Source organism: Leucopleurus acutus (assembly GCF_964270905.1).
Source record: "Leucopleurus acutus genome assembly, chromosome: 10".
Lineage (NCBI taxonomy): Eukaryota > Metazoa > Chordata > Mammalia > Artiodactyla > Delphinidae > Leucopleurus > Leucopleurus acutus.
The window spans coordinates 83,712,774-83,855,443 of record NC_139153.1 but is presented as its reverse complement, the minus strand read 5'-3'; the positions used below and the strand labels follow the sequence as shown (position 1 = coordinate 83,855,443).

Here is a 142,670-nt window from a genome sequence, read left to right as displayed (position 1 = left end):
TATTATAGCATATATTGGATAATATCTACTAAATAATTGACGTATTTTTTTCTCTTTTTCTTCCAAAGTGACACTTATTGATAGTAGAAACCAAGCCTTGTTTAGAGCTGTATCACCACAGCAAGTTGGCATTCAAATATGTGTGAATACATTTTTTAAAAATGAATGAGTGAATGCCACATTTCCAAACCTGCATGCACTCTGTAGACAGATGACATTATCAGGAAATTATTTAGCCTGGTGTTAAAAGGAAACAATACGGAAAATTAAAACCATCTTTGTAATAACTTTACAGTGTTAATGTCTATAATATTTGCAGTTTATCCACTGAACTTCAGGGACCTTGATTTTGGCACACACTGGTAAAAAGCTCTTAATTATGTGGCACCGTATTCAGTAATTTTAAAAACGCAACACATGGTTTCCAGTTCCTCAGGTAAACAGCTTGGAAGTCTCTGCACTGTCCTAGCAACAATTAAAAAGCTGAACAGACTAAAAACCAACAACTCTTCTTGAATCCTTAAGAGAGAGGAGAATACAGGGCAAACCCCTACTGGCAAGATTGGAGAGACAAACTGGTGAATACGAGTCACAAACCTACCAAGCAGAGACCCATGGCCAGAAACTGCTGGGGAACGAGCACTGGGAAGAAAACCTGAACTGTAATTTATGAATTTCTGGAGGCTCAATGTGGACAACTCTGAGAGTTAAAAACTCCAGGGGAACTCAGTCACAGGGGGCCCTAACAATATTGTGAGATTTACCGCCAGGAGTTCAACCAAGTTCTCACAGTAAATATTGGAGAAAAATTTTTTCATAATACTGGCAGAGGAAAAAAAAAAGAAGAACTATTTTGAAATACACCAGAAGACTCTGTCCATCTATAAAAGGCCTGCTCTCGGGAGAAACTAGTTAACCAGAGCCTAACCTGATGGGGTATTAGCAGAGCCATGTTGACTTAGGAGAGGGGAAATACTCTATTTCAGTCAGTTCTAGCCTTCTATATGGGAGAAGGAAAATGCCCAACGCCAGCCCAATCTAATCATCCTATCCCATCTAAGGGCCAGGGTTGGGGGTGGGGGGAGAAAAAAACAGAAGTTTTGTGAAGTTCACAGTCCAGATGCATAGACTCATTAAAAGGTCACTGACCTAATCATATGACTATAGAACACTTCCCTGCCCCCCACACCTCGCCACCACATTGCTAAAGGTCTATTTAAAGCAGTCCCTTTTACTCAGCACATTATGTCTGGCTATCAAGAAAAAATTACAAGGCATACCTGAAGGCAAAAGCCAAAAAGCAAAAAAAGACACTTGAAAAGACAGGGCAAGCACCATAGCGGGAATGTTGGAATGATCAGACCAGGAATGCAAAACAACTATGATTAATATTCTAAGGGGGCCAATGCGTAAAGTAAACAGCATGCAAGAACAGAAGGACAATGTAAGCAAAGAGATGGAAATTGAAAGAAAGAAAGAGAAAGAGAGAGAGAAAGGGAGGGAGGGAGGGAGGAAGGAAGAAGAGAAATGCTAGAGACCAAAAAACACTATAATGGAAATATAGAATGCCTTCAATGGCTTTTAAGTAGACTGCACACAGCTGAGGATATATCAATAGAAACCTCAAAAACTGAAAGAGCAAAGAGAATAAAGGCTGAATAAAACAGAACAGAGTATTCAAGGACTGTAGGACAACTACAAAAGGTGTAACATATAAGTAATGGCAATACCGGAAAGAGAAGAGAAAAAGAAACAGAAGAAATGTTTGAAACAATAATGACTGAGGCTTTCCCTAAAATTAATGTCAGACACCAAACCACAGGTTGAGGAAGCTCAGAGAACACCAAGAATACATAACAAGGAGACTACAAGTAGGTATATCATTTTTAAACTACAGAAAATCAAAGATAAAGAAGAAGTCCTGAAAGAAGCCAGAGGATAAAACACCCTACCCATAGAGGAACAGAGATAAGAATTACATCCAACTTCTCCTCAGAAACCGTGCAAGCAAGAAGAGAATGAAGTGAAATATATAAAGTGTTGAGAGAAAAAAACCCACCAACCCAGAATTCTGTACCCTGCAAAATTATCCTTCAGAAGCAAGCAAGAAAGAAAGACTTCTGGGTTTTGCTGATGGCGCAGGGGTTAAGAATCCACTTGCCCATGCAGGTGACACAGGTTTGAGCCCTGGTCCGGGAAGATCCCACATGGCACAGAGCAACTAAGCCCGTGAGCTGCAACTACTGAGCCTGTGCTCTAGAGCCCGCAAGCCACAACTACTGAGCCCACGTGCCACAACTACTGAAACCCGCGTGACTAGAGCCCGTGCTCCACAAGAGAAGCCATCACAATGAGAAGTCCGTGCACCACAGCGAAGAGTAGCCCACGCTCGCCACAACTAGAGAAAGCTCGCGTGCAGCAACGAAGACACAATATAGCCAATAAATTAAAAAAAGACCAACAAAAATTTAGGGGATTTGTTGCTAGTAGACTTGCCTTGCAAAAAAATGCTAAAAGAACTTCTTAAGAGAGAAGGAAAAAATATAGGTCAGAAACTCAGGTCTACATAGACAAAGAAAGAGTACTGAAGAAGGAATACATGAAGGTAAAATAAAACCCTGTATTTTTCTTATTCTTAATTGATCTGCCATATAACAGTTTGTTCAAAATAATAGTGTAAACAAAGTATTTGCTCATGTATGCTTATTTGTGTATCATATGTATATGTATTTGCTTATGTATGTTTACATATATGTGACATGAATGACAGCAATGATACAAGGTACAGGAGAGACGAATTGGGATTATTTTGTTATTATAAGGTACTCACACTATTCATGATGTGGTATAGTGTTATTTGAAAGTAAACTTGGATTAGCTGCAAATGTATATTGCAAACTCTAGGGCAACCACTAAAAAAAAGTAAAAGAAGTATAACTGATATGCTGACAGGAGAGAAAATAGAATCATATAAATGCTCAATTAAAACCTCAAAAGTCAGAAAAAGTGTAAGATGACAAACGTAGGAAAAAAGAACAAGGGCAACAAATAGAAAGCAATAATGAATTCGTAAATATTAATCTAACTATATCAATAATCACTCTGAATATTAATGGTCTAAATACCCCAATTAAAAGATGGAGCTATTATCAAAAAGACAAGAAATTACAAATGTTGGTGAAGATGTGAAAAAAAGGGAACCCTTCTGCACTCTTGGTGGAAATGTAAATTGGTGTAGTCACTATGGAAAACAGCATGGAGGCTTCTTAAAAAATTAAAAATAGAACTACCATATGATCCAGCAATTTCACTTCTGGTGTTTATCTGGAGCTTGAAGGAAATGTCCACTTTGATGAACGAAGTTGACCCAGAGAAAGGGATCCAGAGAAATAAATACTCCAACCTCTCTGTCTTCTCTCATTCTGGTTTCCTGCTAAGTGCTCCCACAAATGAAACTCAAAGCTGAAGTCACAGGGCAGGGGAACCCATGCTGTGGTCCATACAGGCTGGCCTTCCATGGAAGAGTAGTCAGAGATCAGAATGTGTGTGTGTGTGTGTGTGTGTGTGTGTTAATATTAACAATTAAAAGCATTTAGCTTTCTATCAACATTTTTCTCCATTATAATGCCTATTTTGTGTTAATGAAAGTCAGTTTAATATCCAGTGATATACTGTGAGTCTTGTAAGTTTTCATCTCTTAAGAACAGTAATTCCCTAGATACTGGTTCTTCTTACCTAGATCCAGACTTGGAACACAGCACCGTGAGGGGTCTTATGAGGTTTATATAAATCACTCAGAACAGTGTCTGGCCCATGATAAGCTCGATCCAACTAGTGGCTGCTATTGTTATTTAGATGGAATGACCTCTAGAGGTTCAGGCAGATCTCGGTCTCTCTCTAGGACTGTATGGTGGGAATGTAGGAGGAGATCGTGTGGTGAGATGGTCATTACTAAAGAGTCTATATCGCTTCTCACTGCTCCTCACTTTAAGGTGTATGTAAAGATACCAATTCAGTAATGCAATAGACACCGAGATGTGGAAACACTTCTGCCCTCACATCCCTTCATGCGTCAGTATGGAGAAATTTGCTCACTGGTCTATTACTCTGTCCTGTTTGTTAAGTACTCGGTGGTCAGGAATAAACTATTCCCTTCTTTACACAATTCTCCTTTTCTCTGACAGGAATTATTCCATAAAAGCCAAAAGGCTTCACATCTCGTGTGTATGTGACAGCTGCGATTTCCCCACGCCAAAACCAAGCAAGCAAACACACAAATAAACAAAACTAGCCTTTATAATTAGATGCCCCAGGCAGGAAACGAGGATACTGGGTGGGCATTAGATCGCAGAGGCAAACTATCTGCAATGAACCTCTAAAGAAGGTCAAAACAGGTGGAGGAGCAGGGTGGGATTAGGGGTGGTGGACACCGCCTTGATTTCTGTAACACGCGCCACAAAAGAGCGGTTACCACTCTGGCTTTTCCCGCAAGAGATGCCGGACCAGCTGGCTGTATGACTTCGAATGCGGTTTTCAGGCAGGCTCGGGGAGGATTTGGGGGAACCGGGAGGCGCAGCCTGGAGGTGCTGGACAGCGAGGCGGGTAGTCCCTCCAGGAGCGCGGCGGGTGCTGGGAGACTCGCGGAGCGAGGGCTGGGCTGTCTCGGCTTCTCGGCGTCCTCCATCTGGTAGGAAGCATCACGGACCAGCCAGGCGGTGCGCGGTGATGCTCTGCCTCAGCCAAATAGCCCTTGTCTTCCATGGATATCGTTCCCTTATTGGGGTCAAGGCGAGGAAGAGCTAGAGTCCGCTCGCTCTTTCTCCTCAGTCTTCTCTCGGGGCTTCTAAAAGGAGCACCCCCGGATCCCGGGGAAATGCTGATTTCCGCTGGCGTAGAGGAAGGATCACATACACGCTTCCGCGAAAGATGAAAGCGTCTCGAACAAAGCGTGTTTTATTCGCCAGGGTAGCCGCGGTGGAGGAGGGTAGGGGTGAAGAGGGTCCCTAGCAGTGTCGCGCGCTCCAGCTCCAGCTTGTCTCGGGGACCGAGCGCTCCCGTAGCTCATGACTCTGTAGAGCGCGCACCGAGAACGCAAAGAAAGCATGCTCCAGTGGCGCAATCGGTTAGCGCGCGGTACTTATACAGCAGTATATGTGCGGGTGATGCCGAGGTTGTGAGTTCGAGCCTCACCTGGAGCATGTTTTCTGCCCTTTACGATTTCAGTCTCTTTTCATTCTACTGCTTTCTGTCCCTCTTCTTTAAAGAAAAAGCTAAAAAGAGGTTATTACATTTTCCATGGTGAGAATGCAGATATTCCATGATTAAGGAGGATATTTGGTCATTTTTCAAACATAGGAAGAAATCACAAGCCAAAAGGAGGTAAATTGAACATATTCAAGCAAATTCGATTCTCCTCAATCAGGAGAATTTAAAGTCAGGTTGTACAGCCTCAGATGAGTCTCCCTCACCCTTTCCTCGCTCCTTTTAAAAAATCATTTCTCAGATCCTTGGGAACTGAGCAAGGAGGAGGAAAACCTGGGTCTTGTGCTCTGCAATTTCGTGCAGCTGTCACCGGGGCTCACGAATTTGCGGAAGCTGCTGTCAGGCATCCTAGCTTTGAGTTCCACAAGATTTGCAGTGAGGTTGCTGAACTCCATCTTTGAAATATACATGTGCTTTGAGTCAGGCTCCACCACCTACTTTACATAAACCAGACTGGGGAACAGAAAATAATTTCCCCCAGCAATGAAACATAGGTGGCTATGTATGTATCTCTTCCTAATTTCATCAGAAAATAAACGGCCTTGTTTGGGAAAATGACATTCATCCTGACGCTGTGTCTGAAATAAATGATTGAATGTTGCTCTGCTTTTAACCAGTTTCTCCTGGATTTCAGTGTCTCACAGGGCCCTCCTTTTCTGTCTCTTACATATGGATATATCCCACAGTTCCATCTCAGCTTTTTTCTCATCTAATGATATACACATTCTTTGTATTATATTTATTCCCTTGATTACAACATCTCTCTAAATACTGATGATTGTAATATTTCTTTCCCATCCAGTCCTCGCATTTGAATCCAGACCTATGCATCCTACTGCCTGCAGGACGTTTTTGTCCAGAAATTTACACAGATCTGCAACATCAACACATGGGATAATCATCAACTTCAAATCCACTCCCTCTCCTGTGCACTGTATTTCAAAGGCAGTCATTCAACAAATACCTGATGCCTGCTTTTTGCCAGATCCACTCTAGGTACTGAGATTACTGCAGTAAAATTTAAAAAATCAGCCTCTGCTTTCTGGAATCTAAGTTCTAATAGGGAGAAGTAAACAATGAACAAGTAAATATAAATACACAGTTAGGCAAAGTGATGATACATTTTATAGAGAAAAACCAAAATAGTATAAGAGGGATCAGGGATAACAGGGATTATGCTGGGAGTGCTATATGAGGTAAGGTTGTTAGAGAAGGCCTCTCTAAGCAAGTGACATTTGAGCAGAAACCTGAAGGAAATATGGGAGAAAGTCTTGGATATATATGTTGAAAGAGGTGGAGGCAGAGGTAAGAACAAATGCAAAAGCCTAGACATGGGAATGGCCCCATGAACATGGTTAGAGGAGAACAAGGAACAGAGGTCACTCCAGTAAGTCCCCTACATATGAACCTTCAAGAGGCGAGCTTCCAAAGATGCGAATGTGTGTTTGCACATCCAACCACATAAGTTAGTTCACGTGTCTGGCATACCTTTTCATGTGCGTGCATCCGCTACAAGTAGGTGTGTTTTTGTGTGCTTTACTGTACAGTACTGTATAGAGTACGGCAGTACAGTCTCTTTATTTCAAGCCCCGGATGTCTGGAGGCAAGCATAAAAGCAGTGGTGATGTAGATGGTACTGCTAAGAAGCACCAGGAATTGGAGGCTTAGAGAAAGGACGAAGAGAGACAAGAGGAAGAAGTAACTGAAGAACCAAAGAGATTCAGGATGCAAGCAATGGCAAGGGGATTTTCTTTCTTTGAGGAGGCACTGTTAGTTTTGAGGCACGGGACCTGAAGGTAGAACGGTGCACGAAGGTTGCAGCAGCCGTTCAGAATGCGATCCAGTGCTACTGTGTCATCTACGAAGAGAAAAAAAGAGCTACTACCCAGATATCACTGGATCGTTTTTTTCAAGAGGGTAGATAGAATTGAATCCAGCTAGGAACCAGAACCTGAGCCATCAACGTCAGGCATTAGTGAAATTGCAGCTTGCCCTCTGTCTCCTATTGCTGACGATCCTTCAGCTCTACCATCTCCCACCTCCTCTCCCTCCTCCATTCATAACTCTTCTTGCCTGTGTACTCAATGCCAGCCCCTGTGTGCCAGCTGTTGGACTGTACTACTGTACTTTTCAAGGTACTGTACTGTAAGATTAAATTTTGTGTGTGTGTGTTTGTTTTTTATGTATTATTTGTGTGAAAAGTATTATAAACCTATTACAGTACAGTACCATGTAGCCGATTGTGTTAGTTGGGTACCTAGGCTAACTTTGTTGGACTTCGGAACAAATTGGACTTACAGATGCACTCTTCCAAGGGAACTCGTTTGTATGTAAGGGACTTACTGAATATTTAAACAGAAAAGCCTCATCAATGATTCTTAAAAGCTAATGCGTGACATGATATTTTATAATACTAGTTAAGACAGTGACCAAACGACGGTTGAGGAAACAGTGTGAAAGTAAAGTTGCCAGAGGCACAAAGATGTCTCCAGGGGCTATTCATGTTTCCTGTAGGAATCTCAGACCAGTCAAGGGCTGGGGTTGTCCCTGGTTTTCATGGCTTGATTTTAGAACTCTGAAATGACTCTGATCACACCAGCTTCTGCGGAGCTGTTCAAAACAGAAAACAGAGATACAGTTCTCTAACATTTCCTTTTTAGTAAGACATGTATGTACAATAAGATTCACCCATTTTAAGTGTACAGTTTGATTAATTTTGATAATTGTATTAATTTCCTATTGCTGCTGTAACAAATTAGCGCAAACTTAGTGGCTTAGCACAAAATTATTGTCTTGCAGTTCTGTAGGTCAGAAGTCCAAAATGGCTCTCACTCGACTAAAATCAAGCTGTTGGCAGGTCTGTGTTCCTCCTGAAAATTCTCACAGAGAATTCTTTTCTTGCTTTTTCTAGCTTCTAGAGGCTGCCCACATTCCTTGGCCATTGGCCCCATTCATCTTCAAAGCCAGCAACTGCATCACTCTGATCTCTGCTTCTGCTGTCACATCTTCTCTGACTCTCATCTTCTTATGCTTCTCTCTCCTATCTTTAAGGACCCTATGATTATATCAAGCCCACTTGGATAATCCGGGGTAACCTCCTTGTTTTAAGATCCTTACCTTAATCACATCTGCAAAGACCCTTTTGCCATGTAAGGAAGCACATTCACAGGTTCTGGGGACTATGGTATGGACCTCTTTTGGAGAGCTCTCATTTGCCTACCACAATAGTTATATACCATTGTACACATAGCACTGCATTTAACATGGAGAACAGCACCTTTCCCCTAAAAAGTTTCCTCCTGCTCTTTGGTAGTCCATCATCTCCCTACACTCCTGCCTCTGGCCACCAGTGATCTGCTTTCTATCACTATAATATGTCCTTTTCTAGAATCTCATGTAAATAAAATGATACCATTTGTAGCCATTTGTGTTAGATTTCTTTTACTTAGCTTAACACTGTGCTGATCTCCGTAGCAGAGAATCATTTTTGATTCCCGGCTTCTCCACACTCCCCATATTTATCTGTTCCTGAGTCTTCTCAGTTCTATCTTACCTCCTTAATATCTCTCAATATTACTGTGCTCACAGTCAGTGTTCCCGAAGGCCTCCTCCTATGGCAAATACTCCTCTTCTGCCCTGAAACTTCTTTGCTCCTCCTCTTCATTTGCTTCTACTTCTTCCATCGGAGATCACTTGTCTGTCCTCAGGACGTGATGAGAGCTCCACCTCCACAGTGTGGATCTCATGCTCTCATGCTGTGCCAGGCACTTGATGTATTAGTTCAGTCTTATCTTAATTCACTCTCATTTATTGGGTCATAAGCTCCTTGGGGGAGACAGGGACTGCATCTTCATTGCTTGTTTATTTAGCACCCAGCTCAGCTGCTGACTGAAGAGATTGTAACTCTCACATAATTTTTCCGCCTGTGGTTTCGTGGAGGTCTCTGCTTCCTTTCCAGCACTCTTTTGTCTTACCCCATTCTCGCTGCTTAGGGTGAAAGTTTATTGTATTGATTTAATTTATTCATTTTGGCAAAATAAAGGTTAAATTTCAGCTCTGGGAAATGAGCAACATTAGCAAGAGAGTTTTGTTTTGTCTTGCAGTTCCTTTCACTAAAGGAATGTAAAGATCTGAGGTCAGAAAAGAGATTTGCCAGTGCAAATAAAAAAGACCTCTTAAGCTCTTTTCTCCACAAATAATGCTCATCTTCCTCTTGTCCATGTGACAGACGCCTACTCATACTTCATGGCCCAGAAAAGAAATCTGATAATTTATTTCTTCTTACTAATAGATAATTCGTAATATTAAATTCACATTTATCTCATTGTAAAAATGATGTATTTACACATACAACTGTCTTCCTACTAGTTTGCTTATCAAGGACAATTGCCATGACTTTATTTAAAAAAATTTTTTTTCAATTAAGTAGTCCAGTATGTGACACTTAGTAAAGCCTCAAAAATATCAATAGAGTCTCAAAACTGTACAGTGGAATAAAGTCAGAACTTTGGATTGAAGAGGAGGATAGGAAAAGAAGAAGGAAAAGATAAGGTGGTTTGGATGGGAATGATGAGAAGGAAAAACAACGTGTTTCTTTTTGGTTGTTCCAGATGAAAATATTGGACATTTTGAACACTGTTACTCAAGGTTTTTCTAGAGTTGATATATGCTTCTGCCAAATAAAGGACTAAAATATATGTTTGGCTAATAATTAGAATTCGAAATGAGTTTGCTTTAGCCCCATCGTGGGGTAAATAACTACTGTAGATCTCATACTATTATGAAAAAGAGTTAAATATTCTGCTTAAAATTTTTTCCTCTTCATATAAGAATACTCCAATAATTTTTTAGACTATTTATAGAATTATAGTGTCTTATATAATAGTGGAACAAGAAACTTTTCTTACCATTTTGACCTTTTGGGTTTCTTTACTATTTATTTCTCCCCAGTTTCCATTTCTGTTGCTGATGCAGGCAGAAAAGATTTGTATCCTTAAAGGGTCTCCAAGTGATTTTATCTATAACATAAATATGGCCTACTTTTGTGTCTTTGGCATGTCCAAATTATATTTCATATAACTACTTTGTTAATTTTCAAATTTTTTGTATACATAATATATTCATATGGTTCAAAATATTTTATGTATAAAGGCCCTCCCTATTCCTATACCCAGCCAACCAGTTCCCCTCAGTACAGGCTACTCATTTATGTTATTAGTTTCTTGGAAAAATAGAATTATTCGCATTCTCTTTGCCAGATACCATTCTAGGTGAGGGTCTGGGGAGGAGCCCATCCCTTCCCATGTAGAGAAAAATTTGGCCACGCCCAAAGAGAGGTCTGGCCTTTGCCCTCAGCTTTTGGGAGGTAATCTATATCACATCTAATAGTAGTGTATTTGGAGGGTGGGGGCTGGTGGGGTTGGCCATTCTCTGTAGCCATGTCAGAAAAACCAACCATGTGATTTACAGGGAGGGCTTCGGTTCACTCAGTATCAGTCAGCCTAGCGAGTGAGTTCAAGCATGTGGGTGGTCAATCACTCATGCCTATGTAATGAAGCGCCAATAAAAATTCTGGACAAGGAAGGTTGGGTGATATTCCTGAGCTAGCAATAGTCTGTGTGTATTGTCACACATCGACATCAGGAGGGTAACTCATCCTGAGAACAAGGAAAGTCTTATATTTAGAACCCTGCCAGAATCTACACTATATGCCTCTCCTTTTGGCTGATTTTAATTTGTATCCTTTTTCTGTAATAAGTCATAGCCAGTGAGCATAATAGCTTTTGGTGAGTTCTGTGAACAGAATAGAGAGTCCAGATATAGATCTAAACCAATATAGTCAACTGATCTTTGACAAAGGAGCAAAGACAACTTAATAGAGAAAAGACAGTGTTTTCAACAGATGATTCAGGAACAGCTAGACATCCACATGCCAAAACAAAACAAAACAAAAAACAGTCTAGGCACAGATCCTATGTCACAAAAATTAGTTCAAGTAGATGATAGACCAGACCTAAATGTAAAATATAAAACTTCTCTAGATAACATAGGAGAAAATCTAGCAGACCTAGGGTTTGGTGATGACTTTTTGCCACGCTGCATGGCTTACGGGATCTCAGTTCCCTAACCAGGGATTGAACCTGGGCCAGAGCAGTGAAAATGCTGAATCTTAACCACTAGACAACCAGGGAACTCCCATGACAATGACTTTTTTAGATGTTACACCAAGAGTATGATCGGTGAAAGGAAAAAAGTGATAAATTGGACTCCATTAAAATTAAAATCTGCTCTGTGAAAGCCCATGCAAAGAGAATGAAAAGATAAACCACAGACTGGAGAAGATATTTGCAAAACACATGTCTGATAAAGGACCAATATCCACAATATGCAAAGAACTCTTAAAACTTAGCAATAGGTAAACAACCCAATTTTTAAATGGACAAAAGATCTGAATAGACATTTCATCAAAGAAGAACTACAGGTGGCAAGTAAACGTATGAAAAGATGTTGAACATATATATTTAAGGATTTGTAGATTAATACAACGAGATATCACTACATATCTTTTAGTAGGCTAAAACCCAGATGACTGACAACATCAAATGCTCTTGAGGCTGTGGAGACAGAGACTCACTCATTGTTAGTGGGAATGCAAAATGGCACAACCACTTTGGAAGACGTTTGACAGTTTCTTACAAAACTAAACATCGTCTTTCCAGATGATCCAACAATTGCACACCTTTGTATTTACCCAAATGCATGGAAAACCTATGTCCACACAAATATCTGCACACAGACGTTTATAGCAGCTTTATTCATAATTGTCAAAATGTGGAAGCAACCGAGATGTCCTTTGTTAAGTGAATGAATAAACGGTGGTACACCCATACAATGAAATATTATTCAGCACGATAAAGAAATGAGCTATCAAACCATGCAAAAGACATGGAGGAACATTACATGTGTATAGCTAAGTGAAAGAAGTCAGTCTGAAAAAGCTACATACTGTATGATTCCAACTATTGAACATTCTGGAAAAGGCTATAGAGACAGTGAAAAAGGTTGATGGTTGCCAGGGGTTGGTGGTTTGTGTGAGGGATGAATAAATGGAGCACAGGAGATTTTTAGGGCAGTGAAACTATTCTGCATGACATTATAATGATGGATACGTGACATTATGCATTAGTCAAAATCCATAGAACTGTACAACACAAAGAGCAAACCCTACTGTAAACTATAGACTTTAGCTAGTAATAATGTACCAGTATTGGTTCATCCATTGTAACAAATGTATCACACTAATGCAAGATGTTAATAATCGGGGAAACTCCGAAGTGGGGAAAAGATGGTATATAGGAAGTCTCTGTATTTTCTGCTCAGTTTTTATGTAATCCTAAAAATTCTCTAAAGAATAGAGTCTAGTTAAAAAAGTAAACATAGGAGGTAATGTAATTATAAATAACCTTAACTGTTTTGAAAGTGGAAAGACTTTGTTATCTTAAATAATCAAGACATAATAAAAAGAGTGTCCTAGTAGTTAAATTCTGCCATTTTAGGAGGTAATGAACTGAATTGTTATCATAATGCAAAAGCATGTAATGGTGAGGGTTGAGGGGTGGATTTTATATTTTAACCCCAAATGCCAAAGGTAAAGAAAAACTGGCAACAAAACTAAACCAAAATAGTGCTCAAACAAGGAACCAAAATCAAATCCTTACCATGCTACAACTGACACATGTCTGGAGCACAGGGTCCAGGAGCTGGACTCACTGAGGGATCTCCAAATTGCCAGTCAGGAAAGGGCCACAGCAGGCGTGCAAGGACCCGGTTCCTGGATGGAAAAGATGGGTGTCTGAGGTGGGCTATGACTCATGGCAACAAACTGTTAAAGACAAAACCCAGATAAATGAGATTTATTTTATTCGGGCTATTGCATTCAGGAGAGAACTCCAGATTCAAAGATCAGTGTCTCTGCAAAGTGGTTTGCTTTAGATTTTTATAGGGAATAGTAGACGAGTTACAGGTGAAGTTATTTACATTGGGAATTGCTCGGAAATCTCAATCAGATGAATAGAAAATATTTATCTCTGGGTCTAGTTACTTTTAAGGGGATTGTACAGAAAAGGGTTAACATAGAAGCCTGAGATTGCTATTCTTAGAAAGATCAGCTTGCAAGATGGGCCCTTAGCTGGCATCTGGAAACTAAGATTTTGAAATAGTTCCCACCATTTCTTAAATGACACAAGTGGCTTACTCTGCCTAAACTGTGCAAACAATATGGTTTATCCTGAACACTTTCTTTCTGGGAGTTCTGGTACATGCTAGGCAGCTACCAATAAATATCTGCACACTGAGTCTCTAATGAATGAATTTCACTTGTGGGCATTTCCCATGTGTTGTCTTTGCACTTATATACTATATATATATAATATATATATATATATATATATATTATATATATATATAATATATATATATAAAACGACTCCTATTTATAGATTAGAATGTTATTGTTGTTAATGGTGCAGTAGGTACTGACTTTGGGATTTCTCATTATTCATGGTGCTCAGTTAATTAGGCTTTAATTACAACAACTAAACATTTCTAAATATTGTATTTCCATTTTCAAATAGTTATGATAGCACTTTTCTATGTAAAATGGTGTAAGAAATAATTTTATTAGGATCAGTGCGTTCTAATAATGTCCACATCAAGTATCCGAGCTCTTTCTTCTTGATAAAGACAAAGACTGTGTCTTTGCTGTGGCTAACGTGGGTAGTATGCTGGGTAATGCTTTAGTTCTTTTAAGATGAGGTCCTAAATTCAAGCCCCTTAATATGAAATTTGAGCTTAACTTCTGCCTCTGAGAAAAGTTATGTAGGACACGAAATCCTAAAACTCCCACTACAACAAGAAAGAAGGTGAGATGAATCACAATTACAAACATCATATTTGTAAAACATGGGAGTGTTATGGAAGCAATGAAGACTGTATGAATTGGAGTTTCAGAGAATGGTAAACCCTTCTGTGGTGAGCTTATATTAACTGGATTTTTTTCTTTTGTTTTGTAACATACTGAGATTAGCTTGTAAAAGGACTGTTCTGGAGGAAAGAGAAGCCCAAAAGGATTTCGTTGGTTAAGGGAGCTGACATGATAATTTAGAAACTACAGGAGCCCCAAATATGATTAGTTTCCCTAATGAGACACTTGATAGATTGGGGGACTATACAAGCATACTTGGGGAGTTTGGCCAAAGGCTTCTAAGGACAGAGTAAAATCTTCCATAATCACACTGTTTAAAACAGAAAGTCCAGCTAGAGACAGGCCTCTATCTTGTACACGCAGCTGCTCTCCCTTTCAAGATGTTTGCTAGATTTGAAGCTGTAGGAGATAGGAGACTAAAAACTCAAAATATCTGAGGGCCAGCATGTCATCTCCTACAGTCTTCCACAGCTAAAGAGACAAACATCTGTCAGGGCAAAACAATCAAACAAACAAACAAAAAATGCTCAGGAAATTCAAGGAACAACAACAAACTAGACATAGTAAAGATGTGAAAATTTAAACTGCATGATTAGCCAACCTCACCAAATTGACATGTCTAAAACAATATATAGAACAGTGTTAGAATGCATATTACTTTCAAATGTACATGGAACATATATCAAAATAGACCATATAATGAGCCATGAACAAAACTCCAAAGACTTAAGTTATGTAGTTTATACTCTCACATCACAGTGGAATTAAATTATAAATCAATGAATGTATCTAGAAAATCTCCCACTGTTTGGAAATTAAGCAAAGAACACATTTCTAAATAACACCGGGGCCAAATAAGAAATCAAATGGAAAATATAAAATAGGTAGAATTGAATGATAATGAAAATATGACATATTAAAAGTACTGAGGTGTAATTAGAGCAGTGTTGAGAGGCAAATTCATGTCTTTAAATGTATATGTTAAAAAGAAAAGGTTGAAAATCAAATATTTAAGCTTTCATCAAAAGAAGCTAGAAAAACAAGAGCAAATTAATTCTAAGAAAGTAAAATGAAGAAGATGCTAAAAATAAGAGGAGATATCCATTGAAATGAAAGCTAACACACAATAGAAAAAAATCAACAAAGCAAAAATATTAACATCTTTTTGCCAATGAAGTTAACGATTTAGATGAAACGATTTGTCACAGAGTGAAAAATGCAATTTGCCATAGCTGACACAAGAAGAAATAGAAAATCTGATCTGTCCTATATCAATCAGAGAAATAGAATCTCTAATATGAAATTTTCCTACAAATTAAACTTTAGGTCAATATAGCTCACTGGTGAATTCTTCCAAATATTTAAGAAAGAAATAATACAAATTGTACACAAATTCTTCCAGATAATATAAAAGGGAAGCTTCCCAGCTTACTTGATGAAGTTAGCATGATCCTGATATCAAAACTTGACTAGGACATTATAAAACTAGAAAATTTCAGGTCAATATATCTCAGGGAAATAGATGAAAAGTTCTAAATATTGGTAAATTGAATCCAGCAACATATTAAAAGAATAATCTATTATGACCACATGGAACTCATTCTGTAAATTTAAGAATATTTGGTTTAGCCTGTAAAAAACAATATACATTACCACACTGAATTTTAAAGGAAAAAAATTATATGTATATCTCAACAGATGCAGAAAAATTATTTAATAAGGTTCAATCACCATTCATAATTACAATTTATACAAACTAGAAATAAAGGTATCTTCTTTAATCTAAAAGAGTATTCTGGAAAAAAAAACCCTACAACTAACCTTATGCAATGGTGGAATATTGAAAGCTTTCTTTGAGACTAGGAATAAGACAGGAGTGTCCACCATAGTAACCTCTATTCAGTATTGTACTGGATGTTCTAAACAACAGGTAAGGGGAAAAAAAAGTATAAAGACTAGAAAGAAGTAAAATCAGCATTGATCACACTGACATGACAGCATACATACAACCATGATCTACTAACAATTACCATTAATAAGTAAATCTAGCAAATTTACTGTATATAAGGTGGATATACAAAAATAAATGGCATGTCTCTATACTAACAATAAGCAATTAGAAAATGAAATCTAAGAAGAAATGCCATGTAAAATAGCATTGGTAAACATCAAATGCAGAGCAGTTAATCTCTTAAAACAACACTTCAACACTGAAAACTTCCAAACATTGTTGAGAGAAATTAAAGACTTGAATGGAGGAATCTACCATGGTCCTGACCAGAAAAATCCAATCTTGCTAAAATATTAATTCTCCCCAAACTTACTTATAGATTTTATGCATCACCAAAAAACCAGAAAACAAACAAAAAACTGCTAGCAGGATTTTGGGGGAGAGTGGGAGGTGGAAATTGACAGTTGATTCTAACATTTATATTGAAATAATAATTTTTTAAAAATCCAGAATAGCTATGGCAATCCAAAGTGAAAAAAACAAAACTGAGCCCCTATATTATCAGATATTATTACTTATTTTTAAGTTAAAAAAATTAAGACAGTGTAATATTGGTGTAAAGACAGACATATACCAATGGGACAGAATAGAGAGCCTAGGGGAAAAAAACCCCACACATATGCAGTTCCCTGTTTGATGACAAGGAGACATTGCAATTCAGTGGGGAAAAGATTGACTTTTCAATCAATAATGCTGGGTCAATTGAAATCATATAGTAAAGAAAATGATTTCAATCCTTATCTCACACCATATATAAATTGAAAATGGAATATAAACTTAAATGTTAAAAGTAAAATACTTAAACTTCTAGAAGAAAACATAGAATAGCTTCATGACTTTAGTGTAGGCAAATATTTCTGAACTAGGATGCAAAAAAGCACTACCTGTAAAGATTGGACTTCATTAAAAGTCCAATTGGACTTCGTTAAAACTGAAAAGTTCAAAATACAAAATTAGGAGAACTAAAGGTGTGCCACAAATTAGAAGATATTTGCAACACGTATACCTGACAAAGGACTTGCATTCACAATACGTAATGAACTACAAATCAATTGTGTAAAAACTGGCAATCAACCCAATTTTTTAAATGGGGAAAAGCATATGGGAAGATGCAAAATATCATAGTCATCAAAAATGCAAGTCAAGATCACAAAGACCTATCACTACATCCTGGCCTGAGTAGCTAAAATTAAAATAACAATACCCAGTAGTGGCTAGGCTGTGAAGTAACCAGAAGCCTCATACATTGTTTTCAGTAGTGAGAACTGGTACGTGCATTTTGGAAAACAGTTTAGCAGCACCTAATAAAGTTAAACATACATATATCCTATAGACCAGCAATTCCACCTATGTATCTATCTAATGAATCAGTGATTATGTTCACCTAAAACCATGCACAAGAAGGTTCAGTGCTTTTTATAATAACCCTAAATTGAAAACCAAATGTCCATCGACTTCAGAATGGGTAAGTAAATTGTAGTATATCCATAAAATGGAAGTCGATACATAGGAACAAACTGCTTTTAACTACTTTAGAAAACATAGGTGAATCTCAAAGACAATATTGAGCGAAAGAAGCCAGACATAAGAATGCGGAGTCTACCTGATTCATTGTAGAAGTTTAAAAACAAATGACAGTAGATATAGTGAAAGAGTTCAGAACAGTGGCTTACTTTGCGGGGGTATCAAATCAGAGGGAGCAGGAGGGAGCATGCATGGTGACAAAGGGGTGTAAACTTGTAAAAATCAACACGCTGTACACTTAAGATTTGGGTACTTTACTGTATATAACTTATACCTTAATAGAATAGAAAGGAATAAAAAACGACTGAAAGAGTAAAAGATATTTAAGCGTCAAGCTAGAAATGATCCCAAATGATGTTGTCTTATGTATCTAGGAGGCTTACCATTCCAACAGGAAGCTCTGAATCACCACACCCCTATAGCTATCCAATTCGTATCCTTAAGAACAATACATAAATTTTCTTTTATCACTGTTTTTTTGTTCTTCCTATCATACTCAGGAAACTTTGAGTATGTTTCCCCATTGTCTGAGTTTTTGTTGGTACAATTATTTTTGAAATGGGAAATACGTTACATTTTCAGAAAACAAGGCAAAAATTTTTCTCTTTTCTTTCTGAAATGGAAGCGGTTGTTAAGAAAAAACTATTTAAAGGGAGTAACTGAGAAAAAGTTAGCCAAGGGGTAGCCGAAATAGCTCAGTTGGGAGAGCGTTAGACTGAAGATCTAAAGGTCCCTGGTTCAATCCCGGGTTTCGGCACTTATTGGACACCCTTTTGTAATTGTGAACTAGGAGATACTGACCCAATACCAAGTGTCCGTCACCTTCAAATATATTGTCCCTAGTGCCATTTATACAGTGAGGAGTTACATACATTTACCCTTAATTTCCATGGCAAAAAGCAATTCTATGCCCATATGCATAAATTCTTCCACAGCTTCAAGTAATTCCTTGCGGTAAAGAAAAAAAAAAAACCCAAAAATACCCCGCAAAACTTAGTGCTTTATTTAGTTTGCACCTAGATGTTATTAAAGGCATCTGTAAGAAGCAGGGCATAAGCACTTTCAATTCTCCACTTATTTACAGTAATTCTTTCGGTGTTCAAATTACTAAAACAAGCTCATTCCTTCGCGAAGGCTTTCTATGTGAACATCAGGGATCTATACACAAACTGTGGGATGTACAAGGATCTTCAAAAGCCAGAATGTGGTTGATTTTGACAAGTACAGAGGACGTGTGACTGCAGAAAAGGTGTCAGATAGATGTCTTTTCTGTGATTTTTGAGCACCTTGAAGTCTTAGCTCTTGCAACCCAAGACAAGAGCTCTTGAAGACTAGAGGAATAAAACTTAGAAGACTCTGGCGGAACTTGAGCCAGTAACGGTTGAATATTTACCACTAGAAACCCACACTTCTCTCTTGCGCCAGCGTCGGCCTAAAAATCAACAAAATCATCACTTGCTGATTCATTTAGCTTTAAATTAATATATTCGTTGAAAATTTAACTAGGGGTCAGTCAGCATGAAAGTTCGAAAAGTAGAAAAGAAATGATACAACCTCATGAAATGTAAAGGGACATTTCCCGAGGCTGCAGGAGATTCCTTCAACTTCACATGTTAAAAACTATAGCCTCACCAAGGACCAAAGAGCACATCTCACTTGTTCTATCCTCTCCGACCTAGTGCTTGGATCCTCTGCTTCTCAAAATGGAAGTTGAGTGATACAAAGAATGAACAGTTGGGTGAAAATTTTAATACCGACTTAAAAAAATTAGGTCACTGAGTTGAAAGTCATTAAAGAGACGTTTGCTATTAGTGATCCAGTAGGGACATGCTTCTAAAAACCGGAGGCTCCCTTCATTCACGATTGAAAATCTCATAACAGTGCTTTCTCCACAAATAAACTAGACAGCCTCTGCATGAAAATTTCTCTGTGGATTTCTAGTCCGAATAAGAAGAATTGAAATCGTGTAGTTTCCTCATGAAAGTCTATGAATGTGGTTTGAGGGAGCGGGGGAAAAGAAGTTCCTTTTATTTTTCAAACACAAAAAATGTAAACGAATTTACTTTCTTAAAAGAGAGTAACTTTCAGAGTAGCAGGTCAGTTCAGTTGGTTAGACCGTGGTGCTAATAACACCAAGAGCGCGGGTTTGATTCCCGTAGCGGCCAGTCGAGGTGTGGTTTTGACCTTCTGGTGCCTGCCGAGTAGGCACTTAGAATCCAAAGTACGTATTAACTCCGAAACGCTGCTGCTTAGAACAGGAAGTTCATATATTGCCTTCTTTGTGAAACAAGAAAGCTATGTATTTTCGTTTCGCCTTGGTTGTTGTAGTTTTTCAAAGCAAAAGTAACTTTAAAAGTTCAAGTTTATTGAAGAAAATTGAAGGAGTAGTGTGGGAACGAGACGGTTGTGTTTTAGGGAAGGATTAAGGTTAAAAAGAGTTACGAAATGTGCCTGCTTAGTTTTTGTGAACCTTCAGGAGACAGTATTATTTTGCCGCTTTAAACGAGTTTCAATCGAGAAAAGAAAGCAAGCTCAGGGTGGCCAGCGACTGAGTTGTTTAGAGCGTGGTCCTAGTAGCAGCAAGACACGGGGTGTGTTCCCATAACGTCTGTGCTTCGTTCTCTTTCCTTATCCCAGGCAGTTTCCAAGGTAAATGCCCGCTCCACGTGAGGTTGCACTTGGCTTTCATGGAAGATCTTCTCTCCCTTTAGCAGTAAAGAGCTGGGAACGGGATAAGAAGCTGTAAGACGCCAGTTCTCCTTTCAATCCGTTCACAGCCCAACAGACTTGGGCCCCGGAGCCAGCGCGCTTGGTGGTTCCTTTCGTTTCAGCCTCAGGGGCTCCTCATAGCGCACGTCGGCAACTTCGATAAATTTACCTGCGGTGCAGAGCGAGGATACAAGCTACACCTTCGGAAATCGAGCCACATATTAAGATGCTCTTTTGGTTTAGTTTGAGAAATGTTTCCCACCCCCCACCCACCGTCCCGCCTTGGCAGTGATTTCCCCCCAGCCTCTCTATTCTGTCTCCACACAGAGAAAAGAGGCAGGTCTGTTCTTTGGAGGGGCCGCTCCAAAGCTGCCTTCCCACGTCTTCCTTACATGCTCATCCTCTCCTGGGGCGTTTACTTTAAAAAAATAATGGGGAGGGCACTCCTCTTGGTTCTTCTGTCCACTGAGGTCCGGTTTCCCAGCTCCTGCCTACTTCCAGAAGATGGTCAGTTACGGCTGGTGAGGGAGGGGGAAGAGGGGCATCCGCCGGGCTTCAGAACTGAACCCTAATGGGCCCAACTGAGTGAGGCAAGGAGCCTCTCGCATCCCGCGTCCACAACAGCCGAACCTTTCTTGACTCAACCTTTCCCCAGGAGATGTCCCTTTTCTTTTTGCTAGTAGCCATGCGAGGAAAGAGCTGTGCAGGGTAGTCCTCTGTGAGTGAGGACTCTTCCCAATGGGAAAAAATATTGATGGAGAAGATACTGCCAGGAAATTTTTTTTCGTTTATTTTTCTTTAAAGTTTCTTTGATTTAAAACCCTCCCTTCCAGTGGTCTTTTTCAGCCAATATCTTTTCTCAAGTTCAAGAAGTGATGAAAGGAAGAAAATTTTCAGGATGGTCCTCTGATGCTTCTGAAGTCTCTTTCAGACTCAACTGACAGAAGGTGAAGGATCACTTCCACGAAAATACTTTCGAAAGACTTTAAAAATTGTTTCAGTATCCTTTTGAAAAAAGTACCTAGGAAGATGAAGGAAAAACTGAGCTTATCGAGCCAACAAGGAGTCGAACCTAGAACCTTCTGATCTGTAGTCAGACGTGTTAACCATTGCGCCATTGGCCCCTGCTGAATGAGTGTTCTCATGTTCATATTTTCATTACCATCCACAGTTTATGCTAGCTAAAAGAATGATTGCTTTTTTTTTTTTTAATTGAGTAAGAGGTTAAAACCAGAGACTGTATGGACTTTGGGAAAGCATGATTTCTTTTGTGCTTTGGTTGCATAACATAGATTTACATAAAATGTTTTCTTCACTTATTCTCTGACTACGCGTTGAAAACTTGTTTGGTGCTTAGTATGCAGCAGCTCTCGTTGCTTGAACAAATCTCTATGAACTCAGTTATCTATTCACTTTTCCTCACTCTATTTCACATCCTTTCTTACCCAGCTTATATTACTGCCTGGTTTTGAGCTCTTCATTCCTTTTTTTTTTCTCTCAGAATATTCATCTGCCCTCAAAATGCAATAAGGAGACAAGAATTCAACAGACATATACATTTTAAGAATCTCATTTGAAAAATAAACTTAGAAAACAGAATAGAATTGGCTTAAAATGTACTTAGCTGTTCAAAGTAGGCAAAATAGCTGAAAATGCAAAAGTGCTTTAAGAGTGGTTTAGTACGTTAAGAAGGAGACCAAGTTTTTGAAATTCAAGGCAAAGTCAGAAGTTAAAATGTAATATATCCTCTCTGTGCCTCAATTTCCTCGTTTGTATAAAACGCTTGTCTTAAAGAGCGTGTAGCAAATATGATGGAATATTATCTTAAATTTTTATGGCTCTCACCAGCAGCCGCTGATATCAGGACGGACACTGAAGATTGCTGCCTGGGAATGCTTTAAAGAAGCATTTTTTATAATCGGCTCTCTACCATCACAAAGAGAAACGACTTTCCCAAATTCCAACGTCTCCTCCGTACAGCTTGCTGCTGTAATCTCTCTTAACAGATTTAATAACTTCATTTCATCGCAGCCAGTATTTTTGAGCGCGCTCTAAACCCGGTGAGGACAGTGGGGAGGCTGGGCTCAGGAGGCTCACAGAGCAATGAAAGGGATTGAAATCTGGCTGCCGCCCACGCTCTTTGAAAATTTGGGTTGTAGTTCGGAACTGCAGCCTCAGGGATTTCTGTGAGGCGAGTTGGCACAGCAGTAAATTTTGCGGAAGCCACATCGAAAACGCTGTGAGCAGGATTTGAACCTGCGCGGGGAATCCCCATTGGATTTCGAGTCCAACGCCTTAACCACTCGGCCATCACAGCTCGTCAACAGCACCTCTCTTCATCAGACTAAAGACAAGTATGTATTGTTTCCATGCAAAGTGGAAGAAGAGATAAGATCAGGGATTTCTAAGTGTCCCCAAGAAAAACTTCTCCAACTCCAGGCTTGCTTATTTCACTCAGTGGCGATTTTGACTTTTCAGATATTTAGGCAAAAAAAAAATGTTGGCAACAGTTTTTAATACTTCAATTTTTCTTTCATTCCATGGATGTGGGGGAATTGTCTTGTTCTACCTATAAAATCTGAAAAACTTCTCACCACCCCAACTGCTACAGCCCTGCTCCAAGAAACCTTCATCTCTAACATGGAATGTTACACAAATCTCTTAGTAGGTTTCCCTTCTTCCACCTTTTTCATCCCTACAAAACATTCTATGAAAAGCAGTCTGAGAGATCTTTGTGAACCTAAAACACTTTATAGCACAGCTTTGCTCAAAACTGAACCGGCAACTCCTCATTTCATCAGAGTAAATGCCAGAGTCCTCACTGGGCCTACTGGACTGTCCGTGATCTCATTTCTCTGGTTGTACTCCTTCTTGCCTAGTCTGCTGTCATTAATACTGACCCTCTTGTTTTACATCGTATGTATCAGGCACATTGCTGTTTCAGGGCCTTTGCACTGACTGTTCCCCCTGCTGGTAATACTCTTGCTTTGATATATGTATGACTCAGCCCCTTATCTACTTCAGGTCTTTTCTCAAATATCACCTTATCAGTGAAACACGGCCATAAGTGTAAACTCCCCTCATTCCAATGCTTCTCCTCCCCTCATTCCAATGCTTCTCCTCCCCTTATTCCAATGCTTCTCCTCCTCGTTCTTTATTTTTTTTCCATATCACTTACGATCATTTGACACACTTTAAAACTAGCTTGTTTATTTTGTGTATTTTCTGTCTCCTCTATGAGAGTGCAAACTCCAGTGAGGGCAGAGATTTTTGTCTGTTTACTGCTAGACTCCCAGTACCTAGAGGAATGTCTGGTACATTTATTGAATGGATGACATTCAATAAATATTTGCTGAAAATGAATGAAATGGGTTTTAATATCCCGTTTTGCAGATGAGGAAGTGAGATGCAGAGAGGTTATTAAGTTTCCCAGGATCACAACATAATAAAACCAAGACAGAAACCCAGCATTCAGACTTCCTTCCTAAAGATCTTTCTGCTCTTCCAGAGATGCCTTAAGGGTTAGGGATGAAGTTGAGGGGAGAGGATAGGGAAGCAGTGTTGGCTGACTTGAAGAAAGAGGAAGAACTACAGAGGTTGGGATGGTTCAAAACAAACAGCTTCCTCCACAAGAACCATGTATTTGACTAGAACTTTTCTGATGCTCACATTCAAAGGCAGCAATCTATATAGTGTGTCTTAAGGAACACTGCCTCAACATCAGGACCATTGTTCATACCCATTCGCTTAAATGAAAAAATTCAAGTCTCCTTTGGTTCTGAAATATTCATTTCCCTATTTCCTCCAGGGAAGCAATACCAATAACAAGCATAATGTTTGTGACAGTTATCTCTGGTTACTCTCCATATCCTCTGAGACTCTTCATGTCTGGCTTTCTCTGCCTTCTCCCTAATCTGGTAAAATCGCTTTCATATTCTATGCTCAGTATCACCATCTTAATATCCATGTCTTTCTGTAGGCCCACGCTTCTTCTAGAAAACTGCAATAATGTGGAACACTTCAGCCCCAGTCAGTCATGGATGCAAATACTGGCTCCAAATTTTACAACCTGGTGATCTTGAGCACTCCTCCGCGTCTGCATCTATAAAACAAGTAAATGATTGTCAATAATAACGGCACCTACACCCTTACGCTTGCTTGTTAGTTTATATATGAAAAATCAATAACTACTTGATTTAATACCTGGTAACAAATGGTAGCTATTACTACTGTTCTAGCTCTTTCTTTCCCATTTTTAGTTTCAACAACATAACATGGGGAGGGAATCAGAATATGCCACCCCAAAATATGCCACTCTGGCATAAGGATGGTTTTGAAGGCAACGGAAAAAAAGCAAACACAGGAAGGACTCTCAGCCCTCTTCCTCTCTGCCTAAAAGCAGGTCGTTAATTTCCCTTTGTGAAGACGTTCCCCTCCCCATCTCCTGTACCAGAAGGAGGAGAACAACCCTTATCACCAGAGATGGAAAGTCAACACCAAGATGACTGCACAACCAACCTTACTAAAATAACCCTTATCTTCTATTAGTTGCCCTATGTATTTACCTTCCCAGATTACTGCCTTTGGAAGCCCAAATCCCTCTTTTCTCTGTCTCTACTTCTCTATAATTTATTGTGCTTTGTTAAAACAGTATAAAATCTTTTGAGTCTAACTGCTTCTTTGGGTTTTCACTTCTATTCTGTGAAGTCTCTGTGCATGTAAAATTAAAATATTAACATTAATAAAATTTGTAAACGTTTTCTTTTAGTAATCTGTCCTTTGTCAGTTTAATTCATAGGTCCCAGCTACAGACCTAAGAAGGTAGGGAAAAGGTTTTTCCTCCCTTACACATGGCAGGTGCAAAGATCAGAGCTTTGCGACTTTGAAGAAAATACACCCACTTCCAATAGGATACTAAGGAATGAACAGGTAATGTGGAGCCAGGCGTATTCATGTTTGAGTCATAACACACACACTAGATCCACACTTAGGCCAGATAGGCAATCACTGCAAGACTCAGTATCTCAAATTACTGAGATACTGAGTCTTGAAGTGAAATTAGGAAAAGAATACCTTCCTCAGAGAATCATGGTAAGGGTTCAATCTTAACACCAGTATCTACTGAGTGTCTATTTTGTATCAGGTATATGCAAGGCAGTGTGGATTCATTGATGAGCAAAACTAGACACTGCTCTTACCCTCATGCAATTTACTACATTCCAGTGAGAGAAACAGACATTAAGAAAGTTATCACACTGATAAATGTAAAATGTGCTGGGAAAGAGAATACATGATACTGTGAGTAATACAGGACGTTCACTTAGGGATTTTAAGGAAGTCTTCCCTGAGAAAGTAATAATCCAGCTGAGATCTAAGCACGAGCAAGAGATAACTAAGCAATGAGGCAAGCACAAAGTTCTTCAACTAGAGGGGACATCACGTGCAGAGAGACTGATTACCTGAAGACCCATGAGTATGGAACACAGACTGCAAGAGACAGTGAGCTGTGACATGAGGGTGGAGAAGTACTTAAGAGTTGGTATTTGGAGCGGTTATACGTAATGTGTCATATAATATGACATCTACAACGTGTAGTGTGGTTCAGACTCTTAAAATGCTTGTTTCTGCCTCCTCTTGCCTTTATCTAGACAAAATATCCAGAATATGAGATCTGGTGTGACTTAACCTCTAAGGAAAAACCAGTTAAATTCTCCCAATAAGTTTGAAAGAATTCACCTCAAGGATCGTGAGAACCCTCCTAGAGGCTGGTAGGGGCAAATTCGGAGCCCCTGCTTCCCATTCGGAGATCTCAATCTCTGTCGCCCCCGTGTGGTCACTTCGTGCAGGCACGGATGTTAACTGAGTTGAACGCTTGCAAGACGAAATAATTTCCCTGAAGGTGGGTCTGGAAAGCGGAAGTACCCTCCTTCCTGTGTTATGTCCATTCCAAAAGGAAAAACTGTCCTCCTTAATGGTTTTTAGCAAAATATATCATAAAATATACACAAACAAGTCATCAAACTTCTCAACCCTTTCTTATTTCCGGGAAATCCCTCAAACTGCCCGAATACCTAACTGATTTCAGAAATGGTCTGGATCCTTCCTTTCATCCGGGACGGTCTCCGCCTGAGCTGGATGCCAGATGCTGAGTTTTAGGAAAACGTTGCGTTGATTTCGCTGAAGAAAAGGAATCAACGACAAGCGAGGGCCCCGAGTCCGCCCTGAGCCTGGGGGTGGCGTGGGGGGAGGGGGCGGATCCGGCATTTCCCCCTGCGGGGGGACACCCACTGGAGTTGAATAGCCTAACATCAAGCCCCGCCGAGAAGCAGACCCAGAGGATCTTCCTGGGGTGGTGGGAACGGAGGGGAAGGGGCGGTCCCGAAAATGCGGGGAAGAGTCGCCTTTCTCCAGTACAGATACCCAGGGTGTTTTTGAGGGCAGGGGTCTTCTCTTACTCAAATCCCCCGCCCCTACTCCTCCCCACAACTCTTCTTCCCCATCTACGCCTGATGAGTTTTGGAACTACTGGATGGTATCAATAGGAATAGGCATAACTGGACAGTTGTGCGGTCGCTGCTCAGTTTCGAAGTGGAGCGCTTTTCTTCCTCTGAAGTTCGGGAGAAAGTCACTTTGCAGAAAACCCACACGTCCAAGGGAGCCAGTGTCTCCCGCGCAGCGCAGGCGGGGTCTTGTGCAGCCGGTGTCTCCTCGGGTTGACACCATTCGGGCCTCTCGGCCCTTCCAGCGGGAGGACGCCGAGTGCAGGAGGAGAAAGAGCGGCCCGCGACCTGCGCGGGAGGGGCGGCGGAGAGACCCGGGCTTCAGGCGTCGGGACGCCTTTTCATTTTAAACCCCTGGACCTCAAAAGAAGCGCAAATGTCTGTGTATGTTTTGAAGTCTGGCACCACAAAAAGGAAGCACAGGTTTCGTGCCAAAATGAGAAACAATTCAGAAGTAACAGTAGGAGAAGCCAGACCTGTTTCCGCCCGGTTTCGAACCGGAGACCTACCGCGTAGTTGGGCGAACGTGACAACCGCTACACTACGGAGAGTGGACACACATAACGAACATGTGAAGGTATTCCTCGATGCCCTAGGTCTCTGAAATTTTTCCATTTTTTTTGAAATTAACAATATTATACATGAATAGAAATGCGTTTACCAAATATATCTACCACAATGTTCAGAAGAAATCTGTTCGAACAGCCAAAAAACTGGCATGCCCCTGAAGGCTTCCCAGAGAAAATGACACCAAATCTAAGACTTCATAGATGAAAAGAAGTATGATGGTTGTAGAGAGGTAGAAAGGGAATTTTGTTACTGGGAACTGAATGAAGTGGGAGTAGTTCGTTGAGTGGAGCGGGGGTGGGAATCCAAGAATTTGAAGCAAGGCATGGAAAGAAATGAGACTTAAATGGAAATATATGAGCCAGATCAGAGGGAAGAGGGATGTGCCTTCCAAAGAGCGGAAGGTAGATTTCAATCTGAATATGATGAGAGATTGGAGACTAACCTATAATTCTGGGAGTATAGACGTTATCATTGAAGGGTTTTTTTTTTTAAATCAAAGCATAGTTTACATACATTAAAATGCTCTAATCTTAAGGGTACTTATAGCTCAATGGGGAAAAAAATGTGACAACAACTCATTGATTCAATAAGTTCAGCAAATAACAACCAGGATAAACATAAAGAAAACTATAACTAGCCAAATCTTGAAAAACAAAGATAAAAACATCTTAAAAGAAGCTGAAGAGAAAGCCAAATCTTGAAAAGCCAAATCTTGAAAAACAAAGATAAAAACATCTTAAAAGAAGCTGAAGAGAAACGATACTACATGTTAGGTTAAACAAAGATTAAATGGAATAACAAATATTAATTCAAAGAAAGGTAGGAAAGGAGAAACAGAGAACAAGTAGGACAAATGGAAAAAAATTATGATGACCAACTTAAACCCAAATATAAATAATTGCATTTAATGTAAATGGAATAAACAATTAAAAGGCAGAAATTGGCAGGCTAAATAGTAAAATAAAACAAAGAAAAACAGGAGCCCTCTGTGTCCTGCTTACAAGACATACACTTGAAAAATAAGACAAAAGATTGAAAGTAAAGTGACGGGGAAAGATAAACCATGAAAACATCAACCATTAGAAAGCTGGTGTGGGTATACAATATGAGACAGAGTAGACATCAAAGTAAAAAGTCATACTAAAGATAAAGAGGAACATTTCATAATGATAAAATGATCAATTTAGCAAGAAGACATATCAATTCTTATATGAAGCAAAACTGAGAAAACTAAAACAAGAACTACAATAAGCACAATCATTGTTGGTGATTTTAAAGACCACTTTGAGCAGCTGATGAGAAACGGACAGAAAAGGGGAAATAAGTAGGGATAGAGAAGATGAACCATAGCTAGTAACCAATCAACTTGACCTAACAGACATTCAGACTACACGCAACTACTGCAGAATTCACATTATTCTCAAGTGCATATTAAAAATTCACCAAAACAAACAAGTGCCTTCAAACAAGTCTCAATAAATTTTAAAGGAATGAAACAATTTTTAAATGTTTTCTGACAATAACAGAAGTAAACTAGAAGTCAATAACAAAAAGATAATTAGAAAATTCTAATACTGGGAAACAAGCATTACACTTCTGAATGAAGAATAAGTACAATGGAAACTAGAAAATACTTTGAACTGAAAGAATGAAAATACAACATGCAACTAAGCAGTGCTTAGAGGGAGATATATAGGTTTAAATGCATATATTAGAAAAAGAAGAAAGGTTTAAGATTGGGAAATTTTAAGGAGGAAATTATGTTTTGTATTTTAAGCCAGAGATTTTTGTCTGCTGTGTTGAGAATGGCTTCAGATTACCAGTCTTGGAGACAGGGAGAACAGGAAGACGCTGTTGTAGATTGTGGTGAAGAAGAGATGTTGTAGATCCAAATAGGAACCAACAGATGAACAGAAGGGAAGGACATCTCACACATGCTGAAGGTAAAATCAGGAAGACTTTGAGATAATTTGATTGGTCGGGTAAGGCAGTGGGAGGAGTCAAGTTTTACCACAGATTTCCAGTGGGATTGATGATCAGTTGAGCTCATGGTGTACTGTGCAAGTGGTACTCATGTGAAATGCAGGTGGCAATGGAAATATGAGTTTGATATTAGGGAGACACCTCTTTCGGACATGGATAATTTGAAAGATCAGCTCTAGGCAGGCAGCCAAGGAAGAGTCAGCTCCAGAGACTCCACAACAGAGACAAGATGTAAATGTCAGCCCTGGAGAGTGCTGAGTGCTTTCAAGTTTTCCATGTGTGATCGTGGTTTAGGTGCAAGGCTCAGAGAACTTTAAACTTAGCAATCTGTGGATGTTCAAGACTCCTAAGTTTGGTTTGCTGCTTATGTGGAATTGTAGACACAGAGAAGAAAGTATGGTAACAGGAAACAAGGACAGTTGAATCCAGAAGATCTCAGTTGAGTCTGCAGAGTAACAATGTTTGGAAGTAGTTTTCCATAGTGTAGTCGTTATCATATTCACTTCACACACCTAAGTGTGTGGGCACCAAGTGGAAACACTTCTTAATCATTTCTCTCCCCCCAACATTTTCCATCATCACCGTGCCTTACCTTCCACCTTTTTAAGGGACTTTCCATTCGAATCGGTTCACCAAACTTTATCCAGTGCCCAACACGAGAAATGAATAGCTGGCCATGAAGAAGAAAGAACCACACAGCTGGCCGAAGACAACGTCAGGCCTACACTGAGAGCACAGAAGAGGAGCTGTCCGTTTGAGGATCCCAAGCCAGGACACATTTAATGGGGGAGGAAGTTTGAATGAAGAATTGTTTAGGTCAAGAATGAAATAGCATTTCAGTTAGAGAGAAGTCCCTTTAACAAAGACACGATTGTGAATGTCCATGGTTTGTTTAAAGCCGTTTTATAGAATAACGATAGTTTTATCATTTAGTACTATTAAGTAGTCAACATTTCTGGAGGTACAGAATATTACTGATTAGATGCAATTCCATTTTAAGGGGTTCTTTAAAATGTCAGTCTTCTGACACATTTGCATACCTGATGCTCAACAAAGGTGTAATTAATCTGTTGGCCCATGACAGTGAGAAGCAAGAAGGTACTTAGGGTGCAATCATTGTTTGTAGAATTCTGTGCACATTTCTAAGTATGGGGGAGTGGGCATTTGTAGAGTCTGACAAATTATTTTAAGATATATCTTAGAATGCCAAAAGAAACTGCAGATAAAACAGAAACACATTTGTTTTTAGGATTTGATGTGTTTTTCAGAACTTTTATGTAAAAATCTGTCTAGAAAAGAGGCTAAGACTTCAGACCTCAAAATGCTTTTTTCATCTGTCTCGAAACTCTTGTTAGATGCTTTATATGTTTTGTCACTAACCATTTTTCTCTTAAGATGGCATCATATTCTTCTCTTTTCAAAAATTTCAGTGATGTCCTAGAGTCCAGAATCACTTAAAAAGTAGAAACAGCTATTACAATACTCAATTTAAAGTTTAAATTAGGGGTTTTTAGCTCTTTAATTTTTTCCCCTTACCTTCCTCTATTCTTCCTTTAGAATAGAGGTAAGAGCAAAAATGCAAGGGAAAATTGCAGGTTTACTAGGAGAAATGGTGAGTAGCAAGAATGATTCAATGGTAGAGGATTTAAACTCACCCCCATTGACCATGGGTCTCTGTCTTCAGTGCACTATCCATTGTCCCTCAAAGGTACTTGATAAATACTTCTACTTATGACCTTGAAATTAGAAAAGCCATTAGCCATTTAATAGTTCATTGTAAAAAAAAAAATTGAGTGCCAACTCTATTCGAAGTGTGTCTGAGGTTGAAAAAATAATTAAACCTCTCAGTAATCAGGCAAATCCAAAGGATATCTGAAAGGGCATGTATTTAAAGCTGTTGAATCCCCATCACTTGATCAAACAGTTGGCTAAAGGGGCAGACCTCTGCTAGGCTAGGCTAGCTACCCACTGCTAATATCATGATTCGGACAAATATTCAGAGTCCTTAAATTACTCTTGGTATGTATATTGGGAATGCTTCTCCGGTTATTATTCGACCTTCTACCTCTGTCCTCTTCTACAAGTAACCCGTTTTTCCCAAGCAAAGCTTAAGTCCTGAGTACTGGAAGATTCATCGGGTGTCAATTCAAGTTGGAATCACCCAGAGAAAAATACTTTTTTACCACATTAAATCACTCAGCAGGGTAGGAGTAGGCCCCGCTGGGATTCGAACCCAGAATTTCCTGTTTACTAGACAGGCGCTTTAACCAACTAAGCCACAGAGTCTCACTTGCTGTGGCATTTGGTTACATATCATTTGAACACAATTTTACACACCTCTGCTCTAATGAGTCTAGTAACTGGTTTACCAGGTGATTAAAAAATATATATATATTAAAAAAAAGACACCTTGTCTCAGTCAAAACCAAGGAAAAAATGTTCTTTTGGAAGAATAAATACAGGGACTAGATTAAGATGACTATCTCCTCCTGGGACATTGTTCCAGCGTGGACACCACTAGATTCACTAGACTGTAAACTCTGGCAGCAGGGGTCAAAGACTTTTGTCCCAAGAGAAAAAATGAAATGGCTTTCTACTAACCAGCATTTTGTTCAAACCACACCTGCTCTCTTCTCTGTTAGTGTGTTGAGGCGTTACTGGTCAAAGATTAGCACATGTCTGACACATGGTTGCTGGAAGAACTGTGTTTGTTGCACCTGTCAAATCATCCTCGGGATGGCAGCACTTATCTCTCCACTCCAGGAATGTTGACTTCTGATGGCTTACTACTGGGTTGGTTTCTGTGCACTGTCCTCAAGGGAAAAGAGGCACCTTGCTCAAAGTTATACCTGCCCCTGGGTGCAGCTCAAATCCAGCCTCAGTTCAGAACATTACTGAAGGGCCATTTCAGGTTCAGATATCCCAGTGAGATCAGCTGAGGCCGCTGTTACAACAGCAAGTTCAACTTCTGCCTCCTCCCAATCCTACTTCCCTCACCCTCTCGCTGCTGTTGATTCTAAGAGTGTTCCCAGTAAAACTCCTGCACACAAATCTCCATCTCAATGTCTATTTTCCAGGGAACTGACCTAAGACCAAAAGCAAGTGACTGTGGCCGACTATCAAAGTAAGTCTGAATGTGGCCAGATTTTCAAAAATCACTTAACCATACCAAGTACCCTAGTAAAACAGGAATGATAGATAGTACTAATAATATTCTGCTCTACAAACTTTCAAAATTTTCACCATGGAACAAAACAAATGAAGACACCTGCAAGTTGATTTGGAAGATGTACAAATTTAGTGAAAGGTGCTAAAGAACCAGAAGGATCATTTACATTTATGATATTAAAAGCAAAGGATTGAAATGGAAAGTTAGAAAATAAATGGCAAATTTAGCTAGTCAAAGGATATGATTCTCATTTCTAGGGGGAAAAAAACCCCGTGAATACCCAAGACTAAACACTTTATATACTAGCAGTGCATATCCGAAAGGAAACTATGTAATATATATAGATATACATGCACACATGTACTTATAAACGGCGGGAGAGAGCATAAAGAAGGCTTTTTACAATGTACACAAATCAATTAACTTCTGAAAAATACTACTACCCCTAACTTAACAGAAACAGTCGTGGTGGGAAGGAGGGAAGAAGTAGAACCCAGCAAAGAGAGCAGAGGGTGACTCAGGAATTAGCTGCTCTACTGGCCCCTCCCTGGGTTGACACCTGCCCGCAGGTGGATCAGGGTGCACTTCGGCCTGGAAAGGGTGCATTTCTCAGTTATGCCTCTCGAAGGAGGTTTCCCGCCTCTTTCCACTGAGTTGCCCAACTGGGGCCTCGGCTTCTCCTTCCCTTTCAGACCCCAACGTTCCTCTCAGGTCCAGATAACTGACCTGACCCCTGACACGTCCTGGCTTCGACATCCCTTGTCTTTGGTTCTACCCAAGGACATGGCCAGTCAGATGCTCTTGAGAAGCCATCCGCAAGGTTCTTTCCCTCCCGCGGACCCCAGCCACTCAAGTGTTCGATGACCAGCACAAAGGCCGTGACTGCCCCGCGCGGAGAGGGAGGCCCGAAAGCACAGCTGAGGACTCAGGGTCGCGGTGACCGCGGAAGGACCCCGGGGCCAGGCGGCCACAGGGTGCAGGTTCCCGCGTCCCGAGGCTTCCAAGAGGAGCTGACCTGCCTGAAATGGTCTCCAGGAGCAGAGAGGAATCTGGATCCCGCGCGCAGGAGCCGAGTCCTTAGAGGTCTGTGGCGGCTCAATGGTCAGTTCCGTGATCCACACGTCGCGGTCTCAGGAAGCCCTGACTGGGGACGTTGGCCTGAGTCTTCTCGGGCCAGAATCCGATGTTTGAGAAAGATTAAGTTTTCCCGGAAGAAGGACACTTCCTTGAGACAGAATAAGAAGCTTTTTCTTCCCTCCTCATCCATTTCCCCGGCCAAAGAAGCAACTCTCTCTTCCCAGTGTAAACTGCAAGACAATGCTGTTTAAGTATCATTAGTAACGTAAAGAAATCCGGCCGGTTAGCTCAGATGGTTAGAGCGTGGTGCTAATAACGCCAAGGTCGTGGGTTCGATCCCCACACGGGCCAATCCGGTTTGACCTTTTCTGTCCCCCAAAAGAGTAAACCTACCCTAGAATGCTACAGTTCTGTACCTGGCGTGCAAACTGCAAAGAGGAAGGAAGAGTCTCTGAACGTAGTGACTATCACATTTCCTTCTAAATTCCTTGCTAGGGGGTTCTAGAACCTTGTTTGGGTGGAGTAAACAGACCCGCCCCCCGCCCCCCACAAGGCCTGGTACCTTTTCTAGGCTCCAGGCGCTTCTCCAACTCACAAAGCACAACAGTAGCAGAAACCTGCAGGTGAAAGGTACAACAGAGGGCCATTCTTTGTTTATTTCATTTTGTTTTGTTTTCCTGTAAGGAAACTATTTCTTGGAGAACAAACTGGGTTATTTGATTGCTTCCTCCGAAAACAAATTGTAAAACCACCCATTCTTCATATTGCTCCCTCTGGGTCATTCTGTACTCCCCAGTTCCGTCTAAAGAAAACAAGATTTAAAAATAGAAAGAAAAATTGTCCAAAACTTAAATAGAAAAAATGACAAAAGATCTTTGTTTTATACACTCTGCACATTTATACCAACATGAAAGGTATACATAACTTTAAACATTTTAAATTTTGTTTTTATTGCATAAATAAGACAATCACATGTTTAAAAAAGGAGAAACTAAAAATAGATACATTGGAAAGTTTCGCTTCCATTCTTATCCTCCACCAGCCCTCTTTTCTCCATCACTTCGCATAGGTAAAGTCTGTCCTTAATTTTTCGTTTATCCTTATTGGTTTTCTTTATGCATATACAAGTAAACATGTATATTGATTGTTATTTTTTTCTCGTTTTTCCACACGAAAGATAGCATAATTATTTATTCACTGTTTTGCATTTGCATTTTTCTCTTAGTATATATTGGATGTCCCAAATTGCACTTTCAACTTTGTACACTGTCAAATCAGAGTTTATTTTAAAATGAGTTGGTCCTGCCAGCCAGAAGTTGACTGACTCTGCAAACTTCTTAACCATTGTACAAAGTGTAGGCTTTTCCAACCCAAGGAAGGAGGTGGTGGAGATGATAGCCATAATTTTCTCTTATAATGTGAAATAAAGCACTTTCTTAAGCCATATAATGTTCAAGGAGGTTTGAATATGGGCTCCCAAGCTGCTCAATAATCAAATAAAATTAGGTATAATTTCAACAAATATTTATTGATCTCTCTCACTTTTCAGCATGGCAATTATTGTCCTTCATGAAAAGATATGAAGGAAATATAGCTAATCGACAAATTAGAGTACAAAAAACTGTGTGCGCGTGAATATGATCTCTTAAAAAAAATACACTGCAACTAACTCTCAAATGATTCAGGGGGAAAAAATGAGTACATATGAAGAGAGAACAAAAAACCAAACAAATGTAGAAAATGTGTTAACAATTGCTGAAAATGGATATAGAGTATATAGGAGTTCTTTGTATTATTTTTGCACTTCTTCTGTAAGTCTGACATTATATATATATATATATATATGTATATGACCTTAAAAGTGTAAACTCAACGAGAATGTGTACACACATATATTAAAGGACATTCAACAAATGTGCTGACTAGTAATTCCCTCCAGATGGTGGAATTTATGGACCATATTTATTTTCTTCTTTTTGTTTAGCCACACCTTCTAAATTTTCTACAATGAACCTTTATAAATAACTGTATAATATAAAAAGAAAAAAAACTTCAGAGTAAAACAAAGAGGGAGAAAAAAAATCAATCAATCTCTAGGGTGTTTGCTCTCAATGTACCTCCTTTCCTTATTGGGGAACCAAGAAGAGAAAGTGAATTACTAAATAATAGAGTAAAATTCCTAGAAGGAATTACCCTGCCATAATAATGCAGTGCACATGGCTGATGCTCAGAGTTCCTTATCTGGGATAGGAGTTTTCAGGTCTATGTTACATATTCAATATTAGTGGTGAGATTAATATTAATTGAAAATTGAACCAATTAATACCCTGGGGTATAAATCAAGATGCTATGAATTTGGTTATTTGAATAGGAGGGTCCTCAGAATATAGTAATCCAGCAACAAAATGATGAACATGATTTTAAGAAGCAGTTTAGTGACTTAGTTAAAAGGAAGTTCTCTAGAGCTAAATGATGAGAATGCTGATTCTAAATTCTGTCCTTGGTTATTTGTAAAATGAGCATGGTTATAATACCCACCTCATAAGTTAATTGTTATGTTTAAATATGTTAATTCATTTAAAACACATAAATAGTGTGTTTTATTTAGACATATGGTACATATGTCTAAATAGTAAATGTTGAAAAACCAGAACTGCAGTATAGCATAGCAATTCTGGGATCAACCTTAAAAAGCAGGTCTATTTTATTCTCACAACACTACATTCATTCCCAAATTCAATGTATATTCTTTTCCACCTGTCCTAAGAATCAGCTGACTTTTCTCACCTCAGATCTAGTTCCTCTTTTGTTCATGCAAAGTTTTGTTCATTACTATTTCCTGGGTTCATTTTAGAGCTTTTTCACGATGAGTTTTTTCCTAGCTCAGCCTCATTATCAAGGTCATATGCCTTTTGTTTATCACAAGCATTACATTTCCATTATTTCCTTGTGGAAGGAAGCTTTTAATTTTTGCTCAGGGATGGGTGGATGGATTGCTTTAAATTAGTTGTTCTTTAAAAATACTGCTCTTATTCCTTCCAACCACACATTCTTCTCATTCCCAAAGAGTCTGCAGGTTGGAAGACTCTTTTCCCATCTCTTATCATCCTTTACTGTGGTCTCAAAGATGCAAATACATCAAAGTCCTTACAATCGAATGTTTCAATTTGCCATTTTCATTACAAGTGGTTTTTGTACTTGTTACAAAAGAATTTGCATTGGTTCCAAGAAAGGATGTCCTGAAAGACAAGGTTCATTCTTTACCAACACAGAGCTTTCTTCTTTACTTTCTCTTTTAACGAAAAGTGGGCCCGGTGGAAATAAGACTGATGAAATTCCTGTTAATGGTAAAGAAATTCCACGAAGTCAACGCTGTTAAAAATATTAACGAAGAGCCACAATGGGTACGCAGTCCTGTTAGCTCAGTCGGTTAGAGCGTGGTGCTAATAACGCCAAGGTTGTGGGTTCGATCCCCATACGGACCATGCCTTTGATGCCCCCGTGGCAACCTTGGACAGTTTTCTTTGCTCATGATTCAAAAGGAAATCATAACTTCTTACAATCATGAAAGCTTGATTATGACCATTTAGATCCCTTCCCTACCTCTGAACTGATAATAGCCAGCAAGGGAACGCCTTTGCTCACTGGTTTAAACCTAAATTTGTAAATTAATCGCCTATAAAGGCTCAGGACATAGATATTTATCATAGACTAATCATGAATTGCCCCTGGAACTTAAAAGGGGGGTAGAATCTCCTGAGTTATCCAGTTTATGTGCATGAGTAGTGCATATCTGAACAAAATCAGAATTATATTAAGAAGGAAAAAGGGTGAAATGGATAAGAGGTAGCAACTGTGACCAGTAGTATAGACGGGCTTCCTCTACACCTCTGCCACCCCGTTGTAGTGTGCCTTCAATACACTGGGCCTGCAGCACTAAAAGCTACATTTCTCAGACCTCCTTGTCACTAGGATTCCCTGTGTCACGTAGCTTTGGCTGAGCAGACGTACTCGTGCGAGACTTTGGAGAAATGAATATTGTGAGATAAAGCCTGGATAGCTCTTCTGGCATATGTCAGTCTAAATAAAGAGGTAAACTGAGGCAAGTTAAAAGGACCAGAAATTGAGTTTATTTGGGAATAGCAGAGGAATTGCAATTCAAGAAACGCAACATGTAGCAAGCCACGGGTGGGTCTGTTGAGGGCTTGGGGTGGCTGTATTTACGGGCAAGGAGTGTAAAGGGGGGGAAGTCTAGCCAGATTAGCAGCTATCCATGGATCAGGAGATAAGTCTCTGTCTTCTGTAAATCAGGCATTTAGGGGAAATCAGTCCCTCAGTTCTTATTATCCATTCTTCTGAGGGTGCATGTGTGAGATTCTCTATTTCATATCCTCTGGTTCAATTTTAGATTGAAATCCTTTCACACGTGCGTGGTTGTTGGGATATTTTAGTTTACCTGTTGCTACTGTCTAGGATTTTGTGGAACCAGAAGTGGCAGCAGTAAGATTTCTACCGAAGCATTTTCATGGCTGGGTGCTTCTGACAGTGTAGTATCCACACTTGATTCTGGTCTCCAAGAAACTCTGTAAACTCATAAGAAATTCCTTTTAATTTTACTTAATTAGAGTGGATTCTATTTTCTGAAACTAAGAACACTGATTAGCTATCAACATTGTTTGCTGCAGTTGTAGTAAAGATAAATGGTGGGAAATAAAGGCCAAAAAAATCCAGTTAAAAAAGCTGTGGTCCATATTTGAGGTAAAGTAAAACTTAAAGGAGTTTAGGCAATTGATGGAGTATAAGAGAAGGCCTTGACACTGGGAACACTGTGAATGACTTCTGACTTTTTAGCTGGCTTTTGCACAGTGAGGCTTACCCATCATAGATCAGCCTACAGATCCTACTCCTTCATGGACCTTGATCGTTTTACTCACCTATCTGATTGACAGACACCAGATTTCTCTCTTTTCTTTCCTGTGCTGTCCCACAGCCATGATAATCTTTTCTCTTTACCCATTCCACTGATTACGATCCTTGTTTCTCTTTTTATATCTCTATGCTTGTCCACATTCCTTGATTTTCTTTTTGCCCCACTTCTCCATCCTAGTATCATTACCCACCGTTACCACTATCTGAGATACCTTTGCATTCCTACCTCTTTCCTACTGTCCTACTCTTTCATTCACATAAACTTCATACTCAGGTATCAGCTTTCCCAAGACAGCTTTCCCAGACCAGGCCTGTTGGAAGTTTGTCGCCAAACCTTTGATGATAACATAATGCTTCAGATGATCTATGTCTATGGAATTGGTAACATATGGACCTTAGATACTTTTATCTAAGAGATATCTAAGGGATATCTTTTATCTAAGAGATATCTTTTAGCTAAGAGAGTTCTCCCTCAAGCCCCTCCTTGTTACTCACCTGTGACCTCAACAGGTTTCCAATCTGTGCACAAAATAGGCAAAGAGTTTTCTTTTATGGAGCTTTCATTCTAGTGGGAGAGACAAACAAGTAAACAAATGAAGGATCAAGATAATTCTGAGTAGTGGTAGGTGTATTATACTTATGAGAAAATAAGACAGGGTGGTATGATGGAGAAGACTGGGTGGAAAGCTATTTTAGATGGGGTGGCCAGGGAAGGGCATTCTGCAGAGGTCACTTTCAAGCTGATAAGGGAATGTGGAAAAAGTCAGCCATGAATGATTTGAGGCAAAGCACTGGAAGAGAAGGCACAGCAACTCCAAAGGCCCTAAAACCAAGTGACCTTGCAATGCTGTAGGGACAGATGGCCAGTGTGGCTGAAGAAAGCTGGTAAGGGAAAGGATCTAGTACTCTGGCTTTCCCTGCTCATGTAAATCTTGGAACAATCTCTAGTTTCAGGTGGTCCAGCTGCAAAGTCTGCTGTTGTGAGGTAGGTTTGCTGATCTGTGGGCTTTGCCATTAGGAAATAGACTGAAGCTGGTGAAGGGTGGAAGAGTATGTCGGCCCCAAATATGCCATTTTGGCATAAGGATTATTTTGAGCTAAAGGCAGTTGAAAAATAGCAGCTATAAGAAGAACATTCTAATTTTCCTTCTTTTTCTTTAAAGTAGGAGATAAAATTTCCATGTGAAAGATGTCTTCCTTATACTCTGAGAAAAGTAACATTCCTATTATTAAGGATGGAAAGCTGAGGCTGAGGGAAATCTTTACAAATTAACCCTTATCTCCCTAGTCAGTTCACCCAATTAACTATCCTAGCCCAAGCCCCTTTGCCTTGTCATGGTTTCATAATGTTACTACTCTTTTTCTGATTCAGTATATATGCATCAACTCTTAACTGCTTCTTTGGGTCTTCATTTCCTTATGAGGGCTCCCATATCACAAAAACTTAAATACATTTGTATATTTTTCTCCTCTTAATCTGTCTTTTGTTACAGGGGACCTAGCTGACAATTTCGAAGGGTAGAGGGAAAGATTATTTTCCCTCCCCTACACTGGAGTGAGTGACTTGAGTTTTCTGATGTGTGCATTCTTAAAAGTCCCTGGGAAACAAAATCTCAGGTTTCTTCTACAAATACATGAAAAGGAGAAAGAGAGAAACTATAGTTTCAAAAAACTTGAGACATATATGTCCAATGAATTGTTTGTAAAACACATAGATATGATATATATATCTTGTATATATGTATGATTTTTATAATATATATTATAGAATATATTTACAAAATATATAAAACTGGTGAAATTTGAACAATGATTCGATACTTGATCTTATTTTTGTTATTATTTTTAGATGTGATAAGGATATCACATCTTATCACATAAGCATCACATAAGCATCTTATCACATAAGCATCCTTATCACATAAGCATCCTTATCTTTTAGAGATACTTTAGTTTCAGTATTGTATCAGTCATATAGGAGCTAAGCAGAAGGAAAAATCAGTAATACTGATTTTCTATTTAACATACTGTACTCATTACGGATTTTTTGCATTAATTTTCATTTAAAAATATTGCTTTAAAATATTATTTGTGTCTATTGCTAAGCTTTTTGGCAGCCTCTTAAATTTTGTGCCCGAGGCAAGTGTCTAACTCGTTTCATCTTAGTCTAGGCCGTGTTAAATTTACCAATGACACGTGTCTGAGATTTACTTCAAACAATGTGTCTGGAGGAATGAGGGTTGGGTTATATGTTAATAAGATTGCCGTGAGTTGATAATTGTTGAAGGTGTGAGATATGAACATCGAATTCATTGTACTATTCTATCTTTGCATATATACTTTTTTTTTTTTTTTTTTTGCTGTTCGCGGGCCTCTCACTGTTGTGGCCTCTCCCGTTGCGGAGCACAGGCTCCGGACGCACAGGCTCAGCGGCCATGGCTCACGGGCCCAGCCGCTCCGCGGCATGTCGGATCTTCCCGGACCGGGGCACGAACCCGTGTCCCCTGCATCGGCAGGCGGACTCTCAACCACTGCGTCACCAGGGAAGCCCTGCATATATACTTTTGAAGTTTTCCCCAAATAATTTCTCTGTGAAACCTTCCCAGCACATTTAGAAGGCAAGGCCTAGGACCGAGTTAAAGGCACATGAAGCTTTAACAGCTAGAAATAACCACAGAGACGCAGAAACCTCCCAGGTTCCTAGAGCGGACCTGGAAATGACGTCAGTGGAGGTAAACCATCGTTTATTCAACCCCAGGGCGGAAGAGTTCGTCGTTTTGTGTTCCGGTCAGTGGGCCTCCGCGGACTCTGAAACAAACACCCTGAATCTCGTGCTCAGGCAGCACCGCCTGGTTCTTCCAGGCGGCTTGAGAAGGGCTAGGCTTCGGAGCCTCCAACCTGACAAAGGTGGGACTTGGGCAAATGTCGAGAGGCCTAAGTCTGGGACTAAAGTTGGCCCCCATGGCGCACATTCTTGGTCAGAAGCAGCAGATTTCAAAAATCAGGAGGTGTCGGGGCGGGCGGGGGATGAAGGCAAGTAAGCTCCGGCGCTTCGCCTCCTGACCCCAACACAGCCTCCGCGGATTTGGGAGCGGAACGGAGTCGACGACTCTGCAGAGACGCCTCTGGCCAGAGAGCAGATGGCACAGGCCTGCACACTCGCCATCAATACGGTCCATCTGGAAGCGGCCTGGCCCAGCGGATGGTAATAGGTAACGAGTCACTATTTATGGGTGTGGTTATGAGGGGCGGACGCATGCAGGGAGGCATTCAGGCTCTTGAGCGACAGGTGCTGGAGAGTCCGCATGCTCTGGGTAATAATACTTGGTGGAAAACTGTTACCCGCAAGGCAGAAATGTTGCGACTGTGTTGAGTGCAGTTTGATGATTCTGGGTATCAAGTAAATATGAGCTGTGTAATGGTAAAGGGGGGGGGGTGTTCGTCATCAGACAGTACGTCTCTACAGCCAGCCTGCCTTCACTTTAGAACCATCTAGAGAGCTTTTAAATTTCCTAGGTAGTGCTAGTGTGCAGCGGGTGATAATAACCACTGAGGTGCTGTCAGATTCAAGAAGTGCATCTAACTCTTTACTCTTCTGGGCAGAAACCATTCTTCTGACACTGTCTAGTCGAAGCATTGGGGCCTAACTAGCACTTAATTTGTGTGTAGAGGTTCTCCGAATGAAATTTATCAGCAGGGTCCAACACTTGGATAATACAGAGTAGAAGAAGACAGTTCTCATTTTATACTGTCTAATCTGAGGCACTCAGCAATATTTTTCTATGTTTAAGCAGATATTTCTTCAACAAAAAGAAAGAAAAGCAAGATCATTGTTTAGTATAAGAATCAGGGATGTTTGAAGATATGGTTGAGGATGTATTTGCCCTCAGGTTTCATCCTTGTGGTGGCATGTGTCAGAATTTCTTTTCTTTTTAAGGCTGAATATTATTCTATTGTATGTATATACCACATTTTGTATATCCATTTGTTCATTGATGGGCACTTGGATTGCTTCCACCTTTTGGATTGTGAATAATGCTGCTATTGCATATGGGTGTACAAATATTTCTACGAGACCCTGCTTTCAATTCTTTGGGGTATGTACCCACAAGTGGAATGGCTAGATCATATAATTCTATTTTTAATTTTTTGAGAAACCTTCATACTGTTTTCCATAGCGGCTGCTCCATTTTACAATTCCACCAACAGTATGTAAGGATTCCAATTTCTTCTCCTCCTTGCCAACACTTGTTATTTTCTGAGTTTTTTGATAGTAGCCATCCTCACGGGTGTGAGGTGGTAGTATCATTGTGGGTTTGATTTGCATATGCCTAATGATTAGCAATGTTAGGCATCTTTTCCTGTGCTTATTGGCCATTTGTATATCTTCCTTGGTGAAATGTTCAAGTTCTTTTTCCATTTTCTAATCAAGTTGTTTTTTTTGTTAAGTTGTGATTTTTTTTTTTTTTTAATTGAAGAACCTTCTTCATCTGCTATTCTTTGCAGGAATGGTAGATAAAAGAGAAGATATGCTCAGAAATAAGTCTTGAATCATGTTCAATTCTTCTGGCTTTTTTTTTTTTTAGTATATGTGTGTAGAGAAGGTAACACTTAAAAAATGAATTCTTGTTTTCCAGATGGGCAAGGTGAAGACAGAATTCCCAGGCAGCAGGATGGTAAACGGTGCAGATCTGAGAAACAGCCTGCTGACCTCTGGTAACGTGTATAGCAACAGCAGGTAAGTCTGGAGAGAAAGAACTTTATAGATCATGTAGGAGACTTAGACATGCATCTTGTAGCCCAGTGCTGTCCAGTAGAACTTTGCATAATGGTGGAAATGTCCTACATCAGTGTTGTCCACCATGGTAGTCACTGGCTACCTGTGGCTATTGGACGCTTGAAATGTGGCTAGTACTATTGAATTTATTTTATTGAATGTTTATTAATTTTATTAGCTCCATATGGCTAGTGGCCACCATATTGGACAGTACAACTCTAGGCAGTGGTTTTAAATGAGAAGTAGCATAACCAGATTTATATCTTAGAAAGATTACTTTATAGTCAGAATGTGGAGAATGTGTTGGACAGGCGCAAGACCCCAAGCAGTAAAATCAGTTAAGAGACTCTTGAAATAATCTAGGGAAGTGTGTATAAACTTCAGCCACCTCCTCAGTTAACAGCCCTTTATTCTCTTTTTTTTCATGTATTTGTTAGGTTGTTTATATGATTAGATCCCCAAAGAACAAGTAACAGTGGTTTAAGTAGGATAGAAAATTTATTTATCATGTGAATGTCCTGCTGAAAGGCAAGTCAGAAATTTCTGGAAGCTCTTCTCCAAAAAGTTCTCCAGTGGCCTGTGCTTTTCTTGCTGCTCTGCGATCTCCAGAGTACTATCCTTGTCCACATGGGCAAAACCAAATCACAGCCTATAGGAAAGGGAAGGAAAACATTGTGACCAAGCAACTTCCTTTTAAGCAACATGACAGAATGAAAGTTGCCCACAACACTTTTGCTCACACTCTGTGTTAAGCTAAAACTTGGGACATTCTTTCTGACATCAGAGGGGCCATATATTTAGGAAAGTGTTTGTAAGTATGAAAAGCATGGGCAAATTTTCGGCCACAGCTCAGCCTTTATATAATCGTGTCCTTGCATGGAGAAAGAAGGAAGTGGTCTTTGAATGTGAGGAATAAGAGAAAACTTTTGTACAACATCAGAGAATCCTTGCTGTACTAGTCTGCTAGGGCTGTGGTAACAAAGTACCACACCTGGATGGCTTAACCAACAGAAATATATTGTCTCACAATTCTGGAGTCTGGAAGTCCAAAATCGAAGTGTCAGCAGGGTTGATTCCCTCTGAAGGGCAGTGAGGGAAAGATCTGTTTCAGGCCTTTCTACGCTTGTAGATGGCCATCCTTTCTCTGTGTCTCTTCACATTGTCTTCCCTCTGTGTCACTGTGTTCATCTTTCCTCTTTTTATAAAGACACCAGTCATATTAGATTAGGGCCCACCCTAATGACCTCACTTTAACTTTTCCTCATTTTATTTCTTTAAAGACCCTGTCTCCAAATAAGGGTCACATTCTGAGGTACTGAGGGTTAGAACCTAAATGTTTGAATTTGGGGGGAATACAACTCAACCCATAATACCTAATAAATATCCGACCAGAGTTCACATCTCATTTGACACCAGGAATCCATATTCCTTAAGGAAACCATTCATAATAACATTTAACATGGTTTTATGGCAACCCCAAATAAGTTTGTCAACTGCTGCTCTGTTTTGATAGTTAAAGCAGAGGTGCCTAAAGTACAGACTTCAGTGTTTTAAACAGTTAGAAAAGAAATAAATCCAGTCCTGCCTGTCTTCTTTAAATAGTCATCCAGTTTCTTCTGTCAGGGAACCTAAATCTCCAGTTATTAATGCCAGCCTGAATTCAGGACAGAAGAACTTAATTCTTAAGTTAGTGCTCCTTGTTCCACAACTTTATATAAATGAAACAGGAAGAAAATACATGAAGAAGCCTTTTTTAAAGAAGTATATGATCTATTTGGGAAGTCATATTAAAACACAGGCACACCGCAAGAACTACCCTGTAGGACTACTTATAAACAGGTATTTAAATAACATAAGCGGCATTTACAAGTTCAGTAGAATCTTCTAAAAAAGGAAGAGAGAGAGCAATTAAGAGGCTTCCATGCTCTCAGGTTTTTTTTTTTTTTTTTTTTTTTTTGCTCTCAGGTTTTTGATTTCATGTGATGGCTGAGAGATGGCGCATGCAGAGGAGTAGACATCCTTTTTGTTAAAATATTTGGATGCTTGAGTCAAGAAATGTGGGCTTGAGAGCCATATTTTTTGATCTTTAAATATCTAATGAAAGCTGTGGACTGACTCCTCAAAAAAATACACATACATTTGATATTTTGCATGAGTTTCTGTGTGTTCATGGATACCCTTTAGGCAGATGCTGTATATTATTTATCCTAAATTCCTTTCTCCTTTGATTTCCTCCACCGTGGTAGCTAGAAAGCCAAAATCCTTCCCTTTCTTCTCTCTTGTAGTTGGGGTGGGGTGTGAGCTGGGTCTGACCACTGAGATTCAAGTGAAAGTCGCTCGTGGGGGACTTCTGGAAACATTTTTAAAATGCGAGTGACTTCTCTAAAAAAATAAAATATAAAGGGAGGGGCTGTGACTTGGCTGGCGTGCTCCATCAACTCTTTACCCTATATCCTTTGCTTTTCTCTCTCCCTGTCTGGAATTCAGACAAGATTCCTGGAGGAACAGCAACTATTATAAGTGTGATGATAAAAGCCACGGAACACAGACAATTGAGCAAAGAAGATAGAGGGAGCCTCGGAACTTCATGACATTCTTGAACAGTGGCACCAGCCCTGGACGATTGACCTCAGGACCTCTTGCTAAATGACATATACTAACTCCTTTCTGTTTAACCCACTAGAGTAGAATTTTCTTTTGCAGTGAATCCAATCCTGACTGATAGGCTAATATGTATTAGCACCTGTTGTGGGCCAGTGGAGTTCTAAGAATGTTTATGTACTAACGTTTTTAATCCTCACAATGAGTGACTTTATGAGATAGACCAAAGGTTCTCAAAGTGTGGTCCCTGAGCCAGCAGCATTAGCATCACCTGGAAACTTGTAGAAATGCAGATTTGGGGGCCTGACCCCAGACCTCCTGAAGCAGAATCTCTGGGAGTGGGGCCCAGCAGTCTGTTTTAACAAACCCTCCAAGCGATTCTGATGTATGCTGAAGTTTGACAACTTTATCTCTGTAGATAGGGTATTGTTGTTGTCCCCATTTTACAGATAAGTAGTCTGAGCTGAATTTAAGTCTCTTGCCCAATGTCACACAACCAGCAAGACTTGACTCCTAAGTCTGTTTGTAGCCACTATGTTACACATGTTAAGAACTCCTGCTCTAAAGTAGTAGTCTTCAAAATTTGAAAGCATGCTCCTCTGAAAAATTATGTACCCCCCTGTACAATTTTAGATCAACATCTAAAAATTTCACATAAGTTCAAACAGTTGTAAAGAATCTGATTTCCAGTACATTGTAAATTGTGCCATTTCAAAATGTGTTTCATCACTCTTCTAAATGAATCTAAATACCATAGTGATTATTTTTTAAATGGACTATCATCTATCTAAAAAAATAAGTTTTCTCTAACATTTGAAATTTTACATCTTCTCTTTTGTATTTGAACTCGTATTTTCATTCCCCTACCCCACAAAAATACATTCTGTTGTAACATGGCTGTTTTTGATCTACTCTGTTGTGCTCTACCCCAGGCTAACTGGTTCATATGTCAGCTCATCTCAATTTGTTCTCAATTCTTTACCAGGAGCTTGAAATGACAAACTGAAACATTATTTAAATCTCCAACCTCCCCCTCTTTATCTTCTTATTCCCCTGCAGCTGAAAATGTCAAATAGCCTAGGGGAAGAATGCTCTATGGGCAGTAAAATGTATTAAAAGAAAATCTAATCAGAAGATCCTAGCACTGTCATAAGTATATACATAGAGGGAAACAGATAAATTTAAAAATGGATACAAGGATATGTAGAAATTAATAAATGACAAAGTTGATATTTCAATTCAGTAGGTAGGCAAAATTGATTTTAAAATAAATTGTGATGCTATAACTAACTTTGCCTATTGGAGAAAACAAAGATGGACATTTACCTCTCAGCCAGTAATAAATCAAGTTCCAGATAGGTTAGTGACTTAAATACAAAATATAAAATAATAAAACATGTAGTTGCAAATAGTAGAAGAACTCAGAAGAAAAATATTTACTTGGAAACTATTGCATAGGAAAAGTTTGAGCAACAAAGGTTTAATAAAAATATGCTTCGATGAAAGCCTACAAAATCATAATAAGCTATCTTAAATCAGATGTACACAAATGGGAAATTCACAGAAGAAAAAAATCCACCTGAAAATTAGAAATGAATGAGTCTGAGAATGAGATGATGGTGAGGGGGCTGCTTTGGGCCATCACTTCATTGTTTTAACCAAGGACAGTGTCTTCATGCTATCTTAATTCCTTAGTCTATGAATTGCCAAATATTTCGATGCTCTTACACACTGCTTTCCAGTGGTCTTCTAAAATGTTTCTTAATAAATTTAAATCATTCTAAAGAATGTAATTGCCAGTATATGGTAAGATTTGAACATTAAAAGAGTCCAATCCATCATTGATTTTTTTCCATTGGAACCTAAGAGCAATTTGGTATACCCTAGCATCCTTTAAAAATGTACTTGGTATACTTTTATTTAACAGTCGAAAAATGTTCATGAGTTATTTTTCTCTTTCAAAGCCATTTCTGTTCTATAGCTGTCATGGAATTTTATCCCCATATATTGCATTTTTTATGCTTAAAGGCTGTGACTGATTATTATACTACTCCGAAACAGAAAAATATATTAAAAATGAGATGATATTTAGTTATTTCCAATGAGTGTCTTCGTATTTTAAGAATCTCCCCCCGCCCCCCCCCCAGTTTGAGTTGTTTTCAAGTTTAATAGTAACATGTGATCAATAAAAAGTATCTCAAAGTATTTTTGAGAAGTATTTAGTATATGAAGAGTAAAATTGTATTTGAACCTAATGAAAGGGACAGGACTTTTTCCCCCAAGTTAGCTCATGTGTCTGCGGATGAAAATTTCTAGGAGCTGGAATGGGAAAGCTTCTGTAGAAATAGCAGAATTATCAGAAATTTGCAGAGAGATGGATAACCAGGTAAACCTCAGGTCCACAGCAAGATTTGAACTCGGATCGCTGGATTTAGAGTCCAGAGTGCTAACCATTACACCATGGGGCCTGTTTTCGCTTAATGTTTGCTAAATTCTTTGATGATATAGTTCTTCCTCCCTAAGTCCCTTTATCTGGTTATCTGAAAGGTATAAGCACATTTTGCTTTTCTTCCTCTAGGATTAAGTCATGGACGCTTACCTGTCACATGCCTGCATCCATCCCACAGAGTGCTCGGTTTTGTGACAAGTGTTCTGTACTATTACTCCACCCAAGGCTCACAATCGCCCTGTGAGATGGGAGGCATTATCGCTATTTTACAGGTGAAGAAACTGAGGCAGAGACCTGGTGTCTTTCACCCTACTTTATTGGATCCTGTTGCTTTCACGAAAATTCGTCTTTTTCTAGGGTGATAATCTTTCTCTTTTACGGACGCGTTATGGAAAGATTTACCAACGTAGCAGAGGAGACATTGGTGTTTAAGAAAAAACTGAAATAAACATGCTTGGAAGACGCGGCTGGAGGAAGGATCCCTGCAGTCCTGGGAACACAACTCAGAGTTGGGGGGCGGTGGGGGGGGAAGCAGAAAGGAGAAGCGCTCGGGAGTTTTCCTAGGACCGAGTCCAGCCCCACGGCCCTCCTGCTCCCCTTTCACCAACGGGAAATATGAGCAGAGGAGACTCCCAAAAGGGCACAAAGAAGATTCCCGCCCCGCCTGTCACATCTATTTCCCGCACACACATAGGCGCCCACACTTGGTGAAAACCCACAAGACAAATCAGTTTCTGTGATGGGTCTTGGTGAATGTTCTGAGTCGCATCCTAATCCAGTATCTTCACAAGCTCCTTGCGCTGGCTTTTCGCTGGCTCAGAGCGCGACGATATCCTGCGCAAGTTTAGGAGTGAGTGCCTAGCAAATTCTTTAGTGGTATAGGGGAGTCCAGTTTTGCTCCAAATATATTTCCAGGATTTCAGATTTTAAGCGAAGATACGCTGGAGGCGGGCTTCGAGGACGGCGCGCCCTCTTGTGGACACAGACTATAAAGCTCAAGCCCTCCCTCCTCGCCCCAAACAAAACCCCACCAAATACCCCAAACAAACGAACAAAAAACTCCACAACCCTATAAGTATCCCTGTAAACACCAGGCTTCTTGCAGGATTCCCTTGCAGAAGGATTTTTTCAGGGTGGCTTTTACTGGAAAAATCTTAAATTGGTTCTTTTCTGGAAAGCTGGGTTGGGAGTTCTCCTCAAGCTTAGAACAGGTGGAGAATGGCCAAGGATGGTTCATTTTTTGCATGGAGTGGGTAGAAAACCCTCAGGAGAGAGGGTAAACATCCTCCACTGGAGATTCTAAACTGTCGAAACCTGGCAGATTCAAGAAAAATGTCCTTACAAAGGAGATGCTTTTAAACCTGTGCGGGGAAAGCCAGGTAGATTCCTCTTCTCTCGGCATAACCAGTCAGCGACGAATACACCAGTTCAATTACATTTTCCAACGCCACAGGGAAGAATAGTCCCAATGGCCTTGACCCTGCGCGGTTCCCGATATGTTAACAAAAGTGCACCACGTGCAGGAAGGTGCCTGTGACTTGTGCAGCAGTGGCTCCCTGTCTAGCAGAGAAAAGCATCTGTACTTCTCCAGGGCCACATCCTACAGCTTTCCCAGACTATTGCCCCCAGGCAAACTGTGATGAGAGTAGCAAGTGAAACCCTTCTGAGTAGGGGACAAATAAGTGCAGCGTTCAGAGGTTAAGGTCTGTCTCTTTCCTGCACCCTCAGAAAGGGAAAAAGAACACCTTCAGCCTAAATCCTAGCTTTCTGTGCAGCGCTCAAAAATCTTCAGCTGAAGGACAAATGTGTAATTAGTGCTTTCCAGAGGCTAAGCCCATGGCAGGCACTGGCCTCCCTACAACCAATAGGTAACTGAAACTAGGCACATACAGACTTCAGGAAGACAGGGCAAGAATGTAGTCAAAGGAGACTTTCTTTTCAAACTCTCATTCAAAAGTGCAAAATTCAGTGCTCCAATTACACATCCCCCCCACCCAACTTTAGCTACCGCTGTGGTCTCATTAAGACAGAGTCATGGTTGACATTCACCTTCAGGGAGGCTTCTGCTCCAGTCTTGGGCAAAGACTTTTTCTTAGAGTCACTGTAGACTTGGGATCATTGAAGGAAAAGAGTGAGAAGAAATCTGGGAAGAAGTGGAGCAGACAGATTTGGAACCAAGCGTGGACATGAACTGTCCTGGGTTCTGGGATGATCGAACCAGATTAGGTGAAAACTTTATGCACTCAGCAACTTGTTTTTTGTTTGTTTGTTTTGTTTTGTTGGCCATGCATCTTGTGGGATCTCAGTTCCCCAAACAGGGAAAGCCCGGAATCCTAACCACTAGGAACCAGGGAACTCCCTGCACTCAGCAAGTACTTTTGAACTCCTAACAGGAAACAGGGACTGTGGGACTGAGAACTGAAAGGTGAACAAGGCCACAGTACTGGTCTCTCCCCTAGGAGACCTTGCTGTCTAGAGCAGGAGGGAGGGCTTATCAAACAAGCAATTAAAACGTGAGGTGGTAGGAGAAGGGGACATTCCGGTGCTGAGGAAACAGATGGGGCACGAAAGCCTAGAGGAAGGGAGTCAATGAAGTCCTCAGTAAGAAGGGCTGAAAGGGCTAAGTTAATATTTGAGGAATGAGTAGAGAATCAGACCTCATAACATGAGGGGAAATGGGAGGGCAAAAAAGTTTTGCTGGTAGAAAATGTGGAGAGGAAAAAAAAAGGAAGAATAGAAATAATTTTATCGTGGCTTGTGTCTAGAAGCTAATTTGGAGGTAAGTGTGTGACAGGAACGGTGACAAATGAGGTTGGAGATGTGGGCAGGTTAGGTCAGCAATCATTAAGATGTGGAAAGCTGCCCGAGCAAAGTGAAAAGAACTTGTCCTGTCTTAGGATTCTCAAAGGTGACAACAAGGGCTGCTCACTCATGGGTTGCTACCTGCAGTTGGAAGAACTGTACCACACGGATCAACGTAATCGAAGTGCAGAGGTATTACTAACATAAGTCTAAGAAAGAATCTAAGGAATTTGCAGCTAAGATGGGTCGAGGTGGCGTGAAAGTGGTTAAGGCCCGGGACTGCTAATGCATCGTGCTCTGCCTGTGTGGGCTCGGATGCCACCCTCTGAGAAAGCTCAATGAAGAGCAAAGCCGCGAGGGAAAGCAGCTGCTAATCAGATATTTATCACGTCTCGGTTTAGACTTCCTTTTCCAGTTTTAGGGTAATGTGGCCATTCTTTTAAAAACAGAAAGTCCGTTTGCATGCGTACATAGATTCCTTTCTAGGAATAAAGCGAGGGGAGACAGTCGAGAGACAGCCCCTCCGCGCCCGGACCTGGGCACAGGTAACAGGATTGGCGGCTGCTCCCCGCGGCGCTGGTTTCTGCATACAGCTTCGCTCCAGCAGCCGGTGGGCTCCGATTTCCGACGCTTGACCAAGATACTATTGCTCATTATGACTGACGTGTGGTGGGCTGGATTACAGGGGGAAATGCTGGTTTTAAGGGACGAGATTGCAGAAATAAAAATGAAAACGAGAACACTCAGCAAGGTCCCACCGAGATTTGAACTCGGATCGCTGGATTCAAAGTCCAGAGTGCTAACCATTACACCATGGGGCCCACAAGGAATAATTTTGGAAAGGTATCTCTTGTGACAAAGATCCATCTTTTAGGCACCGGATCCCAACTAGTAAATTTTAAACAACGTGTTCCCCCCACCCCACCAACAAAACTGTACCGCCCCCTGGAGGGGCATTTTGAAAACATGTGGGTGTTTTGGTTGTCTCAATGGCTCAGGGCACAACTGGTGTTGACAGAACAGGGCCAGAGATGCTGGAAGTCCAGCTGTGCTCAGGACAGTCCTATACCCAAGAATTATCGTTAGGACTCCTCAACTTTTGTAAAACGACATTTTCATCTGGGTTTTCAGGGACCTTTTCTAAGGGTGAAATCCCTGCTTCCAGCTTTGTACCTCCCACTTAATCATCTTATATACAACTGGCAATGCTGTGTGGGACCTGGTTAGGATTTTGACTTTTATCCTGAGATGGGAAGTCACAGCTTCTGGTTAAGTGTCCTGGGAGACTCACTTCTGGAATATATGAGAAGTCTGAACATTCTGGGCCACCACACAGTTAGGAAGCCAGACCACATAAAAGTGCTCTCGCAGACAGTCCCAGCCCACAGCCAGTGTCAGTTGCCAGACATGTGGGTGAAGATGCTTCCAGATGATTCCAGCCCTCAGCGGCTGTCCCAAGAATCACAAGTCAGTGACCCTCCACCTGGGGCCCCAGACATTTTGGAGCAGACAGCCATTCCTGCTGTGCTCTGCCCTAATTCCTGATCACAGAATCCATGCACATAATAAAATTTTTGTGCCACCGAGCTTGGGCTGCTTATTACGCAGTAACAGTCACCTGAACAACTCTAGAAACAGGAATTTTCCTGATCTACTCCCTTAGTTTTACTCAGTAGGAGTGTCCCCAATTTTTTGCCACTATAAGTAATGCTTTAGTGAACGTCGGTGTCTTCTTATGGGGCTATTTAAGTTTGTCATATGTTTTCAAAAATGATGATTGTTTACAAAATTGTTGGGCTTGCGTGGAGTTTTGTGAGAGTGGGATGATTAGAGATAAGAAAACTCCCCTAAAGACACCATCTAAGTGCTATGTATGGTTATTATATTAAGCTGTAAAAAAACATTTGTTGGGGTGTCATTCACTGAGTGTACATTCCAGGCTCTGCACTTGGTGCTGGGGTATGGCTGAGAACAAGACTCCTTTGTTGGAATTCACCTCTTTCGGGATGGTTTTGCAATAATACTGTTTGCTTTCCTGGATCTAGAGCCTTGCAGAGGTGGCACCATCTCGTCTTGCTTTGCAGGGCATTTTTTTCAGCAGCTATTTAGAAAACATGCAGGCTGCCAAGGCTCTGTGCAGAAATTAAGTTGGACAAAGAGAAAAAGACACAAGTAGCTCAAAACTGCTCACCCTATAGCTCCCTTTCCCCAGCCACAACGGCCTCTTGCAGTTATCAGAACACACTAAGTACCTGACTTGGTTACTTGTTCCTTTTGCCTGGAACAGATTTCCCCAGGTAGTGACTCAGCACTTTATGCCAATGACTCCTCCACGACGCCTTGTCTGCATACCCTCCTTAAAATTGAGATCCCCAACTTCCTATCCCCTTTCCTGCTTTATTTTTATCCAAATCAGTTACTAAGGAGCTGATATATTAAGAAATTTATTAATTTATTTTTTTATTGCCTAGCTTACCCCTCCCCTCAAAGTGTCACATGAGCAGGAACTTTCACAGGCTTTTTTTTCCCCTTTCACAGGCTTTTTTTTCCCAAGAAACTTTCACAGGCTTTTTTTCACTGTGTATCCTCCATACTAGCATAGTGCTTGTCACATAATCGTAGGCGCTTAACAAATACTTGATGATGAAATAAATTAATTTCCCTTTTGCTGGCTGATTGGGTCACATAAAATCATTGGCTCTACAATGATATGCCTGATTTATAACTGGAATTGGCAATACTTTCTATATAATTCTTCTTCCCTTATTGTATGATGCTTAATTATTTCCCTGATACATATATTGTTTTATTCGATCCAAACAACTTTTTGATGAAACTGGGCTGGCTTTCTACCCCTGTTTTGCGGATAAGGAAACTGGTACGAGTTTCACTGACTTGTCTGTGATCCGCACAGTGACCAGAATGGCATTTGCCTCTTTGTGGTAGTGAAGTCACCCCTCGGTGACCTCACATCATCCATTTTCTGGTATTTTGTTTTGTTTTGTCTTGTTTTGCCAAGGAAACATGGTCTTGGTATCTAAGAGTTCTAACTCCTGCCTTCATTGCATGGAGAGGGAGAGGAAAACCTGGGGGCCACTAAATGAGAGGTTGGTTTGACCTCTGCTTGGTTAAGCTTGCAGGTCTCCTTCTCACCCCTTTCCCTTTCTTCCTGCAGCACAGTTTTATAAATGACAAAGTTTTGTTTTAAAATTCTAAATCTGTAGTCTTTTTTTGTACACACAGATATTGAGTTTCTAAATCAACACATTTGAGAGCCTGAAGGGTGCTAACCTCTCCCATATGTAAGTGCATCTTTGGGGGCTCTCATCTGGGAATTCAGTTTTATAAACCTTACGTGGGGTTCTTTCCCAGAAGTTGAAGAAAGGGTAAAGAAATAGAACCTGGTCATAACAGGAGCAGGAATAGATGGATGAGGTTCTTTGAAAGCACTTCCAAATCTCTAATGTTTCTCAGATATTAAGAAATCATGCAGTCAAATGTAAAATGATATAAAAGTGAAATTCCAACAATTTAATGACAGATATGTGCACTGGAGTTGAGATGGAATGCTAGGATCTGAGCAAAGGAAAGGTGAGGTGTGAGGACTGTTGGTGACCTCTATCTCAAAATCCTCCAGGGAGACAATCAATTCATGCTAGATTGCAAGTGTGACTGTTTAAGATACAATTATACCAAGAATAAAGAGAGAGAAGTTATAGTACTGTTAAAGATTTATGAAAATGTTCCTTAGGAATCAGGCTACTTCATTTACTTTCTTGACTTACTAAAGCAATTTGTGACCAATAAATTGGTCAGTCAGGCCAGGCATACTTCTCATTACAACTAATATAGTAAATTCTAGTTTGATGAGCATCTCTTGTGAGTTTTGTTATCGTGAATATATTCCTCAGATGTAAGAATCCTAATAAAGTCCCAGCTTGAAGCATTCCATTGTTACTTCCAGTTTATAACAACTAAGGCTCATAGAAACACTGGAAAGGAAAGCAGGCCCTCCTTACGCTCTATGGATTCTCGCATCTCTGTTACAACTTCTGTCTTATAAACCTGCTGAGACAGACTAAATAGTAGGTTCTCATAGAAGAATATGAGGTTATAGAAAACAAATTTATTAAAAAACTTGCATGAACGAAGGTGAGGAATGTACCTACTAAACATATAAAAATAACAAAAAACAAAGAATACCCTTATTATTGACAATAAGCCAACCTGTACAGTAGAGAGGACTTCCTGGATGGTGAAAGATAAAGCCCTTTTGAAGAATAAAATCCTCTGCAGTCTTTTTTCTGTTTTTCATGTAAAATATGAACTCAGGCCTGCTCTTTCTTATAATATTAACTACTTAAATTTCAGAACCTAACCTTAAAAATGAAAGTCTATAATTAATGATTCTCAAAAAAGTAAGATGTTCCTCTACCCTGAAATTACAGTTCCAATCCTCCTTCATAAAAGTAGTCAAAAGAATGTGATCTAAAGAGTTGTCAGATTCTCTTTCTCCTGTCTAATATAGAATTCTCTGCTGGTGTTCAAAACTACCACCGAGTTGTCTGTTCTCAGTTAATAAAAATGTGGGAGTCTCATTTGATTTGTAAGAGATCTCCTAGGAAGTCCAAACATTAGACATTGTTGCATATTCCTTAGATATAGATCTACGCAGTTTGCAATTCTGATCCCCTGGCTGGCTGCAAAGGTAACAATGTTGTATTTGACATCTCTTTTTAGCTTGTTAAAAAGAGGACTACTAGTTCCAAAATGGACCAATGGTACTTTCTTTTTCTCCTTCATGCTCAGGGGAACAAAGAAACTCGTATGACTGCTAGATTAATTTAACGAGTAATGTGAGAGTCTGCTTCATTTAAATAACCATACAACACTAAATTGGCATCTTGAATCGTGAATACTTCAGAATCTTATTTGATAAACGTTTCATGGTTCATACCTAGTGGTTTTATACTGAAATCCTGTCGTCGTTTTGAGAAGCTCACTCCTGTAGACTTTAGTCCCACTAACCATTTCCAATGCCTTGAATGTGATATCCACTTTCTTACTTCAAGTATCCAGAATGCTGTTTTGTACCCCACCCTCCTTTATTGGTAATATTATTTATTCTGGGCTCTTTGGGCTTTCCATGCACATCTCTACTGAAGCATTTATTATCTTACCTGTGTTTTGTTTGTTTATTTATGGACAATGTGTACATATGATTCAAAATTCAAAGTGCTTAAAACGGGCACAATTAAAAAGATCCTCCATCCATCCCTGCCCCTAGGCCATCCAGCACATTCCACATTCTCTGGTTAATCTCATTTTCGTGCCTAAAATACATCTGAGTCCACAGCACCTTTTCTTCCCTCCAAGGGCACCGCACCTTAGGCCTCACCTTATCCAAGATGAACTCAGCTACTTCGGGAGTTCCGCCTTTGTTTGGAACAAGGAAGGGGGCGGAACGAGAAATGCGAGTCTTTCCCTCTCGAGTTTCTCTAGTTTTTAATTTGGTCCGAAGAATTCAAATAAACGGCTGCCCCCCCCCCCCCCCCCCGCCTTGAGTACACCTTTTTTCCACTGTTGTCTTTAGAGTTTCGATTTATCTGTACTCTCAACATGGCAAGGCCACGGCAAGGCGGGGAGGGGCTAGGGTTAATGGTGGTGCTAAGAGCCACGGTAAGGTCCTGTGTGCCAACATCCAGGGTATCACCAGGCCCGCCATCCGGCGCCTGGCCTGCCGCGGTGGAGTCAAGTGCATCTCCGGTCTCATCTACAGAGACACGCGGGGTGCTGAAGGTCTTACTATGAAATGTGACCATGACGCCATAACCAGCGCGCCAAGCGCAAGACGGTCACCGCTGTAGACTTTGTTCTCTCAAGCTCCAGGGACACACCCACTATGGCTTTGGCGGCTGATTGCAGTATTGCTGTTTTCAATTGTAAAAGCTCTTTTCAGGGGTACCTATCTTTTCTCTTAAGGAGTTATCTGTTCAGATCACGTATTGCAGCTGAAGTCTTGTTCCTTAGTTCCTGCACTAGTGTACGGCATCGTGGTCTGCTGCAAAGTGATACGAGAAAAAGGGCTATGCAGTGAATGGGTGTGGAGTTCCTGTACACGTAAAAATGGCTTCCATTCACAATGCTTACAGGCTCCCAGGCGCACTTTTAGAATGTGCTAAACTGCAAACATTTTAACCTGGGGCTTCCTAACTGTGAAATTAAACTAGTATCTAAAGGGAACCAGTCCAGTGACTTCCTGGATTTCCCTGGCGTTGTCATTGTTGTTCTCGAGGTTTTCAGGTATTGTCTGCCCAGTCAAAACCTGGGGAGACGGGCTAGATGAATCAAAGAACATAGTGTTGACACCAGAAGTGCTCGCCAAAATGCACTTCCTTGTCTGAACATTTGTCAGATTAACACCAAATTTGGGTTAAACTTCACCTCTTCAAATATTACCCAAATCCAGCAAAGACACCTCCTCCTTCTCTCTCCCCGCCACCTTCCCCCACCCCCCGCACGGAAATGACAGGCAAGGCGCCCCAGCTCTTTCTTGAGAAGTGTTAAGTAGCTCTGAAAAGAGCCTTTGGGTTTGGTAACGCCTATAAACACATTTACTTGGAGCTGGTATACTTGGTGACAGCCTTGGTACCCTCAGACACTGCATGCTTGGCCAGCTCTCCAGGCAGCAGCAGGCGAACGGCCGTCTGGATCTCCCTGGATGTAATGGTCGAACGCAATGCGCCAGGCGCGATGCCTCGCCCGCGATGCGCTCGAAGATGTCGTTAGCGAACGAATTCATGATGCCCATGTCCTTGGACGAGATGCCATTGTTCGGATGGACCTGCTTCAGCACCTTGTACACGTACACGGAGCAGCTGTCCTTGCGGCTGCGTTTGCGCTTCTTGCCATCCTTCTGTGCCTTAGTCACCGCCTTCTTGGAGCCCTTCTTTGGGGCAGGAGTGGACTTCGCAGGCTAAGGCATGCTAAAGTACTGCGATCGAAATGAAACAAAGGACCAGGAAAGTAAAAGGCGCTTCTTTAACAACAAGGGTTTATGCAAATGAGGTGGGATAAAGGTGGCTGGTGATTGGTGATTTTTCTCCAGTGACGTCATAGCGCAATTTTTGCCCAGTCAAGGTAGGCATCCTGCATAGTGGCGTTTCCATTGGCCTAAATGAAAGTAAAATGTTAGCCAATCGTACCGCTTCCTTTTCGCGCCTAGCAGGGCCTATAAAATATGCGTTTTTAAGTTTTTGCTTATCTTTGATAGCGGTTGTTGATCCCGAACCATGTCCGGGCGAGGCAAACAAGGGGGCAAGGCTCGCGCCAAGGCTAAGACTCGCTCTTCGCGGGCCGGGCTCCAGTTTCCCGTGGGCCGAGTGCACCGCCTGCTCCGTAAGGGCAACTACGCCGAGCGGGTTGGGGCCGGCGCGCCGGTGTACCTGGCGGCGGTGCTGGAGTACCTGACGGCTGAGATCCTGGAGCTGGCGGGCAACGCGGCCCGCGACAACAAGAAGACGCGCATCATCCCGCGCCACCTGCAGCTGGCCATCCGCAACGACGAGGAGCTCAACAAGCTGCTGGGTAAAGTCACCATCGCGCAGGGTGGGGTCCTGCCCAACATCCAGGCGGTGCTGCTGCCCAAGAAGACCGAGAGCCACCACAAGGCCAAAGGCAAATAGAAGTCTGGATTAGCTTAATGCAGCTCAAGTTTCGCAGTCAAACCAAAGGCTCTTTTCAGAGCCACCTACAGTTTCCTGGGAAGAACTGAGCACTAGGTTTATAAAGCTTATACTCTAGATAATACTTAGGACCATTATAGGTGAATTATACCAACCTCAAAACTTGTGTTAGGAAGTGATTTCCACTCCATGTTAAAGTGTGTGAAATAACCTATAAACTTTGATTCAACACTATTGGCAGATTTGAGGGGTTATGTGGAGTGAGTCATTCTTAAGTATTGTCACCTTCACCTCTACCCATCATGAACCTCTGGAAAGCACAAACTTCTGGTGGAAGGTCAATGTGCCTTTTTGTGGCAGTTTTAAGACATCTTTGTTTTCTGGGTTCTAGACATCCTGAATGTTCAGGGATCAAACCAAACCTGTATCTTAGGTCAAAGGCCATTTTTGGAGCCGTAAGATATCTGAGAAAGACCTAATTTCACATCAGTGTACATTACCTTTTACATTGCTGATTAAGGAATATTTAAATACTCAGGCTTCTTATTGGAAAAGTTAGCTGAGGTGCCTGACAATTATACTCATTGTTTATTATTGGGTTCTCAAGTATTTTCCAAGCTCCCTCGCACCCATCCATACAAACATGTCTATATAAGTCGATGATCATTCGTTTCAGGATAAAAATGCTAAGTTCTAGTTTAAAATGCCGTTTTCTTAGTCTTTTTATTGTTAAAAGACCTTGTACTGATGGGATTAGATCATTTTTTCCTTAAAAAAAAAAAAAGCTTGCCTTGGTAATTTCTAGGCCCTGGGGGGAGGGGGAGGATCAGATGCCAGGCAAGGAGGCTCTCCTAAGGTTCTGCCAGTTGCTAAGGAACTATTGGATGTAGATGCAAACCCAAGGGGTGTGTAGCTTGCGGTAAACATAGGTTACTGGTGGGGAATTAGATTCTTTAAAAACAAAGGAATTGCATTCCTAAAATAGAAAAATAAATTGTGCTGCAATGGAATTGTTTTATATTAACTAACAATGAAAAGAAGTTCATGTAAGGATGAGTTTCCCTATGAAGTTATTAACCCTTTAATTCCTCACATGCAAATCAGATTGTACTTACTGAAAAAAATTTTTAAGTTCTTAAAATTCGTGTTTGAAGGAGAGCTGAGGGGTGATGGTACAGTGCTACTATTAACCAATTGTGGCCACTGATCACTGGATATGTGGCTCGTTTGAACAAAGCAGTAGACATGTAATATACACACTGGGTTTCAAACTGCAAAATAAAAAAAATTAATGTGAAATATCTAACAATTATATTGATTACATGTTGAAATGAATATTTTAGATATATGGGGTTAAACAGAATACTATTAAAAATAATTCCTTCTGTTTTTATTTTGTTCTAATGTTGCTAGAAAAGTTTCTGTTTCTTATGTAGCTTGTATTTATTTCTACTGGAAATTGCTGTTACAGAGCAAACAACTTTACAGGAAAAATGAAAAAAAAATTGAGGTCACAGATAACTGACACTGTCGGAGGATTGGGGGAACAACAAATAAAATTTTCGAGCCCTAACCAGTCCGGTTACCGGTTGGATAGTCCTGGTCTCCTTTTGTCCAATCAGCTTGTGACTCTCGCTATAAATAGGTGGCTAGGGCGCGCCTTTATGCTAGCTGAACCATCTAGTCATGGCTCGCACTAAGCAGACCGCTCGCAAGTCCACCGGCGGCAAGGCGCCACGTAAGCAGCTGGCCACCAAGGCAGCCCGCAAGAGCGCGCCGGCCACGGGCGGCGTGAAGAAGCCGCACCGCTACCGGCCCGGCACGGTGGCCCTGCGTGAGATCCGCCGCTATCAGAAGTCCACGGAGCTGCTGATCCGCAAGCTGCCGTTCCAGCGCCTGGTGCGCGAGATCGCGCAGGACTTCAAGACCGACCTGCGCTTCCAGAGTTCGGCCGTGATGGCGCTGCAGGAGGCGTGCGAGGCCTATCTGGTGGGGCTCTTCGAGGACACCAACCTGTGTGCCATCCACGCCAAGCGAGTCACCATTATGCCCAAGGACATCCAGCTTGCCCGCCGCATCCGCGGGGAGAGGGCGTGAGCATGAAGGTCTCCCATCCACCCCAAAAGGCTCTTTTCAGAGCCGCCTACATGCACACTGAAAAAGGACTGTTTCCCTGCTAATTACTGCTACTAGCTTTGCTTGTGGGAGACAGGTAAACTTTATACATTGTGATTTTCTACGTACCAGGTGTATGTGTTATTTCCGTCTCCCAATTTAGTAAAACAAGTAGTTAGATCTTTCTTACATTCCCAATTTCTCTTTTAGTTGGAAAACACTACTGCTACGATTAGGCTGTCAGATGTAATCATGCCCATTCCTTTTCTGAGGGGGCTTGTGAAATGTAGGACCTATGATTTCCACATGGGATTTAGGGTGATGCTAATATTTTACCAAGTTAAAATGATCTAATGCTTTCTACTTGGATTAACACCTTAAGCAAAAAATAATTGAGTGTCCCCTCCCAGGAATCAGCCTTCCTATGGGAAAAAAGATTTAATGGGAAGCAGTCGTCCCCCACCCCCGCCCCGGGCACATCTAAGGCCAATTTCTAATCAGATTGGTATTCTTGAGTGTGTAAACAGGGCCTTCTGGCTTGGGGAACTGAGATATTAAGTCAAGAGGGGCCCACAACAGAGATGGCCCTTTCTGCTGGCTGGGTAGGGCACCCTCCCCTGAATATATGCAGTCAGTATATTGCTTCCCCAAGTAATCTTTCAGTCCTCATTATTTGAAGATTTATTCAGGGGAAATGAGCAGTCCTAGTTATGTGTACATTTCTAATTATGTGGATACAAATATTCCATGTCTCTAAACTATGTGCTGAACTCCGGTAGTGTTATCCTTCTACCTAAGCTTTTCTGGAATTTCAACATAATTTCATCATTCCATACAAGGAACTTGGATTTTTGCTATAGTAATGGCTCACAAAAATGAATACTCAAGACGCCAGACCATTTTGGCTCATGCTAATGGGTAGATGGTGATGCCAAGTACTAAGATAAGATTCACTGGGAAAGTAGTGATGATGTTCAGTCTGGGATATACATTTTGAATTCGCCGGAGATCTACAAGAATATCAGAAAGTAGATGTATGTGTATCTCTGAACTTGAGATAAGTCTGGGATGGACATAAGATTTGGAAGTCATTAGTATATATAAAGCATTGAAACCAAAGGACTGGCCTAGAAATCCCTCTGGCTCTTCCTCTCTTGCGATCACTCTGCCTTATTTGCCAGTATCGAACTTTTTGTCATTTGCCTGCACACACCACAAGCCATGAATTTGGTGACGCTCATTTTTTGCTGGAATCCCTACACTTTCCTCTATTTCCCGACTTCCTTTAATCCTCAGACAAGTGTTACCTCTCACAGATCTTATTCCTCTATGCTCCCCTTATATTCTGAGCTTACTTATCTTGCTACATTGTTCTTTATTTACTTTTGTTTCTCCCCATTAGACTTTCTTTAGGACAGGCGGCGTCTCGTTAACATTGTATCCTTAATGCCTGGTATCCAAGCGTGTGATATTTGTTGAAAATAAGCCTAAGTAACGACTGCGTATCGTGTTTTAAAACAATTCTTTAAAAGCAAATTTTAAGATGCAGGATTTACTATCTTTCTGACACCCCAAATGAGTTTGTGTATCATTCACAAAAATACCACCTCAGGGCCCCTCCAACAGATACTTTGGCTTCATAAAAACTCACTTATGCCACTTGCCTAACTCCCACATATGGACCTAGATAGATATGAGCCAATAACCTTGTAGCTTCAGTGACTTTGAAATTAGCCTAACACAAATGTCAATTTTGCTGACGACTTCTATATAACTGTGAAATATGAACAGGAAAGATGAGGATATCCTAGGACTGAAGCCTAACTAGAGAGTATCTGTACTGTACTTCACAGAACAAATTAAAAATGTACCAAGTCGTGTCACCTTTTTTATGATGATATAAGTGGCTCTGAAAAGAGCCTTTTGTTGCTTCCAAACTTGGTCCCTACTTGGCCTTGTGGTGGCTCTCGGTCTTCTTGGGCAGCAGCACGGCCTGGATGTTGGGCAGGACGCCGCCCTGCGCGATAGTGACTTTACCCAACAGCTTGTTAAGCTCCTCGTCGTTGCGGATAGCTAGCTGTAGGTGACGCGGGATGATACGCGTCTTCTTGTTGTCGCGGGCCGCGTTACCCGCCAGCTCCAGGATCTCGGCCGTCAGGTACTCCAGCACCGCCGCCAAGTACACCGGAGCGCCAGCCCCAACCCGCTCAGCGTAATTGCCTTTGCGGAGCAGACGGTGCACTCGGCCCACGGGGAACTGAAGCCCAGCCCGCGAAGAGCGGGTCTTAGCCTTGGCGCGAGCCTTGCCGCCTTGTTTGCCTCGCCCAGACATAACTCGACACCAACCGACGCTTCCAAAGATAACTGACGCAAAAGCTTTAAAGCGCACCTTTTATAGCCCCTGCTGGGCGCGAAAAGGAAGCTATACGATTGGCTAACATTTTACTTTCCCTTAGACCAATGGAAACGCGACTATGCAGAATGCTTACCTTGATTGGGCAAAACTGAGCTATGACTTCACTGGAGAAGAATCACCAATCACTAGAAAGCTTTACTGCACCTCATTTGCATAAAGCCTTGTTGTTAAAGAGGTACCTGTTGGTGCCCTGATCTTCGTTTATCCCTTGTATCGCAGTTTTTCGCCATGCCTGAGTTTGCCAAGTCCACTCCTGCCCCGAAGAAGGGTTCCAAGAAGGCGGTGACCAAGGCCCAGAAAAAAGATGGTAAGAAGCGCAAGCGCAGCCGCAAGGAGAGCTACTCCGTATACGTGTATAAGGTGCTGAAGCAGGTCCACCCGGACACCGGTATCTCGTCTAAAGCCATGGGCATCATGAATTCGTTCGTTAACGACATTTTCGAGCGCATCGCGGGCGAGGCGTCGCGCTTGGCGCATTACAACAAGCGTTCGACCATCACCTCCAGGGAGATCCAGACGGCCGTGCGCCTGCTGCTGCCCGGCGAGCTGGCCAAGCACGCCGTGTCTGAGGGCACCAAGGCTGTCACCAAGTACACCAGCTCCAAGTGAGTCACTGATTGCAGAGCGATTGATCAGACTTTCTCACACCCAATGGCTCTTTTCAGAGCCACCTACACTTTCCGAAAAAGAGCTTGTCCGTTGTTAGGTCTGTTTTGAAATGTTTCATGTTTTCTTGAATGTGTAAGTATAGCTTTAGATTAAAAGTTTGTACGTTTTTTGGGGAGCCTTGATTCTCATGCATTTTTGCATGTTCGTTACAGTTACCTTTCACTATTATAAGTAGATTTCGTGTACTTAGTGAAGAACTAATAATGCATGTATCCTTCAGTTTGCAGAAGTATTTGAAGATAACTCATTGCACTGCAAGTAGCCAGAGCATCGCAATAACTCCTGGGGTTTTCTTTATCCTATCCTAGGTTTTCTGGATCCTATCCCGATAAGCTACCTAGTTTCTGGGTCCTATCCAATAAGCTACTTAGCTACTTACTGCCTATGAAATTGAAGTAAGGAATTACTTACTCCTGGAGGATTCAGAAGTCGAAGGTATTAGTTGACAAGGAGGCCGAATTCGCAGCCAGTGTGTCTGAGTGCTTCCTCCCTAAGCTGCAACGGGCCCACAACCTTATGCATTATTAAAATCTCAACCTTAATAGTTGGAAGCTGGGGTAATTTTAAGATCGAGTGCTGACAGGACTTGATGACTTAAGAGTTACGAGACAGCATAATGTAGATTGTTTCATTTTCTAGTTTCTCACCTAGTTCCCTCTCCTTTCAATGTACCCCACCTTGCTCCACCACCTCCCATACGTAACTGTAAAATGATAAGCATTGCTAAAGGGATTAGATGGCTTTTAGTCATGGAGTAAACAAGAGCAGTTTGAAATATAAACCTGAGTCCTTTCTCTTGTAAGAGAAAAGGTTGGAAATTTAAAATTTTTTCCTTCACCTCTTCAGTTCTCTTTGAAATTATACCTTTCCTATGTTGGTAGGAAAGCCTGGTGCCTCTGAAAAACCCAAAGGCGTTTTCTTTTTTTCTTGAAACAAGTTACAATGTTTAAAACATTTTAATGGAAACACAATAGGAAGAACTAGTGTCCCCAGTACATTACAGAAATTAAAAAGGGTACTTTATCACTGGCAAATAAATCCATAAATCTTGCTTGCTGACCACTTGATCAACCAGACCAAAAAAAAATCATCTATCCCCAAATTAATTCTGAATGTAACAAATAGATTTGGGAAACCATAGTATATAGAACAGAATAGAATTTTAGTAATAGCTCCAAGTATGATGTTAAAGGCATTTCATTGGTGGAGAAAAGAATTATTTTAAAAATCTGGCTGATTAAGGAATTGCTAGGGAATTGTTTAAAACTGTGCTATGGAGAATTAATGGGAAGGAATAATAAGCAGACATTAATAACTTGTTATTAAAAACTCAAGGGAAATAGAGTTAAATACACCAGTGTAAAGAGGTTTTAAAAGGGCATATGCAGCATTGCATACATTTTCTTTGAAAGAATATGTGCTTTTATCTATTCAACAAAATACCAAATTAGCTACCAGCAGTGATCTCTGTGTGGTGAGATAACGAGTTTTGCCCTTTTCCACAACACTAATGTTTTGCGTGCGCATTCAAAAGCAATTATTAAAGCCTTAAAACATGGTAACAAAATAAGTTACCACAGCGTGAAACAGTACAAAGGAACAGAGAAGGCCTCTTTTTCTTTTTTTTGGTCAAATTCCCCTCCCCCGCTTAGGGAGGGACTTCCCGCCTTCAGGTTCTCAGTTCGGTCCGCTACCGGACGTATAAAAGCTTGCATCCGCGAGCCGTAGGAAGCAGTTCTGTTGAGCTTTAGTAAGTGTTCGTTATGTCGGGTCGTGGGAAGGGCGGGAAGGGTCTCGGGAAGGGGGGCGCCAAGCGCCACCGCAAGGTGCTGCGCGATAATATTCAGGGCATCACTAAGCCTGCTATTCGGCGTTTGGCTAGGCGTGGTGGTGTCAAGCGTATTTCTGGCCTTATCTACGAGGAGACTCGCGGGGTGCTGAAGGTGTTCCTGGAGAACGTGATTCGGGACGCTGTCACTTACACCGAGCACGCCAAGCGCAAGACCGTCACCGCCATGGACGTGGTCTACGCGCTCAAGCGCCAAGGACGCACCCTTTACGGCTTTGGCGGCTAGAGTGTTCAGTTTTGTGTCTGTTCTGTTAACCAAAGGCCCTTTTCAGGGCTTCCTACTTTTCGCTTGTAAAGAGCTGTGATTCTCTAATTTTTTCATTGCTTGGAGATGTTAAAATTAAAAAGAGTGCTTAATTATTGTACTTTAGCCTGCGAAGTTGTTTTGTGCTTATTCTGGGACGCGTGTGTTCCCAATCCCGCCTAGGTACAGCAGGGGTCGTTAGGATAGCTATCCAGTCAATTCTTTACCTAAAGACATATTCACGCTGAGTTGGTATAGAATCTTTAGTTGTGTAATTTGCTAAAGGAGGTAGTGGGGAAAGTTCTTGCAGATGCCGATGCCTACGTTCGCTACTACGTAACTTTTTCTTTTACAAAGTAATTTTTATAGTTGAACCACCTATTAAAAGTGGGGTAACTTTGTATCAGTTAATACACTGTACCACTGGCAAGAAGTCACACACAATCTGGAGTCTGGCAGTGTTACTTGGAAAAAGTGTATTCAGATCCCAAAGTGGGAAAGTGTTTTACAGAAAAAGAATTCGTCTTTAAGGTTAGTGACATCTCTGCCTCTCTAAAGGTAATAACTATCTTGTCAAATCAAGCTCGCAGGCATGTTCTATGTCCCTGGAGGGATAGTCAGTAGCCTATTACTGGTCTGGATCACTTATTTACCACAAAGGATAGGGAGAACATTTTAAACTTAAATTAGTCCACTCACAGAGTCAAGTGAGTAAAGGGTTTTTTGGTTGATTTTAAAAGGCGACGCTCATAATTAGCGCTCACTAAGTCTTAATTTATGTATTTGGTGAAGTGAATGTCACTGGTGACAAGAACTGGGGAGGGACAGTTATAGTAATGGATTCAGATAAAGCAAAAGTACAAAATTCCTGGTCCACGTATGGAGAGCACATATGTTCTTTAGACATATTTTTCTTAATTTTTTTGTCATTAATGTAAGCATGTTAATGAAAAATGTACTTGTTTTCTACTTGTGAAAAATCGTCCGACTTGGCACCGCTAAGCAGACCCACATATATTTTGGACATAAAAAATAATCTCTGTTTAGGACGTAAAAGATAAAAATAAATATTTTAGGAGATGTAAATGTCCTGTTTTGTGACTTTACTACCAAAGGGATGCAAGATGGTGAAACGTTTAAGCATAATCATTAGAAGCAGATGGCTTGGGATTAAACCTATACCACCATTCTCTCTCTTGTGGTGAGAACGGGTTAAGTTACACATCTTTTCTGGGCCTTAGTTTCTCCATTTATACGACTGTGTGATAATGATATTGATACCTCGCTCAAAGGATTGTTTTGAGGATTCATGAGTTGATAAATGAAAAGTGCTTAAGTACCAGTGCCTGACAAATAGTAAGTGCAAAGTGAAGCAGTTATTACTCATCTATGCCTCATCCCTAATTGCATCACAACCACATTCCAGATGAGATTCTCTAGTCTGTTATGGGGCCATGGGAAATACCCTAAAGTCAATATGTTTTTTGAACCAGTTTTTGCACTTGGAGATATTATCTTGATTATTCCTACAGTGTCACACCTGTTCGTTTGTACTCACATTCTGGGTGGTAAATAAAAGGCAGGAGGAGCCTTCCTTAGCCTTCTGAGGATGATCACAGCATAACTGGGTAGGTTTGCTGTGATTTTTGTCTTTCTCTTTCTCACTTTCTATCAACCTCATCTCATTTTTTTCTGAATAGCCATAGAATTTAACTTCCAAAGAGAAACCCAGACATCCTGTGGACAAAAGATCTGTCTCTTATGTGAAGGCACATAAGAATTACTATGAAAAAGTTGTTTGTTTAAATAATAACTGGTCTTTCCCTAGACCAGTTAATCAGAATCTGTAGGATTGGGTCACCTCAAATACAACTCATTAGCACTTCCCACTTCTACTGGTCCCACAGGCCTTTTCAAATCTAAGGGGAAATCTCGGTGTTTTAATACCATCTTTTCATCAATTTCAACTTTAAGAGAATGCTCTCAAAGGCTGTGGAACTCTCAGACCCAAAGCTCAGACCCAAATTAATGGACAAAGGATTAATCATCCTTTGTTGCAATGAGAGGGCCTGTCCAGGAGTTCAAGTCCTTACCTTTCTCCCAAGAGAGGATTTAGTTCAAAATTCATGGGTTTATTTTATCTGTGGTTAATGGATTAAAGTTTGTTGCATAAAAAGTTCTTGCTATAAACATCTGCTAGGTTTAGCGGTTATAGAATCGAGACATCAGAAACCAAGGACAACTTCTTGGCTTTCCTTTCCAGCTGTACTGGGAAAATTACCCTTAAAAAAGAAACCGTAGGAGTTCCCTGGTGGCGCAGTAGTTGGTGATCTGCCTGCCAATGCAGGGGACATGCGTTCCATCCCTGGTCGGGGAGGATCCCACATACTGCAGAGCGGCTAAGCCCGTGTGCCACAGCTGCTGACCCTGCACTCTGGAGCTCGAGAGCCACAACCGCTGAGCCCGTGCACCACAACTACTGAAGCCCACACGCTCTAGGGCCCACGTGCTGCAACTGCTGAACCCGCATGCTGCAACTACTGAGGCCCATGCTCCTGGAACCCATACTCCACAACAGGAGGCGCCGCAATGGGAGGCCCACTTACTGCAACAGAGAGTAGCCCCCGCTCCCTTGCTTGCCACAACTGAAGAAATCCACGCGCAGCGACAAAGACCCAATGCAGACAAAACAAAAAACAAAAAACACAACATAGTCTACACTAAAACCTTAACAAATAGAAAAAAGTATCCTGACTAAATACCCTGAGAATCAGCATGTATTACTTAACACAGTTTCATTGCTTGTTCAGGACTCTAACCTAGTGAGTATACAGGAAAGCTCTCAGTCGATAGCATCAGGAATGTTAGTTAATTAATTCATTTATTCATTAATATTACTGAATGACTGCTGTGCTTCAGGCATTGTACTTGGCACTAGTGATACAGCAAGGAAAAAAAAGTCTCTTTTTACTAGGGAAAGACAGAAAATAAACTAATATACAATCATTTTTCTACATCCAATGACCAATTATTAGTCTTCATTTTTTTTTGACCTATTGGAAACACTGACATAATTGACCCTACAACTTCTCTTTGATATACTTTCTTCACTTGGTTCTCTCTTACCAGAGACTCTGTATCTATTGTTAGCTCATCTCTTCTCCCCAGACCCTTAATGTTGGGGGATACAGGGCTAAGTTTTTACTACTTCTTTTTCTGTACTCACTCGCTTGAAGATCTCACCAAGTTCAGACTTTCAATGCCATCTGTACATTAATGACTTCCAATTTTATATTGCCAACCCAGGCTTCTCTCCTAAACTCCAGACAGACATACACCCAATTTCTTTCTCTTTTTCTTTTCTTTTTTCTTTTTTTTTTTTTTTTTTTTGCGTGGAGGTTGGGGGCAAGTGGATTGCAGTACCTTAGTTCCCCCACTAGGGATTGAACCCAGGCCTCAGCAGTGAAAGCACCGAGTCTGAACCACTGGACAGCCAGAGAATTCCCCACAGTTCCCTATATTTTTTCTTCACATGGATGTTTGACATCTTAAAGTTAACATGTCCAAAATAGAATCCTTAGTATTCCCCCCTCCCAATCTTTCATTAAAACACTCCCCCATTTAGTTGATAATTACTTCATTCTTGTCCATTCAATTCTTCTAGAAATCCTCTTGATTTTGCCTTCAAAATATGTATGGAAACATCAATTCTCTGTACCACTATGCTACCACCCTGGCTTGAGGACCGTCTTCTCTCCCCTAGGTTACTGGCTTCGGTTTCCTTAATATTTTTCCTACTTCCACATTTGACTCCCCACTGTCCTGTGGGAAGGTACCTTGATGCCCTGGTAGCCTCCAAACACACTACCAGGCAAGCTCTCCCATGGCATAAAAAGACTCAAATTAAATCAAAATGTCGGGGATGCATGATTTTTTAAATTAATTTAAACACATAACCTGAGACAAGGGGAAAGATTGAGGTAAGTTAAGACTTAAAATAAGGTTTCAAGGAGATGGGCCACAGTAGCTGAATCATGGGTTACACAATGTTCAGATATCTTTCTGCTGCATCAAACTTCCTTACTGATGGTTTGGTTATGAAGCCCAGAGTCCAGGTTTGGGCAAGAAGGTCCACAGACAGACCCTGGCCAGTACATATCAAAGAGAGATTATTACCCCTGACCACATCTGTTGCTTGCTCACCAATTTGCCTGCCAAATAGCCATGGGTTTTATTTGTGTTATCTTGGGCAAAGGACGCTTGGGGGCCAGAATGGATAACCCATATCCCAAATATATTTAGTGTATCAGGAATATTTAGTGCCTCATGTATCCCAGGCATATTTAGTGTCCAGGTGTATCAGGTATAACTAGTGCCTCAAGGATCGTGCAGATCTCCTGGTCCTTTCTCCTTATACTTAACACACATGTGCTCTACTTTCTAACTACTTATCTATACAGTACTTAATACATCTTATGAGTTTCATCCATCACATTTGTTTCTCTGTAGCAGAATTAAATCTCTGCAAATAGTATAAGAAATACATATTTCATAATATTTAGGAAGCCAAGAATTTGATTAAGTATGCTCAGACCTTTAGATAGGTATTTTATAATAGAGTATTTAAATTTTTATCTTTTGTTTAACTTGGTCTGTTTTTTATTAATATGACATAGTTGTGAAAAAGGGATGAAGGCTTACTTGTTTAAGAGGAGTGGGTAGTTCTAAGCCTATATTAATAACCACATTCCTATGAAAAAGGATTCTGTATAAAATCCAATCACTCTTCTGTATTGTTTTGTAGACAGGGCCAATCAATCTATATTTTATATTTTCAAAAGTCATTGTTAAGTATTACTGTTTATCAAAAGTTCTTTTAATGGAATATTTTTCTAAAATTTGAGGAGTCAGTTTGAAAAATATAGCAACTGAAAGTATAAAAAGTTTTAGTAAAGGACCTTTAGCCACAATCAAATCAGTTCATTCAGTCCAAAGTGATTAATTCTTGGGAATTCCCTGGCGGTCCAGTGGTTAGGGCTCCGCACTTCCACTGAAGGAGACACAGGTTCGATCCCTGGTGGGGGAACTAAAATTCCCTCGTGCCACGTGGCCAAAAAAAAAAGAAAAGTGATTAATCGTTGCTTTGTTGATCTTGGGTTAAGCAGCCTGCTTCTAATACAGCTTGCAAAATCTTAGATCAGACCTGTGGTAGAGCCTGACAGTATCAGGTACAGTTATTTATTAAAGCTCTTTTGATGTTTCCTCTGGAAAACTCAATTTCAGATCTGTTTTGTAGTAGGGGCCTTTAGAGATAACTGTATGGAAAACCAGCAACTATCTGTTGATGATAAAAGAGAAAACGTCTGGTCAATGTATTATATTAATCAACGTTATCAGTATGGAGTAGGATAGAATCCCCGATTTAGATATGTATTATGAATAGTGAGGACATTGACATACCTCCGAGTGCCCTTTGATATATGTCATAAAGTATTTGCTATTATTGTCACCAAATGAGAAGGTATTTATACCTAGGAACAAAATCTGTTGGCAGTTTTTTGTGTCTTTTATATGCATATAATTATGGTCTACCCAACTTAAAAAGTATAACCGTTAAACATTTATATCAATAACATTTGATCTGGTTAACTTAGGGAGGTATAGTTTCCTCTTTTGACTTGCCCTCTTTTTTCAAATATTGCACAATATATAGAGAACAATTCTCACAACTGTATATGCTTCATTACAAATATAAATGAGAGAACAAACCTTACCTGTGGTCTAGTGGTCACAACTACAAAAATAACTTAGATATAAATAGATAATACCTTAATGGCTTCATTATTCAAAATTTGGGGGTCTGGATTTAGAAAAAGTAATATCAAAAAGAAATCAGGCTACGAATGTAATAAGAGATTTCTACAGCCAAATACTAAAATATTGGGTATAAGATAGCATTTAAACTATACACAGAATGCTTAGGGATTTTTTTTTGATTGTTGGGTTTTTTTTTCTTTTTTAAAGAACTGAGAGACTTTTGTCAAAATTATTCGAGAAATCAGTGGAAAGCCACAAATAGTAATAGACGCTCAGAAAATGTTGGGGAAATATAATTAAAAGCAAAATCTCCCAATTCAGAAAAGCTCTCCAAAAAGGGAGTAGGAACAGAAAAGTTTTACTATTGCATAAGCATTAAACCAGAACGTGAAGCACATCACAGGCAATTTGCCAAAGGGATTGCAAAGCAAAGAAAGAAATCTCTTTTATACAGCTAAATGGGTACAACCCATTCAAACATTATGTAGGCTCAGCAATTTGGAATCTTGTGATAAGGGAAGTTAGGCCTCTTTCCAGAACAGATGTGTTATCTTCCTTGATTGTATTTCAAAGAGGAAACATTCCTGAGTTGGGAGACTGGCTAGATGAGTATTTAGCACTTGACATTATGATTTACTGGTGAGGCAAGGGAATTTTTAACTTCAGCTATAAAATATGTAAATCTGGTCATTGTTTTCTCATTTTTTGTACATGTGGGCAATTGTCCTTTAGTCTGTGTCTCTGCATTAGTCAAGCTTTCACCTTTGGCTTTGGGTTTTTTCCTATAGCTTCTAAGACCTGTGGGAAGATACTAAGGCCTCCTTTGAGATTAGGTCTGGATTTCCTAATCTGTTAGGAAAAACTCTACCAAGGATCTTATTTTAATTAGTTCTCCTAGCTTAGAGGGCTGCCTGTATTTTTTCACCCTAGAGAACATTTCTGTAATGCGACCTTGTTTCTTTTATAATTTAGTTGAAATGTCTTTTAATCACATCCCACCCTCACCAACTATTCTGAGATTTTACAGTGAGCCTGTCCTTTATCAGCCTTCCATACTGGAGTGTTAAAGCCTATTTAACAGCCACGGGTTTGTTTCCTGAGCAGAGGACACCTGGAGCTAGAATAGGGTATTGTGATCGAATCATTTATGTATACTAAATATGCTACGAATTAGTGAGGAGCCAGGTGCACTTCTTTTCCATCCCTTTCTAAACAATCGCTTGCACTCCATCTACAAAGAGAAATGCCACTCTGGTAAAACTCAAGTCATATGTATTTGGGTGGCCAGTTTGCTTCCAGCTTATGACCATCTAAGCTTTCTGTGCTCGAGCAAAGAAACTTTCACCGTAAAGGATGTAAGTAGTGCTTCTAAACAGTTAAGGGTAAAGAGCAAAGCTAAGAGCTTAAGGGTGTAGAGAATGTGAAGCGTGAAAAAGCAAGCTCAAAACAAACCAGCATCACGGCTCCTCAGATGAAAAGATGGGGGCCCTGAAAAGGGCCTTTTGTTGAACAAAGAGCGCGAACACTCAGCCGCCGAAGCCGTAGAGAGTGCGTCCCTGGCGCTTGAGCGCGTAGACCACGTCCATGGCGGTAACAGTCTTGCGCTTGGCGTGCTCGGTGTAGGTGACAGCGTCCCGGATTACGTTTTCCAGAAACACCTTCAGCACCCCGCGCGTCTCCTCGTAGATGAGACCAGAAATGCGCTTCACACCTCCACGCCGGGCCAGACGGCGAATAGCGGGCTTTGTGATGCCCTGGATGTTATCGCGCAGAACTTTGCGATGACGCTTAGCGCCCCCTTTTCCAAGGCCCTTACCACCTTTGCCGCGACCCGACATGCCGAAAGCCTGGAAGATTAACAAAGGTTAACTTCCAGGCCTCCCAGATGCAGGCCTTTATACGTCCGTTGGCGGACCAAACTGAGAACCTGAAGAAAGGTAGCGGGAAGTCCCGCCCCGGGAGGGGGGAGGGGAATTTGACCAAAAAAAAAAAAAAGCCTTTTTTGTTCCTTTGTACTGTGTTTCATACGGTGGTAACTATTTTGTTATCGTGTTTAAGGCTTTAACAATTGCTTTTGAATGCGAACGCAAAACATAAATATTGTGGAAAAGGGTAAAACTCGTTATCTCACCACACATAGATCATTGCTGGTAGCTAATTTCGTATCAATATTTTGGTGAACAGATAAAAGCACATAGTCTTTCAAAGAAAATGTATGCAATGCCGCAAATGGCATTTTGGAACCTCTTTGATTACATTTTAACCAATTTCCCTTATTTAAAGAGAAAATACATTTTTTATGTCTGCTTGTTATTCTTATGAATGCTCTTTAATACAGTTTTAACCAACTCCCTAGCAGCCCGATTTTTTTTTAATAAATCATTTTTTTTCCATTTAAGAAAAATTTACTTCTTCACTCTACTTGGGTATATACTATACTGACGTTTCTAATGAAGGATAGCAGAATACACCACTCCCAAATATCCTTTAGCATAAGGATTATTTTGAGCGGATTGTTTCTGAGAAAAAGCAGATACAGAAGCTCTAAAAACAGAATAGAATTTACCCCTTTTTAAGGGAAATTTACATTTATATGAGAAATCTCCATTTGTAAGGGTATCTCACTCAATGTGCCAGGAAGAGAAAGATAACTCACAAGAAACTTACCAATGGAGAAGGTGCAGGATTTAATCGGCCTCCCCTTGTTTACTGTGCTCTTCCGGGTCACCTCCAACAGCCCCCCCCCACACACACACACACAGCCATGTCTTTTGTCTTTAGCTGAAGATGATATTTAAAGTGGCGGTTCGGGCCACTTCTGGGAGTTTTACTCAGTTCCTCTCTGTTTATTCCATGTATACATGAGACGTACACAGTATTACACTTTGTTTTTCTCTTGTTAGTCTGGTTTTTTTTTTTTTTAATTACAGCAGGGTGTCAGCCACAGAACCAGTGAAACTAATGTTTTCGTATAAACAATTGAAATAGTAAGCATAGACAAAGGTCTGGAAGAGGAGAAATTTATAAAAACCACAAAAAACAACCTTAGGGGAAAGGCATTGTTTGGGAGCCTCATAGATTCGTATTGTTGAAGGCTCCCTAATTCTCTGTACTTACTGTCTGCCCCTTGTCCAGAGTCCCTGCCTTCTTCCAAGTTACTGGTCCCCAAAATCATTCAGTGTCTTCATTATTCCACCAGGTAATTAATATTCATTAACATCAGTAGCATTTATTTAAATGTGAGACTTGCTAGACTGGAGAAGGAAGTAGGAGGTACACCAAATTAATAAGGTCATGCAGATCAATTTTTTTACAGATAAATTAATATCATGAAGTGAAAAGGCAGGGTAACTCTTTACAACTGGTCTTTGCTCGTTGGACCCCTCTGATCTTTAGGCTCCTTCCTCCAGTTTAGCTACTTTGAAGTTATTCATTTGAAAATCCCTACATTTTCCTCCATGTGATCTCATCCTTGTTTAACTTTCAACTTCTTTTTTGCCTTTATTTATATCACTTATTTAGTTTATAAGGATTTTTATTATTATAGAATTAACAGAATTTTTGGACTATATTTTATGAGCTTGTCATTGAAATAGGGTCTGGGGATATGCAAATATGAATAAAACCCAGTCTCCACTCTAAAGGAATTTGTACACTAATGGATAAGATACCAAAAGTGTTCAGAATGAGCTCCCCAAAATGTGCCACATTTGCACATTGATTATTTTGAGGTAAAGGCAATTGAGATCCTGCAATCTCAAGATAAACTTCTGCCCCTCCCTTAACTACTTAGAAGGATTTGAATTGGGGGTCTTTCCCACTATGAGAATTATTACCGGAGAAAAATTTTATCTGAGTGAGCCAGCTGCATGGCAGGGCAAACTAATTACCCAATATTTGATTTTCCTCTTATTGTCCATGTGAATTATCCTCTTGTGCTTGGAAGCCACTAAGCCATTCCTTAGCTCAGGAAGGCATATTTACCTTTCTGTTTTTGAACTTCTCATGTATGTGGGGTTTCCGTATGTATGAAATTAAACTTGACTTTCTCCTGTTAATCTATCTCATGTCAATTTGATGATTAGACCAGCTAAAAGAACCTTAGAAGGGTAGAGGAAAATCCTTGTTCCCCGACAATATAAAACAAATCTAATATGGGAAGATACTGTTAGGTTCTTTCATGGTAGTCCAGAGTCTGCAGAAAGGGAAATTAATGGGAAGACCAACTCCAGGAATAAAGTTTAAATAATACTTTCATAAATCTTGTGCTGCTAAAATTGAACTGTACCTCTTATGAAAACAACTTTACAGTATAAACTATGGAGTCCTGAAAAGTTCTTCAGGATCTAATTGAAATTAGAAATATCTAAATTATTTTGGCAAGATTTTTTGAAAGTTTTGTTATCTCCATTTTTAAATACAAGTTTTACTTTTTTTCTGATTATGTAGATAGTCAAGAACAGTAAGTGCTTTATCCAATGAAATTGGGTTAATACTCCATTAATTTAAAAAACTCAGTTAACACGTGGAATTATAAGCAATGACATATCACACTTGAATATTTTATTTTATTTAAAACAAAAATTTATAGTCATTTATCAACTATTTGATTATAGGTTCATTGATTTTATCAATCAAAACCACATCAATAATTGTAAAGGTGTTATTTTAACAATGTGGTGGTTCTTGCCATGGGGAATAGAATGATGCAATAAGCAAGTGTTAGTAATTGCATGATCAATATCAATAACGATAACAACAGCATATTTTATTATTAAAAATTGAAAGAACTCATAGGCCTTCCTTGGAGCTGTATCACTTACTCTACTTGACCGTTCTACTTCTGAGATATAGTTGTTTAAAATATACAAACTCAAGTAATGCAGATGACTTTCTTTTCTTAATTTATTTATTTTTATTTTTTGGCTGCGTCGGGTCTTAGTTGCGGTGCTCGGGATCTTTCGTTGCGGCGCGCGGGCTTCTCTCTAGTTGTGGCGTGCCAGTTTTCTCTCTCTAGTTGCAGAGCTCGGGCTTAGTTGTCCAGCAGCATGTGGCATGTAGGATCTTATTTCCCTGACCAGGGATCGAACCCGCGTCCCCTGAATTGGAAGGCGGATTCTTTACAACTGGACCACCTGGGAAGTCCCGCAGATGAGTTTTTAAGAGGGAAAAATTGAATAATTAGATTCACTGATATCAGGATTCGGGTCTTCCAACATCAAATAATGAAGCCAAAAAGAAAAGGGAAAAAAGGTAACATTTACGTCCTGTTTGTGATTGCTGAGGTCACTTTTATTCCAATGAATATTATTTACATGTGATTGAGGTTCAGATTTAAATATAGGATATACTGGGAATTCCCTGGCAGTCCAGTGGTTAGAACTAGGCGCGTCCACTGCAGAGGGCCTGTGTGTGTGTGTGTGTGTGTGTGTGTGTGTGTGTGTGTGTGTGTATAAGACAAATATTTCAGGAGACTCAGAAAACCTATTCTAATGGACTAGGAATGCCATAGAAATTCATTTTCATTAAAATGTATTCAAAATGTATTCATGAGCTGATGTGGAGAGGAATTGAAGGCCCTCTCTAGCTAGGGTGACTTGGTGATCTGAGAGAAGGTGAGAGGGATGATGGTGGGGTAAAGGGGAAGCAAAAATCATTGACAGCACTAGGACTATAAGAACCTGATAAGTGATTTACAATGTCGACCTTTCCTATTTGTTAACACACACTCTTCCTAATGCAGTTCCAAACCGCCTTTACTTCACCATCATTGATGTAAACAGTCCATTATGAAATGTGTCCTCTGCCTGAAGTTACTTTTAAACAAGTAGTTTACCTGTCTGGATTACTACCCCATTCCCATTTAGGAGGGTGTGTGGTGCGCAGTAAGACTGAATTGAATTAGAAGGGAAGGTAGGCCAAAGTCGGATGGTGCTAAGTTTTTTTATCTCAGATAGATGGACAGTTGCCCCTGTAGAGGAATCACAGGGATGTTAATTTTGCTCATAAATTTAACCTAAATTATGTAAGCAGATGTTTTGCTTTTTGGAAGGCATTTAAGGTTATTAAGGAAAATAACCTAGATGCAAATGACTTAGCCAAACTTTGTTCTAGGATTAATTTCCAACAGCATCTTGCTTTCCAAAACAATGCGACTTTGAAAGCACAGCTCCTTTTGTTGATAAGGTGGGTGGCTCTGAAAAGAGCCTTTTGGTTTGGAAAGATTTGAGTTGCAAAGAACGACGTACTTCTACTTGCCCTTGGCCTTGTGGTGGCTCTCGGTCTTTTTGGGCAGCAGCACCGCCTGGATGTTGGGCAGAACGCCGCCCTGAGCAATAGTGACTTTACCCAGCAACTTGTTGAGCTCCTCGTCGTTGCGGATGGCCAGCTGCAGGTGGCGCGGGATGATGCGAGTCTTCTTGTTGTCGCGGGCCGCGTTGCCTGCCAGCTCCAGGATCTCGGCCGTCAGGTACTCCAGCACCGCCGCAAGGTACACCGGCGCGCCGGCCCCGACCCGCTCGGAGTAGTTGCCCTTGCGGAGCAAGCGGTGCACTCGGCCCACGGGGAACTGGAGCCCGGCCCGCGAGGAGCGAGTCTTGGCCTTGGCGCGAGCTTTGCCTCCTTGCTTGCCACGTCCAGACATACTGAAAGTAGAAACCCACCAATATGAGTTAGGTCTGAATAGATACAGAGAGAGCTACTCTACTTATAGTTTTCACTGGGCGCGAAAATGAAGGTGTACCATTGGCTAAAACTAGTTTTATTTAACCCAATGAAATCGGATTTTGAAATACACTTATTTTGATTGGACAAAACTGTTACGTGCTGTTTCCAGGATTCACCACCAATCAGACGCTCGACTTTACTCACTGCCTCCTTTGTTTAAGAAGCTGTGAAGGAAGAGGGCTCAGCCTGGTTCTTGTTCTTCCTGTAATTTTTGAACTGCTTGGCAGTTAACTCCGCGCCATGCCTGAACCGTCCAAGTCTGCTCCGGCCCCGAAGAAAGGCTCCAAGAAGGCGGTGACCAAGGCTCAGAAGAAGGACGGCAAGAAGCGCAAGCGCAGCCGCAAGGAGAGCTACTCCGTGTACGTGTACAAGGTGCTAAAGCAGGTCCACCCGGACACCGGCATCTCGTCCAAGGCCATGGGCATCATGAACTCGTTCGTTAACGACATCTTCGAGCGCATCGCGGGCGAGGCGTCGCGCCTGGCGCATTACAACAAGCGCTCGACTATCACCTCCAGGGAGATCCAGACGGCCGTGCGCTTGCTGCTGCCCGGCGAACTGGCCAAGCACGCCGTGTCCGAGGGCACCAAGGCCGTCACCAAGTACACCAGCTCCAAATGAGCCAGGCCGCAGCGGAGCGAGCGGTAAGGCTAGGCCCACACCCCAAAGGCTCTTTTCAGAGCCACTCAATCTTCTGAAGAGAAGTGGCACTCACTTTATGCAGCAGGTGTTTGTTATTTGGTTCAAAGTATAACAAGTTCCGCGATTCCTTTTTTTTTTTTTTTTTTTTTTGGTCTTTAAACAGATTTATTTTCTCGCAGTTCTGCAAGCTAGAGGGCCAAGATTTGCTGTCAGCAGGGGTGGTTTATTCTGAGGCTTCTCTCTTTGGTTTGCAGATGGTCATCTTTTCTGTCTTCATTTGGTCTTCCTTCTGTTCGCGTTTCCTCATTTTCATCTTGTTAGAAATTACTTCCACTACAATGTAGGTGGTGCTGCAGCAATACTCGAGATATTTTTATATGTTTTATGTCGAGAAGGGGGAGGTTCATTATCAGACACACACGTAGTGAAGAAGGCAAAATGCACTTTGTCCCATAGGAAAATCCGCTCGCCTTTAAGTTTGAACCCGGCAGAAGTTTTTGCTAACAATGGCTTGAGCGCTCCATCCTTAACTTTATTTATTTATTTATTTATTTATTTAGTGGTACGCGGGCCTCTCACTGTTGCGGCCTCTCCCGTTGCGGAGCACAGGCTCCGGACGCGCAGGCTCAGCGGCCATGGCTCACGGACTCAGCCGCTCCGCGTCATGTGGGATCTTCCCGGACCGGGGCACGAACCCGTGTCCCCTGCGTCGGCAGGCGGACTCTCAACCACTGCGTCACCAGGGAAGTCTTCCATCCTTAATTTTAACGTGTACATACCTGGCTAATGAATTGCTTGGCACACAGTAAGAAAGGTACCAATCGTTTTATTCACTTATGTTTTCTTTGGGGAGAGGTGCTGGCTCTCCTCCCCTTTCCCTGGGTTTGGGTTTGCCAAATATTAAGTTAGAAAGGCAGAAGAAAAACAAACGGAAGTGAGAATCCAATTCAAATTATCGCACACATCAACCAGGTGCCACGTTTATCGATAGCCAATCCAGACGCTGCGCGCGCAGTTTGAAGTTTACCAACGGTGTCCCTCATGAGTCTATCCTAATTGGGAGATTTCTGGGCCACGCGGCTTTGTTGGAAGAACTCTGCCATTTTCTCCACTCCCTAATTTCTCTGAGTGAAATTTCTCTGTATGGGAGGGATTAGGTCCTACTCCTGCCTTTACTGTGAGGATCCTCTCCATGTTTTCTTTCTTTCTGCATGTCACTTGCATTTACTGTTTCTCTATTAATCGGAATAAATTTTTTTTTAAATAGAGAAGGGCTGTTTCCCTATCCTCAGTTCGGGAAACCAAAATCCATCTCTTCATTTTAGGCCCTTAGGAATGAATGGCATATTTAAAACTATTTTAGTCTTTACAGGGAATCAGCATGGAAATGCTTCCCCAAAAAAGTATGTTATTCTACAAAATGACCACTTGATGCAAAAATTACCATTTGTTCATATTGCATATGAAAATACATAAGTGACCTAATATGTTTAATTTGCAGTATGCCAAGACAAATGAGTGACTAGCCATGAAAAGTCTCTTAAGGACTAAAGTCTTACGATGGAGAAACTACTTTGAATCTTTGCTTAAGGGCTTACATTCAGAATTAATAAGTATGACCTACATCTTTGCAAAGTGTATTATATTATTTTTTCTAGGTGATTTATAATTTCAAATTTCTGACTTTTTATATTAGGCATATTAAAAAGAATAATTTTAATGTAGGTTATAATAAAGCATAGAGACAAAATATTTCCCAGAGGATTTCCTCATGTGCTTAGAATAAAGAAAAATATCCATTAATAAATTAAGGGTTTTTTAAAATATGTTTTAATTCTTTAAAAAATGACTTTTTTTATATCGTGTCTGCTTTAATTTCTAACGTCCTTGCACATGTCCAAGAAAAAAGAAAAGAAAACTATAAAGTTACACCTCATTTAATACTAGGAATATGTATATGTGATGTGACTCTGGAGTTGCACCTAAAATATAGCTCAAATATATCAGTGTCTTTTACTAGTTGGTTCTTGTGGAACAGTGTTTTGAGAATATGAACTGTATAAAAATATCGCACTCAAATTTGGTACGTGACATTGTATAAATGTAACACTGGACTTTTAAAAAATAATTTTTTAAAGAAATTTTATGTGCATAACATTGCTAAGTTTATTTTATTTTTTGCCTTATTTTCCTCATGTGTGGAATGAGACCAACAAATACTACCTCAGATGCTCATTGTATTTATTTATTTTTGGCTCTTTTGGGTCTTTGTTGCTGCGCGTGGTCTTTCTCTAGTTGCGGCCAGAGGGGGCCACTCCTTGCTGCGGTGCACCGTCCTATCACTGCGGTGGCCTTTTCTGCGGAGCATGGGCTCTAGGCGCGCGGGCTTCAGTAGTTGTGGTACGCGGGCTCAGTAGTTGTGGCTCGCAGGCTCTAGAGCGCAGGCTCAGTAGTAGTGGTGCATGGGATTAGTTGCTCCGCAGCGTGTGGGATCTTCCCGGACCAGGGCTGGACCCCCTGTGCCCTGCACTGGCAGGCGGATAATCACTGCGCCACCAGGGAAGCCCCTAAAAAATAATTATTGATATTAATTTGATTGTATTAATTTGATTGTAGCTTCGTTTTAATTTACTCTTTCTTCCCCAACATTTTAAACTGATATCTTGAAAATAAACTAGTGAAATATTAAGATAACTCTGTATGTTTTAATGTATTTGTATTTGGCCAAATAGCTGTATTTGACCAAAAATCTTAAGAAATTGAAATTCAGTGCTGCCTGCAATTAAAATAATTACACCATAATATGAGTGTGTGCATGTATGTATATGTACATATATTTATCCATATACATATTATATACACATAAAATATGTTTTATTTATACACACATTACTAAAATATGTTATATTTTAATTTTTCCAACACTCTTACTCCAAGAGGGTGACAAAAAATATAAAAGCATTGACTGTCTAGTGTCTGATTATTTTAGGCTCTTGGTACAGAACAGCAGTGAGATGGAGAGTATAGAGCCAAACCTTTGAGATTTTTAGCTATACCATTCCATTAGCCAGGATACACTTTATACATGCATACATATATATTAAGTTTTAATTTCTATTATATTTTAATTATATTTAATGGAATTAATAGAATAATCAGAAAGTGGAAAGTGTTGGAAAAATTAAAATTTCATTTTCTTTTAAAATAACTGGTGTACAGATGATAATAACTGGGAGAATCATTTGGGACAATGCATTGCAAAAAGAAAACATAGTAAGAGCATCCTCATGTTTATGAGCTGTGGACTATATTAATTCTTCCAAAAGCTCAAAGTGAAATATTAAAATTACTAATGTATTATGTGTATCTTAGAAATATATATCTGGATAAAAGTCCATTGTATGTTTTATAAAATTTTTAATAATACTGTTTTATAAACACATTGTTTAGATAAGCAGCCCAAACTCTAGTAAATTAACCTTGGTGAGGTGACGTTTTATATGGCAGAGAAGAGTGAAGCTATCAGCTCAAGAAGAAAAGTGAGTTTGATTGAAAAAAAATTTATTTGGGGACAAGATAAAGCGCTTTCTGTGAAAAGAGTAACAAGCACTTAGCCTTTAAAAACAGGGTTTTTAATGTGTCATCATAGTGTTCTCAAAGTCATCTGATGCAGCCAGGTGCATGACGCAAAACCCTGGTATGGAGATTTCCACCTCTATTCAAGAAACTAAATTCCTTGAAGAGGAACTGATTACAAGTTTTGAGACAAGGGAAATTCTGATGGGTCTAGAACACCATGCTCACTGAAAGCAAGGATGATCTTCCATGTTTGGAGTAACAATAAAGAGAGTTAAGATGAGAGTGGCAAGAAAACCTGAAAGAATCCCCACGGTGTAAGTAGTGCTAACTTGAGAATTAAAACTAAACAAACAGAACAGTTGTAGTTTACTGGAATAGATTCAGCATGTAAAAGCCATGAATCCATAATAAGCAATTGGAACAAATACTATGATGAGCTGAATAAGAAGTTTACCTGGTGTGTCTCACTATTCATCTTTTCCAAAGTCTTTGTGCCCTGTGTCACTGAGATGAGCATCTTCTTCTCCAGAAAGTGCCTGGCTTTACAGTCTTAAGGTTCTGTTGTACTTATATTAGGGGAAACTCCACCTTCTGCAATGCTATAGGATCAAGTCTCAAAAAAGAGCTCCCTGAGAAACTCGATGATGCTTTGTTCAATAAAATTTCAGGAGAGCAAATTGCATTTTAATGATTGCCATTGTTAGAAATCAGTCCAAACGCTAATAACCAAGGCATTCTGAAATTGTCCTGTGTACCAGCTTCTGCCACAGCCATCCCCAACACTACCACCAACAATGTGGTTACTAAATAAATAAATAAAATGTTAGCTTTCTCTTTGTCCTAAAGGTAGTGGTTCTCAAAATGTGGTCTGGGGACCCCTGGGGGTCCCTGAGATCCTTTTAATGGGTCTGTGAAGCTAAAATTATTTTCACAATTATCCTGAAACTTATTTAAAAGATACTTGCAAAATATAGAACAGTGCTAATCTTCTTACTAATTTTTTAATTTTGAAAAATATAGCTATCTTCATAAAATATGTATGTTGAAAAGGGTTTATTGTAATTTTTAAATGAATTAATAAAACAAATATTCTTTCAGTTTTAACTTCTAGTAAGGTAAATATCAATAGTAGTAACCTACAGAAACACAAATTCTTCGGATCCTCAATACTTTTAAAACGTGCATGGGTCGAAAACTTTTGAGAACTGCTGCCTTAATAAATTATGTCACACTAGAACTGTTTGATTTACTGTTTTTCAAATTATTTGGAAATAATTCCCTGTGTGCTTATGCTACTATCTGAATACACAGATCCGTTTGCTTCATTTTGCTGTTATGTTTAGGGATTTGGCTTTTTAAAATTTAACCTTATCCTTACATAAAATATTTTTACATAGTTCCAAGGTCAACTCAAGCTATGTTCAAAGAGGTCTTTCTCTTTTAGCCTATAGCCTCTCTCATAAGTAACAATTTTTAATGTTGTGATTTAACTTCCAATTATTTGTTTGTTAATTATAAGCATGCATTTGTGTATTCTTAGTTCCCCTCTATTATATTTTTTAATATTTATTTTATATTTATTTATTTATTTGGCCGCCTCCGGTTTTAATTGTGGCATGCGGGATCGTCGTTGAGGCATGCGGGATCTTTCATTGTGGCGTGCAGGCTTCTATCTAGTTGTGGCGTGCGGGTTTTCTCTCTCTAGTTGTGGCGCACAGCCTCCAGGGCGCGTGGGCTCTGTAGTTGTGGTGCGGGTTCCAGAGTGCGTGGGCTCTGTAGTTTGCGGCACGCGGGCTCTCTAGTTGGAGCGTGCGAGCTCAGTAGTTGTGGCGCGCCAGCTTGGCATGTGGCAGTTGCCCCTTGGCATGTGGGATCTTTAGTTCCTTGACCAGGGACGGAACCAGCTTCCTCTGCATTAGAAGGCAGATTCTTTACCACTAGAACACTGGGAAGTCCCAGTACCCCTCTACTAGATAAACAGTAACATCTTACACATAATTTTCTCTACCTTGGGTTTGTTTTTGTTTTTGTTTTTTTTTCCTTTAAAATATATATCCTGAAGATCATTCCACAATAGTATATGGAGATTTTCTTATTTTCTAGCTGCCTAGTACTCTGGGCTTTCTTCTTTTTCTGATTCTTGGCTCTGTAATTCATTTTCTTGCTAGCTGCCTGACCCTTCAATCAGATGTTTTCTAGTTGTTCTAAGCATCAGGGTTTATCTGAGTTGCCTAGTCTATTATTACTGGACATAGGATCAAGGTATAGTATTTGTTAAAATGTTTTTTTTAAATGTCAACCCATAAATTACTCTAGGACTTCCAATCCTTAAAATCTTTAAAATGCAGTTGTGTAAAATTGATATGGGTCACTGCAGGCATACCCTTTGGTCCAGCGATAACTCAAGGTCTTGCTAACGATGCTCAAGTTAGCACATCAGTTGCCATAGTGGGTTAGTTGTTCATGATCAAAGAAGTGAGATGGTAAATTGAATGTAAATAAATACTAGTCACAGGACTAGAGGAAGAGACTAAACACTGTATTGTTGGTTCAAGAAATCAGGTTTATAAATTTGAAGAAATCAATAACTTTTATGAAGTGTCTGTGAAGCCCAAAATTTAAACACACAGAGATTAACTGCAATACCTTATCAGTAAATGGTAGTAGGATATACCTTAAAAAGTATAAGTTATATTTGAGTCAAATCTCTTGAAGTTTAGACATTTCATTCTGGCTCCATTTTTTTGCAGTGTCCACACCAAAGAGCTTAACATTCAAACACCTTCACCTCACTGTCAAGGACATTTTTATCAAAGCTACCATCTCTTCAGTCACATCTTTTTTTCCTTGAACTTTCGCTTATGCCTTGTTTTCCAGAGCTACATCCATCACTTCGTGCTTGAGAAGGGATCCTTCTGAAGTCATCAGAACAATTAACCTCATCAGAGCACTCAGAATGACATCTACTATGGATTCTCCGCTTCTGCCATCCTGACAATCCTCTGATATATTTTTGTTGGAACCAAAATCTTGGTGGAGGGAAATCCCTGAACAACATCCTGACTTCTTAAGGTGGGATGCTTATCTCCTTAGGCTACATCAGACTGTAGTTGTTGCTTACTTCAAGCCTAGTGTTAAATTTTCACAGTGGCCACACCATGGAACATAGACCTCTACAAACCACAAACCATGACTTTCAATCATTTTTCAGTTGTAATTTGATGGAGTTAAGAAATATAGAAGAATATATACCATTAATCTGCACCGTGCCCTGCTGCTCCAGTGTCCCGGACCTCAGTCCTTCCTATGTAGGAAGATGATAGCCTGCAATAGAACTTTAAGGCCACTCTCATTCCATACCTATTTTCTAGATGAACAAACTGATGCACAGAGAAGGGGAGTATTTTGTCTAAATAGCTAGAGGATCAATGACAGAATCAGTTTATAAGCCTCGTGGTAGTGGCCATCAGTATACAAATGATAGATTTTGTGGTCTTTTGTTATCATCAAACTAAATTCTTTCAAAACAAATGGAGATGACTCATTCATATTTGTTTTAATAGTGAAAAAGATGCCATTCTTTATTTGAAAAAAAAAAAAAAAAGATTCTCCCTCTTGTTCCCAAGAACAGGAAAGGAAAAAAATGTCAATTTTTTTTTTTCTTGGAGAATACTGGTCAAATTCTCTTTGGAGGATCCTATAGCTCTACCCTATCATCATCATACAATTAATAACTTTTGCCTTTCCTGTGGGAAACAAGGATGTATAGCAAAGTCTGCCTGTTGATTATAGTACTGAAATTAAGACGAACTAAGCTCTGTCTGTAACTTTTCCAGAAGACAGTGTTTGAAAATTGCAACTTATACTCACAATGCTTGCAGACACCCTGTATTTCAATTGTTGGAAATATGTACCACCAAGGAGCAGAGAGAAACCTGCCCCCTGAAATCGTACCACGTGAGACATGGACTTGTTGTTATATCTCTTATCTGACCATTATTTCTGCCTTGAAAGCAGTAATGAAATAGACAAGAAGAGGCCTCTCCCTGAAGCAGCAGCCCCCCCTGGGAAGACCCTTTATACTCATTCTCCCAGAGGGTCAGCAATCCAGGTTTGCCCAAGTAAAAGGCAAGTATCACTGTGGATGAGACCTGAATGCTGCTTAATTATTTGCAATAGATACAATGTAGTTATTTTTAAAGTAGACATTTAAACATTAACCTATCCTTATTCTTAGTTTCTTTTGTCCTCCTCATTCCAAAGAACCAAAACTAGGCCTAGTCCGGGGAAGGTAGTCATACACCCCTGATTTCTATTGGCTGTTCTATTTAAAGTAAGGCAGCTATTATGGGGAGAATTTTATCTGCCTCCCCCCGCCTCGCTAAACCCTCAGAATGTAACCATATTTAGGGATAGAGTCTTTAAAGAGGAAGTTAAATTAAAATGAGGTCCTTGGAAAGTGGTTAGGTCCTACTCCAATATGACTAGTGTCCTTTTAAGAAGAGGAAATTTGGACATAGGCAAGTACAGAGGGAACACATGTGAAGATGGAGGGGGAAAGATGGCCGTCTACAAGCTAAGGAGAGAGGCCTAGAACCCATCTTTCTCTCACAGCCCTCAGAAGTAAACAGCCCTGCTGGCACCTTGATCTCAGACTTCTAGACTCCAGAACAGTGAAAAAACAAATTTCTGTTTTTTCAGCCACTCAGACTGAGGTACCTTATTATGACAGCTTTAGCAAACTAATAAAGCAGCCAATATGTTACGATAATGTTACAATCCCAATCCTCTGTCTCTTTAGCTGTAGACCAAAGATACCACTAGCACTTACCTCATTAGATTGGAAAAATAAATTAGATAATGCACGGTATCCAAAGATAGTACACACTTAATAAATGACAGCCAATAACTACTGGGATTTTTCCCCCTATGCCAAAAGCAAGATGTAAGTGCCATACAGTTTACTGCTTAAGGGCAGATCCTTGAGTGAAGAGCCATGACGTAAACTCTGACATTCAATAATCCCTCAAATGACAAAATATTAGAGCAAACGAAATGAAGAACTTCCAGATGTACTGGAGATAAGCAAGAGAAATACATGAACGGGAATAAAATGCTGAAAATAGCAAAACCAAATAGAGCACCAAAGGAAGGTCATTCTGATAATCTCAATTAATAAAGAACCTACTCTAAAGCAGCCTAAACAGGTGGAAGGAACATAGGCCCTGGAAAACCTTTTGTGACTGAAGTTCTGCCCAATGCTTGTTAGCTGGTTATCTTGGATACTACTTCAGTGAGCCTGTGTGTATGATCAGGCCACACAAGATGGCTGTTCTCTTGCTCTCTGTACATCCCCTGATCGAACAGTCCCTGCTTCACCTCACCCTACTCACAGGACTGACCTTTCCTCTTAATCATAGAGCTTATCAGTATCTGCTTAAGTGCTTGCCCCGGCTCCAACCAGAAATTTTTCTGATTCTTAGAACAGAACGGCTCCAGCATGCTGGGTTATTAAAGGGAAATATCTGCCCCCTTGATGGCTGTTAACCAAAGGGACGGTGAGGGATGTCCTCTTCTGCTGGTTTCCCCAGTAACTGATGAGCCCACCTGACATCAGTTCCCCCTATAATTGGTACACTGGTACACCCCCCACCCAACCCCCACCATGAAGACTGCTGCCATGTCCTGTCTGCTGTTGGTACGGAGTGGGGAGTCACTCTAGAACTTTGCTTCAGACGTGTAAGATCCCCTGTTCAATAAACCATTGATGTCTCTGTTGCTGTCTCCAGGCATTTTTTTTGGTCTCAAGGCTGGGCAATTACAGGACTTGGAGGCCTACAGGGTGCAGCCTAACACTGTGATTCTTCTGATTACCTGTAAAATGGAGATAATAATAAGGCCCCAGTTTTCTTAGAAGGATTTTATGAGATGATGTACCCTGCTTCCAAGTGTGTTCTTGGGACCCAGGTGAGGTGCACAAATAAAAGTTACTATGGGGCTTCCCTGGTGGCGCAGTGGTTGGGAGTCCGCCTGCCGGTGCAGGGGACGCGGCTTCGTGCCCCGGTCCGGGAGGATCCCGCATGCCGCGGAGCGGCTGGGCCCGTGGGCCATGGCCGCTGGGCCTGCGCGTCTGGAGCCTGTGCTCCGCGGCGGGAGGGGCCACAACAGTGAGAGGCCCGCATACCGCAAAAAAAAAAGAAGTTACTATGAAAAAGACATTACATAGATTTTTTTTCTTTCAACAAAATAATGATTAAATAATATGAGAAACAAAAATAAGTATAACTTAATAAATGTTCCACCACAAAGTGAGCTTCCCTGGGTCATATAACTTTATATTTCCTGAGTTAGACATATAATAGTGGCTCAATTAAATAGTACATTAATTAACCAGTATTTTCTCAGATCTGTACTAAGCATTACTGGGGGCATGGGAAATTATCATAAGTAGTATGTGGACTTTGGTGTTTAAAATGTTGAAACAGAGAATGAAAATATCATTCTCTTTTCTTCTCTCTCTAAATCTTTCTGATTAAGTAACTGGGAAAGCATTAATTTGGTGCTAGCAGATCTTTAAGGCCTTGCAAACACTTGTTAATCCTTGCCCCCTTCCCCAGTCTTTCAACTTTATAACAAAGAACAAGTTTCAGACTCAAAGTAGTAGACAGCAAATAGCATATAACTGAAATTGAATAATATATACATATATTTACATATTTATATATTGTTTTATAGTTGTATTCTGTTCATGGTCAGAGGCAGGAATTTTCCACTATGGTTGTCTTTTAAAATACATTGATTTCATTTTTTCTTTTTTTTTTCTTTTTAGGCTGAGCAGCCCTGCTTGCAGGATCTTAGTTCCCCGACCTGGGATCGAACCTGGGCCCACAGCAGTGAAAGTGCAGAGTCCTAACCACTGGACTGCCAGGGAATTCCCCTAAAGAATATATATATTTTTAAATATTAAGTAAACAATAGTATAGATTGCACCCTGATACAGAAAAAATCATAAAAGTGGAACTCAAATAACTAACTGAAGTTTGAACAATACTGAATAAAATAAGCAATGTCATAAACCAGTAAATGGCAAAATGGCACTATTGTTATATTTTATACTTCTATATAAATTAGATCTATATATGTTATATAAATATATAAATTATATATTATAGCATTAATATAACACTACTTATATATAATTGTATATATAAAATGTAATATAATTAATATTTATTATTATTACATCAAACTGTATTTAATATTAACTGCTGTAGGAATTTGGAGGGAGTAATATTATTCTGGAATGTGGCAATCTGGGAAAGTTTCTTGGAAGAGGTATAACAAGATTTGACCTTGAAAGAAAGGATCGCTAAGGTTTCAGTTGGTATATTATCAACTAAATATGTTGGGTAACACATTGTTCCAAAATTGAACAGCTTAAAACAGCAAACATTTATTACCTCATAGATTTTCTTAGGGTCAGGAACCTGGGAGCAGCTTAGGTGGTAGTCCGATTCAAGATCTCTCACAAAGCTGCAGTCAGGTCATCTAAACTTTAGATTCTAAAGACTTGACTGGGACTGGAGCTTCTAAAGTCCAAGAAAAAGCTTGTTTATAATGCTGTTGGCTGGAGGCCTCAGTACCTCGCCATGTGGATATCTCTATAAGGTTACTCATGACAAGGGCTGGCTTCCTTCCTCTGGAACAAGTGATCCAAGAGAGTGGGAGTTATCAAGATGGAAGTCTCTTATCGAATCTTGAAAGTGACATACCATTACTTCTGTCATATCCTGTTGACCATAATGCTGGAGCAATGTGGGAAGGGCACAAGTATTAGAAGGTAGGGGTCACTGGGTGCCATCTTAGGGGCTACTTCCCACAGTGGGCACAGAAGAGTGTGCCTCTCAATCCTCACAGCCATCAGCATTAGCTGGGGAATTTCAAATACCCCAGATGTCCAGGCCCCTCCTCTGATAAATTGAATCAGAATCTCTAGGGGCAAAGCTCTGCAGTAATATATTTTTTCAAAGTTCTACCAGCAAGTTTGATGCATGATTAAAATTGGGAACCACTGGACACAAGAGGAGTGAGAAACTAGGAACGTAAAAGTGAGAGTGGCCCTTTGATTATTACCTAGTTACATGGATAATGTACCATGAGAAGAAATATGCGAGATTTCGCTCTCGTGGCTTGAGACAAGGGTGGAAATAAGGCCAGAAAAAACTAAAGAAGTTGGAGAAAGGTTAAGATTCAGGAGTGGACACATGTATTAAATGGTGGGTATGGGTTTGATGTTTGAAAGAACATTATTTGTCAGTGGCTCTTGTTTGTGTGGTCCCTGGTGGCCCCAAACTGGAAACAGATTCAAAATCAGTGATTCTTCCACAGGAATTTGCTCAGTTCAGGAGGCTTTGGAGAAGAGGACTATTCTGGAACAAAAAGTAACTGTTGGGAGTAAAAGGCCTGGAGTTCCTATATCTGTAAGGAAGGGTCTGGTACTTCTCTGGGGTCCCTGATGCCCTGACTTGGCCTGGTAGTCCTTCTCTCTGACCTCTCTGAGAGGTTGCAGCAAAGAAGTAAAATGACACTTCCACACAGAGCACCATGCCCGTTGTCCTTTTGAAGTCCAGGATCAGGGGTCAAAATGAGTCACAGCTGGGCTTCCCTGGTGGTGCAGTGGTTGAGAGTCCGCCTGCCGATGCAGGGGACACGGGTTCGTGCCCCGGTCTGGGAAGATCCCACATGCCGCGGAGCAGCTGGGCCCGTGAGCCATGGCCGCTGAGCCTGTGCGTCCGGAGTCTGTGCTCCGCAATGGGAGAGGCCACAACAGTGAGAGGCCCGCGTACCGCAAAAAAAAAAAAAAAAAAAAAAAAAAAAGAGTCACAGCTGATCACCCAAAACCTACAGCTTTCTGCAGCTACTAAGAATTTGAAACATATAAGAATGAAAGCCAAAGCCATTATGCTGTCATATAAGGTCCTACACATTCTGGAAGGCCCCATTCCCAGCACCGTTTCCCACCTCCAGCTATTTTGCCACTTCAGTCCCAGTCACATTGGCCACCTGCTGTCCCTTGTCTAACACCAGATATTTCCCCCTTACCCCCACATATACATTCGGGGTCTCTTGTTCCTGCTTCCTTCTGCCTAGAAGAATCTTCCCCAGTGGCCCACTCCCTCGTCTCTTCATCTTTGTTAAAATTTCACCTTCTTGATCAGCATTCTGTGATTATGTTATTTAAAATGGAAGATAACAAAACCATTCTTTATCTTCCTTTTCTGCTTTGTTTTCCTCCCAAATGTTTAATGTTCATTATCTTCTGACACTCTTTTTTTGTTGTTGTTTTGTTATGTGCGTGTCTGTTCCCACATTAGAAAATAAACTGTATCTGTGCGTGACTTCCTTTCTGTTTAGTTCATTGATATATTTCTGGCACCTAGAAGAGTTTATGGGACATAATATGTGCTCAACAAATATTTATTGAAAGAAAAAATGAACTAGAAAACACTGTACGGGCTGAACTTTGAGATTCAGTTTGATAAATGAAGATGACCTTAAGCCTTTCAAATGCCAAATAGATGTATAAGATTCCTTTTTAATATATACAAAATATGTGCATAATAATTCTTAGACATTCACAAAGCAGTCTCACTGATCCTCACAATAGTCATGTGACTAGGAATTGCTGTTATGCCCAGTTTACAGATAGGGAAACTGTGTTTCAGAGAAGCCAAAATCTTGGCCTCTTAAAGTAAGTGGTAAATGTTTTAGGAATTGGTCTCCTAATTTCAAGTGTAGGTCCCATAGGCCAATCATAACAGTGGACACAGGTAATGTTGATTAAAAATGAATTATAAGGGAATTCTCTGGTGGTCCAGTGGTTAAGACTCTGTGCTTCCAATGCAGTGGTCGGATATCTAGATCCCACAGGCCATGGCACGCACCACCCCCAAAAAAATTGTAAAATAAAATGCTAAATACCTAAAGAATACTCTAGAAATAAATCACACTTCCTAGGTCTAATGGAGATAAAGGCATAAAGATATAGGAAAGACTGGGAGGTCCTGGTTTGCATATAGACAGGGTGTATGTGTGTGGGAGAGGTTGAAATAAAAAGGAAAAAAACTGGAGAAACTTCAAGAAGGTAAAACAATGCAAGTTGGAATAATCAGAGAGGCGATTAGATTTGAGATTGGCTTTGCAGGACAGACAGGATTTAGATGGTAGAGGAACTGGGGCTTAACAGAAACAGAATGGAGCACGGCTATATGGTACATTTCAGGAAATAACTATCTTTCTAGGCCTGATATTAGTCATGTCTTCACTACATCAATAACAATTCTAATTTCATATTCACTGTTAATTGATGTAGTAAAGAAATGAACTAATATTAAACTCCATAAATATTCTGCATATTTCTAGTGACCTTTTTGAGGCTACAGGGAAGGCAATCACTGGCTTTTGTCTACAGTTTTGGCTTAACTCTCCTTTGTTCCTGAGCACATAATTTCAGCCCCAATTTTGTGCTTTCTATTCCCAGAAGCCCAAGGCCTCCTGTCCTTTAATGGGAAAAGATTGAATAATATCTAGAAAAACAGTGAAGATGTTGGGTTTTACCATCTTAATATCTGATAGTCTGTAGCATGCTTGGGACTTATATTTCCACACTGATTTTTGAGAATGCCTAATTAGCTCTGAAATACGGGCCTAAACACCGGGAGATTGCGCTTCCCCCTTGGAGAAAAATGCCATCCTTCAGGTCTCAAAGATTGCCTTTTCATTTAGAGTTTCTCCCTTCTTAAAAGGGGAAAAAAGGTAAAGAGGAAACAGAGTGAGATGAAATGTGGAACTGACTCAGTAAAGAAACTGATACTCTAAATTCTTTTTCCCAATTAAAAAATTTGACCATGTAAAAATAATAGTGAACAGAAATGCCATTCCCAAAAACTTAAGAATGCAGCAGGATCAAATTACATGAAAAATCTAAAGGGGACACTACCTGCTTGTTTTCCTTTAATCCATTTTTTGGGGTGATATTTATAAAGCACGGTGAGGGTCAGGGCATGGAATGGCAAGTGTACAACTGCTGAAAAATAATATAAGTAAACGTTCAGTTAAAGAGCATTTGAAATTTGCTAGCCACTAACTTAAAGACTGATCCTCAGAGTAAAGCTGAGCTGGACAGTAAGTGAAATAAGCACAATAAAATTCGTTTTGGGTGATGGCTGTAACATGTACAACTTGTTATCAAGATCATCTTATTTGAAGTGCCACAAACCCAAAATCTAATTTGTTGCACAAATTAAGCAGCATTTACTAAAGGCTTCAGATTAATATTGCTTTTGTCTACCTCTAAAGCTGTTTAAACTAAGTGCCAGTTCTCTTTGGAAAGCGTGGATGGCTCTGAAAAGAGCCTTTGGATATGACGGAACCTGATCAACTGCTTTGCAGCCAGTGGCTCACTTGGAGCTGGTGTACTTGGTGACAGCCTTGGTGCCCTCGGACACGGCGTGCTTGGCCAGCTCGCCGGGCAGCAGCAAGCGCACGGCCGTCTGGATCTCCCTGGAGGTGATAGTCGAGCGCTTGTTGTAATGCGCCAGGCGCGACGCCTCGCCCGCGATGCGCTCGAAGATGTCGTTAACGAACGAGTTCATGATGCCCATGGCCTTGGACGAGATGCCGGTGTCCGGGTGGACCTGCTTCAGCACTTTGTACACGTATACGGAGTAGCTCTCCTTGCGGCTGCGCTTGCGCTTCTTGCCGTCTTTCTTCTGAGCCTTGGTCACCGCCTTCTTGGAGCCTTTCTTCGGGGCAGGAGCGGACTTGGCAAGCTCAGGCATGGTGAAGTGGCGTTAACAAAATCCTCGAGAAACAGAGTGAGCAATGGGCGAGGCGAGTCCGTTTCACTTACAACAGCATATTCAAATGACACTTAGTAAAGTTCTATGTCTGATTGGCGAACACTGCTAATGACGTCATTATCAACTTTGTCCAATCAGAACGCGCATTTAAAGGACCGACACGTCTCTTTTAAAACGGAATTACTACTTTACCCAATGGAATAGCTTCTTTTTCGCGCCCAGCTGCAGCTATAAAATGTGCGATTTTCTTCTTTCACCTTAGTTGCTTCTGGTGTAGGCTTTAAAATACTGCATTATGTCTGGACGTGGCAAGCAAGGCGGCAAAGTTCGCGCCAAGGCCAAGACTCGCTCTTCTCGCGCCGGTCTCCAGTTCCCCGTGGGCCGAGTGCACCGCCTGCTCCGCAAGGGCAATTACGCTGAGCGTGTCGGGGCCGGCGCACCGGTGTACTTGGCGGCGGTGTTGGAGTACCTGACGGCCGAGATCCTGGAGCTGGCGGGCAACGCGGCCCGCGACAACAAGAAGACGCGCATCATCCCGCGCCACCTGCAGCTGGCCATCCGCAACGACGAGGAGCTCAACAAGCTGCTAGGGAAAGTCACCATCGCTCAGGGCGGCGTCCTGCCCAACATCCAGGCGGTGCTGCTGCCCAAGAAGACCGAGAGTCACCACAAGGCCAAGGGCAAGTAAGGCCTCAAGAGCAACGCCTTCGAAACCAAAGGCTCTTTTCAGAGCCATCTACTTTTTCTGCGGAGGAGCTGGGACAGTAGTTTCATTTAATTCCATTGTCATTATTGCCTGGGGAAATTATTTCATGTAATTAATTTGGCAAGCAGTTTGAGCCACTTTTCGGACCTCCTAGTCATGTCCTCGGAATGTCAGGAAGATATCAAGAGCTTTGGTAAGGAAGTGAGTGCAGTGTCAAGATGCAAAATCAAAGTATCTTTTTTCTTTAAGGGCCCCTGAGGACAATCAAAACACTTTCTCAGCTTATTTGCAGTATAACTCGACCTCTGCCAGTGCTAAAGTTATGCTCTGTGACTTGATTCCTGCAATATTAAATTAAAAATAGATGTGTGCAGTGAATTTAGGTGGCGCATAAACCGGAATAAAAATGTCTACCATTTGAACAGGAACAGTTGACCTATCTGAACGTGACGCGGGCTTTTTAACTTTAAAAAGTTCTTTGTAGCTAAACACCTAGGAACCAAAATGTCTTAAAATGGTCAACTCACATTTAACATGTTTGTGGACAATTTTGCAGGTTCCTGGATGCAGGTCAGATTTTCTAACTTTGTTATGTTTTAAAAAGAGTGTGTTTCGCTTTGAGTTCCAAGCAGGAGCAAAGGTGAAAACGTTTAGTGGAAGTAGAGGGCAAGCAATTTTTTCTTGGCGGGTGGCTGAGAATAATGTTACTCAGTGCACAGCTGTTTTCAGAGATCTCTGGGTGGCTCTGAAAAGAGCCTTTGGGGTTTGCGTCTTAAGCGCCAACTTCCTACTTCTTTTTGGGAGCCGCCTTCTTTGCCTTTGCAGCTTTGGGTTTTGCTGCCTTAGGCTTGGCAGCTTTGGGTTTCGCCGCTTTTGGCTTCACTGCCTTAGGCTTAGCGGGGCTTTTGGCAGCCTTCTTCGGCTTTGCCGCGGCTTTGGTTTTCTTGGGACTCTTGGCCACCTTTTTGACGGCAGCGGCTGCGGGCTTCTTCGCCTTCTTGGGAGTCTTCTTCACTGCTTTCTTTGCTCCCGCAGCCTTCTTGGGCTTCTTAGGGGTGGCCCCTGCGGGTTTTTTCGCTTTAGTAGCCCCCGCCTTCTTGGCCTTCGGCTTGGCTTCCCCGGTGGGCGCCTTCCTATTGAGCTTAAAGGAGCCGGAAGCACCCGTGCCCTTGGTCTGCACAAGGGTACCCTTGCTCACCAGGCTCTTGAGACCCAGCTTGATTCGACTGTTGTTCTTCTCCACGTCGTAGCCGCCAGCTGCCAGGGTCTTCTTGAGCGCTGCCAAAGAAAGGCCATTGCGCTCTTTGGAGGCGGCTACAGCCTTAGTGATCAGCTCAGAAACTGGGGGCCCGGTCGCCTTGCGCTTAGCCGCGCCACCGCTCGCGGACTTCTTAGTAGACTTCTTCTTGGCAGGAGATTTCTCCACCGGCGCCGGGGCAGCCGTCTCAGCAGGAGCGGTTTCCGACATGGCGACGGAAGAAACTGCTAGAAGAAGGGAGATTCAAAACCCAAAGAGCAAGTTTTGCAATGCTACCTTGCTCGGGCCCGGGGCTTATATAAGCCGGTGCTGCCCTGTGATTGGTGGAGCGTCCGATCCACCGCCCTCAGGCAGCCGGCTCTCGTGGTTGGACTCCCAAATTGTGTTTGTTAGTCCCAAAATTTGATTAAATGCTAAAAACAGTGGTACAGAATTTGACTCTCTGAAGCTCCAAAGGAGGAAAACAGCCTCCATGTTCACATACTTGTTTATGTTTTTATGAATCACGCGCAATTAATGAAAGATATTTTTAAAAATCCCTTAAGCTTTTCATATGTGTCCATCAGGCGTACGGCATCGAGCTAGTTAGTTGCATTGTTGCAATAAATTTTTACTAAGTACCAAGTGAACGTTTTTTAAAAGGTTTTGTCCCTAAGTTCGGCCTTTGATTTTTGCAAGAGGAAAGACACTAGGTTCCGTGGTTTTGCCATAAACTTTGTTTCAAACTGCGGCAAGTAACACAGGCGCAGGACAGCTGGTTGCCTACAGCCCCAAATTAACCATATAGATCTTACTTTAAAAACCGGTTCTGCCTCCCAAGGAGTTTCCACGTGCCACTGTCTTTAGAGAATGGGATTTTGCCGCTAGGAAAAGTTCTGTTGCCAAAGTGACTTCTTCCAGGAGGAATAGAAATTGCTTTGGCTACAGGATCCAATGACCTTCATTCAAACAAATTTGGTTTGTTTTTGATTGAGATGCTTTCTCTCTTTAATTCCTAAGCGAATCCAATAAAATAAGAACAAAGAAAAATGCTTAACCCCGATAATGTATTTTAGAAAAAACCCTGAAACCTGCTAAAAATTATTCAAGGGCTTCCAGTAGCCCTCGAAAGCGCAAACTGTTTAGATGGCATGGGACTTTGTCCCTCTTTCACGGTGCTTTTCCCAATGCTCTCAAACTCCTTACCTCCATCAACATTTAACAAATTACACGGTCAAAACACCCTCTTTTGTAGGACATCAGTGTGGATATTTTTGTGTGTTTAAGTGAAGATAGACCTGTATCTTCCAGTGAAATAATTGGCCACTGACTATAAGTGTGGACTGGCTCTTAAGGGACTGGAGGTTATAGAAGTTTAAGAGAATTCAGGAAAACATTAACATCCAAGGGAACTGATACAATAACCAGGAAGTGGAATGGAGGATGAAGTTTGCTATTTATTGGGAGGTGGGAGGGGGAGGCATGGACAGGATTTTGTGCCTGGATGGGGTGATGATTAGGATCTCTCATGCAATCAACAGTTCTCCCCTGTGAAAAACTGTAGGCCAATACACTTCATCTCTTCAGGAACTCCTGGAGTTGAAACTATAGCCTACTATGGCCAAATCTAGACAGTGGCCTATTTTTGTATGGCCGTCGAGCTGAGTTTTTCTATTTTTAAATTGTATTTTTAAAAAACTGTGACAGACTATATGTTGCCTGCAAAACCTAAAATATTTACTATTTGGCTCTTTTGCTGTTTTGTATTCCTTCTCACAGACACAGTTCATGGTGTGTTGCTACAGGCCTGCCTTTCAGAACTATGCAAATCGAGATCTAAAAAGGAGATCTTAACAAGAAAATGTTCCAACCAAGTATTTCCCACTTTTTCAATCACAAAACTTTCAGAAAATTTGTGAAGAGGTTGGGGGAAGTCATGCTTTACAGGAGAGAAGCATAATAAAGAGAGCTAACATTCATTGAGCATTTAACTGCCAGGAACGAATCTAAGCATGCCCTACAAACCAATTCGTCTGCTACATTTTACAGCTGTTCTAGGTGAGTCCCAGAGAGATGAGTAATTTGGCAAAGATTATACAGCTAGTAGTAATTGGCAGCTGTGAGGCTTGAACCTCGACCAGTATTTCTTTCTGCAACAGGAAGGCAAGAGGCACATTTTCTGAAGTCAAGGAGCTAGGGTACTGGGCAAAAACAAACAAAAAAACCCTTCATTTGCCATTTACACAATTATCCACAGAAACCAATAAACTTTCACAAGGTATGGGCCAGTTTTTCTTCAGTCCCTTCGTGTAGCCAAAGGCTTAATGGTTGTATCACTTTAAGTATGCTTCCCCAGAAACAGCTCAATAGGCTGACTAGGATCACAGAATACAGACCTCTGTCTGCAGCTTTATCTCCAAATGTGCAGCACTAAAGTGACACAGCAACAATTGAGCCCACAACAGCTATTTCATCAAAACTCTCCTGTCATTTTTCTTTTGGGGATAACATGTATCCTCTAGAATGAACAGTTCCTTTTTGGTGACAGTTGAGGGGCTCTGAAAAAAGCCTTTTCGGATGAGGTATATGTAATAGGAGGCGGTGTAAGATTTAAGCCCTTTCCCCGCGGATGCGACGGGCGAGCTGGATGTCCTTGGGCATGATGGTGACGTGCTTGGCGTGGATGGTGTCCTCGAAGAGCCCCACCAGGTAGGCCTCGCACGCCTCCTGCAGCGCCATCACGGCCGAGCTCTGGAAGCGCAGGTCAGTCTTGAAGTCTTGCGCGATCTCGCGCACCAGGCGCTGGAACCGTAGCTTGCGGATCAGCAGCTCCGTGGACTTCTGGTAGCGGCGGATCTCGCGCAGGGCCACCGTGCCGTGCCGGTAGCGGTGCAGCTTCTTCACGCCGCCTTAGTGGCCAGCTGCTTGCGCGGCGCCTTGCCGCCTGTGGACTTGCGAGCGGTCTGCTTCGTGCGAGCCATGCACAAGCAGCACCAATTACTTTAACAGTAGTAACAGGACCCAGTCGTCCCAATATATATAGGGACCCTCGCGTCTTGATTGGACAATAGACTGCTGCCTCCCTCGCCTGCCCCGCCCTTCCCCGCCCACAGAATTGGTTCTAGGCTTATTCCTCAAAGAAAAGGAAGCGTTTTCCCGCTTCTACTTCGGTCATTAGGATAATGTACAGAGGAGGTATCTTATTGGCTTTAAAAGACTGCAAGATGGGCTTCCCTGGTGGCGCGGTGGTTGGGGGTCCGCCTGCCGATGCGGGGGGCGCGGGTTCGTGCCCCGGTCCGGGAGGGTCCCGCGGACCGTGGCCGCTGGGCCTGCGCTTCCTGGGCCTGTGCTCCGCGGTGGGAGAGGCCGCGGCGTTGAGAGGCCCGCGTACCGCCAAAAAAAAAAAAAAAGATTGCAGGATGCATCAAAATTCTTAAGGTGCTATCTAGAGAATCTCAAAGTGCCTTGCACTATTTTAAATACAGTACAAGATGTCATGATTGGGTTCTTGACAAAAATAGTTTACTGAATAACATAAAAGGGAACCAACCAGCCTATGATAAACGGAGGCATTGAAAGTCGAAATCCAGCCATGTTCTATGCCAGTGGTCTCAAACTTCAGCGTGCTTAAGAACCTCTCAGCTTATTAAAACGAGGGTCGGCCAACTTTTTCTGCAAAAAAGGTATGATAGTATTTTAGGCATTACTCGCCATACTGTATCATTACTTTGCCCTTGACGTGGGAGTGCGAGCGCAGTCGACATAGGTTAGATGAGCCCGAGCTTACACTAAACCTCTGTAAAAACTGGCAACGCAGCCGAGTTATCAGAGAATTTGCCACTGTAGGTGGAAAGGCTGACAAGGGCTTGGGGACTGCGACAACGCGCAACTTAAGCTCAACTTCAAATTTTTAGCCCCCCCAACCCAACTACTCCAAAATACTGAAAATGCACATTAATGCCTACAGCTCTTTAACAGATTTCGTGGGTGGCCCTAAAAAGGGCCTTTAAACGACATTATGATGCCTTTGGAACTTTAACCGCCAAAGCCATACAGAGTGCGTCCCTGGCGCTTGAGCGCGTAGACCACGTCCATAGCAGTGACAGTCTTCCGCTTGGCGTGCTCAGTGTACGTAACGGCATCCCGGATCACGTTCTCCAGAAACACCTTTAGCACCCCACGGGTCTCCTCATAGATGAGGCCGGAGATGCGCTTCACCCCGCCACGCCGAGCTAGGCGTCGGATAGCCGGCTTGGTAATGCCCTGGATGTTATCACGCAGAACCTTGCGGTGACGCTTAGCACCTCCTTTACCCAGGCCCTTCCCACCCTTACCGCGACCAGACATCTCAGCAACTCTAATCGAACACGATACTCCAATTCGCAAAGGCGGTGTTTTATATAGTGGTATATCGGACCTGGTTGGGAACCGCTCAAGCCAGCTGCGTCTCTTCAGGGAGGTTCCAGACCCGAAGCCCCGCCCACGTTTTCAGCAAACTGGAAAGGGCGGTGCTTAAACTACTTGGTCAGAACCGGCGCCTAATGAAAAGCCCTCAGCCTAATTTCTACATTGTGTTGCGCTCGCCCGCCCCTGGAAGACCTTTCTTTTGGTTTGGTCAGGACTTGCTGTCGGTTTTGTTTTGTTTTGTTTGTTTTCTGCCATCTCTTAGCGACTTGTGGCTGCTGGAATGAATGGCGCATCTCAAGAGCGATGATTGTAGGCATTTGGGAGCTTTTGTTAAACCTCGTGGCTGGCCGCTTGATTATAGATAGCTTCCAGGTGGGGTTTTTTGTCGTTCTCAGCGTCGGTGCTCTCCCCTTTTCCTTACTCATCCTATCACCTTACTTTCCCTTCCCTCACTGGCTGCCACATTTTGGGGGGTAGTACTGGCTTTTTCAAATTTTCTTCATCTCACTTAGAAACACTTCAGGAAGCTGTTTGAGGAAGGTAATCTTTTACCTATAGTTTCCTTTGGTGAGCCCACGAACAAGTAAAAATGCCTCTCAGGGATTACCGCCCTGCCCCCTCCCCCCCTCGCTTCTCTCCTTTGTTGAACTGAGAAATCAAGTGCACCCAAAAACTCCATGCCTTTAATTTACAAATACAGTTGCCTTGCCAATGCTTTGCCCTGGAAATATTTATATTCACATCTATGTGTCCCAAAGGTGTGATTCTCTTTGTTAAAATAATTTGTTAAGTCTCTTCTCCGACCTTCATGGAGGAAACAAACTGCAGATTTCTCAGCTTAAAAAGTTTGAGTCTTTTAATAACCTATAATGGAAAAGAACCTGAAAAAGATAGATATCTGTATGTACATAGATATATAGGTATATTTGAATCACCTTGTTGTACACCTGAAACTTACATAAAATTGTAAATCAAATATAATTCAATTAAAAAATTGAGTTTGAGAATGTTATTTAAATTAAGTACTGTTCAAATGCTTCCTTTTTGTCTTTCTCAGCAAATAATAATGATATTGCCTGATAAATTCTTGTTGAATAATTGGGATAAATATTTAGGAGTTGTTTGTTTGTTTCTCACATTAGGAGAGCTATTCTTTTCTGAGAGAAATGTTGGCAATGCTTTACAGTCCATAGAATTCCTTTCCCCTTCAATCAGATGAATAAGTGAGGTAGGTATACTTGCCTTTCCAATGTTCTGAGGGTTGCTACTGATTCACACTTGTCTGGTTGACAATTCTTAATGTTCTTAGTTCCCAGTGTTGGGCTCAATCCTTTTCATTATTACTGTATTTTCAATTTGATGTGCCACACGTTTATTTTCTTGACACTTGATTTTGTTTTCTCTGTTTTGATTAAACCTTTGGAATTAGCTGGTAGATTGTGTTTATCTCTCTTACTTTTCGTTTTTAATTTTTTTCTCTTTTATTGTTCTTTAATTGTTCTTCGTTCAAAATTAGTTTACTGACTAGTAACTAGTACCTTTCCTAATTCTCATTTCTCCTGTCCCCAAACACACACACACACTAATCCAAAACACCACTAGCCATTTGGAGTCTTTTCAACTCCATGAACTTAACCTCTCAAATCTTTCCTTCCATTCCATATAGTCTTATTTCTCCACATAGATTGGCCTTTTACCAAGTCAGAACCTTAATTTGCAAAAACCTTTAAGAAACCCCTTACTTTCTCCTGAAACTCTCTCAAAACCTAAATGTATTCTCTAATATACACAGCTTTTCATGCCTAACACTCCCTCCTTGTTTTGTATAATGTCCTACCTTGTTTCCAAAATTTTATAATACCATGGTCTTTATAGTCCCTTCTAAGTGTCTCCTAATGTAGCTAGTTATCATGCCTGAAATATATCAGACAATAGCTGCCGGAAACTCTGATTCCCTTTCATTCACTTCAACTTACTAGCATCTGCAGGGTTGGATACTGAAAAAACAAGAATCAAAATGAAGGTGTGGGTCCTTTGGGGTAGGAGTCCTCTACTGCCTCGCCCTCTTGGGTTTACAACAGGGACAGAGGCTAAGAACACAGTTCCTAAGCTTCTAATCTTTAAAAACAGACTGGTTTCAATAGACTGAATGTTTCTGTTCCCCCAGAATTCATATATTGAAACCTAATCTCTAATGTGAGGGTATTGGGTATTTGGAGGTAGGGTTATTGGGAGATGCTTAGGTCATAAGTGGAGGGCCCTCATGAATGCGATTAGTGCCTCTATAAAAGAGACCCCATTGTCTCTTCCACACTGAGAAAATAGCCATCTATGAATTAGGAAGTAGGCTCTTACCAGACACTGAATCTGACAGCACCTTGATCTTCGACTTCCCAGTCTCCGGAACTGTGAGAAATACACTTCTATTGTTTATAAGACACCTAGTCTATGGTATTCTGTTACAGCAGCCTGAGCAGACTAAGACACTGGTACTCTGCAAGTCATGCTTTAAAATAGTACTCAGATTTTTTGCCTTTGGTTTTGGTGGTTATTCTGGATTTGCTTGTTTGTTTGTTGTTGTTGTTTGTTTTTTAAAATAAAGCTAGAAAATGCTGTTGGAGATCCTGGCACAGGTGTGCCCAGGTATGGACTGATTCTTGGGTTCAGCTTTTATTTTTGCCATTTATTTGTTTCTTGATCTCAGAAGAAAGAGAGAATCTCTTTTTATGTGCCCACTATATTTTATTTATTCCCTTGTATTAGACCAGTGAAGTCTGTCAGATAACTCCTAACTCTTCTTGTTTTTTCTCTTGCATCTGTTATTTATTATTGTGTAGTGAATTACCAGAAAAGTTAGTAGCTTAAAACAACAAATGTATTTTCTCACACAGTTTCTGAAGGTCAGGAATCAGAGAGTAGTTTAGTTGGGTGGTTCAGGTTCAGGGTCTCCCAAGAAGTGAAAAATCAAGCTGTCAGCAGAGGCTGCAGTTACATGAGCTTTGACTGGGCCTGAGATGGCTCACTCACACGGCTGTTGGTAGTTGCCCACTGACTGTTGGAGAATGCATCAGCTTCTTATCGTGCCGGCGTCTCCACAGGGCTGCCTGAATATCTTCTCAACATGGCGGCTGGGGCTCCCCCAGCCCATCCCCAGCAAGTGACCTGAGAGAGAGCAAGCAGGAAACACAGCACCTTTTATGACTTAGTCTCCAAAGTACTTATTGTCACTTTGGCTTTATGCCACACCAGTCTCTAAATCCAGCTCACATTCAAGGGGAGAAGAATTAGATGCCTTTTTTTTTTTTTTCTTGGCCGCGCTGGGCGGCTTGCGGGATCTTATTTCCCCAACCAGGGATCGAACCCACACCCTCATCAGTGAAAGTGTGGACTCCTAATCGCTGGACCGCCAGGGAATTCCCTAGTTTCCATTTTTTGAAGGGAAGATTATCAAAGAATTTTTGGATATTTCCTAAAACCACCTTTTCTACAATCAAATTTAGGCGTCAAATAGAACATGTCCTCATTGACCCATAGTACACTTCTGAGATCTTAAGTTCAGATCTCAAAAGACTCCCAAATCCCAGCAGATGTCCTTGCTGAGGAGAACTTCTGCTTTTCCACTTAAAAGAAATCAGGCTTTTCTGCCCAGTTCTTTCTTTCTTTTTTTTTTTTTTAAACGATTTCTCCTCCTTTATTTTCCTAGTCATTGGAGGCTTACCCAGATCTCATCCCCTTTCAGGGTTTGTTGAAAGAATCCCAAACAGATTTCCTGGCTTTGTCCTCCCAATACTTGGCTACCTTTAGAAAAGACAGACTTTTCTAGAGCTAGTGAAGGATTAATATGTGCCTCATCTAAACCTGGGGAGCTATTACCAAGTTCACATATGAAAAGACATGTGAAAATACTTTGGAAACTATAAAGCTTTATATAATTGTTGTCATCAGTATTATATCTACTCCCCATAGAATTCAAAAAGAATCTGTGATGAAATGTGTAATGCAGAAGGTGGGAAGCACTCAGCGACTGAGGCTATCTTGTGTCTACAAGGTTGCTTATCAGCAATACATTCATTCAACTAGAGTTTAATGAGCACCTGCCCGTGTCAGGCTTTTTCTATTCTGGAGAAACAACAGTGAACACGAAAAAATCTTTGGACTTATATGTATATGGTGAGAAAAAAGGGGCAAAATTCGACTTTTAAAACAGGTCCACACAGAGTTGGGAGACTAGCTCCTGGAGCTAGTATTTCATACTTGTAAGTGTGACCTCATGTAAGGGATAAGGAGACACGGGGAAGTCCACACGTGGTGTGGGGGGTATTACTGTCCCAAACGGGCTCACTGTGGCTTCTGCCTCAGGGAAGTCACCAGATGTTGATGGCATGCACGGTACCTGTGGATTGCTCCTCGTGCACATCTGCATTAGGAGGCTCCTGAAAGCTATCAAATAAAAAAGTTAATTTGTTAATTTTACAGTATCAAATCTTGGAATGGGTGTGAAGGAGAGTAAACAGTTCAGAGCTTTATCCCGTAGGGTTACCAGATGGTACTACTAAACAGCTAGAAATGCAGTTCTCATGAGAACAAAAATGCTTAGTTTGAACACCCTGTAGCTTCAGCCAGATTCATTCTTTCCTTTTGGAGTTGTATAAAAGAAACTGAATTAGTACATTAGAAGTCTGCCCACTATTGTTAGATCCCGGGCAAACCACCAACATTGTCTGGCTTAATCGAGATGTACTCTGCCCCTCCTGGGACCCTGAACAGTTCAAATCAATAATTGATTAGGGCATGCAAAGTGCTTGTCCTTCCATGCACTGCCAATACATCACAGAACAGTCAGCCAGAACTCCGCACCCCGACTATATCCGAAGTGGGGGAGGGACTGGCTAGTATTTATGCTCTGAATCCCAGTTTACTTGGTTGAGAGTTCTTTTGTTGACTGATTCCTTCTAGTGAAATCTTTGATTACTCAGGGTCCAGGTGACCTTATTGCTGGAGACACTGTTGCCTTTATAAGCTGCTATTCAGCAAGTCCTTTTAGATAGCTAACATAAACGAACACGGCACGTGTAGCCTTGGCAAGTATTCTGTATACCCATTTTGCATGACAAATATGTAGTTCCTGAAAGAAACCCTTCTCCCGCATTTTCTAAATACCCACCCTAGTATAACAGCTACTCTCAATGAGAACAGAAGTGGCTCTTAAAAGAGCCTTTGGAAGAAAGCAAATGCGCCCAAGGCGGATTAGAAAGGACAGTTTATGCCCTCTCCCCGCGGATGCGGCGCGCAAGCTGGATGTCCTTGGGCATAATAGTGACACGCTTGGCGTGGATAGCACACAAGTTGGTATCCTCGAAGAGCCCCACCAGGTAGGCCTCGCACGCCTCCTGCAGCGCCATCACGGCCGAGCTCTGGAAGCGCAGGTCGGTCTTGAAATCCTGCGCGATCTCGCGCACCAGGCGCTGGAACGGCAGCTTGCGGATCAGCAGCTCCGTGGACTTCTGGTAGCGGCGGATCTCGCGCAGGGCCACCGTGCCGGGCCGGTAGCGGTGCGGCTTCTTCACGCCGCCCGTGGCCGGCGCGCTCTTGCGAGCCGCCTTAGTTGCCAGCTGCTTACGTGGCGCCTTGCCGCCGGTGGACTTGCGAGCTGTCTGCTTGGTCCTAGCCATGCTTCTGTGCTAATGCCGCGAGAGAAGCAACTTAGCGCTCCCAGGACCACACTTTATACAGATGATCCGATCCTGATTGGCCAGAACTTTGCGGGAGTAACCTGATTGGCTTTTAATTCAATCCTCATTTGGTTTTTACCGCCTCTGAAAAGTTTTGTTGTCCATACTATTTTGTGATTTCTATTTTCGCAGGAAAGAATTATGGTCGTACTCCATCCTGAGTTTATGGTTTTCGACCAAAACGTTAAGACTCCAGCAAAAAAGGAGTCTGGTTCAGAATTTGTGGAAGTCAGCGCCTAAACTGTCCTAAAAGAAATGCATTTTTTCATTGGAGTCTTTTTTCCTTTTCAGATAATGTAGGGGGAAATTACAGCAAAATAATGTATTTGTTAGTCTCTCTAAATAGTAGTTACATTTCATAATTGCATCAGGATCTATTTTTAATGAGTGTACCAAGACCTAAAATAAAGTTTCAGAATAGACTGGCACACCGGCCTCCTGAACACAACTTTGCCCAGCGTGGTGTGGGGAAGGAGGAGCTTGATGTGTGCTTGACTAAATACTAGTAAATGACTGTGACTTCATTAATTGATTTTGATGCAATCAAATGGCTGATTGGACTTTAATATGTAAACTGTGTACTTAAGCAGGCCTGGAGTAATGATACATTTACATTGATCAGTGATTAGGTGTTTTCCTGTAAATAGGAGTAGCTCTGAAAGGAGCTTTCGAGTAGGGGCAGTTTTAGTTAACTAATGGACCATCGGGTTTTAACGATAAAGACCCAGAAACAAGACAAAATTGGTTTAATATTTAACATTTGCTGGAACAAATAATCACCGGAAATGTGTTCCTGGGGAGGGGACAATAAATGCGGCCGCTTTCATGGTTTTACAAGAGTAAACTGCAAACTAGTTTTTACCAGATGAGTTAACGCATGCTCGGTCAAATCAATAGGACTACATATTTCAACGTACAGTACTGTAAACTTAGCCAGGGATTCGTGATAGGTTTCAGGACAGTGTTCAGTTCTTCCACATAAGTTGTGGGTGGCTCTGAAAAGAGCCTTTATTCTTAGAGACTGGAGTATTAATTCAGATCTTACTTGCCCTTGGCCTTGTGGTGGCTCTCAGTCTTCTTGGGCAGCAGCACGGCCTGGATATTGGGCAGGACGCCGCCCTGAGCGATGGTGACTTTGCCTAGCAGCTTGTTGAGCTCCTCGTCGTTACGGATGGCCAGCTGCAGGTGGCGCGGGATGATGCGCGTCTTCTTATTGTCGCGGGCCGCGTTGCCCGCCAGCTCCAGGATCTCGGCCGTCAGGTACTCCAGCACCGCGGCCAGATACACCGGCGCGCCGGCCCCGACCCGCTCGGCGTAGTTGCCTTTGCGGAGCAGGCGGTGCACTCGGCCTACGGGAAACTGGAGCCCGGCCCGCGAGGAGCGAGTCTTGGCCTTGGCGCGAGCTTTGCCGCCTTGCTTGCCACGTCCAGACATAGTGCAAAGCTTATGCACCGACGTCAAAAAAGACTAAAGAGAAAGAAAAACCCACAATTTATAACCGCAGCTGCGCGCGCAAAAGAAGCTATTCCATTGGCCAGAGTTGCTGTCCCATTTTAAACAAGACAAATGCAGTTCCTAATAATGCGCGTTCTGATTGGACAATATTGAAATAACGTCATCACTAATATTCGCCAATCCGACGAAGAACTTTACTAAACCTTATTTGCATATGGATTTGTAAATAAAAAGGACTCGACCGATTCACTATTCTCTCTTTGCTTCTCGGGAATCTTGTAATTTTTTTCATCATGCCTGAGTCGGCTAAATCTGCCCCGGCTCCGAAGAAGGGGTCCAAGAAAGCGGTGACCAAGGCCCAGAAGAAAGATGGCAAGAAGCGCAAGCGCAGCCGCAAGGAGAGCTACTCTATCTACGTGTACAAAGTGCTGAAGCAGGTCCACCCGGACACCGGCATCTCGTCCAAGGCCATGGGCATCATGAACTCGTTTGTCAACGACATTTTCGAGCGCATCGCGGGTGAGTCGTCGCGCCTGGCGCATTACAACAAGCGTTCGACCATCACCTCCAGGGAGATCCAGACGGCCGTGCGCCTGCTGCTGCCCGGGGAGCTGGCCAAGCACGCCGTGTCCGAGGGCACTAAGGCCGTCACCAAGTACACCAGCTCCAAGTGAGCCAGCCCACTGCCACACATGACCCAAAGGCTCTTTTCAGAGCCACCTACACTTTCAGAGAAATAGCTGGTGCACTTGCCTGTAGTCTAGTTTCTCTCGGGAGAGTAGGGGGTTGGTTTGGGAGCGGAAAACGGGGTAAAAACTTAAAAAGCCCTCCGTAAACATTCTAGTATACGCATTTATGCAGTGTCATGCAAATTTAGTGTGGATTCTTTGGCGTCCTTTGAAAAAGATTTTCAGTTTTGCCCTCAGCTGCAATAGCCAAAATTTCGCTTTTGTTTACACTTTTTCAACGCAAGGAACGCGCCCCGTCTCTGATTGGGCAGAAGCACTATTTGAAAAGCCCGCCGTGGGCTGCAATTGGCCAGATAGTCTGCCATCAGGGTTGTGCGTTTTGAAGAGATTTTCTCGAAAGTAAAAGGATGACTTGCTTTATCTGCGGAAATGCACCGGGCTCTGGAGCCAAGAGCCATAAAGCTGACAATTAACGGTACTGTGTTCTGCAGTCGAATCCTGGGCGAAATTAACCTCTCGGTGTCTATCTCTCATCCACTACAGAATGGGTACGGTAACATTACTTGCCTATCCTACGGAGATCTTAGGGTGAGTTGAAGTGATTTATGTCAAAGTGCAACGGGAATATTAAAGGTCAGGGACGTTCCTTAAGGAGAAAAGTTTGAACAAGGAACCCAGCAATTTGGGAAAGCCGCGTTCTTCCAATGTTTAATCGATGTGCCGGAAGGAGATATGCCAGGACTCGCTAGGCTGGGGGAGTAGTTATCTGGCAGTGACTTTAGAGTCCACGATTTAAAATCCCGCGATAGAAGTCAGAGAACTCAGTATTTAAGAGAAGGGCGTACTTACTTAACGCATGGGCTAACTAGGAATATTAGGGAATGGAGTCTCAAGGCATGATCGAAAGTCCTTCAATTCCCCCCTCCCCTGCACCTTTCAACAATGCCTAAATTCTTTTTTTTTTTGCAGTTGGAAGCATTAACATTTTCCTCTACCCTGTCATCCCCTCTCACCAGTAAATGACTGCTATTGTAAATCTTTTTTTCCCCCATTAACAGCAAAATAAGCCCCTACTACCACATCCCCCCTCCAGGCTGTAACATTTCCTCTCTTTCCCTATTGTCACTTTCCTTAAAGTTGTAGGTATAGACCCTATGTCAGACGAACAGTCTTGTCCCTGTCACAGACAACAAGCCTCCAGGAATTCATGCCAACAGGTCAATGGGTCTGCAAAATATATGGGTTTGTCATTCACTCCTCTAAGATGAGATTCTTTTTCCAGTCCCTGCGCCCCTGTCATTAGGTCTTGGGAGTTGGCGACAAAACCCACAGACAAGCTACCCTACTTGGTGGAGAGCAGTCCCCTAATTTCATCCTGAACTCATCAGCATCATATTCATCCCCTCTTTCTATTATTTGCTTTTTCCGAGATTTTTTTCTTCCACTGTTAAGAGATCAGAGGGATAATTACCTTCAGAGTGGGTGAAATAAGAAGTATTGCCCTCTTCTGCCATCTTGTGGCAAGAAAACAGAAGGACCGATCCAAGGCGTCGTGTTTTCCAGATCCAACTGAAATGCTTCCTAACTTCAACTTTTTACTAACAGTGAGTTAGGATGAGTAGAGTGATCATTTCTGTCTCCCTTTAACCGCCGGATCTGTTAGTCACTTCAAGAGTCACTTGTGCGCATGTGAGAGAGGGAGAGAGGTATTGTTTTGTGCTCTGATCAGAGCTGTGGAAATAAAAAGGAATAAAATTTAAAAAAAGAAATCAAAATATTATGCACCCTAAAATAAATAAAAAATAATAGGGTCCTGCTCACCCTAGTTCTGGTCCTCAAAGTAATAAATACTTGAATGTTTTCTGTAAACCTAAACACCTGACAGAACAATGACACCCTGATTTTTGCTAGACTGCTCTTTGAAGATGTGTCAGGACTTGTCAGGATAATAATTACCATGTGAGTTGCAATTTTTCCACCATGAACAGGCCAATGTGCACGTGGTAACCTCAGTCATTTTGCAGCTCCCCCCTCCAACACACACCATTTTAAATACTTGTGTGTGTGTGGGGGGGGGGGTTTCCTCAAAGTCTGACTCTTGACCTCTTTGCAGGTAGACTTTTTTTTTCCTTTCCAAACGTTTCTGTCTCTTAGTCCTGCTTTGACAGTTTCTACTGCCTAAGTCCAAACAAACATCCTATTAAAATGCTTGTATTAGTTTGCTAGCACTGCCACAACAAAATACCACACACTGGGTGTCTTAAACAACAAAAATTTATTTTCTCACAGTTCTGGAGGCTAGAAGTCCAAGGTTAAGGTGTCGGCAGGACTGGTTTCCCTCCTTGGCTTGCAGCTGGCTGTCTTGCTGTGTCCTCACATACTCTTTTTTCTGTGTGTCTGCACCCCTGGAGTCTTTTCCTTTTCTTATAAAGATACCAGGGCTTTCGGATTAGGACCCTACCCTAATGATCTCATTTAACCTTAATTACCTCTTTAAAGGCCCTATCTCCAAATATAGTTACTTTGGGGTTAGGGCTCAAAACAAAGGAATTTTGAGGGAACACGATTGAGTCCATAACAGCATTTAGGCCATTTTTTCCATGCTTTGAGCCCAACTTTCTATTCCAAATTGTTTTTCGTTAAATGTTTACATTTAGCTTTAACTGTACCTAAAGAGACAGTTGTGATATACCCTAAACCAGAGGTTAAAAGTCAAATGCTCATGGGGGCCTAGCAGATAAAAGCAAAACTGGCTACAAGGTGCTCTTTGCTATTTTTCTTGAAGTACAAAGACTTCTGACACTGTATTTCACCTTCCCAGTTTTAGTAGCATATTTCACTGTTCTTTTAATACTACCCTACGAACAACCACAGCACAAGGATGTTGATAAATGCCAACTCACACTTGGAAACTAAGGGGACCAGTGGGAACTGCAGAAAACTGAAGGCTGCAGAGCCTATACACTATGATTTCACTTGACTGTTGCCTCGTGGGGCTGCAGGCTCAGGGTCAGTGAGTCTTTCAATTTTTTCAAGAGGATTTGCATTTTAATAAGGAATACTTCAAATTTTCCAAATTGGCAATTGTCAACAAAAAAATTAATCGGTCAATCTAAGAAAGAAATGGAAACTTTTATTCAAGCCAAATTGCGGCTGATAACCCAGGAACAGTCTCTCAGAAAGTTCTGAGAACTGTTCCACCCGTTAAAGATCAAAGCACAGTTAAGTTTTTGAGACTGAGACCTGTACATACAATGACGTGTTATTGACAGTTTACACAATCCAGATCTATGCATACAAATCAAGTAGTGGGTCAGGGCCATCATGGCCCCTTATGAGATTACCACGGAAGGTTATCTCCTAAGGAATAGTGACCCTGATGAGATTAATAAGGAATGTTATCTCCTAGGGAGATCTGGTTAATACAGATGTACCACACACACTAAAGGGGAGGGAGGAAGCCCAAATAGGCAAAGAAAAATTTTATGTTTAAAATTTTCTTGTCTTGCCATAAAATATGAATTTTATTTCATCACAACTAATAAAAAATGTATAATAGTGTGGACTAAACAAAAAATACCTGAAAGCTTCCTGAAAACCTTAATCCCACAGCTGGAGAACTCTGGACATTAACAGAGATTTCTGTGTCCATATCAAGTGTCCAGTATACTGTCCATACCACCAAAACCCAGATCAAATGCCTGGATCTCCCTATCCTCCTAAATCCTCAACTGTAAAGAATCTGTTTCGCACTTGGCAGCTCTAGACAGAGCAGAGGGTCACACACACAGCAGGCATTCAACAGCTTTTTTTTTTTTTTTTTTGGCAATTTAAGTAAATGGATAAAAAAGTGAACTAAACAAATAGTAAAAAAATTTCAGCTCCCTACCAACAATGAGGTAAAAGTGGTGAAAGTTGTTTGCAATAGTTTATTGTAGACTAAATAGTTAATAAATAAACTTATTCTTTTCTAATTATGTTATATTTGTCTTACTGTGATATATTCTCCTCTATCTACTTTTCTTTGTTCCTTTCAAATTTTTCTCCTTTTTTTTATTTTTTTATTTTTTTTTAGTAACTGTTCTTATTTCTCCTGTCTTACAATGAATAAAATGAAAGGGGAAGGCAGAGGCGGTAAGGATCTTAGCGGAAGCTCCACCTCTTCCCTTCCTGGTTCCACTGCCTTCTGCGAATGGCCCACCCTTGTTCCCTGAACCCAGCTTGCCCCTCTCTCTCCTTTAGCTCCTTGTTTCCTCTATTTACATGAGGCACAGACTCAAATTCTGTTGAAATCAGCTCTCTAGTGAATCACTGATTTCTTTTAATATTTTTTTACTTTATTTCCACGCATATGGGAGAAGTAGGAAAAACCAATTGTCTTCTTCTGATTAACAAATATCACAAAGATAAAGATCTTGAGGAAAAAAGGAGCTGCCAATTAGCAGCTTATTACTAGGGCAAGACATTTTCTTTGCGAAAGACGATCACTTACAGACTTTTACAATTTAAATGTTACTTCGTAGTAACGTGGGTCATAGTAACAATCTCTGAGGTCAATGTCTTTGAACATCATCAGAAATAGCCATTTTAGGAAGCCCTACAGGATCTGTTCCTCTCTCCAGCACTAAAAACTGTCTGTGTTTTCAAGGCTAGATCCTGGAATTCCACTGGTCAGTATAGCAATAAAAGCAGGCCTGAGAATGAAAACTTGGCATCGGAGAAGTATAAGGGGAAAGGAAGATTATTAACAGAATGTGTATGAGTTGTCAGAATAAGTTACCAAACTTGGAAGTGTGTGAATGGGATCTGTGGACAAAAACTGTCACCTGCCATATCAGTAAACGAAGGATTTTACCGCAGCCATCAAGCCATCAGCCACTGCCACGCACTGACTGTGCACCCTGAGGGGCTTCAGGATGGAGAAAAGCAGGATACTGGCCCTAGGTACATAAGATACATATCAAAGGAACGATTTCAATGAGCCCAGACTCTTGCATCTTCCCACACATAAAAACGCGCTAAATTCATTAACTTGTGATGTCTGGTTTTCTTTAATTAGCAGTGATATTTTGATGCTAGACCACCCAGTGTTTGTTTGTTTGTTTGAACTCCTATATATGTTGGCTACTCCCTTACCTCTTCACAGCAGTCCCTCAAAGCTATCTGAGAGGCTGCAACCTGGGCTTAAGTCCTCAGCAGGTCCATGGAATAAAACATAATTCTCAACTTTTAGGTGGTGCATTTTTTTTTCAGTCGACAGCTCCCAAGGAGTCCTTTCAGTGGTGCCTGGTGGGGTGGGGCCACGTGGCTGAGCCTCCAGGATTATATGATCTATGGAGGTGTGCATCTTTGATTGCCTTTGAGTGATTAGGCTATTTTACAACTCAGAGATAGAATGTAAGTTGTAGATAATTAATAAAATGCAAATGATTCCAGGTGATGGGTGTGGACAGGAAGGAGGGGGACAAAGGTAAACTGGTCCCAGTCCCATTTTCTTCCTCCAAACCTTATTGAATAGACACTCAACTCTCAGCCAGCGGATTATTGCCTCACACAAGCAGTTTCTAGGCCTCTCTAGGAAATTCTGAGATTTGGAAATCTCTATAGTCGGCATCCAAAGCTATGAAGTGAAGACTGTAATTGAAGAATAACACTTTGCGGAATCAGAAGGCTTGGGTTTTATCCACCACCCAGCCCTGCTGCCACTGCTACCACATTCTGTGTAATTTACTGGACGGTCTCATCTTCCTGGTCTGTTCCTGAACTAAAAGTGATCTCTGAAGTCTCTCTTCCAGCAGAAATAATCTGTTTCTAAAAATAAGTCTCCTTCTTCCAGGTCACTTGAAGCTACTGCTAACAAATGTAACAGATGACAAACTTTGTTTCAATCTCGCAAAGTGCTTTTTGTGGGAGATGTGCTATACACAGAGAGTGTGCTTGGAGGCCCGGCCCCGCAATAAAATGACTATTGTGAAATAAAATTCACGTTTTATGGCAAGACAAGAAAAATTTAAACATAAAAACTTTTCTCTGCGTTTGGGCTCCGCTCCCCGCGCCCCCGCCCCCACCTCCCTCCCCCTCCCCCTCCCCCCTCCACTGTGCATTGTGTGTCTGCATGATGCATCCACCAAACCACTCCCATCAGCAGAAATACTGGCCTCAACCGTAAAGAACAACATTCTCCTATCACCAACAAGACAACTCCTTAAAAGAAAACCTTCCTTCTTGATCTTGTAAGGAGCCATGATAACCCACAACTTTGTACTTGCAGATCTGAATTGTGTAAACTGTCAATAATACGTCGTTTGATGTACAGCCCTCTGTCTCAAAAGACTTATATAACTGTGTTTTGACTTCTAATGGGCGGAACAGTTCTTGGAGCTTTCTGAGAGGCTGTTCCCTGGTTATAATCCTCAATTTGGCTTGAAGAAAGTTTTCCATTTCTTTCTGAGATCGGCTGATTTAATTTTTCGTCGACACTATCATAATAGAGCTCTTCTCTTTTCATTTTTATGCGTGTCAATAAGAAATTCTAGGTAAGCATGAATTTGCCACTGTGAGAAGATGCTCAGTCTATGGTTACAATATCCAAGAACCGACTGAAAATTTATTTCTTAAATAGAACCCAGAAGAAAATAGTGAATAATGTTTCATCTTTCTGGGCAATTTTTTCCTTTTGATTAATCACATGTTCCTCTGGTGATCTGTGAGATTAGAAAGCTTGTTACTGAAACACCTCAGATGGAAATTGTGTCTGCCATGGGCATCCATGTAAGCAAGACTGAAAATGAAATGAGATCTCGCCTGGTACCTAAAGTGATTCTTTACTGTGATAGGATTTTCATGTGGAAAAAACTTTAAATACAAAAAAAAAAAATTAAATACAGTTGATAAAAGAACTTTAATGACTGGATTTCTAAAACCTCTATCGCCAGGTTCATAAAGACGTTGCCTTCACTTTAGAACCAACTGAAAATCAAATATGGCCCTTTGGCCTCTCAGTCCAGACATTTATGTAGACATTAGGTATACTCATATGTTTAGTTATAGATTATTACATAGAAATAGACTTACTGTCAATGGTATAAAGGAAAGCCTTTTATGTGGGCACTTTGTCAATGCTTTTGAAAATAAGCATTGTGTTATTTAAATGAAAACTGTAATATGAGTTGTTCTCAGGCTCTTTGCAAATAAAAATTATTCATAAAAAAAAAAAAGGAATGGGAGATATGCACATCGAATTCATAGTAGAGTTGCCCTGAGAAAGGGGATATTAGGACTGGGTTTGCAGCTGAAGAGTACTTCAATTTTATGTTGTTGTTGTTTTCCTTAAATATAAAAGAAATTTGTAGTTTATATACCATAATGTTAAGTAGTAGATAGATTCTGTGTGGTATTTTTTGTACTCTTTTGTAATTTTTTAGAAGGTAAAAGAAGAAGGTGAAGAATAACGAAGAATAGTCATCTTTGGTGTATTAGAAATCGTAGCTTTTAACGTATTTAACAAACGAGCAACGCCGAAGATGTGACAGGCCATGTTGTAGATACTACAGGAACCACAGGGGGACTAAATACTGAATGAATAAATAAAATATACTATATACCACATAGTGATAAGTGCTGAGGAGGAAAACAGAGCAGGGGGGAGAGATTGTTGAAAACTGTCATTTTAAATAAACCCCAGCTCCCTTTAACCAAATCTCTGAAACTGAAATCAGCTATATATGGTTCTTTTTAACTCTAAATTTAAATTCTCTTTTACAATACAGTAGTAGGTAAAGATGGGCACCTTTCAGCGGATGGATGAATATTAATTCTCTGCTCCCTGAGATGGGGCACCTGACATTAGAGACTTTCTGATTTGTGAATTATTTTCGTCACAAAATTTTCTTGGGATAAAAATCTACCCCTGAATTACCCACATTTTCATGAGGTACAGAAAGAAGGGAAACAGGGTTGCTAAGACTACGGTACCTCGTTCCCCCCCACCACCCCGAAAAAAAAAAAAAAAGCACCTAGCAGAGGATGGTTTCGATCCATCGACCTCTGGGTTATGGGCCCAGCACGCTTCCGCTGCGCCACTCTGCTGAACGCGGCAGCTCGGGTTCGCAGTAATTCCTTTATTATATTTTTATTTTAAGAGAGCTGTTTTTATACGTTGGAAAAAGTTTTCTTTCCATCAGAGCCCATTCGTTGGCTTTACTCATGCTTCAAACAGAAGAATGAATCCAGAGCAGATGACTCCATATATTCTGAACACAGAAAATTGGATGTTTCTTTTAGGAAAACAGCCCGTCTCCAGCCAGCCTGCCCCTTTCACCTTGCAGAAGTGACTCCGGGTCTTATGGTCACAAAATACACGAGTAGATCAAAATTCGAATGTATAAAGTATCCGAGTTCAAAACGAGAGCATTTTGAAAATTGGAAGGATTTTTTGAAAACAAAAGGCTCTCTGCATTGGCCGGGAATCGAACCCGGGCCTCCCGCGTGGCAGGCGAGAATTCTACCACTGAACCACCAATGCCTACACGACAGCTTCCTGCACACTTTCCACATGGCTTTTGCCTGTTATTTTTATCGCTACATTGAAACAACCCGAATTTTCTTGCCGAAAACACTGTTTAGTTTTTTGCTCTTACTGACTAGAAACTTGTAATGTTCCTTCTTTTCAGGAAACCCTCCCTTCCACTGCAAGCTCAGAGCGTCCCCCTGCGACACCGGAGGCTGGCCCGGGTGTGGGCGGCCCGGTCTCGGGCGCGTCTCAGCGGCCGGTAGCCGCCCCCGCGCCCCCGCCACTATTCTAGCCCCTGGGTCGCGGGCGCCCTCGAGGAGGAAGAGAATCGAAGAGAGGAAGGGAAGGGGGTGGGGAGCAAAAGGAGGAAGAAGGGGAGGAACGAGAGGGAAGGGGAAGGAGCCTAGTGCTGTTCCCCTCTGGTCACCCCAAAGGGTAGGCTGTGGGAGATTTAGGAATTCTGTGGGTTTGTTTGCCTTATGCTTCGGTTGCCATGGTTATGGAGGTGGCACTAGAAACTCCTTCCAGTCGAATAAAGAACAAAGGTCTTATTAAAGTGTAATTTTCCCCAAAAATATACAATCGTGACTCTCATACAAGTATAAAAATGAACCCCTTTGAAAAGATTTTATTTAACTCACTAACGAGGTAACTGGTGAGGTGTTACTACAATTCAAAGGAGAATTCGAAGAATGGAGGCCACTTATAGATCAGGAATATTGAAATTAAAGTTTAAATACGGCCCAAACTGGCTTTTACACGGTTAGGGATTGGTGGGGAGGGTGGACTAGGGAGGGAGAAAATGTCCCACCAGTAGACAATTAATTTGCATGTCTATAGACAGGAGTTATTTTCTATTGCTATCATATCTACAATCTACAGAATTGTAAAATAGCTCTCACAGAATCAGATGACACAAAAGGGTGTGCTATAATTTTCCTTTGAAGCACAAATTTCCCTGACAGTCCCTTTCTTTCTCAGGAAAATTCTGCAGACTCAGCACTGACAGAAGGGCTAAACTCACAAATTAAACACACCGTTTAAAAGCTCACCATAGCTCAAAGCCAAGGGCGCTGGTCTGCTGTTTCTGACCATCTCCCCTTAAAGTCTAGGGTGGGGGATTCTTAACAGGTGAGTTCACAGATCCTTGTAAGAACGGATGAAAGATCTGGATAAACTCCTTAGAAACCTGTACACATACACACATTTGCATTCGGGTTCAGGTTTGGGGCCTAAGATAACAGTCCGTGATCCAGTAGTTCCAGGGTCTCTGCTCTCCCTCTTTTAACCTGGAAGGTGGCCTTCATTAAGTACCATCCTCTCCATACTTCTCATTCATTCATTCCTGCCATCACCCACTTCAGGAACTGCAGCCTCTCTTTTATGAAGGCCCCACTCGGGGGCTCAGCATAGTTTAGGGGTGGGATGGATGGGAGCTAATGTATAACTAGGTGTAGATTAACCTACATTCCTTAAAATCATGCCCAATGCCCTACATGCCTGCCTTACCCCCACCTACACACACGTTGTATGATTAGGCCACCCAAGATGGCTGTTCTCTTGCTCTCTATACCTTCATCCCCTGCTCGACCAGTGCCTGCTTCACCTACACCCTACTCACCTGACTGACCTTCCCTCTTAATCATACATCCTAATCAGCAAATACCTCTGTACTTGCCCCGGCCCCATCTAGTGACTGTTCTAATCTTTAGATCGGAACTATCTCCACTATGATAGCTTATCAAAGGAGCGGTGAGGGGCACGGCCCTCTGGTTTCCCTGGCAACCGATGAGCCAATCGGATGTCAATTCCCCCCATAACCTGTAACCTCCCTCTTCCCCTGGGAGCGAAGACTATTGGCATGTCCTGCCTGCCATCTGCCGCTGGCGTGTCGCACCAGGACCTTGCTTCAGATATGTAAATTGTGGGAAGAAAATACACGGGGAAATTAATAGAACACAAGGGTTATTTTAGTGAAGTATCTTTGTGCAGACTCATCTTGGTGCTGACTTTCCATCTTCTTCATGGCCATAAAATTCCCCTGGAGAAGGAATTTATGGCAGTCCTCATTTCTCAGAATTTTCTGCTTTACTACTTGCAGCAAGTCCGGAGAACACCAGGGCTCTTTCCCAAAGCAGTGTCTCCCAGAGCAGCAAAACTGGGGAAATTTTAAGCTAAGAGTACATGCATATTCATGAAGGGGCTTGAACAGAGGAGAATTCAGCATAGAATTGGGGCAAAGGTCAGCAGGGTTCAAGCTTTAGTCAAAGTCACAAGGGTCATAAAGGGTCAACATTATCATCCCTTAGGCTCCGGTTGATCTGGTGGTTGAGCACTTGGATTTAAATTCTGCAAGCCAGCTGGAGAATGTGCTTCAGGCTAATCTTAACCACAGAAACAGAACTGGGATTCTTTCCCACTGATTACTATCTTTGCTATTGTTACTTCTCTTGCCTGATAACAGTCCTTTGTTCCTGCATTCTTTTGTTCCCTTTAGATCATTAATTACTGAGACCTGTTCAAGGACAAGGATCGTGACCAGGTTTAGATCAGTTATGGGCCGTTTTCAGGCAAAGCAGGGTAAACCAGGGTATGGTTGTTATGAATATTTAAGTCAGGGCCTTCTCCATTGATAAGTTTCTAGAGATTTGATTATCTTGCTATTCCTGATACAGAGAGGGAGACACCCTTGCAAATAGAGGTTTCCCTTATAAATATAAATGTCTCTTACAAAAGCGGAACTTTGACTCAGTTTTCAGAGCTTCTCCTGTGTCTGCAGTTTGGTACTATTTGATAAACAAATATTTGCTAGGTCATATACATTAATATGTATAAAATAGATAACTAATAAGAACCTGCTGTATAAGAAATAAATTTAATTAAAAAAATATTTGCTAGGTCACACAGAGACAGTGGTCTCTGATCTGTAACACCTGCCGAGTTTCCACTCCACACCTAGCCCATATTTGTTGCAGTGTAGGGGAGCAGAATTTGCCACCCTAAAATATGTCTTTGGCATATGAATTGTTTTAAGCCGGTTATTTTCTGAGAAACAGCAGACAAGGGATGTAATCGAGCAGGACCCCATGGAGCCTTCCCAGGACAGGCCTTCCTCCATATCCTCTGCTTTAGTTCCTCTCTGAAGTACCTAGATAATAGCATTTCATGCACATTTCCTGGGTTGTTTTGCAGATGTAAAAAACCTCCCCCTGTCAAACAAATGGAAGATGTTAACCACTTGAGGACCATAAACACATAGCCCCAGGCCTCCTGGAGCCTAAGGACTGATAAAGTGAACCCCTGTGACACCACCCTGCTACCTCACCATCAGCCAATCAGAGAACTGTGCACAAGCTGGTCACAGACCCTGCAAACCCTTCCCCCCTCTCCCCCCCCCCCACTTCCTTCAGGGAGCTTGGGGCTTTTTAGGGCATGAGCCACCTGTCTCCTTGCATGGCCTTGCAATACACCTTTCTCTGCTCAAACTCCGACGTTTCAGTTTGTTTGGCCTCACCGTGCATCGGGCACACGAACTTGTGTTAACAGAGAAGGGCTCTGAAAATCAAGTAGAAGCTGCCCTTTCATATGGAACATTTACATTTTTAAGGGAAATCTTTATTTGTAAGTGTGTCTCCCTGCCTGTACCTGAAAAAGGAGAATGACCAAATCTCTAGAAACTTTTATCAATGGAGAAGACAATGACAAATCTCTATCACAATCACCTTTGTTTACTATGCTTTTCCTGGTAATCTCCCATAACAGACTCTCCTCACCCTCAACATCCTCTTTTATCTTTAGCTGAAGACGGTATTTAAGGTGGGAACTTTGGCCATTTTCGCAAGTTACTCAGTTTTCCTGGGTTCTTCCATGTATACATGTTATTAAACTTTGATTGTCTCCTTTTTGTTACCGAGTCCAAGCTCGCTCTGCTCACTGAAAGACAGGGCAATAAATCGGGAGACGAGGTGTTGAGGCAAGGAATAGCAACTTTACTCGGAAAGCTGGGCGTCTGAGAAGATGGCAGACTAATGTCCTAGAGAACCATCTCATTGGGGTCTGGATGCTAGTTTCTTTTATAGAAGGGGGTGGGGAGGCGGAGGTTAGGAAATAAAGTTAAAAGGCCATAAGTCTTGCAAAATATCCCCTGGTTTGACCAGCCTCGGGTAGGGGATGTGTTAATTTCTTCTTTCTTGCAGCCATTCACAGGTGAGCAGAGTCAGAATGTTTCCCTGTGAGCTGAACAAAAGCTGTTGGCAAAGCAAGAGAGAGGCATGGACATATATACACTAACAAACGTAAAATAGATAGGTAGTGGGAAGCAGCCGCATAGCACAGGGATATCAACTCAGTGCTTTGTGACTGCCTGGAGGGGTGGGATGGGGAGGGTGGGAGGGAGGGAGACGCAAGAGGGAAGAGATATGGTAACATATGTATATGTATAACTGATTCACTTTGTTATAAAGCAGAAACTAACACACCATTGTAAAGCAATTATACCCCGTTAAAAAAAGTTTACTGCGGTAATCCAAAAGAGAGATAATAGTGTTATCAACCCATCTCAGGAGAAAGGATGAACACAATGCTATATTCACAAATGGAATATTATACAGTAATGAAAATGAATTTTAACTCAACAATATGGGTATATCTTAACTTATTGAGTGAAAAGAAGCAAATTCAGATTACCTATGACATGATGCCTTTCAGACAAAAACAACTAAAATTAAAAGCCTATATTGTTTGGCCATGTGTATGTATCAAGCAGAACTATCTTTTCAATAAGTAAGGGGACACAAAATACAGAGGGAGACAAGAGAAAGAGTTGTAGTAAAGGTTAGGTTATTGTCAACGTTCTGGTTCTTAATAGATTTGGTAATGGATTAAAGAATGTTCACAATTTAGGGTAACGCAAAGTCTTAAACCAGGCGTTATGATTAACCCCGTTTTGCATATCTGCGGTCCACCCGGGTTAGGGACAAACCAAGGATTTGGGAAAAGTTTCCCATAAGTCCAAAGGTGAAGTTTGAGCCGCGTCCCTGCTGCGTGGGCTTCCATTTCACGGCCCCATACTGAAATGGGATGAAGTCAAGGATGAGGCCCGCATGGGAGCTATAGAGGCAAGCTTATTACTACAAAGAGAAGAAAAGACGCCTTCTCCTTCAAAGTCTGAGGACTTCAAGACCGTAGCGAAGACGCCTGGGAAATGGAGTCCCGGCTCCTGAGGAGATCCGAAGGCTTCTGGGAAGCGCAGTCCAAAGCCGGCCTGTCTCCTTCTGCGCAGCCTCAAAAGTCTCTGTGGAAGGACGCCTGGAGGCGTATTGCAGCTCCGTCCTTCCACCGGAAGTGTCCGATCGGAACCAGCCCTGTGGGAGAGGTGAGTCCGGCTCTGGGGCCTCAGATGTCCGGCCCTTTGTCCCCTTTAAACACCCAGTCCCTATCATGTTACCTTCGGGATTGCAGCAGCCCTGTGGCGCTCTGGACCGGGACCTCAGAGGAATCCCGAGGAAAGGTGGAACTAGGTTTGGCGTTGGGAGAGCGTTCGCGCCCTCCTATTTCGGGAAAGAATATGGGTTTCCATAGTTACCTCCGCCGCGCGTGACGTCATCGTTGAGGGCTAAGAGGGCGTGGTTGGGAGGGGCTCGGGCATTCCTGCTTGCGGAGATTACAGGGTCACTGGTAAGAGGAGTGGCCTGACCTAGTCGGGCAAGGCGAGGAAGGGTGGCATCTGTCTTGGATCGGCTGCGTTCTGCCAGAAGAAAACTGCCCCACGGTCCGCCCCTGACTCCTGCTTCTCATGGGAGGAGTAATCTGCCATTTCGCAGGAAAAGTGGGGACATCCCGGCATCCTCATGAAATTTACTCACGCAGTAAATATTTAGTAAGTGTTTCCTGTGTAGCGGGGAGGCCGCGAAGCCAATATTGAAACCAATATCTCGTTCTAGAATGAGAAAGAAGACAGCAAATCAGGCAGTTTTAAGACTGTAAAGTGCCTCAGTTTGAGAAACACAAGGTGCTGTGAGAGCTGTGAATCCCCTGCTCTCTGGATTTCTCCTAACTGCCATCCCTCCACCAACAAAACTACCCCCCCACCCCCGTCCTCCTCCTACCCCAACATACACACCCAGAATCTACCCATTCACCAGGAACCTACTCATCCAACAGGAAGCCTGCACTTTACGAAACTTCCACCTTTCCCAACGTAATTAATTACTCCCTACTCTCTGTCCTAATGGCATTTGTTTACATATCTGCTTAGCTATTTTTGTAACTCTGCTCCAACACAATGATTGTAAAGCACTAGATGCTCAATAAATGTTTATTAGCTTGAGATTAGTAAGACATTTGAAACCCAGCTTTAGGGGGTATATATCAAATCCTTGAGAACTAGATGATTTTATCTAGAGTTGTGGACTGTTTTAAGTGGATGAGAAGTGATTAAACATCTGAAGACAGAACTTTCAGCTATGTGAGGAGATAACATATGTTGTAGAATCAACTGCTTAGCATGATAATTTAAGTTTAAGCTAGGAATTGTGGATTCTGTAGGCCTACTTTACTGTTCATCTTCCTATGCCAAATGAGATAATGCCCATAAAGATTTAAGACACTACCTGGTAAACATTTAACACGTCTAGAAAACATAACAAGTGAACTTAGGTCTCTATATCAAAAGAATGTCCCAATAAATTATGAAAGATTGAGACTGATATATATACCATAGCTCTAACCCCCCATTTTCCTCCTCTATCATTGCTAAATTTTGTTCTTACTTTCACCCCCTCAAACTCTGTTTTCCAAGGTTCAATCTGAGCCTGTGATCTTCATTTCATATTCTTGGACAATTATCCTCAATATTTATCTTTAACTGCCCTTTCCATGGATCTTATCTAAATTAGTATTTCCATTCCTAACTCCTTTCCATTAAAATCTCTTAATATCTGTTGGAATTGTTTTTCTAAGTGGACATCTCATCATCTAAAATACAGAATATCCAAAAGACAAAGCAATTAGGAAACTCAAATTTCCTAATTTACATTTTTATCTAATAAATCAACAAATGTGGGAACTTAAGAATAAATATTAATAAATATTAATAATGCTCCTTAACCTCATGGAGCTCTAGTCAATTGTTGAAAAAAAAAGAAAACAGCCAAACAACTAAAAATAATACAGGTTAATATGTGTTGCATCCACAGATGTTGTTTTAGGAACTGTAGGAACTCAGTAGAGTTGGTGAATTCCTTATAAGAGGTAGTGCAATTCTTAGTCACTCCAATTACACCCTGCAAGCTGGTCTCATTATCAATCTGCTGTTCTTTCCCACTTCCTCAACTCTTTGCTCTCCCTTCCTTTTTGCCTTTCTGGATCTTTCTCATCCTTTATTGTTCAGTTTAAGCCCCACCACCTGTAGGAAATATTTGCACACATACACACACATTCCTTCCTTACCTCAGAGCTCTTAAGATATTCAGTGTCTCTACCATGCAATTTGTTTAGTACTTCGGCTTTCAACATTTATCAAACATTTTCAATGTGTGTGTCACATGAAACTTGTTTTGTTATTTAAATGTTTTGTATCCATGTGTGTTTTATGTCATTTCTTTCCAACTATTTTGCAAACTCAAATACTATTTTTTAAATTCCTTATATCTGTACATCAGAATAGAGAATATCTAGGCATACCCCATACTAGCCAGGTCAGCATATCCAGGGGCAGGGCCAAGGAATCTGTTTCTAACAAAGTTCCCACATGACAGTTAGGCAGTGAGCTCAGCTCTGAATTCAGACTTTCTTGGAAACCACTGCCATATAACTTCTAGCCCAATGCTTTGCTGTGTTAAGATTCTTAATAACATACATGTCTGTGCAAGAGTCAGTAGTCAGCTTGGTGAAATGTTGAGTAGAAGAACATGAAAGATTGGTACTTGTATTTTGCTATTGTACTCTGGGGCTTCACCTCTCAATTCCTTTATTCAGTTTTTCAGTCCAGACACCAGACTGACCATTCCAAAGTGCTGATAAGACTTGAGGAACTCATATCTTACAAAAAGACTAACAAAAGACTGATAAGCAAGTCTTGGCGCTGGTTTATTTTAATTTACTGGTGATACGATAGGCCTCAATGTCCAGGACATAGACTGAGCCATGAAACCAGAAAGGCAGAGAAGGAATTGTTGGGACAAAAGGAAGCCTACCTGAGACTTTTGGGGAAGAAGCTAGTTACACTGACTGAAATTGTTAACCTCTGGCTGTCAAGAAAAGTTGCCCTATTTTATTATTTAAGAGATTTATAAGTAATCCTAGTTCCACATTCTGAATAGATAATTATAACATTCTAAGCTTGTATTTCCCCCACACTTTTATGAGTATAGTAGCCTCTTTATGTTTCTATCTTTTCATATTGGTCCATCCTAGAAATAAACAATATATCTCCACAAACAGTATTTGTCAGGCCATTCTGCTCAGAAGCTTTTGTTGGCTCCCCAGTGCCTAAAAGATAAACTCTGAATGCATGAACTTGACATTTGAAGCTTTCTTCAATAGGGCCTTTGTCTCTATAATTTCCTTATACAAACCTACTGACATTTGCTTTCCCACTTCTGTGTTCCTACCATTAACCAGTTGTTCAAGCTGTTCCTTGCTTGTAATTTCCTATTTCTTTCTCCCACATCCTAGTCAAATCCTATCCATTCATCAGAAGGTAGTTTTTTAATTAAGCTTCTGACCATTGTAACCTACTGTGCTCTTTTCCATCTCCAACTTTATGAAGCACTTCTGTCATTTTTCTGTTTTGATGGTTATTTTCTTTATGACTAATAAATAATTTAATTGCATGTGACAAGTTACCATTCAATATTGCCTTATATTTATATTGTCTTATATTTAATATTTGTAATTTAAATTATCTTATTTTTAAAATAAAAATTTAAGCTGCTTTTAGGTAGAAATTATGCAACAGTTGTATTCCACAAAACAGGTATTTTAGTGCTTTTAAGTGTATAATGAAGAATAACTATTTCTATGATGTGATATTTTGTCTTCCTAGACAGTAATAACAATTTTTTTACCCCTCAGGAGAGCTCTTTAAACTAAAAAAGGCCTTTCACAGAGCAGAAGTGGGATTCTGATCATACATTTTATCTCAGAATGACAACAGAATCAAAGAAAGCTGCAGCTCAGAACCTTCAAGAGGATGAAGGACTTCTGATAGTGAAGATTGAAGAGGAAGATTTTGTCTGGAAGCAGGACACTTGCTTACAGAGAAGTGATACCCTCAGGCAGGAGCTCTGCCGGCAGCTGTTCAGGCAGTTCTGCTACCAGGATTCCCCAGGACCCCGCGAGGCACTGAGCCGGCTGCGAGAGCTCTGCTGTCAGTGGCTGAAGCCAGAAACCCACACCAAGGAGCAGATCCTGGAGCTACTGGTGCTAGAGCAGTTCCTGACCATCCTGCCAGGGGATCTACAGGCTTGGGTGCATGAACGTTACCCAGAGACTGGAGAGGAGGCAGTGACCATACTGGAAGATTTAGAGAGAGGCACTGATGAAGCAGTACTCCAGGTACAAAGGGGATGGGAGATCTAAGACCTCCAGGACGGGTGGAGTCCCACAAAGGGAGAAAAGGGCCTGAGATTGATATCTAGTGAGCTTTGTAGGAACTCGTAGTTCAGTATGCAGTTATGTCTCCTTCCATCTCTGTTTGGTACCATACTACCTTTTATAATTGAGTCAGACTTAATTCTTCCTTCCCCAGTTTTATATTATTGAGTTGGCCAAAAAGTTTGTTCAATCCGAACGAACTTTTTGGCCAACCCAATACTACAGGAGGTTCTCTTTGGTTTTGGAAGATGTTTAATTCCAACAGGGATTCTCTCGTAAGCTCAAACTTACTTTGTTTTTCTCAGATTCCAGTCTGTGGACATGGACAAGAACTATTCAGGAGAAAAGTGGCACCCCCTGGACCACCACTTAGTGTCCGGTTCCAGCCAGTGAACACCAAGGTCCTTCATGGTGCTTCAGAACCCCAACTCCTACTGGACCGTGGTAAGGGACAATACTCTCTGTGGTGCACGTCCCTGAAGAACTGGGACAGTGAACCTCCCTTCTCATGTTAGTCTTCATAACTGTAGATGGTCCTTTCCTTTATTACTTCATGAGAAATCGAGAACTTTTTTCTTGTGTGTCATTGGCCAACCAGAAAAAGAGAGAGAAAACTTTGTTTCTTATCCAAAATGTCTCCTTTTTTTCATTTGTTCTTTATCCATAATATTTCCAAAACATGAGATGTTTTCATGTTATGAGCAAGTTAAAGGAAAGAAAATGAATGAGTTGAGATGTCAGGGAATGAGAAAAGAAGCAAAAGGGAAAGAAACACATTCACAGAAACAAAACATGTTCATAGAGAAGCACGTACAATGATAGAGAAAAAGAGAGGCAAATATGTGATGATATACGCAGAAATAGAATATAATTCACAGATACATAGAACAAGATCCATATTGTTGGCTTTGTTTATTTTACTTTTGGTTTTACAAAGCTCTTTTATGTTTTTATAGAAAGTTGGCCATACTTGCACTGACTACCTCCACAGAATCCTCATTGCTATTCAAAAACTCATTGTTTAAAAAGTTCATGGACTTAATATCACTTTAGGTGTATAGGGTCCCAAAAATAAACCCAAGAGTAAATTACAGTAATTTTTTTTTAATTACCCAAATTCTGCTTTCAAGTTTGCTCTGGAAACATTTCTGTTCACCCCACCTAAAATTGTAAATTTTCCCACCCTAAGACCAGCACTGCCTAACCCCCTTTACTGCCTAGCTTATTCTACACAAAGGACACCCTATAACAAAGAGGGGCTGCTTGATTCCAGCATAATATAGAGTCATGAGCACAGTATATGGTTGATGAGCTAGAAGGTAGGAATTTTGAGGACTAGATCATAGTCCTGGAAACAAGTCTGAAGAGCTCAGGTGTGTCGTAGAAGAGATTAAGGGTTTCTGAGTAGGGTGTAAGAGGATGACAGGGTTTGTTGTTGTTGTTGTTTTATTTTTGGCTGCATTGGGTCTTTGTTGCTGTGCGCGGGCTTTCTCTAGTTGCAGCGAGCTGGGGCTACTCTTCATTGCGGTGCATGGGCTTCTCATTGCGGTGGCTTCTCTTGTTGCGGAGCATGGACTCTAGGTGCGTGGGCTTCAGTAGCTGTGGCACATGGGCTCAGTAGTTGTGGCTCACGGGCTCTAGAGCACAGGCTCAGTAGTTGTGGTGCACGGACAGTTGCTCCACAGCATGTGGGATCTTCCCGGACCAGGGCTGGAACCCATGTCCCCTGCATTGGCAGGCAGATTTTTAACCACTGCACCACTAGGGAAGTTCCAGGATGACTGGGTTTAATGACAATTAGTCTGGCAAGGGTATTTAGGATGACTGGGAAGAAGAATAGCTCAGAGTCAGAACAGCAAGGAGGCTGTTACAGTTATCTAAACAGGAAGCGGTGAGGTTCTATAGTAACAGAAATGTAAAGAAAGGGAGGTATATAGGGGACATTTAGCAGAAGTGACAGAATTTGATTATCCATGAATGATGAAGAAGAAATGGAAGGGTTGATTGGATGGATAGATGGATGGAGGTTTCTCCCACCACATACATACCTCAGAGTCATTATAACTTTACTTTTCTCAATGCATCTATGTCCTCATCTGCTCTCTTTGAGATTGTGCCTCCCTTTCATCCTCTAAGCCTAACACTAGAAATATCATAGACCCAAAGTTCCTCAAGAGCCCTCTCAGTCACATTGCGTAGTTCTTTCTCCTTACTTTGTTCCCCACCCCCATTCTTGCTGGTGGTGATCCTCTTCCTAATCTTTTCTGTTGTATCTGCTCATCCTCGGATGTCTGTTTCCTCTCTCTGCCAACCACTGCATAAATAACTTGCTTTTACGAATTTTTCTTTCTTTTGTATCCTCATCCATCAGTCCTCTAATTCCAAAGGCCACATATTTTTAGAGTGGCCAAATGAAGTACCAATAGGTAACCATCTTGCGTGTACCTCAAAGTTTTATTTTCTATCAGCTCAGCAAACAGGTATTTACCCCTTTATTTTTTCATCATTATTTTAGATAATGAGAGTGAAAACAGTGGATCCATGCCAAAGCTGGAAATTTATGAGAGAATGGAATCGCAGAGAATTATATCAGGAAGAATTTCAGGATTTGTGTCAGAAAGATCTGCTGAGCCTCAAGACATCTGTAAGTCTACAGGCAGGTTAAAGAGACAACAGGAAAAAGAATCAGGGGAGTTTCAAAAACCATCATCAGCTCAGGATGGAGGTTTTAGTAAAATCCTCACCCACAAAAATACACTTACAGGTGAAATAATAAGCCATGATTGTTGTGAGAGAAGCTTAAATCTGAACTCAAATGAATTTTCACACCAGAAATCTTGTAAACACAGTACCTATGACCAAAGTTTCAAATGGAATTCAGATTTTATTAAGCATCAAAGAATTTATGCTGGAGAAAAAATTCACCAATATGGAAAATCTCTCAAGAGCCCAAACCTTATTAAACATGCAGCAATTTTCAGTGGAGAGAAAACCCATCAGTGTAATGAATGTGGGAAAGCTTTCAGACACAGCTCAAAGCTTATTAGGCATCAGAGAATCCACACTGGAGAGAGACCTTATGAATGTAATGAGTGTGGGAAAGGCTTTGGGGGGAGCTCAGATCTTATTAGACACCAGAGGATTCACACTGGGGAAAGACCCTTTGAATGCAAAGAATGTGGGAGAGCATTCAGCCTGAACTCACATCTTATCCTGCATCAGAGAATTCACACCAGAGAGAAACCCTATGAATGTAGTGAATGTGGGAAAACCTTCAGAGTGAGCTCACACCTTATTCGACACCTGAGAATCCACACAGGAGAGAAACCCTATGAATGCAGTGAGTGTGGGAGAGCCTTCAGTCAGAGCTCACACCTTAGTCAACATCAGAGAATTCACAAGAGGGAAAACCTATTAATGTAAAGAACTTAAATTCATAAGGAAATAGAAAAACGTGAAAAACACTGAATAAAAGATAAATACTGGGTGAGATGAATGACTGTAAGACCAATGTCTCTTTATTCTCTCTCTCATTCTCAGTTTTCTGTTCTGCATATGATCTTCACCTCTATGTGTCTGCTTTCTGTGAGACAGTGGATGTACCTCTTCCGTTGACCGCTAAAATCAAACCAAAATAGCAGAATTTGGGGGAGGCTAATAAATGGGTTAGTCTATGGCAATGAAAATAAAAAAGGAGGCTCTTGGGAAATAACCATGATTACAGTGTGGGGGGAAGAAGATTCAGGTAAAGAGACTGATCATCAACTCTAGTTAATGATTCTCCACAAGAGGAGGTAGGCTAAGCCCAGGAGTGGAATAGCTTGAGCAACATACTGCAGAACAGTTCTTTTGGAAGATTCCTTTAAAGAATGAAGACACAGCACAACTAAATTAGACAGTCATGTCAAACAAGAGGACATATGCAGTGGTGGCATTCCAATATGTAAGCCAAAATCTGTATTCAGAGGTCATGCCAGGAAGTGAACAACTGGAAGAGCATTTAAAGCAAGAGACCATAATCCAGAGATTCAAATAAGACAGAAGGGGAATAGAAGCAAATCAGGCAAGAGCTAGGATTAGAGGTAAGGAAAGGTGTTCAAATTGACCTAAACCTTAGAATTTGGAGGAGATACACAGTAGTATAACTGGGATTTTACTGCCACGTACGCTGTAGGGTTTTTGGCACCTTCCTGGGTAGGTGGATAGAGAGTGTAGTTCTGGGGAGCTCTCTTGACAGAAATAGGGTTCTCTGGCTACTGACAATTGTGGAAGAGGGCTGAAGGAATTAGTACTAAAAATATAGGTCCTGAAACTTTATTTCATTGCTGCTGGCTGCTATTCTCTCCAAAAAAGACCTAGAGGAGAGTGTAGAAAGGGTAGGTATCTGAGAGAAGAGTGGAGAGGAATCTGCAACAAGTTGGAACGCTACCAATGATTTCAGGATATAAAGGTGAATCCTGCTCTACTTGTTTTACCTTTTAGATGAGGCACATTTGAACTAATATGAGAAATACATATTTAAGGCCTAAATATTCTATAGTATATAATGCTTTTATATGAAAACTCTGGCTAGAAACAGAACTCCCATATAAGAAGTATAATCTAATGAAAAAAATTTTCCACTAAGAGGCTTTATAAAAAAAAGTCTTAGCATTTATTTTTCAATGACCTTGAACTAGAAATGTCCTGATAGGATCTAAATAACCCAATATTTGTTTTAAGGTAATGTTGAACCCATAGTTTCTATTTACAGGCACTGTGCTGATAAAACCTGTCTCATGATTGTACAAATGCTGTTATTTTTACCATTTTATTTCCCATTTTATAGTTGAGAAAACTGAGCTGTAAAGTATCTGGCACAAGAACACATAGTAAATGGTGGAAGCGGGATATAAACACACATACTATTCCAGTGCCCTAGTTCTTAACCCTAACCTTGACTATGTCACTGACAGTATGACAACGGGATATAAAATTAGAAAAGACAGTACTGGGGAATTCCCTGGTGGCCCAGTGGTTAGGACTTGGCGCTTTCACTGCAGGGGGGCCGGCATTCAATCCCTGGTCCGGGAAACAAGATCCCGCAAGGCGCTCGGCACAGCAACACAATTTTAAAGTTAGGGGGAAGGGGTTTGTATATCACCCTTTTAGAACACTAATTCACCATACATTTTAAAATCAAGGCGGCAGCAGGGACCTGGTAGGCTAGGCAGCGACTTTGCCCTGAAGGCCCCGAGAGACTACCACGAAGACTACCACCCGCCTGGTTAGCGGGCATTTGGGCTTGTGTGGCCCGGGGGCTGTTGCCCAGGGTTTCAGGGCTTCTGTTGAGGTTCAGGAACAGGATTCCAGAGGTGGAGGCGGCAGCTACAGGAAGGGGCTGCGACTTCAGATTGTCCCCCCTCACAGCACACCACACCACACACATGCACACTCACACACCTGTCTATGTTGCTAGTGAACGTCTGCACACCATTTGATCATTTACTGATCATGATCAGAAGCCTTATCTGTAGATTTATTTGTAGTAGAAAACACCAGCATGCTTGGTTTGGTATTTCTGATTTCATCCCTTTGTGGCCAAGCTTCACATTGTTTCCAAATTATAAATTGTATTGTTTGTCTTGCCAAGTTTGTGCTTTCTGTCACATGTGACAAAATTCACCAGAATTGTCAGTTTTCCTTTTGAATTAATATTTTAGTGGTTCATTCAATGAGTTTCAAGATGACTAGTCTTCTTTTAACCTCAGTTAAAGATTTCAGTAACCCTTGGCATTTCTCTACGTTAGTAATGATTTATTTTGCCTTAGGAATGACCCCAACAAATCAGCCTCAGGGACAATCCCCTTGAAGCAGAGACTGCCATATACCCCCAACCCTTGGAGTAAGAGTTTACTCTAACTGTCATAGGCCATACTGGCTGCAGCTTTGGCTATTAAATATCAAAAGGAACAGAATAGTCTCCTGACAGTAAAAGAGGAGGACAACACTACTGTGGGAGCAAGGCTGCAAACCTTCAGTCTCTACTCACCCTGACTAGATATATTAGTCTCCGTGTTTCTACTTCCTCTTGAGGATGGAATAAGACTGTGCACATTCTTTGTCTATTGTACGCCCTGAGAACTGTTCCCTAAGATGTCTTTCTAAGGTATTAACTCTTGTTCATTCATTGAGTCTTTCACACCCCAACCATATCTTGTTTCCAGGCTGTAGCCAGTGCCTGTGGAATGGGAGTGCATTCCGAATTTCATCATCAAGCGACACAGAAGCCACCAACTATTCCTTTCCAGACTATGAAAAAGACAGCTTAAATGAGAATTCCAGGCCATTCACGAGCAAGGTGAACATCAGAATCCATCTTGAGAAGAAGGGAGTGGTTGAAAGCTCTGACAGTTATCCAGGTTGAACAGCATCAGGAACACTTTAGACATAGGAAACACCATGCTGAATCAGACTGAATATCCATCCTCTCAGGTACTGCATTCCAGCTTGGGTTGCATCAACAAAGGACATGATGCAGAATAACACAGTGCTGTCCTCCCTGTTATCAGCATCAGCAGGAAGCTATGCACCAGCTTTCCTAAATTCATTTAAAACCTATTCCTGGGGCTTCCCTGGTGGCACAGTGGTTGAGAGTCCGCCTGCCGATGCAGGGGACACGGGTTCGTGCCCCGGTCCGGGAGGATCCCATATGCCGCGGAGGGGCTGGGCCCGTGAGCCATGGCTGCTGAGCCTGCGCGTCCGGAGCCTGTGCTCCGCAGTGGGAGAGGCCACAACAGTAAGAGGCCAGCGTACCGCAAAAAAGAAAAAAAAATTATTCCTGACTGATCTCATAAAATAAAAATTATCTTTATTTATACCTATTTGTATTTTCATCATGTGTAATTTCATAGTCTAACCTCTACTGTACATTTAGTGCTTGCTCTGTAAAGTAAACGTACTCTTTTGTCTTAAAATTACCTTTTCTGACTCCCCTGTATCACCTAAAGCCATTTTGTACCCTCTTTCCTATTCCCTTATAATAGAAGCCACATCATCTACCTGATCTTTCAGACTCACCTAAGCCTTGTTTGTTTGGGTTTTTTCCTTTAGTCCCTATAGTCTTAAAGGGTCAGAAATGATTCTAAAATATCTCCTAGATCTGTCCTCTTCAGTATTACCTCCTCAACTGAAGAAGGGCCCTTCTTCAATTTACCAGTTACCTGGAAGTCCTGCCATTTACAACAATATGGATGGACCTTGAGGGCATTATGCTAAGCGAGGTATATCAGACAGAGAAAGAAAAACACTGCATGACATCATTTATAGTTGGAATCTAAAAAAACTGAACTCATAGAAACAGAGTAGAATGGTTGTTACCAGGGGCTGCAAATGGGGGAACTGGGGAGATGTTTGTCAGAGGGTACAAACTTGTAGTTAGAAGGTTAATAAGTTCTAGGGATCTAATGCACAGCATTGTGATTATAGTTAGCAATACTGTATTATATACCTGAAAGTTGCTAAGAGGCTAGATCTTAAATGTGCTCATCACAAAAAAAGATGAGATAATTATGTGAAGTGATGGAGGTATTAGCTAACACTAAAGTAGTAATCACATTGCAATATATGTGTATCAAATCCAAATGTATGCCTTAAACTCACACAATGTTGTCAATTATATCTGAATTTTTAAAAAGACAAACACAAAAGTATTTTTTAAATGTCAGTATCTTGAAATGGCTTCACTCTGACATGAAACCATGTTTTCCCAAATCCCACTATTCATATGTCATGATTATTAGCTTTTAGATTAATAATAAATAAATGAAATTTTATTTTATTTATTTATTTTTTTGGCTGCACCATGCAGCTCGTGGGATCTTAGTCCCCCAACCAGGGATCAAACCCAGGCCCACTGCAGTGAAAGCACTGAGTCCTAACCACTGGACTGCCAGGGAATTCCCATAAATGAAATTTTAAATTCATGCTATACCAAAAAATTGGATTTAAAAATGACTCTTCCTTTATTCTTTTCATTTTAAACCAAAATTTCTCAGTCTCAAACGTAACTACTTCTTATAGACCCAAGTTTTGTTTTGTTTCCTGAAATTTAAAAAAAGTCTTAAAATATTAGAGCCCATCTTTCCCATCTGAAGGCACTGCTCTCCATATTTTTTAAAGAACGAATATTTGGTTGGAAAGACAGCAACCTTTATGTCTTCTGAATGTGAAATTTTTATAAAGGCATAATAACAAATGCTCTGCAATATATACCTTAGGAAAAAATTTTGGTTTATATTCTGGAAACACAATTGTAACCTGTTTCTTAAGTGATATTTGTAAGGTTGTGTTTTTTTTAATATTTATTTATTTATTTGGATGTGCCGGGTCTTAGTTGCGGCCCGCGGGATCTTCATTGTCACATGCGGGATCTTTAGTTGTGGCATGTGGGATCTGGTTCCCTGACCAGGGATGGAACCCGGGCCCCCTGCACTGGGAGCAGAGTCTTAACCACTGGACCACCAGGGAGGTCCCTGTAAGGTTTAATATATATTTTATTTTTGTTTATTTCTTTAACATGTCATACTTTTTCTGTTCGTCCGTTTTGCTTTGGCAGAGCCAATACTCACCTGTACTACAACATTCTTAGACCAGCACAGGAATGCATGTATTCAAGATGCCTTCCACATGATACCTTCTTTTATCCTCATAATATCCTTAACTCACCACAGTTACAAGGTTTTTTTCTCCAGTATGGTTTCTCCTGTGCTTGATAAGATTTGAATTCCAGCTGAAAATTTTCCCACATTTATCACCTGTTTGTTTGAAGGCTTCTCCACAGTTGCCTCCCTTGTAAGGTTCCCCACTGAGTCTGTTAGATGGGTAGTGCTAGCTTCAAATATGTGTGACTTACGCAGTCACACAGTGCCTTCGCACTCAGAAGTGTCCAGCTTTCAGAAGGTCAAGAGCTTGGTTTAATGCCCTGTTGTCACAGTCTTGAAATTCTTAACTTTATCGTTCAAATTGTGTTTTGTAAGTGAAGTAAAATAGGACAATAGAGCATGTGCCTGAGCAGAGGATATGCCCCCGTTCATGTGTAGCATTTGTAATCCCTCATGAGCACAAAATTCCAGTGGACCCACAATTCATGAAGAGTTCAGCAAGATGCAAAGTGAGTATGAAGTGGAGCAGAATGGGCTACCCAAAAATGTTCCACTTTGGAATGTGGATTATTTTGAGTTGAAAACTACCAGGACCCAGCAGACTCAGGAAAACTTTTACCTCTCTCTTAACTACCGGAAATAATTTAGACTGGGGGCTTGTGCTGGAAAACGAGCTATTAACAGAGATAACTTTTTTCATTTAAAAGACGTATCTGCATGGCAGGGCAAACATCTAATTACCAAACATCTGCTCTTCTTATCATCCTGTTAATTACCCTCCTCCCCTTTGAAGCCCCAGACCCCTATCCCATTCATTAGCTCAGGATGGCATGTAAGCCTCTCTTTTCTTCAGGGCTCCTAGACATAAAAAATTAAATTTGTTTTTCTTCTGATAATCTGTTTTATGTCAATTTAATTATAAGACCAACCAAAGAACCTAGAAAGGTAGAAGGAAAATTTTTCTTCCCCAACACCTGCTTCCCACTCCACTTACCAACTTAAAAAGCCTACAGAGTAGAAGTGTCCTTTACAAGCTACAGACCATCAGTTGTTAAATTTTTCCAGAAGACTCTATTCTCTACCTGGGGTTCTAATTTTCCTAAAGAAAACTTTTATAGTGTCCGAACCCTGCAGCAGTCTCATATTTTAATGTCAATACACACGATAAGCCTGGAAATTGTCATTTTACCTTGAGCAGTGGTGGTCTCTCTCACTGTGGCCACGCTGTAGGGATCCCAGGACAGGTCTTGGTCACACATGCATGGGGTGCATCCTGTCCCTGGGCTGTGCAAACTTGGGCAGGTCACTTAAGCTTTTTGCGTGTTTCCAGGTTGTAAGTAGAACACACAGCGCCGCACCCATCATAGCGTGCCTTAAGCCTCCTCCTTTCCCTTCCTCTCTTTGCGGGGCATTTATGATCCAGACGGAGTGACTGTACTGATGGGAACACTGCGGACACATTCTGGTTGCGCGATGTGCCTGCCTGGTAAATACATTCAGGTTGACGGGGGTCGGGATGGAGTGGGGGATGCTGTCCAGGGAGGCAGGTTGGCAGGGAGGGGAAGAGGACTCGGGGTCGGTGAACTGGAATTAGAGAAATGATGCTCGGAGGGGAAGCGCGCCTAGGAAAGTCCCCGCCCGCTGCCCCGCTCGGGGGAGGGCGGAGGGACTCAACGACGCGGAGCTGGCGCTCGGACCCTCTTTTTAAGATGAGGCGAGTTACAAATCAAAACCCCACAGGCCTACGCGTCCTGATGTGCAGACCTCGCTGCAGGCACGGGGCGCTCGGCCAAGCCAAACGGCTCGGACCTTCCCGAAGCCGGCGGAAGCGCAGGAGCAGGGCTGGGCCGGGTTCGCGGACGCACTTCCGCCGCCTGTAGGTCTGGGGCTCCGAGAGGCTGGGTAGGTCCTGGGGGCCGCCTTCCCCGGGCGCTGGTAAGACTGGCAGGAAGACGAACCCCCGTCGGGGCCCGGGACCCCCAGGTCGGCTGGGCGCGGGTGGGAGGAGCCACCTCCTTGGTCAGTCGGCGCTGGAAGTGCCCGCGGAGACCCCGCAGCAGCCGGCCCAGCTGGCGGCCGGCGCCCCAGAACGTTTCTAAGACTCGCACTCCTGGGTTACTGGCGCTAACACGAGTAGTTCTATTCTGACCACCCGTTTGTCCAACGTGGCCGCCTACTCCCGGAAGCCTTTTGTGGTCTGCCAGGTCCTTGTGGCTTGAAGGACACAGACAGCCGACACCTCCTGAGCCTTGGGCTAGTGGTTGGTCACAATGATGTGCCAGTGCGGTAAATGAGAACGGGGTTTGTAGTCTAGCCGGTCAACTCACTATATTGTCTTACTCTTTCGAAGATCCAAACCAGTGGAAGACATGTATAAGCGGCTCCATGTCCTTTATCTTGAATGATTCCTAAAACAATCTTTCTCCAAGCCCAGTCTAGAATCCCCTAAATTAACCTTTAGGGCCGGGAAGGTGAAGGTGTTTTGGAAAGTTGCTCATTGAGTAACAGATGCCAGGCACAGAGAAGGCACTAGAGGGCCTCCTTGCATCGTCCTATATTCTGTCCCCGGAAACCTAGAAGTGTACCTGAGCTCGAGGCGTGATCCCTGGAGCCAGCACCTGGATGACCAATTCACAGTGGTAACTGCATCCCTCTAACTGAGGTCTTACTAAGTGCCAGGCACTGAATTTAATTGATTCTCAAAATAACCCTACATAATAAGGTCTGCCGTTTAGTTAATCGCACTGTAACATTATTTTCCTGGTTTTGTAATTGTGCTGTGGTTATGTAAGATGTTAACTAGGGGAAGCTGGGTGAAGGTTATAGGGATTGTTCTGTACCTTTTTTCTGGCAATTTTCTATAAGTTTAAAATTATTTCAAAATAAAACGTTTAAAAACCTCTACGATATTTTTACAGAGGGGAAAACAGAAGTTTAGAGATGTTAAGCCACCACACATAAGAAAAGCGGATTCAAGCCCAGGTCTTTTGGAATCCACAGCCCGTGCCCTTAACCACTGCCTGCCATGCTAATTAGTTGGTAATCCACATTTCTGCAAACCCATAGGCCCTGCTTAAGTCTGTTGCTACATGGAAAACTGAAACCACCTACCCCCCACACAGCCTACTACCTACACTAACATAATTTGACTGTTCAACTGTCTTCCCTAAATGTAACTCCACTATTCCACTTCTTTAGCAACATACCTTTACTATTCCAGGAAATTCTTGCCCTAGAAAGTAAAAGTTGCCGATAATTATATTTGTTTCAAGAACTTGCCCCTCAATCCATTTATGTGAACATCAAACTGTTCAACTTTCAATGGATAGGATCTAGACATTTTGTAACCGTCAACTCAAATTCTGCACCTTGCTGTGCCCATCAATCCTAAACTATTGTATCATGATCCTTGCCCAATCCTTATCCTGCTTTGAAAGATCTGCCTTAAGCCCCCAAAACCTCATAAATATCCTGACTTTGCCTTCTTCCCTGGGAGACACTACTAAGACTCTGTCAAGTAGTACTCTCTAAGAATAAACTTGGGCTGGCCTTATCAACTGATTGTTTTGGTGTTATTTGGAGGAAGCAAGCATCCAACAATATTCCCAGTATTGTCAAAAATGCAGTCTCCTGACAAACTTCCCTTCTCCTACTTGGAAAAAGGTTTGAATTGCCTTAAACTTATTTTTTTTAATTTTCTTTATTGAATTCTCTTTAATTTGGGATTGAGCCTCCTTTTTCTTCTAAAACAGAAAGATTAGACTTAGTGTGTGAGCTCAAATATTGAATCAGCCTGCATATACATATCTTTTTAACTATGGTTTCTGTAACCTTAGGAGTGTGCCCTAAAGGATAACACGTATCAGCAATCCTCCTCTTGGCCCATTGGAGTGGGAATAGCTGCTGTTTTCCTTCCAGATGTTCCTGAAGAGCCAAAAGGGCTCTTTGAAGTAACTAATAAAAAAGGGCCTGCTGGGCTTCCCTAGTGGTGCAGTGGTTGAGGGTCCGCCTGCCGATGCGGGGGACACGGGTTTGTGCCCCCGTCCGGGAGGATCCCACATGCTGCGGAGCGGCTGGGCCCGTGGGCCATGGCCGCTGAGCCTGCGCGTCTGGAGCCTGTGCTCCGCAACGGGAGAGGCCACAACAGTGAGAGAGGCCCGCGTACCGCAAAAAAAAAAAAAAAAAAAAGGGCCTGCTGTGGGTCAGAGATCTGGCACAAAAGGGAGCAGCCAAAACAACCAGGAGTTATTCTGCCAGCGCTTCCAACATTTCTGCTACAAGGAGACTCCTGGGCCCCGTGAGGCCTTGAGCCAGCTCTGGGTGTTCTGCTGTGAGTGGTTAAGGCCTGAGATGCACACCAAGGAGCAGATGTTGGACTTGCTGGTGCTGGAGCAGTTCCTGACCATCCTGCCTGAGGAGCTCCAGGACTGGGTACAGGAGCCTCAACCAGAGAGTGGGGAGGAGGCGGTAGCTATGCTGGAAGATCTGGAGAGGGAGCTGGATGAATCAGGACAACAGGTAGGAAAGGGCCCTATGCTCAGCGGAGGGATAGTTGGAAGTGAGCTTCCAAGCTGGTCCTTTGTGGGGTCTCTGGGTATCATTTACTCTGTTGGCCCTTCAGATGCCTAAATGAGCTTGCTTGTCCTCAGGTTTCAACCCAAGCCTGTGCGCAGGAAGTGCTTTCTGAGACATCGGTACCTCTGGACCCAGCTAAGAAAGCAACATATCTCCAGCCTCAACCCATGGAGATCCAGCTTAAGGGTGAATCTCAGGACGCTCTACAGCAACAGGATTGTGGTTAGTATTGACACTTAGGTCATATGGCTCGCCTGGAGACCTTAGAATCATTCATCATTCAGCAGATGTATATTGAGTACTTATTATATGCCAGGCACTGTGCAAGGCACTAGGTGAAATAAGCAAAGTGGACATGATCTTTGTTTTCATGGAGCTTATAATAATCTGACGACAGAGGCATTAAACAAACAACCACACAAATAAGTGTGCCATGATAGATTGTGCATGGGGGGAGAGGGATGACAGAGAAGGTGTCTTTGAGGAAATAACATGGTAACTGAATCCTAAAAGTAGAATAGGAATTAACCAAGTGAATAATAGAGGGGAAAGCATTCCAGGCCAAAAGAGCATGTGCAAAAACAAGTGTGAAAGAAATTGGTGGGTTTGAAAGACGGCCAGTGTGACTGGAACGTGGAGAGACAGGCAGAGTAGCAGAGAGAAGATGGTCAGGAACCAGAAAATGGGGGCTTTGTGGGTCCTGTTAAGAAGTCAGTAAATCTTTACCTTTCACTGTGTGTAAGCCTAGCTCTGGGTTCTCTGAGGATCCCTGCCCTAAAGGGGTTGAGTATCCATAAAACGATAGCTGTTGATTTGAGACAGTGAATGATTGATTATGTGCCAAATTGGAGATCAGGTTCTTAGGAGAAGAAATCTACTTCTTCAGGCCCTGGTGGTAGCAGAATGGCTGGGATTTGAACTGGGTCATAAAAAAAACGGTAGCATTTCACTGGGCAGAGAACATCAGGAAGGCTGTTGCTCATACTTCCTCCTCTTCTAGCTCTCTCTGTCCTGCTACTCTGTTCTTCAGTTCTTCAGTGGAGATTTCTAGTTATTTAGCCCATTTTTTTCCTCCCAGTGCTCTTTCCTTCCCTGTCCTATCAGACCCATGACATGTTTGGGTTTTGCTAATATACTCAACATTCTCCCAGCCACCCTCACTGCACTGCCACACACATCACCACCCTGTTGGATTCATAAAACACCACCTGTGACCATACCTTCTCCACTCGCCTGCCAAACCAACTCAGAGCTATTCTTCAAGACTCACCTCAGCTGTCGCCTCCTTCAGGAAGCCTTTCTTGATACTTTCCTACATGTTTGAGTTATGTGATACCTCTTGTGCATACCTGTCTCAGCAGTTAGCATATTGTATTTCCACTTCACTTGTCTGAAGCTCCTTCCATTGATTACAGTTGGTCATTCTTAGGAACCAGTTTCTTTTTTAAATGTGAAATGGACATTTTCTTTAATACTAAGATGTTAGTTAAGTTTTCTGACATGTTTTATCAATTTCTAAGGCACCATTCTTGTATGCCAGCACCTTTTCTCTGGATTCACTCTTGTTGAAGTTCATCCTTTAATAATTATTTTGTTGAGTCATTTGTTGAGACGTGGATGGATCTAGAGACTGTCATACAGAGTGAAGTAAGTCAGAAAGAGAAAAACAAATATCGTATATTAACGCATGTATGTGGAACCTAGAAAAATGGTACAGATGAACCGGTTTGCAGGGCAAAAATAGAGACACAGATGTAGAGAACAAACGTATGGACACCAAGGGGGGAAAGCCGTGGTGGGGGGTGGGAGTGTGATGAATTGGGAGATTGGGATTGACATGTATACACTGATGTGTATAAAATGGATGACTAATAAGAACCTGCTGTATAAAAAATAAAATAAAATAAAATTCAAAAATTAAAATAATAATAATTTTAGCAAGATTCTTTGGGTAGTAGACTTAGTCTTTGCATGTCGGAAAATACCCTTATTTTGCCCTCCCTCCTTTTTAATCATGGTTTAGCTAGTGTAAAATTCTAATTGAGAATTTTTTTTCCTCAGCATTTTGAAGATACTACTTCACTGTCTTCTAGCTTCTATTTGCTATTAAAAGGTTACTATCAGTCTTACTGCCTTTTAAATTTTTTTAGGGATTCCATCTTTATCCAT

General features: G+C 41.5%; 16 protein-coding genes and 2 pseudogenes across 20 annotated transcripts in view; 8 read left to right on the top strand and 10 right to left on the bottom strand.

Annotated features, from left to right (window-relative positions):
• Nucleotides 1-57,960: 57,960 nt before the first annotated feature.
• On the bottom strand, nt 57,961-58,501 carry LOC309967670 (histone H2B type 1-C/E/F/G/I-like; annotated as a pseudogene). The gene is made up of 2 exons: nt 58,478-58,501; nt 57,961-58,322 (listed from the first exon to the last, which is right to left on the bottom strand). The product of its transcript is annotated as a histone H2B type 1-C/E/F/G/I-like (transcript).
• On the top strand, nt 58,446-59,031 carry LOC309967305 (histone H2A type 1; the record flags this gene model as incomplete). Its single annotated transcript, XM_082847879.1, has 1 exon — nt 58,446-59,031. Exon 1 carries the CDS (start codon nt 58,639-58,641, stop codon nt 59,029-59,031), a length of 393 nt encoding a protein of 130 aa, XP_082704005.1. The 5' UTR covers nt 58,446-58,638.
• A 1,686-nt stretch (nt 59,032-60,717) lies between these two features.
• H3C10 (H3 clustered histone 10) lies at nt 60,718-61,128 on the top strand (the record flags this gene model as incomplete). The annotated part of the gene is made up of 1 exon (XM_082847876.1): nt 60,718-61,128. The coding sequence occupies one exon, from the start codon at nt 60,718-60,720 to the stop codon at nt 61,126-61,128; it is 411 nt and encodes a 136-aa protein (XP_082704002.1).
• A 1,963-nt stretch (nt 61,129-63,091) lies between these two features.
• On the bottom strand, nt 63,092-63,478 carry LOC309967310 (histone H2A type 1-H; the record flags this gene model as incomplete). Its single annotated transcript, XM_082847886.1, has 1 exon — nt 63,092-63,478. The coding sequence occupies one exon, from the start codon at nt 63,476-63,478 to the stop codon at nt 63,092-63,094; it is 387 nt and encodes a 128-aa protein (XP_082704012.1).
• Nucleotides 63,479-63,790: 312 nt separating this feature from the next.
• LOC309967315 (histone H2B type 1-L-like) lies at nt 63,791-64,171 on the top strand (the record flags this gene model as incomplete). Its single annotated transcript, XM_082847891.1, has 1 exon — nt 63,791-64,171. The coding sequence occupies one exon, from the start codon at nt 63,791-63,793 to the stop codon at nt 64,169-64,171; it is 381 nt and encodes a 126-aa protein (XP_082704017.1).
• A 1,761-nt stretch (nt 64,172-65,932) lies between these two features.
• H4C11 (H4 clustered histone 11) lies at nt 65,933-66,306 on the top strand (the record flags this gene model as incomplete). The annotated part of the gene is made up of 1 exon (XM_082847893.1): nt 65,933-66,306. Exon 1 carries the CDS (start codon nt 65,995-65,997, stop codon nt 66,304-66,306), a length of 312 nt encoding a protein of 103 aa, XP_082704019.1. The 5' UTR covers nt 65,933-65,994.
• A 7,361-nt stretch (nt 66,307-73,667) lies between these two features.
• LOC309967319 (histone H4) lies at nt 73,668-73,979 on the bottom strand (the record flags this gene model as incomplete). Its single annotated transcript, XM_082847894.1, has 1 exon — nt 73,668-73,979. One exon carries the CDS (start codon nt 73,977-73,979, stop codon nt 73,668-73,670), a length of 312 nt encoding a protein of 103 aa, XP_082704020.1.
• Nucleotides 73,980-78,391: 4,412 nt separating this feature from the next.
• On the bottom strand, nt 78,392-78,784 carry LOC309967308 (histone H2A type 1-D; the record flags this gene model as incomplete). The annotated part of the gene is made up of 1 exon (XM_082847884.1): nt 78,392-78,784. The coding sequence occupies one exon, from the start codon at nt 78,782-78,784 to the stop codon at nt 78,392-78,394; it is 393 nt and encodes a 130-aa protein (XP_082704010.1).
• Nucleotides 78,785-79,043: 259 nt separating this feature from the next.
• Nucleotides 79,044-88,895, top strand: LOC309967312 (histone H2B type 1-N). Of its 2 annotated transcripts, XR_014326504.1 has the most exons (3): nt 79,044-79,511; nt 85,966-86,160; nt 88,878-88,895. XR_014326504.1 is itself a non-coding variant. In XM_082847888.1 (2 exons), the coding sequence occupies exon 1, from the start codon at nt 79,108-79,110 to the stop codon at nt 79,486-79,488; it is 381 nt and encodes a 126-aa protein (XP_082704014.1). In that variant the 5' UTR covers nt 79,044-79,107; the 3' UTR covers nt 79,489-79,511; nt 85,966-88,775. The 2 variants fall into 2 exon arrangements, 1 of the variants encoding a protein (XP_082704014.1); XM_082847888.1 differs by lacking the exon at nt 88,878-88,895 and having other exon boundaries at nt 85,966-88,775.
• A 5,652-nt stretch (nt 88,896-94,547) lies between these two features.
• LOC309967313 (histone H2B type 1-L) lies at nt 94,548-94,928 on the bottom strand (the record flags this gene model as incomplete). Its single annotated transcript, XM_082847889.1, has 1 exon — nt 94,548-94,928. The coding sequence occupies one exon, from the start codon at nt 94,926-94,928 to the stop codon at nt 94,548-94,550; it is 381 nt and encodes a 126-aa protein (XP_082704015.1).
• Nucleotides 94,929-95,244: 316 nt separating this feature from the next.
• Nucleotides 95,245-95,637, top strand: LOC309967306 (histone H2A type 1-like; the record flags this gene model as incomplete). The annotated part of the gene is made up of 1 exon (XM_082847880.1): nt 95,245-95,637. One exon carries the CDS (start codon nt 95,245-95,247, stop codon nt 95,635-95,637), a length of 393 nt encoding a protein of 130 aa, XP_082704006.1.
• Nucleotides 95,638-96,442: 805 nt separating this feature from the next.
• On the bottom strand, nt 96,443-97,125 carry H1-5 (H1.5 linker histone, cluster member; the record flags this gene model as incomplete). Its single annotated transcript, XM_082847864.1, has 1 exon — nt 96,443-97,125. Exon 1 carries the CDS (start codon nt 97,121-97,123, stop codon nt 96,443-96,445), a length of 681 nt encoding a protein of 226 aa, XP_082703990.1. The 5' UTR covers nt 97,124-97,125.
• Nucleotides 97,126-99,502: 2,377 nt separating this feature from the next.
• LOC309967316 (histone H3.1-like) lies at nt 99,503-99,873 on the bottom strand (annotated as a pseudogene). The gene has a single exon. The product of its transcript is annotated as a histone H3.1-like (transcript).
• A 1,054-nt stretch (nt 99,874-100,927) lies between these two features.
• On the bottom strand, nt 100,928-101,239 carry LOC309967320 (histone H4; the record flags this gene model as incomplete). Its single annotated transcript, XM_082847895.1, has 1 exon — nt 100,928-101,239. The coding sequence occupies one exon, from the start codon at nt 101,237-101,239 to the stop codon at nt 100,928-100,930; it is 312 nt and encodes a 103-aa protein (XP_082704021.1).
• A 5,281-nt stretch (nt 101,240-106,520) lies between these two features.
• On the bottom strand, nt 106,521-106,974 carry H3C12 (H3 clustered histone 12). Its single transcript, XM_082847875.1, has one exon. The coding sequence runs from the start codon at nt 106,969-106,971 to the stop codon at nt 106,561-106,563; it is 411 nt and encodes a 136-aa protein (XP_082704001.1). The 5' UTR covers nt 106,972-106,974; the 3' UTR covers nt 106,521-106,560.
• A 1,091-nt stretch (nt 106,975-108,065) lies between these two features.
• On the bottom strand, nt 108,066-108,465 carry H2AC17 (H2A clustered histone 17; the record flags this gene model as incomplete). The annotated part of the gene is made up of 1 exon (XM_082847885.1): nt 108,066-108,465. One exon carries the CDS (start codon nt 108,463-108,465, stop codon nt 108,073-108,075), a length of 393 nt encoding a protein of 130 aa, XP_082704011.1. The 3' UTR covers nt 108,066-108,072.
• A 314-nt stretch (nt 108,466-108,779) lies between these two features.
• On the top strand, nt 108,780-109,160 carry LOC309967314 (histone H2B type 2-E-like; the record flags this gene model as incomplete). Its single annotated transcript, XM_082847890.1, has 1 exon — nt 108,780-109,160. One exon carries the CDS (start codon nt 108,780-108,782, stop codon nt 109,158-109,160), a length of 381 nt encoding a protein of 126 aa, XP_082704016.1.
• Nucleotides 109,161-140,083: 30,923 nt separating this feature from the next.
• LOC309967304 (zinc finger and SCAN domain-containing protein 21-like) overlaps nt 140,084-142,670 on the top strand; it is a 9,095-nt gene continuing 6,508 nt past the window's right edge. For both annotated transcript variants that reach the window (XM_082847877.1, XM_082847878.1), the window contains exons 1-2: nt 140,084-140,444; nt 140,576-140,723. In XM_082847877.1, the coding sequence (XP_082704003.1) occupies nt 140,277-140,444; nt 140,576-140,723 (316 nt within the window). In that variant the 5' untranslated portion in view covers nt 140,084-140,276. The remainder of the gene's footprint in view (nt 140,445-140,575; nt 140,724-142,670) is intronic.

Coding starts and splice junctions, on each gene's coding strand:
- LOC309967312 (XM_082847888.1), top strand. CDS start 79,108: ATGCCTGAACCGTCCAAGTCTGCTCCGGCCCCGAAGAAAGGCTCCAAG.
- H3C12 (XM_082847875.1), bottom strand. CDS start 106,971: ATGGCTAGGACCAAGCAGACAGCTCGCAAGTCCACCGGCGGCAAGGCG.